This window comes from Notothenia rossii (assembly GCF_949606895.1).
Source record: "Notothenia rossii genome assembly, chromosome: 11".
NCBI classification, from domain to species: domain Eukaryota; kingdom Metazoa; phylum Chordata; class Actinopteri; order Perciformes; family Nototheniidae; genus Notothenia; species Notothenia rossii.
In genome coordinates this window covers 49,260,602-49,404,780 of record NC_136910.1, presented here as the reverse complement: position 1 = coordinate 49,404,780, position 144,179 = coordinate 49,260,602, and the positions used below count along the sequence as shown (strand labels likewise).

Genomic DNA, 144,179 nt, shown 5'->3' with positions numbered 1-144,179 from the left:
TGTTCAGTTCAATAGTGTTAGCATAATGTTGGCTTCTCTCTTTATTTTGTTTTTACCATTTCTGTCCATCTCTGTCTATCTCAGTCTCTAGGTAAAACCTTTTCAACAAAATACCATCTTTTTGGAAAATATAACAAACAGATGCATCCCAAGCTTTAGGTTTCCAGGAATGAGGCAAACAGAAAACAGCAGATTTGTACATTGAAGTACATCATAAGATTTTGAGAGGTACCAAGAGAACGTGTGGATACACTCCACTACTTTGACAATGTCTCTACAGTTCAATGCTGCCAAACAGATGGAACTCCTTCACTTCATACAGTAAGACTATACGATATACAGGTAAGAATCTACAAAGGGCTGGAAATCATCCCCAAACAAGCTTCAGAGGGGATGAGGTGGATGCAAAACAAAGCCTTGAATTGACAATCACCTAAGTCAAAATACTTATTAGCCGCCGGCTAGTAACGATAAACATCTTTCCACACAACACATTGATTTTAAAGATTTTCCTTACAAGCTCATTTGGCTTAGTAGTTTCCTTTATCAATTGATGCCAGCAAGAGTATCTGCATCAAGAGGAATCCCAAAAAAGAAATACAATCAATAGAGTTTACTGCAGATAAACGTAACCATAAATGATGTCTTTATGTAGTATAATGTGGCAATACAGTGGTGACATAATTGCATCTAAAAGAGCTAAGATTGCTAATGACAAAGTGATATGTATGTTTCCATGTGTTTATAACTGGTGATAGTAGAGTATCTATCTGGACTCATTTTCATATTCAAGCTTCAGAAACCTTATTCTATTAAAAAAAAACGCATATTCTGTCCGACCAGTCACATCTGTAATTTTTTCACAAACCTCTAACTCCTACAGAATTACAATTACCAGTATGTATCTCCCATAGCGACCCCCGCTAACACATGCGGCTTAATTTGAATGTTACATAAACGTGCAGTCCTTTATAGAGAAGGTGTGATTTGTGTGTGTGTGTGTGTGTGTGTGTGTGTGTGTGTGTGTGTGTGTGTGTGTGTGTGTGTGTGTGTGTGGGTGCGCGCGTGTGTGTGTGTGTGTGTGTGTGTGTGTGTGTGTGTGTGTGTGTGTGTGTGTGTGTGTGTGTGTGTGTGTGTGTGTGTGTGTGTGTGTGTGTGTGTGTGTGTGTGTAGATGAAGGTGGGAAAGTGGGAAAGAGGTTCCCTGGAGAATAAACATATATCATAGTAGCCTTCCAGTCCCACACGAGTGTCTTTTGTATTTCCCACCAGTGCTTGTAGACCTGTGTGCCTAATTACAGTCATAAGTTGAGGTGAGGGGAGATGAACAGCTGTTGTTGAGAAGATGACACACGTAAAGGGCCCACATATTACATCTATTTTTGCAATTGATTGACTCGTTTTAAATGTATCACCTAATTTCTCCATAAGTAAGCCCCACCTTCCATTATAAAAAGACACCCTCACACCTTCCCCCATTATCATTTCACAGACGCCCAATGTGGAGACTTGGGACAGCTGTGAAAAAAAGATTAACACAAATTGCCTCAATTGCATAAGATATAGAAACCTGAAATAAGACTAATTACCTTGTATTGTGATTGTATTATATATCTTTATGGATTAAAAAGAGCTAACTGGCATCTAAGCATGATGTGTATTTATTTCAATGTACACAATTTGCAGAAATAAATGAATTGGTGTTCAAGTTATTTAACCATGAATTCATTATTAGGAAGTGACATGACTCTGATATGCCTATATACTAAGTTTGTAACCCTTATTGTAAAAAACTGGTGTTTTCTAGCCAAAAATCTGATCATACATTGAAAAAAAAATACTGTGCTACAACCTGGTGCGAGCCGCTAAGACATTGTTGAACTTCTAACCAGTTGCCATAAAAGAATATGTAAAAGCATGTTATTTAAAATTGAATATTTTTACTGAATCTGATTCCAAACATTTTTACTCCCCACTATTTATTGTAAAAAGTGTAGCACCACCTGTTTTTACTTGTGTCTCTGCCATATAATCCTTTTTGTGTCATGGATGCACCTACAGAATTTCCATGTATTATTATTAACATCTTGAGCTTCTTTAAGACCAAACGTTATCAAATCTACAGCGAAAAGAAGAAGGGTTGGGAATATAAAGTAGGACAAGTCAGAACAGTTAAAATCTGCAAAGGTTTCTTTTAGGTGTGAGCTATAGGAGGCAACATCATTGGTGGAAAATTGGGCCCATTGGGCAGGGGGGGTCAGCAAGTCAAATCGTGAATTTGAAAAGATAAAGAGACAGGCTTTAGCTCTCTTATAAATTAAACTGTCCCTCAGTGACCAGCCATTTGAACTCATATCGATATAAAGTCTTCAAAAAAAATAAATGCAAGGTGTGAATTCAGACAGCACATCTCATGTTCTTACAATAAATACTGAAGTGGAAATGACTGAAGTGGAAATGACTCCAATGAACAATGAACCCATGAAATGTCCCTCAAAAGGCACATTTGCTAAGCTAGGTGGACGTGCACTGTACGTCATGCAGGGAGCCTCCTGAGTACAACAGACTACAATTTGTCACAGTCTGGGATTTAACTCCAATCTCCTATCCAGGATTGTCTGTCGTTTCCACATGGGACCCATATTTTCCACACCTTGCAAAATGAATTCATCACGCCTTTGTGTAGCAAAGAGTTCCGGTAATTAAGGCCACTATAGCCAGGTCAGGGGCTATCTTTTCCAGCAGATTACCTCCCCGCATTGCTTTTGAAACATTCCCTTTCTTCTTTCATGTATAATAAAACTGATCTTATTTGGCTTGCAATTTTATTATTTCAAACCACCTTACATTGCCAGAAATAAGAAGGACGAGGATATTCGTCTCAGCACTTCGGGTTGAAATTGCACTTGATCTGATGATGTAATGTGAAAAATATTAAATGTTCTTGAACCAAAATAGAAAAGACAGAGCCAGTACTTAACTGTTTGACTTTTTAAGCAGCATGAAAAAATGAATTTGTTCTATCTCCCTGGCTGTGGAGGATTAATGGTACTATGCCAGTGTAACGGCGGACATATATACAGTATAGTGCTAGTGTCGCTGCCTGATGCCCGCAGACACAGATGGTTTTGTGACTGTATGCAGCCTGCCAGAAAAGAGCTGTTACAGCTGCTAGACACTTTAGAGGCTCTCTCACAGCAGCTTGTATATGGGCTCACTGGATTCAAATTGCACTCAAAAATTACGGCTGTTGTGCTCAAGAGGTCATTCATTACTTGGCATTCAGCTGCTTTACAGATAGTCGAACAAGCTGCTATAGGGCAAATAAAGAAATGTGGTTATTTTGAAGGTGAGAATTGGCTTGGAAAACACTCAACACTACAATAAATAATTCAACTATTTACGGAATTGTTCTCCAGGAGTGTCTTTTCAGTAATGAAATCCATTGCTTCAACTAACCGCTCTATTTGCCATGTCAAGGATTCCTGAAGGTCAACAGGGTGATTTCTCTCATGTTTCTGATATTGTCTTTATGCCATATGCCATAACACATTATATTACCCATATATTATTCAAATTAAGCTACTTGGGATGCAAAACACATTTTTACTTAAAAAGCTCACTGTTACGACGCTATCTGGTCTCATCAGGCCTCGTCAGTCTGGTGCCAGGGGAGCAGCGGCACAGCTGGCCACACTGCAGCGGTGCCGGGTGAACAGCTTGCACCCAGACATATAGGACAGCAATGAAAAGAGACATAAAAAGGCCTCATGGCTTTATGTTTCTTTCATGTGCTGGGAGACACCCTGGCCCAAAAATGCTGAAACCACTGGTTTCAATTGGAAAACTTAATTGACCCAGATGAGATGAATTGGGTCTTTCAGGGACTACTAATATGGCAAAATGGCAAATAGCACATTGAAACAGTATTTACATTGAGAAAAATGAAACTTTTACATTACATACAGACAATTTAAACCAAGAAAATTAAAATAAAATGTTTATTGATCTACTTTCCGCAAAGATAGCTGAGACATTTCCTTACCCTGACTTTGCACAATGATGTGGTGCAGTGCGGTTTGCAATAAAATCAACATCTAAGCTCCATTATTAACAGAATTAGATACGCACAGGACCAGGAATAATGCATAAAAGAATAAAGTTTCACAGCTACAACAGTCCACACTCCTCTCTCAGCTTATTCCAATCCCCTCGATGTAACCTCTGCAGGGATCCGTCCTCGCTACCCGAGTATAAAAGAGGTGGCTGATGAGCTCTCCTTCCAATTTACCGTCCAATATGTTCTTAATAAATAACAAAAACAACAAAGAACATTGGTTGTGTATGTTTGTGTGTGTGTCCTGAACAGGATATGTGGATTAGAAAATGGACAGATGGATGGTTCTACTTGTTCTAATTAGGGGTGCATGTGGAATTAAACCGTGTCTGAGCGTAGAAAAATTAAAAGTCTAAGCATGCCAGATTCTATTACAGATCCTTATATGTAAACCAAATTGGAATGTCATGCTCATTTCCATCATTTTGACAAGAACAGCAGAGAAGAAGATTAAATGCCTCATCAACAATTCACATACCAGCTTGGACCCTCTTATGTCGCCCTCCGTTATGTTCTGCACTGCAGCTACAAAACACTCTCATAAAACGAGTCAGTTATGCAGAAACCGATTTACTATACAGTTCCTGTTGCACAAAGAGTTGTTGAACACCAGGGGAACATTCATCTGTATTACAAACAATGGATCCAATGTGTCAATAACACTAACTAGTCATTATGAGTAGAATCAAATGGAAGTGCCACATTTAGGCCTTGAGTCTAACATAAGGCAGTTAAGTCCAAAAGAGGCACTGTGGCCAGGACATTGATATCAACTTCCTGTTACACTGTTGACTGTTTTGGTAGGGAATTATTCTATTTTCCTACTTTTCATATATTATACATGAGTGAGCTTTATTCTTTACCTACGGTTCTGATATTGGAGCCTTGATGACTTGACAGTAGATCATGGGAACTTGTGTGCTGATGTAAGGGGCCGTCTCAAAAAGGAATGCAATTGAGCTTTAGAGATATTTGTGAGAAGGCTACTCATTAAATTCCTTAGACACTTCAGACCAAACTCTGTGCAAACTCTAATGAGCTGGCATGGTCACTTTTTTTTATTTGCTTTCTCTTTTTCCAATCATTTTAGGGACTATAGACCAAGAAATAATGCAATATAACCAAATGCATTTCTAACAGTTCATTAACTCACTTTACCCCATTTTGTCTTTTATTTTTGGAAGGTGGTGTTCCATATTTGATCATTTGCCCAATTATGGTGAATGCGTACAATTTGTTTAACTTTTTATGTTTTGTTATGTTCCTGTAGATCACATTCAGTTTCATTGCTTTTAGAATAGCCCCACACCTAATTACAAAGGTTATAGATTAATGTTCTGTGTATCGTCTTTAATCATCCAACATTATATTGGATTACAAAATACAGCATAACAGTGTGGAGCCTGTAACTGTAACTAAATAAAACACACTACATCTAATTTCTCTGTCTGTTTGCTTCCCTTGTTTCCTCTCCCACGTGCACAGCAGCACACGAGGAGAGGGAAATCAAAACTTCAAAAGAGTTAATGCAGGGAGAGAGAACCGCCCCATGTGGTCTGATACCCCCACGGTTGTTGCCACATCTAGTTATGCCACTCTGACAGCTTTGTTAGCTGGAGGTGTTTGTTTACATATGTTTATTTTAGTATGCATTTCACTGTCATAAGTATGTAAACGAAGTCTTGGTGCGTATACAGTATACCCATACCTGGATTTATATGCATGAATTTCGCTGTCTGTGCCTTTTTGAATATGAGGTTACATTAACAGCAGCATAATAATGGGTATGTGTGTTTGCATGTGTCTGACAGCCACACGCTGTTTATCCTGGTGATGCAGCTTTCTCCATTTGGATTGTTGCTTTGAGACATTTTTTTTAACCAGAGGATCACAGACAGGGCCTGTCCCGAACAACACACATTCTCATCTCCATAATCCCTCCATTCCTAAAGGGAGGAGAGGCAGAGAGAGTCGGAGCGTCAGGCAGAGGGAGAGACTGAGCAAAAAAGCAAACGATAGACAATGAAAGTGAGGGGTGAAGGGATGAGATGGATTAGATCAAGTCAGAGATGAGATAACAAACCAAAAAGAAGCAGGAGAGGAGGTACAGTAGGTTCAAAGAAAAACAGACGACAAGACATGGGACAGAACATTGTTGATCATGCAGAGATGTGGAGCGGGTAAAATAAAGATAAAATATTTTTTGCGAGAGTGAAAAGTCACTGGGTTTGGTGACAGCTTCATTAAGGATAAAAACACAAACACAGACACACGAAAACACAGTGCCAGACAGGGAATACTAGTGCACACAGGAAGCGTGATGTCAGTTGACCCCGATATAAACAAAGAGCATGGAGAGTCACACACACACACACACACCCAGGGCATTTGGCAGAGTCTGTAGTTCACAGCCTGATACAGGATACAACTAATTACGATTAGTGTACCCAGACTCAGACTCACAAACACACACACACACACACACACACACACACACACACACACACACACACACACACACACACACACACACACACACACACACACACACACACACACACACACACACACACACACACACACACACACACACACACACACACACACACACACACACACACACACACACACACACACACATTAAAACAACCTCAGTCTCACGCATCCATATACTGCACTGTGCATGTGCTTCACAGACACACACAGAAGGGAACAGTTTTTTTTTCTGACGACTGAGTCATCATTTGAAATGCTACATGAAGTTTCCTCTGAGGGGGTGCCAACCTAGTTCTACACAGGGATCAGGGAGGAAATAACTGAAACAGAGGGAAAGAGACAACAAAGACAGAGAAGCCAAGCAGATCATGCAGCAAGAAGAAACACACCATCACTAAAGAGCTGAAAGTGAGAGTGAGGCGACGATTCAACGCAACTGTGCCGTGATATGAAGAAGCTCTGTAGGCTATATACTTTTTTCTACATTTAGAAGTTCATGTCATTAAAGCAAATCCCCTTATACTTCTTTCTTTTTCTCGTAATGTGACTAGGATATATATAAGACTAGAAACTATGAGACTTTTTCATTGACTTCTTTACACTCAGACTTTGTTCTGCACCCAAATGAGTCGGCCCCCTGCTGGCTGTCTGAAAGATTGCAACTTAAAAAACGCATTTTTCCAAATTAAAAACACAAGGCCCTCATCTGTATACACGCAAATACACAACAACACAAGCACACAAACCTCATACTACACACCAATTAGTCCGAGTCCACGTTATATTGTTCGGATGTCTTAGGTGCCAATTGGTATTTCGTAAGATTCTCTTTTGTCTGTATTTGTGACCCTGTAGGCCTATGTGTCTTCACTGTAATCACTTATTTAAAAAGAAAAAAAATGCGATTTTAACGCACTTCTGCATTTTCTCCCATTTTCAAACCAGGAGGTTGACACTGGGTTGCTCAATAAATGAAACATCAACACTTCTTAATCATGTCTTTTGTTTATCATGTTTTGTTATATGTGTTAGTCGCTCTGATACAGCTTTTTTTGTTACTTCATTAGACCAATCATCAGTGTAATCTACAGCGCCCACATTTTGCTTAGTTAAAATGTGAGTGTTCTTAGTGGTTACATTTACAATCTTCGCTCTAAAGCTCAACCAAGTAAAGCCCTGCAGGAGCCAGCATGGTGTTCGCCATCAGCTCTTTCTCCTGTCCGAGTGTGGATGCACTGATGTTTAAATGAATCTGAGGTTTAGAGAATAAACTCCTATTTTACCTAGCATATTACATTAAAGCTGTGTTCTCACTCCCTATTAAGTGCAAGACATGCCCTGCTGGGGTTATAGTCTGTAGCAGAGTTTGGAGGGCAGCCAACTCTATTTCAAAGACAATTACTGTATGTCACATTTTCAATGCATTGGTTATTGGTCATAAAACGTGAAATATAGAGTCTAGTATAATGAAAAAAATAAGATGTATATCCCAAACCATACACATCTGCATACATTGAATTAGTTTTCAATTATCATTGGTTGTTATATATTTTCACCTTCAGTCTTTTTTTCTGCAAAAACACAAAAAAGGATAGAGCGCCAAACTTAAAAGAAGACCTCACCAAAAGCCTCCATTAAGTGCCTCTATTGATCTTTAAAGCGGCAGTGTCTCCTGCTATTGATTCCAAATGGGTACGCGGGTAGCCAGAGGATCCTCTAAAGTTTCAGCTGAGTGCAGATCCGAGGGTTTTTAGGTAAATGACAGAAGAAACAGCACTTCTCAAATGACACAGGAGAAATCAAGTGAAGGTTGGAGTTTTACTCGTGACCTAAGGTGCCTTCTGTCTCTCCATGTAACCTTTTCTAAGGATTAATGACCCACGATGACCCCAAGATCCGCCTCTTTTGGAGATTACCTACGGTCAGGATTGTCCTTGATAATTATTGATGAAAGCATTGTCAAATTATAATTTAATAGCAAGCCCAAAAACACCAACATAAATAATTACAGCCCCCTGGTATATAACCTTAGACATCATTAAAGCTACGATTGCAGATATAATGCAGGATTGCTACATGTTAAAATCTATATGTATATTTTCCTATTTCCCATAGGATTCAAAGACTATTTAATTGTCTTGTAGGATTATTGATCACAGTAATTATTGCTTTGTTTTAAAGGCATTCAGTGAAGCCACCGGAAGTCTGACACTGCTTACTTTCAGCGCTGTTATGTGTAACTTACACTGTAATATGAGCGAAAAGCACAGTGCACTTTCCCTAATGCTTCACTGTGTCTCACACACACATTATCACAAACAGAAAATGGAAAATATTCAAATGCGGAACAGTGTCTTCATATTGCGTAGCACATAGGCCAGGACTTATACAATATGCATGCATTCAAAATAGAATACAGGGGATAGAATAATACGTGTAAACATATTAAATGGAAAAGAAATGAAGACATGGCAAAACTTAAACATATACCTGTATAAATCAGGAAGCTTTTGCAAACCACAGAGTGCATGGGATTACAATGCCATGGGCTCTTACTAAGCTGGTCTTGGTGCGGAATAACTAAACCATGAAGCAATGACTATGAATTTAGTAAGTATTTTCTGTTTGGCACCCAAGAAACATAACACCAAAATCATGACAACCATGTGTTGATCTGCACGTTGAAAGGTGCAATGCGTTAAAAGACATCGCCAACAGGTCCTGCCCAAATGTCCGTTTGAGACGATTAGGAGGCGATAACATGTTGCAATGTGTCTGGGCAAAACAAAATGGAGTCAGACTCAAACATACAGTATTTCTTTTTCAACCTGTTGAAGAGAGCACCTCTTCAAGCTGGATTGTCAGACATGAAAACAAGACGTTTCGAGGACATCTCCATCTCCAAGCTTTTTTTATGCACTTCTTTCCAACACAATGGCATAGCAATATGGAAGCAGGTGCCAAGGTGCTTAGCCTTTTTCCAGTTCTAAACATGGTCACCTTGCTCTGCCCTACACTTGCACTTCTTCCAAGGGTGGTTCGCTGTGTATCAGGGTTGTGTGTCATTGTCGCAATTCAGCATTCGGCTTTTTTTTCTCCGCTCAGCTCCCAAAGGAATAGTGTCCTCCATACGTTAACACGAGGCCGTCCTCCTGCATACAAACACAGACTAAGAGACACACATGCACTATGACAAATGCTCCATCTCAGTCCAAAAGTCATTGTTATTCACACCATGCTCTTTGCTTTCGGGTCGTGACTTTCTCCAGTGTACATGGCCCAGAGCTATAAAGCAGGGGAGAAAGTGCACACTCTCTCTGTGATATCTCCCCCTCTTTCTCCGTCTGTCTGTCAGTCCCTCTGCCACCCTTCTCTCTCTATCACACAGATGCTAAATAATGTTTGAATTCAGATGATTTCGCTCGCAGCATCAGACCAAAGAGAAGCAGTCCAAACCTTTTGTCTCGATGTTTCACCTCTCCATCCAGAGAATTACACCTACCTATCTCCTCATTTTCATCTTCCCTTCTTGCTGTCTTTCTCTCAGCTTTTGGCAGGTTTGGTCACACGAAACAGTAAGTGAAATGTTTTATACCAAACAGACATTTTGAAACAAGTTTTACAGGCAGCGTTTTGGAATACATGTTAGCCGATTTGGGCGCTGCAAAGGCCCAAATTACTTCCTTGAGGAGAAATGTGCTGCATTTCTAAAAACTATGCAAATATGAAAACCCAAATGTGTTTAAAAACATGCAAATGAAGAAACATGTTCACCAACTTCATGAAACATGCAGCGTTAACTAAAAGTGCTGCATAATCGAAAGATAATGAGGATAATAGACCTTGTACTCTTATTATATTTTCCAAAATGGACTCCCCTTGTAACATCTATTGACAGGAAGCCATTTGTCTCCCCACTAGGAAGCACAGTTACGCTTCAACAAATGTATTCTCCTCTTTCTGTGGTAAGACAAAGGACCAATGATACACTTCTCTTTAGTGCAGACTCCTCCCCCTCTGCCTGATAGAGATGTCTATCACTCCGCTTCCCCGTCTTAAACTCTCTTTTCCCCCCCACCAAAGAGTGAGAGTGTCTTTCCCTCCTATATGTTTCTCTCATCACCACCTCTCTCCCTCTTTCATGCCCTTAATCTTCCAATTTTCATCTTTTTCTCCGTGAACTTGAACACACTCTGCAGCATGTTTCCCCTCATTCAATTGCACTTCTGTAAAACCCAAATCCTGTAGCCTCTTCTTTTCTCTCACCTCCTCATCCCGACACTCTCTCTGTCTATATCCTTTTCGTCACCCTCTTTCTCACTCAGCCCTCTCATCCTTCCTCCTCTTCCCCCTCCCCCCTCCCCCTTCTCTGCCTGTATCTCACTCTGTCCTAGTTTCCACAGCCTGCGTTATGAATTATGTGCAACTAGCGGTCCTCATGAAAGAATCATCTTGGAGGATGAATAATAGATGTTGAGGAGAATAGAAGTGTAGGTTACAAACTGTGTTTACCCTCGCTGCCTCATCTACTGCCTTATTAATTTCATCATAGTTAAACAACTGACTGACTGACGCATTTCATCAAGCAAGAAGGCTAGTTAGAAATAGCCAGCTAGTGTGGACCCATAGAGGGGAAGTACTCCTATGTTAGGCCACTGCTTCACACTGCTTTATTGATTCCATCAAACAAAGGTCTCACTCATTTTATTGTGTCTAACATCTATAAACACCCGTAGATTTAGGAATTCAGTTTTGTTTCCAGGCATATCGGTCCTCCCTCACTATTTTGGCATCATTTCATTATATCATGTCATTTAGGAAATGCTTTTATTCAAAGTGACTTACAATGTATACACTACAATGCTGTAGCCCAGGGGAGCAATTTGTGGTTAAGTACTGTATATTGCCCTAGGACACTGAGACATGTTGGCTGCAAAGGCCGGGGATCAAACTACTGACCTTCTAATTGTCTGACACCCAAGTCACAGCACATGAAATCTCCCAGAATCAACAGTTGTTATCAATTACTGGTACAGTTTTACCACTTATTTTGTTCTACCTTTCACCTAAGTGCAGATGAGGCTCAGCAGAAAGGGCCGGTTGTTTACTGATCTCAGTGTTGGCAGTTCGAACCTGTGCTCCTCCCTCACAGGAAGTGGCCTTAAGCAAGACACTGAACACAATTGCTCTCAACAGTAAGGTCTGGATGGTAGCTTCCTGCAATTAGTGAGTGAAAAAGTAAATATGGAGCAAATTGTAAAGCTATGAGGATAAAAGGTAAAACAATTTGTTGATTGGTTGGAGGTTTGGGTATGCTAGTAGCGGCTAATGGAGTAGCTAGCCACAAGCAAAGATGGGGGGTGGGCTACAGATGTCTGGTCAACTCACTTTTTTCTGACTTTTCAAATGTGTCCTGCCGCAAACAACGGAAATACAAACATACGCAGCTGTAAGCAACAAGGGCCACAACGTTTTCTGAGCTGCCTAACATTCATTAACAAATCTTGATGTGTAAAATCGGTGGTTTCCCTTTTTTATCCCAGGCCTATTATCCGTAACCTGACAGTTTTGAGAGCTAGACCGTCTTGTCTTTAACAAATGTTTCAGTCTCCGAAAGAGATACTGCAGAAGATGCAGTCTATTCTGTGCACTAGCCAATGATGAATCCTTGCATGCTGCATGTTTCGATGTCAGCAAAAAAATGCACACTTATCCCAAAACTGTACAAGTCCTGCTATTAGCCTACATCCAAGCTGTCAAATATTAGCAAGAGAGAGAGGCACATATATACTCAACACAATTTAAGAGATCAATAGCTGACTACACCAGCAAGATGAGCATGATAGATAAACTATGTAAATCATAGTAAATCATGAATTTGAGAAGAATGTGGTCAGCAGTTGGCATTACTGTTCAAAGCTGCTGTTCTAAATTGTCACACTTAACAATCTCTTGTATCAAGAGCACCTGTTATAAAGGTGAAAAGGCGTGACGTGAAACATCATCCAATAAATAGGTCATGCTATCGTGCATATGTTATTCGGTATGTGTTCAACATCCTCTTTTGAACATCTCAACGTTTCGTATATATTTGTTCACACAAACAGGATGAGGCTGTTATCGGAAGGACAATGTTTAAATGATGATGATGTATCCTGTGTACATTCGGAGACTGGCACGAAAGCCGGCAAGGAGAAAGAGAGCCAGGGGTAGAGAGGGTTGTGTGGTAATTATAGATCAAGAGGATGGTAATTCTACTGAGTCTCCATCCCTATAGGGTGCGGGGGGAAGGGGGGGAGAGAGAGGAAGAGGTAGCAGAGAAGGAGAGAGAGAAAGAAACGATGTAAGGGGGGGCGAGTGAAAGAATAGCAAGCGTGAGAAGAGAGCGTCAGGGAGAGAAACAAAAAGGCGGGAGAAACAGAGACGAGGAGGTTCACGAGGAGGAAAGAAACAGCAGGAGAAACAAAGGAGTGGGGGAAGGGGAGTAGGAAGGGAGGAGAAGAGGGGAGGAGGAGGAGGAATACAGAAAGACGTGATGGGGAGAAAAAGTGAAATGGAAAAGTGGTACAAAATGTAAAACAGTAATTAAGTGATATCTTCATTTAATACTGACATTAACACATTGGGCTGATATAACATTCACCGTACCTCCTCTACCCTAACACAACATTACCAAAAAAATAAAGGGAATAAATGTAATAATACTTTTTCTATTTATACAATACTAACTTTTAATGTAAAGCAGTGTTGTAAGAGGTTACAAGAAAGATACATGGTGTGCCATATGCTGGTGTCTAATTTAAAATAATGGAGCAGCAAAGAAAGTGCATTATGTACATAGAACAGAGTTGAGGGATGCTCTGGCGCCTGGCACCTTAAAACAGAGAAGTTTCTCAAAGTGCAACAAATGCCACTTCCCAACACTATAAGTAAATACCACAACATGAATGCCTCACATCACGGTACATGTCTTGCCTTAAGCAGCTGGCATTGTCATGTTCATAGAGGAATGGCTGGATAAGCAAGACCCACTTTGGAGCCCTACTTCATTAAGCATGGCTTCATGGTCTATGAGATCAGTTTCACTAAACCAACATGTGGCTTTTCTCGGTGGGCTAATGAAGTCAGTCTTGTGCAGTCAAACTGTGTGCACTCAGCAGTGATTTAAAAGCAGACAGGGGAGAAGAAAGCACAGTTCAAATAATGAATGGCAGAATGTGCAACAAAAGAGCATGCTGTGCCCTTCATGGTGACAGAACAAGCGCTAATAATGCAGTTTTATAAAGATTACTAGAAGTTGATTGAGGTTCAACAATGAGACCAAGTCAGCGTCATTCACTCTGGTACAACCTCTTTTCTTTCCTTAACCTCCCCAATTCATCCCATTCAGCCAACCACTGCATGTGACCCGGCCTTCTGCTTCTTCCATTAATGAACTGGCCTGAGTTACTAAATCATCTTCAGTTATCATTGCACCTTAAATTCCTTTACACTGAAGCCCTGGGGAAGTTCTAGGTTTCTCCCACTTTGCATGATTGGCAAAGATTATTGGGAAAGTTTCGAATGTTCTGACCTGCTGTCTTTCTGTCAAGGTTATTTGGGTGTCGTCATGGAGTCTACACAATGCGTGAGACAAAGGAAAAAGCTGTTATGCCCAACTGCCATTTGCATTTTTGACACAATAATGGCTTTAGATCACGCCATTATCAGGGTATGTTGTGGAGTCTGTAGGAATTTAATTACACTGGTGCTAAAAACCTGTCGAGCTCTACGGAGGCTCAAGTGGGACATTCTCCCTGCTAGCTAAGTATTGGAATTTGTTATTTTAAAATTGTTTTATTCTTTATCAACACTCTTGGAGGTCCAATTTGTATTACATGTTGTTGAAATAGTTTCATTGCTTTACTTTGTCTGAAACAACCAAGTTTGGCAGAGCAGCCAACAGTTTTGAGACAATGGTTCCATCATAGAAAGATTGCCAAATTGAAGCTTCACAGTTTCCCTGATTGTTGGTAACAGGAGGCTTGGACACCTGCTGGTGTCAACTGACTGACTGGAATACCCGTCCTACCCAGGAAGTCTTAGAATAAAACCATTTTTGACTGATTCAATTCCTCTTGTTTTTTTCTTTGTACAAGAAAAAGAAGAACAAAAGAAAGAAATTGCCAGGCAAATAGAGAGTACTCAAGAAAGTGAGTGAGATGTCCATAATGACTATGGTTTAAGTGAGACATACGAAGACAGAAGTGCAGACAGAAAGAAAGGGTTAGACCCCAAGCCTGTTTTTCAGGTGTCAGGCTCGAAAATGTAATTTCCAGAACAAACTACACTTCTAAAAGGAGAAAATTAATGGCGGCAAGCGGAAACAATTGAAAAAAAAGCAACAAAGAGGAAGAGGAACACAAAGAGAAGTTAGCCTGCCTGCTCTCTTGTCTCTTTAAACTGAGATGTCTCAATGTTGACACAGCTAGCTGCAAACAGTACAGTCTCCTTGGATGGAGTCAGGAGGATACAAGCTCAGCCTGCATTGCTACTTAAAAGCTCCAACACCTCATTGATGTTCCTTTCCCCCCCGAGTATCGACATCAGGACAAAGTCCTGCTCTTCTTCAAACTGAATATCAAAACTCTTTATTATGTGGTCTGAATATGAATTTAAGATCAGATGTATTTCTTCACCTTCTCAGAGTCAACCAAAGTCACAGAAAGAAGTGTCATTTTCTCACGCTCAGCTAAAAAAAAAAACTGTCATTCTTCAATTCAGTGTGGGGAAATGAACTGAAATGTCAAAAAGGGGAAAATTGTGATAAACTGTATTAAAGTTGTACTCATAATTTTTTATAGAGCACTACAGATATGCAATAAAGGGATAACATTGTACTTTTGGAGCACTGAAATTCAATGATTGTCACATTTCTTGGGCAGTTTAATCCCAACATGGAGAATTATAAAATGAAGAATGGTATTATCCTTTGTCTCCATAGTAAAAGTTAATAAATAAAAGGTGTCAAACTTTTTTGTACAAACTCGATCAAATACACTTGGTGCCGCCAGCAGCTGATTCCCTACTCCCTGCTTCACTTTCCCCCTTTGACCGGTCAGTGCATCACCTCTAATCCAATGACTTCATTAAATGATAAAGAATGGCTTTAATGAGCACCTCTGTACATTCTCAGAGAGGTGTGAAAGAATAAAGGGGGGACGTAAAGATGCAGAAGACAAATGGGTAGGAAGGAATGAAGTTTAGCAAAAAGATGTGTGGCAGCTGTATTGAGATGAGTTTTGCATCAGTAAACAAAAGCAATAAGTCATTTTTAAAATAGCTATTATTAACTATAAGAAAATGATGTAATCTATAAAGTTTTACTCATGGTAAGGAAACCGTCCCTGTTCATATCGACTCTGGTTTAATTGCGTCTGAGCATCAAGCTCATAAAGGTCTGCCGACGTCAATCCACGCTTGATGTCCCCCCAGCCAGACCATGAAATGCCCCAATAGTCTGGATCTAAGGTGATAACACATCCATTAATATAAATCCAATTCTCATTGTCAATACTAATTAGCAAAGTTTGACAGAAGTGTTACAGCACACAGAGCTTCAAACTTCAATAAGGCAAAGCTTACTGCTGTTCAATGGGTCCTGAGTTAGATGAATTGGGTGTGTTGCTTAAGTATACATACCGTTAAAATATATAAATAGATATTGCATCTGTTATATAAGAGGTGAGATTAGCTAAATGTGTACACTAAATGGATTATAATCCAAAACCATTTGATAACCAAAGTAAGTGTGACACTAAAGTGTGGAAAGCCAATGAGTGATCATGACCTTGTCTCACGCCGCTAGGAACTCATCAAGGTATGCGCATAGACCAAAGACTCTCTCCTCAGGCTAACACTAGATTATATGGAGCCCATATGTGGAGCATTTGGTAAATTGGGATGAAATTGAACTTGGCGACCCTTGAGTTGTTCTGGGAGTTGTGATTTGATTGCAGAGAACCCTCTTGGAGCTCTCTGTGGGCTCCTTAAACATGTACGAAGGGATCAGAGGCAGTTCCATTCCTGACAATAAAGCCAGCGAGTGACAGCAGGGCGGAGATCAAGGCAAACACATGTGGTGACACTTTGATATTATTATTCTCTGTAGTCCAGTTCTGGCGTGGATTGATCCAAGGAGGTTTTAAAAACTGAACGTGACTTTATATGCGTTTTAGGAATATCTTTTAGGAAATGTGTAGCAAAGAAAGGGAAAGAAACCTTCTATCATCTGTATAGAGATATACAAAAAAAGCTGGTTAACTATATTTTTCCAACTTGGTTTTTCTAAAGCTTCATCTCTCTTACAACCCTTCAGTCCTTGTAACAAAGCTTTGAAGATGAGCATCTAAAGCCAAGCTTGGCAAAACAGTTTCAAGGGTCTCCTTTTTGTTGCGTGATCACATCGGTTTTCCTCTTTTGTCCTATCCACAGTTCAGTGGCAAACTCATTTACAAGCCTTAGTCAGCGGCTGCAGAGTGCGTGCCCTGTGTGCGTGTGCATGCCGTGTGTGCCCTCTCATCGCTCTGGTCCTCTGCTGTGCCGAGATGCCCACTTAAAGCCTTTCAGCTGGAAGGACTTTCACATGAAGTTTGTTGCTGTCACTTGATGCACCAACAAACAAGCCTGCTGCACCAACAGTTCCCACGCGAACACAACACGCAACACATTCCCATTTGAGAAGCACTCTCTGTTACACGTGTCACTCTTCCTTCCCCTTTCCTTTTTCTTTGTTGTGGGTAGGGAGTGATGGGAAGGTCTTGAAGATCAGGCCCGGATATAAAAAGGACAAACGGTGCCCATTAATTAAACATCTCCCACAGTCAAATCAGAATCGGCGATGATGTGCAGGGAACACAAGGGTACGCTTGATTCACTGGATGACAGAGCAGCTGGCCTGAGGAAACTCCTGTGGCCGCCATGTTTGCGTGCAAACTTTCACTTAGTGTTCATGTTCACAGCAGTGTAAATGCGCAGGCTGAGGCAGGCCTCTGTGTGTGTAATATTGTGTGGGTTAGCATGAGTGTTTGTTAGTCTGTGTGTATGCCGCGGCTCATATTTTATTGACGTGCACTCCTCGGAGGGCGGCTAAAGCTGGCACTGTGTGTGCCTTCGGAGAGCTGTGTGTTTTGGCTGAGGGGAACTGTAGCAATCATACACAGATAAAAACATCACAATACAGAGAAGAAGGATACCTCAACACAGGAACAGAGGGGGGAAAGAGGGCTGGGAAGACGTGGTGAGGGTGCACGCTCACATCGACACACTCTCGCACACACACGTACTGGATGTGCAAGCTTTTGTGTAAATGCATGGTTTGTATGGATGATGTTATGGGAGGATGCACACAGAAGACACACAACTTCATAGAACAATAAGGGATGCAAACACACGTAGTTACCCCATTTTCCTTTTAAAGAGATGCAAGTGCACAGTTTTTATTTATGAGCATGGACACAATAAATAACATCAATTCCCCTGCGGACTATATATGGCTTGGCTGACTTAAATAAATCCTTTGGTTGCATGCAACAGAATTTAAATCAAGCACTCCCTCTCGTCTTCTCTTCTCCTCTCTTTCCTTTCCTTCCATTCTCTCCTTTCACATCTGTGCTAGCAGCTGGGATCAGATTCTCTCCTGAAATAGCTGTCTAATATAATCACAGTTAATAGCATTATAGTTCACACTATTTACATTCGGTTGGAATCAATTACCTTCCATACAAACCCTTCTTCACCTGTGAATGCTTTACCTCCTTGTGTTGCAAGGAAAAGGGATCTGAGAATATATGAATTTAAAGGGCCTTATTCTGCTCATTTCCGGGTTCATATTGTATTTTGTGCGTCCTGTGACATGTTTACATGCTTCATTGCTCCAAAAGGTGCTATATTTTTTATATAGCTTGTTGACTAGCTCTGTTAAATTGTTCAACCACTAGCCCATAGAAGCGTGATTGTAACATATTGATGTCACTGGCATGTGATAAAAAAGTTTATAGGCTATGTAGCTTTGAAGGGAAAACAGGGAATCTGTTGATGCTCACGAGGAACATTCCTAATCTCTGATGGAAGCACACAAAGCTGTTAGTGTCTTCTTGTTTTTATATTGTCTTCATGTTTTTATATTGTCTTGTTGTTGCGTGTTGGCGCCTTGAGTTCATTGTAATTTCGTCGTATCTGTAAAATGACAAATTAAAGATCTATCTATCCTTATAACTTCACACTCAGTATAGTTTTAAGTTATTATTTATGATTTTTTTTATGTTGAAAAAGCTTAATATTTTACCAGCAGGATAAGTGTTAGAGGTGATTCAAAACAAGTTATTTGGTGGATTTGTGTTTAAAGAAAAATGCTAACAACTACGATGATCATCCTTTCCGATAGTCATGTTGACAAATATTTATCATTTCAATGTCTAACTTTAGGTATTAACGAGGTATCCTGTAGTTACATTTGGAGGACTTTGTAAGACACTGTACTTTTCAATCTGTAGGGACGCGATGTGATACTGTATGTGCATCCATTCTCATCACAACCACTTCTTTATTTAATGCTGTACCCATTGCATTACCCTTCTAAAAAACACTGAAAATGACATCCTTCTAAATGCAACAGTGTTACAGCAACTGGTTGGTCTCATGATAATGTCTGAAAGCTCATGGGTGAAATGAGTCATCACAATCAGTCGAGGGCACATTTGTGAGCTTTCTCCTGAAGCAGCACTACAATAAGACTCATTCATTCAAATTGTTGCATATACGCTAAATAACCAAACACAAATATATACCCATGTTCTTTTTCAGAAATAGTTGTAAAATGACTCCCCTTTCACCTCAGTGTTTGGTAATTTTCACACGAGCACGCAAGGCAGATGCGGAGTATTAATTATGAGAAACTCGACAATAGCGTCCATTGTGGCCAAACAGCTAGAGCCGGCTCTGCTGTCAAATTATCTGCTATGATAAATAATATCTTAATTTGTCATAATAATCGCTTTGACTGACTGAGACAAACGGGGCAGCTGGTAGGCCAGACATGAGCCAGACTGGCCAATAGGAGATGTTTATACTGAAGAGACCAGGGGGTGGCCAATCCTCAACTGTAATTATTCTCAATAGAAGTCTCATCTCAGCACCATGACCTGACCTCCATCCTGACACTGTGTGTGTGTGTGTGTGTGTGTGTGTGTGTGTGTGTGTGTGTGTGTGTGTGTGTGTGTGTGTGTGTGTGTGTGTGTGTGTGTGTGTGTGTGTGTGTGTGTGTGTGTGTGTGTGTGTGTGTGTGAGAGATAGGGGGGGAAAGAGCATGTAACACTGGAGAGTTACAGCACAAGAGATGGATTTAGAAGATGACGTGAATGGATGAAGCGTGAATGGGGGGTCCCAGGGTGTGAGGGAGACATGACACCTCATTATTCAGTTCTGGCTGTGTGTGTGCGTGTACGTGTTTGTGTGTGTGTGTGTTTATGTTGGGATAAAGGGCAGGGAGGTTCAGGGATGCCAGATGTCTAGTGAATTCAACAGAAACACACCCACAAACCCCCCGCCTTACATGTTTGTTCATACACTGATCTTCTTCCTGATTCTTAAATGTTGTTGTATGGTTTGCAAGACGCTCACAGCTGCTCAATTTGGCATCATGCAACTTGGTTTTCTGCCTATGGAAACATATTGAAATAAAACCCTGTAATATGTTGAGTATGTTGTATTGGTTTGAGAATTGCATGTCAACCAAATCAAAATATGCCAATTCATAGCCAAAATAAACAGTTTGGCTTGTTTACTGTTAAGATTAGTATCGCAATGTGTTGTTGACTCCAATCTATTTCACTGTATGATAATGAAACCTATTATGCTTGCAGGTGTGAAACCATCTGGGTTTTGTCAAAAAATATCAGCTTTACATGATTTGGCAAGCACAGCTGCTCAGAATCTCAAAAGCACTCATGTTACTTTCTGGCTGAATTACTGGAGAGGACAGAGGTTGGACGTATTAAGTGGGAATTTTTTGCGAATTTCCATCACGTTCCACATCCTCGGCTCATTTGCAGTATGGATCAGAACGGGTCTCTAGACTGTCTTGCTGATGTTTATTTATATGAGTGCCAAGCAGTGACCTCAAAGACAATACTTAACAATTAGATCTGCATGGTGCTCCATCTGGTGTGGAGTGTCATTAAACGACTCAAGCTGCAGTGAGGATACAGACGATCTCTCGTTGCACCGTGTTTAATGACTGTTTCCAATCAAATCTTGATTATAATGAGTGCGTACATTTCTATTAAAAAACTCAATAGAGGAAAATAAATATTTAGACACAAACGGGGACCACAAGACATATTCAAACTAACGGAATACAATAGCAAAATAGAAAATACCTCTTCTATTTTTACTATATATATATAAAAAGTAAAAATAGAAGACATTCACACACACTTGACAAACAAGCTGGATGTCAGACAGTGTGAGGTGTCTGTCTCCATATCAATACACTGGGTTAATCAATAATTGACTTCTGTTACACCACTTCCTGGCCACATTGACACCACTTGACCTTTTGTCTCAGCTTTTCTCCACTTTTAGATTAATGAAGACCACTTTTGGGCACCCCAGAGATGTGGGGGGACCAGCATAGAGAAGAAGCCAAAATAGTCTGCTAAAAAAAAAGAAATACTTACTGAACTCAAACAATGTTTCATAACTAAATTAAAGCTAAACATTCATTTTGATCCCAAACCAGCAACAAAAACCTAAACCATATAGTGGTATTCGATCAGAAAAAGGTATATTTTTAGTTAATTAGCTTGGCTATAACACATGCTAGATCAGAAGACCTGCCATAAATCTAAAGTAAACATGGTGTCTGATAACAAAATATGTTCTCTCAACTTTGGTTCTGTGATCTGTTCCCAGTTAGGCAAACCAGAGCACCTAAGAGCATTCCAGTTGACCAAACTTGATCCATTATTAATTAGGCAGCAGCTCGATCAGTGTTGGATCGATTAGGGGTTCCGTCTTTACAGTACAGCTGTCAGTCACACCAAGCTGGTAAATATACCCCAGAGAGAGATCAAGGAAAGGGAGACAAGAGAGAAATAGACACCATAGAAGAAGAACATTCTACATTTTGTTGGCATTTCAAAAGGGATCAAACCTTGTTGCCAAGAAACTCTTTGCTGTCATGAGTCAAGAGGATAGAGTCCTTAAACCTAACATATGCATATTCCTACACATGGATGCATATACTTGCATGTAACCACATATATTGGCAAATAAAAAGCTCAAAAACAATTCTTATGTGTATTTTTCCTGTGTGAAATATCTCATGAGCTTAAACACATTGTGGGAAGAGGGTAGTGTTTCATTGCCCTCTGCAGGCTAATTAAAATGAAACACATAAAGACAATTAATACATTCTAGTGATCAGAATAAATATAATATAATATATATGGTTGGGTTTATATGGATTATCCCGCATTGTGAATATGATGTCTATTTCTGTGAATATCTTCATTAAAGTGTGTGATAACTCTCTGAGGAGCGATGAAAGACCTTCACTTACACAGTCCTGCACAACACACACACAAACACACACATTCCTGTCCCTTTATTCCTCTCTGAAGCTCGCCAGCTTTGTCTTCTACACATCTCACCGTATGCCCCGCCATCTGGGGACGTTTTCTCCTCCCTTTGTTTCATCCTTCTGTTCTCCCTCTCCCAGCCTCTTTATCTGCTTCTTTTTTCTTTCATCCCCTAACTTCCTCTGTTTTTCTACCCTCCTCGCCTCATTTCCTGTCATCTGAGAGTGTGAACCGTGAATTTCCTCCACCGTGTGTTGTGCTGGGTCTCAGGTGAGAGCGGTCTCCTTCTGTGGGCTTGGCAATCGCCTCCTCTCTTCTTCCCTTTGTAAGAGCCTCCGCCTCTCTCTAGGAATATGTTAATTGCTTCTGGACACTGATCAGTGTTCATTAAATAGGCCTGTATTCACCATAGCAGATGCTCATTCAGTGTAGCAATTGTTGGCGAGTTTTCTTTTGCTCGTTATTTGTTTTTTTTCTATGAACACTGGAAGCCTGAAGAGGCCACACATGTAATGACAATTCAGTTTGGTGTGTCTGTCTTCTGTCTTGCAATAAAGTGACCGAATACTTATCATTCTACTGCAATTATTTTCATCTTGAGCCTGGTATTTCAAGATGATTAAATATACACAATGTTGCCATTTTCCAATTAACTTATTAGGTTGTGATCTACTGAAAATAAACATGTTATTTTTAGACTTTGCAACATTTTTATCTAGGGAACAGAATGGTGTTAATCTCTGTCAAACATGGCAACATCCTATTAGTAATAAAGGAATGTATTAAAACATGTGTCACGGCTTTAATACACATATTAAGCTCATAATTTATATTGTCATAATCCAAAAATTGCACCTATTTGAAAATATGACAAATGTATGGACTTGCAAAACATCAAACTGAGAGTCTGCATAATTGATGTTTCGTTTCATCTCAGGTCTTTTGTCTCTCTACACAATGCCGTCATTCCACTTTGACCAGAGAGGCGTTTCCTAGACGACAACGGAGACTTGGATAATGATGACAGATGATGTCAAATGGTGGTGTTGTTGTTGTCAGGGTGATGGGTCAAGCCTTCTAATGAGGGGTAATGCAAGTCTACACTTGAAAAAACTGAGGATGGGAACAAACATTTGGGTTTAGTAAATTCTGACGATTGAAACATTTAAAGAGTAGCAGTATTCTCAAATACAGACACTATAATTATTATAAATTAGGTGTAACTTTTGTCTAATTAAGGTGTTGGTCAGTCTGGGTTGAGTTGTGTTGGGATGTGCCTTGTGCCCAATGGTTTCACAACTTTTTCAACCTGTTTGCTGGCATTTAGCTTTATAGGGCCACCATAACGGCCCGTCCACCACACACAGGCATGAAAAAAATCTTGAAAAATCTTGATGCTGGGCGTGTCTGAAGCTTGGCGATTTTTTTGCCAGCAACGCGACCAACAACCAATCACATGAATCTCCCGCCCCCGACATACAAAGCAATAGCAATGTTAAAACGAAGTAAACTGGATATAAACTCTCCAAACAGGCGAAAACCTACCAGTTTCACCCACTGTCTCTGCCACCTCCCTCCATGCCTGGTTCCTCCGGTTTGTATCCCGGTAAATAGTTCTGGTCGTAAAGAACCGGGTGATTTGCTACCTTAATTTCTCTATTGGAATATGAGGAAATGAACTGCAGTCTGGCTCTCCCAGCTTGCAAGCGGTTTGATTGGCTAGCGCTTGCACTGGCGGGATTTGCATAAACGGGATTTGATTGGCTGATGCCAGCTTCGCAAGCATTGGGAGCATCAAAAGTTGAACATTGCTCAACTTTTGATGCTCACGATGCTTGCAAAGCCATGCTCCGCTCCCCACAATGCAGTTCGGCGAAGATTAAAAATCTTCTACATCACCCCATTCAAGTGAATGGGCAAAGCTTTGAAAGATTTCATGCCTGTGTGTGGACGGGCCGTAAGCCCCAAATGCCCAGCTTGGGATCCCATAAACTACAATCCCATACAAATAACAACAAATGTAGTCAAGGACACAATTGATTCCCACACAACGTGATTGACAATGCAGTTTAACTTTTCCAGATACTTTTATAATCAGCCAGCAGAAGTCCTCATGAAATGGACAGGTAACTAACCAGTTTAAGTCGTAGTGATTGCTTTTCGTATTTTGTTTACTAAGTTGTGTTCTCTGTATTTTACATGTCTGTTTTATTAGTAATAATGTGTAATGTTTCTGCCTTCTTGGCCTGGTCAGCATTGTAAATGAGATTTTATCTCCACGCCTTGTTTTATCTGGTTAAAAAAGGTTAAAGAAAAAAAAAAAGTCACGAGCCAAAACAAGTCAATGTAGGCTTTTCTAATTTGCGTCCATAAGTTAAAATGGACCGATCATGCTATATTGGAAAAATATATTGTAGGGCCATACCTATACAAAACATGTCTGTGAAGTTTTTTGCTTAAAATACCAAACAGATCACCCATTGTAGCCATGCCTCATACTGCTCATACCCCTCTTTTGCAGCCCTGTTAGAGAAACGCGGATTAGATAAAAAAAAAAAAAAGAGGAGGCAGAGCCAATGCCTGATCAGAATTCTACCGGAGATAAAGTTAAATTCTGCGGTGATAAAACGCCATCCAAGATTATTACTAAACCACATCAAAGATTATTTTTGAAACAGTATGGAGCTCAAATGCTTTTTGTCTTGCGGGTTTATCACAAGGTGAGTTCCTTTTCCTGCTTTTTAAACACGTGCTCTACAGTACAGGTTAGCTCTGAGTGTTAGCGAGGCTTGCTGATACCATATTACGTCCAAAACACGTCAGGCATTGTTTCAGATAGCAACTTTCTGTGGGTCCGCCGCCAATATTACGTCATAACGGCAGCAAATTTGTATCAACTCGTTGTACCCCCGTTTTTAAAAGATTTGGGTACGGAGGAACAGAGAAAGGGTTTTATTTTCTGACGCTGCTTGAGTTCCCCGACACTCCGGGGACACATATTTATGTATAAAAGACATAAAAAAGTGCATTTTGCATGATAGGTCCCCTTTAACTTTGATTACATGGTGTCTTTTCTGAACATAACCAGGTTTTGTTTCCTGAGCATTACGTTTCATAAAACTGAAAGAAATGTATATATTTTTTCGTAACTTAGTTATATGTATGAAAAGTACTTTTGTAGCTGACAGGGTGGTGATTAATCGACCTAGTTACGGTTTCTTTAAAATCGACACAGTAACTCTCAATTTGGAGACTTGCGCATTGATCTTGATTCAGTGTGATGGCCAGAGATATTTAATAGAATCAAAGTAGCCTTAATTCTACATGTGTTTGATCAGTGTGAGACAGTGTCTGAAAGAGGGTGTCACAAGTCAAAGGTGTGAGAGTTGGCATGGCTGTGAGGCTGAAGGAGACGAGGAGCTCCCACAGGGTGTGATATTGATGCCAGGAGGTACAGTAGAGCTCCTGGCATCAGAATCAAACACTGGCCAGGCCATACAACATATTAAGGCCAATGACAATGTATCACATACCATTAATGAAGCTGAGAACTACTAGTCTGAAACTCAATTTATGTCAAGAAAACTTTATTCCTCCACTGTTAATGGTAATCTAAAAAGATTTCTGGGTCAACTCCATTGAGCGTTCAAACGGAAAGGTTCATCAACTGATGATGAGACTGTGGACTGATTAGTGTATTCATCTCCAGGTAGAATATATTACATTAGAGTAGTATCTGGATCTGAGTGACCCCAGTAGTCATTAATGTCCTGATACCCAAAGGGTTGAATATCTTATATATATATTTCTGTGCCACTCTTCCAATTTTGTGTGCAATCCCCCATTCCCAATCACGTTGTCCAACAGTAAGGCCATAATTATCTTCTAACCCCTCAGGATTGTCGGACAAATGAACAGGTAGGAACATTTCCTATCAAAGGTATATTAATAGGTAGATATAACATTTATCATGCATCCCAGTCTCCAGAGCTCATATGTCTGAGCCCCATATCCCATGTCTCCCGGCTCATGATTGAATGCCCTGTTTTTCTTTTTTCTCCTTCTTCAGACAGGCATCGTGAGATTATTATGCATAGTGTTGTGCAGAAGACAAACAGATGCATGTCTTAATGTATGGATGTTATCATTCTCAACTTGCAATATGTCTGTGGGTGTAAAGCAATTAGTTAATTTAGCAATAACTGGTCTGTTTAATTGCACACACACACAAAAAGACTCACTGGCTCATATGTCATTCATCCAGATGGAGCTCTTCAATGGGCCTTTTAACTGTCACTTGAAACCATAAACACATGGACATCCACACACACACACACACACACACACACACACACACACACACACACACACACACACACACACACACACACACACACACACACACACACACACACACACACACACACACACACACACACACACACACACACACACACACACACACACACACACACACACACACACACACACACACACACACACACACACACACACACACACACACACACACACACACACACACACACACACACACACACACACACACACACACACACACACACACACACACACACACACACACACACACACACACACACACAAATCATAAATGCACAGCCAGAGAGTAATTTATTTCGAAATAAGCAAAAACATGTGTTTATCACGGTGTCGACGACGTTTAAGATGCAATCACTATGTTAAGGTAAATGCAGAATAACGTGCACACATTTGAAAAGTCATATTAAAGGTGACCTATCATGTAAAATGCACTTTTGTACATCTTTTATACATGAATATGTGTCCCCGGTGTTCCAGGGAACTCACCAAGTGTCAGAAAACACAACCCTCTCTATTTTCCTCTATACCCAAATCTCTTAAAAAGGGTCTGCAACGGATCTGATACAGACTGATCCAGATTTGAACACTTCTATGACGACACAGAAGTGGCGTTACGGCTATTGGGCCAACTCCACCAATCAGGAGGAGACAGCCATGGACATTGCCGTTGGAAAGCGCTGGAGACGCTGTAGTACATATGCCAGGCCAGTAGATGGTGCTGTTCTCACAGAATCAGCCCATGCAAAGACAGTGTTAAAATGAGCGAAATGAGGAATGGCTAAAATGCATGATCTGTTTGGTATTTTGAAAAATAAAAAGTATAAATATGCCTGATATAGGTATGGTCCTACACTATATTATTCAAATATAGCATGATAGGTCCACTTTAAGTTGTCATTTAATTAATTACACAATTTAATCGTTATTATTCTGCCAGTTGTACTTATGCGGTAGCATATAGTTTGTTGTTATTTGGTGATTTTAAATTGTTATTATGGTAATAAACCTTCCAGAGGAGGAGAAGTAGTGGGACGATTGTCTGACAGAGCAAAAACCCTTTACAAAGATTATAAAAATGTAGCTTTAACCATATGTTTTATTCAAAGTACTTATGAGATTATATTGAATCCTTTTCCTACCACTATAAGGCACCATATACCACGAGAACTGATCCCTTGAGAACATTAACACAGTGATGCTCATTGTCCATGATCGTTGTTCAGAAGATCAGCCACTGACCCGCTTTTAACCATAAAATACTAATTAGATCCATTAATTAGCCCAGTCCAGTGAGATTCATGCCAATGAAATGGTCTGTCTAGAGTGTTGGATATATGTGTCATTTTGATCCACTGTACATGTACATTACACCGAGGTCATTTTCTTATATTAAAGGCTAATTACTACGAGGTGGGAAAAGTCTACATAATAAAATATAATACTGTCCGTGTGTGAATGGAGAATATACTGCCAAAGAGAGTAGTTGGCAATGAGAATATGTGACACCAAACCTGCTATATTTTCAGACAGAATTGTTACTTTTAAATACAAAATAATATTCTAGACAAGGATTGTTGTCTTTTTTTATATGAGGGACCTTAAGGACAGCAAAACATTATCTTTTCGAATTGGTAGTTGTACACGTAATTGCAAAAGTATTTACACCAATATGTTAGCTGATGTTTCATTTGACCACTATTGTTACTAAACAATCATGATTTTTTTGTATGTTTTCTATTATATACAATATACATTTTTCACAGTAATGCCATAGTAGGAAAAGCACAGGTGATATTGATAACATTAAGGTTGGCTCAGGTCCATTCAGTTTCCAAGTAAGCAATGCCAGCGAGCCAGAATGCTAAAAGAGGAATACATCCACCATCAATTTAGTTTAAACACCTGTGATCTATACCTCTGTGAGAAATATCTATTATTGGTAAAAGTAGGTGCCTGAGAGGAGATACAAGCACATGCAGCTAGCTCCCTCTTCTGGTAAGAAGCCTCAAGTGACTGTGTAAGTCTGTGACTATGCCTTAAAAAAAACATATTTATCTGAAATCCTGCTAAAGACTTCACTGTTCGATACATTTGCTGTACTACTTGCCTTTAAGGTTCTTTATAGTCACTCTAGTACAATTTCCTGCAGCTTGAACACTATAGGCTTAGAGTTAGGGTTATGTAATCTATGTTATGGGTTTTATTTCCTATCTCATTGTGTTCAAACTGACCTACGTGTAGACCTAAGTTAGGTGAAGTATTAGACACAGACAAACATTAGCTGTTGTTCATCAAAGTTCACCAAGGTGCATACAGTAAGTAGCTCTAATAAATACAACACTGCTTTGAAAGGTTTAACTAAACCCCGTTCCTGTTTTGAGTGGAAGATAGATTCCAAATAACTATACATCTCTTTGTGGCACTGATTGGCTTTTGAATTTTATTTTTTGTCCATTCAAGCATCAATCTGAACTCTACATGTCCTTACAGTACGTGGGGAAAAACCTCATACATTACCAACAGCTGCTTATATAACTTGTAACCTCCTGTATTTAGATGGAGCCTATATCCTGTGACCTCCATGTTTGTATTATAGATAGCTGGACTATATTGTTCCAATGAGTTTCCAGTCTTTTAATTCCTTTGTGATAACCCCCTGTATCCCTTTTTGTTTAACTATCTCTCTGATATGCTTAATGTGGCCCTGCTGCCAAGAAGGTATACCAAATACATTTAGTTCATGTCAACGTTATATGAAACTAATTTAATTTCTGGAATACCTCCACAGGGAGGCATGTAGGAGCAACCTGAATAACATGCCCCTACCACCTCAATCTCGTCCTCAAGTGTACCCACATGGCCCTGGGAGCTGCCATTCTCCGAGTTAGGGTCAACCAAGACAAATTGGTCTGAGGCAGGGGGTCAGAAGCATTTTCGTAAACCATGTGAATCTGTGACTACTGGTAAGAGCTACTTTGACCAGAATTGGTAGGCTGGGGCCTTCTAGACCCAAGCCTTAAAAAGGGAAGTTCGCTGGGAAAATGCCTGGTGATCAACTTGAAGGGACAATATGGAGCACATCCCTTATAAACTCTGACATGACGTAGATGGCCAATTAGGCGATAACCTTTTAAAACTCTAGATAGCCTCTCCGAGAAAACTAAAGCTTAAAGAAGGAAACCTTGCCACAATATAATCTGAGTTTTGCAGAAAGAAAAAGGCTATTTTTAAGCAAAGGTCACTTTGATTTCAGCCACAATTGTATTTTTGTCTATAGCAACAATGAGAACAAAGATGTTCCTTCCCTACATCTCTTTTCCAAACTGACAGCTCTGTGTCCACACATCATCTATTCCAAGATTAATATATCCATCCATCTATTGTCATCCATTCAACCAATATGTCAATTGTCTAACCACCTTTACACAGCAGACACAATGCTACAGCTGTGTTCACCACTAGATGTCAGACCCAGCCAGTTTATCAGATTTGAACCGCAGATTAAACGGTGGCCTGGTTCCCTTTGTGGACTTCAAGGACTAGCCCTGGCAGAGTCATTTTTTATGACAGCAAATTCCCCTCAAGAAATCCATTCATTGCTTCCGTCCGATTTGGAATGTGCATGTCATAACTGTTGTTGTCTGGAACAAAAACAGACACATTTGACTTTAATTGCAGATCATGTGCGACGACAAATTGGACATTTGCATGCATTGAAAAGGGAAGCACTTGCCGGATTAAATCTTGAGGGTTTCACATGTGAGAGATTATGTGGGTCAGTCATACAGTAAAGCAGATGTGGACGTGTGGAGAATGTGAACGCTGAGCTCTGTCACTAGGACCAACAGACAAAAAGGAAATAAAAATATGGGGAAATACAAATTAATGACGAGGATTTTAACACAGAAGGGTACAGTATAAAGGTATTCCAACCCCTTTCCTAGAAACACTTATTTATCAGGAAAACAGCCTTTATAACTATTTGGAAACCAAAGATCTAAGAACAATCATGATAATCGAAGCTTACAGGGAAAATGCAATGTTATTCGGAGGTTATTTTTTGTCATTGTATCAGCAAACCATGGTTTTTTTCTTTTACCAAAAAATGTGCCTGGCCTTAATAAAATGTTTAATCCAAAAAAAATAAGCAGTGCGTTATCGCATTACGACTGACGGTGTTGATGTTTTCCTGTATAAAACCATTTCTTTCCATTTGTAAGGGTAAAATGTTTGGGATATTCCAGATTATTCAAATTGCAAAATGTGATTGTGAAGTTTCAATCAGCTGAGCCCAACCTGAACAGAACTCAAGGGGGTTCCCATTGTTCAAATCCACCCTGTCACAAGATATCTCTGTTAGAGCTTCACTTTAATTACAAAAGCTTAAATATGACTTTTACATCCAGGTCTTGTTTGATACTGTTAGGAATAGATCACACACAATTGATTTGATAAGCCCTTGTTTTTTGCTTCTTGTCTAAACGTATTGGACACTTTTGGATCTTTTGTCCATTACTTTGCATTTCCCTTTCATTTTGGCATAACCTACAATTGCAGTTACAGTGTCTGTGGAAATATTGGTATTCCGAACAAAATTCCAATACGTGGGATTGAAACATGCTTGGCCACATCATGTGTAGATCACCTGCTAAAGCTAAAAAACATACACACAGCTACCACAGTGCAACAGTTTCCCCAGTAAGAAGTCAATTCTCATTAGCAACCATGCTAGGTCCATTAGTCACCAGCTGGTAATGGCTGCAGAAGCCAAACTGCTTAGCGTTAAGTCAGCGTAACAACTGTTTACACAGATGGTAGCAGAAGAGTGTACAACCCTTCTGCTTTATGAAATGCAGTATTTATAATAGTTTATATCCAAAATGACAGGCCCTAATTAGAGTTCTTATTGAAGTATCCTACAAATCCTAGGCGAATTAATCAGAAAAAGTCATACATTGGCAAGTGAAGGTGCACCATTTGTTTTAATTACTTTTCTTTAATGGATGCAATGAATCACATCGCTTTTCATTTCCAGAAATTGCAGATATCTTATTTAGAAAAGATCTGTTTCTGTTTTAATCTCTTACTGTTTGGCTCATATTTGCTGTCAGTCTCAGCTCTAACAGGTCAAGGAGACACTACGCCCTGTGATGCAGAAAACTTGAACTCATTACTAATTTTATCATAGGTATTAATTGTTCTCAGGCTACGTGTTCTGATTTTAATCAATCAAACTTGACATATACCATGGAATTTCAACTCTGCTGTCAAGCATAACAAATATGAATATTGTGTGGACCTCCTGATGCTCATCTTTTTGGATATATCAAAATACCTCTTTTTCAAAAGGAGCAAATACGTTTTCAGACATTTTGCCGTTTATTGAATATACCCAGATATTCAGTGTATTTAATAGTGGTTAGAGGACACGTAATTTGCAGTTATGAATATCTTTCTGAGACTCTGGCAGTCTAGTGAATTGCATCAGTAATACAAAAACTAAAGAGAAAACTAAACAGTTAAGTCATATAATCATATATAACAAAATACTTGATGATGTCATGACATAACCTGAATAATAACTCCAAAGCAAAAAGTAATGTGTTAAATTACTTAATAATTATGAGCCAACACAGCTCAGGGAAAAAGATGCCTAAACACTCAACTATCTTTTATATCACCGTGAAATATATTATAAAAAACGTTGAATATGGAACATGTAGAGAATATGAATAACTGTTATGTAGTAGAAGCAGTCAGGCTGCAGGCGGGAGATTCTGCTTACTTAACATGAATTGCATGCAGCACATCAGAAGTGCGGCCCTCACAGGGAAGCTGCAGGGTTCAGACACCCTTAAAAGCTGTGAACACTCAGGAGACTTCTCAATGTAAGCTTACCACTTACATTAACAAGCAACTTAATAAGACCCAACGTGGAAAGCATTTCGCCTCCACCTCCACAAAACCACCAGCACAGCATCACACTTACAGGTCCAGGACCAGTCGATACAGAATACACTGATTTAATATCGACCCTCAGTGTAACTCATGGAGACAGCAAAATAAATCTAGGCCAGATGAAGCAGCTCTAATGCCTTTACTGAATTCCATATTTGAACCCCTTACAAAACGTATTAAGTAAAAACAGTTATCTGTAATGCAGGGTGGAAGAAGTACTCAGATCCTTTAGTAAAGTAAAAATATTATGGTCTTAAAATACTTATCACATGTACAAATATTGAATGCAAAGAGTTAAGTAGAAGTACATAAATAATATGTGAAAAATGTACTTGCATATTAAAAGTACAAGTATCCAATGTGCAAAATGGCCCCTTCATAATAATATATATTTTATACGATATTATCCTGTTTTTAAACACTAACATATACATGTCAGGGCATTTTAATGTTTTATATGGTCAATGTCAGGCCAATTTTAGATAATAATTCAAATACTGAATTGGATATTTGTACATTGTACAGTATGTTTTCAAAAAAATAAAACTGACCGTTAAATACTTGTTATGGAGGAAAGTACAATATTTGCTTCAGAAATGGAGTGGTGTAGAAGTTTAAAGTAGCATGGATATACTCAAGTAAAGTACAATTATGTTTCAATATGGTACGTGAGTAAAAATGTTGTTACTATCCACCACTGTAAGTCAGTACAAGCTAATGGTGCCGCTCTGATGCAAGATACAATAAAGAATAATCTTACAGTTACTACTTTTTCTCAAATGTGTTTTTACTTTATATACAAAATGCAACTTTCATCTACTTTTTAAAAATAAAAACACTTAATCCTATTCCAAAACAACATATTTGCCCTAGTATTGTGTTCACAGATCCAACCACATGCCCACTCAGTTCAGAATGAGTTCAAACATGATATAACTGATACTGAGCAGGAATCAGGCCGGCAGAAGCTAACCGACACTGAGATGTTATCACCAACAGACTCTGAAGGTATCACACTTTATCTGAGTTTGATCAGAGACTCATAAGAAACTTTGGATTACCACACACCGAGAGACTGCTTAAACGCCTCGCACAAGACTGCTGCATAACCAAGCTTGACTTCCGCTATTATTTCCAAACTCAGATTAAAGAACTATTTCACCAGCATCCCAAACGGCAAATCAAAGCGGTTCTGAGACAAAGTCGACTTCATCAGAATGTACCACACACACAGGGGGGCAGACAGCGAGGTAAAGAGAGCTGAGCTAAGTGTTACAAAGAGCTGTAATGAATATTTACAGATCCAGGGTAACAGAGTGAAACATGGGAAAGTAGAAAGAGCAGAACAAAGTCTCCTTGTACACACACAGTTTTTGTTGGGACTCCTACTAATCATATTTCTGTGGACATATTAATATTTAAACTGTCTCAACACTTACTGAGCGTCTCGACATGGATACAAATACATCAGCTGAGTTTTCAATATCTCACATTTCAGAACATTGAAAACGCAGCACAAGAGTCTCTCTGAGGTGATGACACCTCCTGTGGAGAGGATTAACGGAACACCAGGGGAATGTGAAACAGATATTGTCATTGTGTGTGTGTGTGTGTGTGTGTGTGTGTGTGTGTGTGTGTGTGTGTGTGTGTGTGTGTGTGTCAGACCTTTTTTTGCCATCAAAAGAGAAGTGTTTATATGTGCAGGATGCCTAATGAGTGTTGTGTTTGTGTGCATGAACATTTTTAGGACTTTATTTATTATTAATATATTATGTATATTTGACTCTGCGTTCATCAAATATGTATGCAGTATGTGGGTGTACAAAAAACAGTGAGGTTTCAAGGTTGTTTTTACCTCTTTTCAGTTTACTTTCCTACTGGCCAGTTTTTTTGTTGCAATGGTACCCCTCTCTGCATTCCCCCCTCTCTGAGACAGCAACACTATTCTGTCCTTCTGTCTCGTTATCTGCCTCAACTTACTTTTATTTTATATGTTCTTGTTTTTCTTTGTCTGTTTTTCTTTTCATGTAGTGTCCCCGTGTCAAACCCAGAGGGAGTTTCTCTCCCACACACTCACTACTTGAAACGCCTTGATTGGACTGCTTTGTCCAACACATTGTATGTGAGGGGTAAACATACAAAATACAGATATGAAAGGTGAAAATGAGCGCAATCGGGCCCCTCAAAATATATTGAAATACACTGAGCAAAATTCTGTCAGAAGAATAGGCTCTGATATATCCGGGTATATTCGTCAATCAAGGTAAGATTACATGCTTGCTAAAATAATTCCGATTAACGGTCTACTTACTAGCATTTTTTAGGAGCTTTCAGCTAAATGTCTCTGTCTTAAGAGTTTGTTTCAATATCATGAAATATTTCAATATACGTTTGTCTTTCCTGTACTATTTTACCACTAATGACATCAGTTCCGCCCTCATGTCCCAGAATAGGGCAGATCCAAGTTGGATTCAGCAGGTTATAGTAACTCTGTCGATATTACATAATTGTGACACTTAATAATTCATATTTTTGTTTTAACATCTCTCAAATAAAGAGGAGGAAAGAGGCTCGGATTGAAACATGTCTCACAGAAAGAAAAACATTTCAGCCTGTGTTTAACAAACAAACATTAGGAAATTTACCCTGACTGTTAATTTCAACAGCAGTATGACCCTTTGAAATGTAAATAAAAAAAGCATAATCGAGACTATTTTAAATGGTTGGACTGACATGAGCGGTTTTTGAAAGATTTCCATGTACCAGTGGCTCAGGTGTTTCTATATGTCTCCAGGCTATTGGATCATGTTCCTCAGTGACAGCTGTGCTTGCCCTAATGTGTATCAGGCGGAGCAGTGCATGCAAGAGTGAAGTTGAAATAAATCTGTGTTTTTATTCTTGACAGAAAAAAAAACTCAAGAAATGTTAAGTTTACTGTCACGCACCATGTAACTTATTTTTCCTCTTTGTGTTTTTAATGAAATTATTGAAATGCAAGTCAAGTCATCTGGGTTTCTATTCATCAATTTGTGTTTATTGTCTATCAGGAATAGAGAAAATTATTCAACAAAAATGCAAATATGGATGTTTCCGAGTTAGCGTGGACTGACTCATTTACATCCGTAGTCCTTTGTCAGAATGTTAAAATGGCGCTTTCTGCAGTGATCCATTTTAATTAGACATATACTGTATATAAGTGAGAATAATATTATTCATGCTGGGTTAAGAGCAGGCTTTGGTTGCTCCTCAAGATTTCAAAATATGTATTTTAATTAACTTGACAACAATATTATTCATTCATGTTGATGTTAACATTTTTATAAACATATGTAACATTTGCAAAGAGATTACATCCTTGCCTGACCAAGATTTTCTAACGGCCCATCCACACTGCGGTGTGCGTTGAAGCTTCGACGCTTCTGCCCATTCACTTTGAATGGGGTGACGTCAAGCTTTGCCGAACTGCATTGTGGGAGCATCGCTTCAAAAGTTGAGCAATGTTCAACTTTTGAAGCTTCAACGGAAGCGTCAGCCATCAAATCATATACCAGTACAAGCTCTAGCAGATCAAACCGCGTGCTTGTGTGTCCGGGTCGGGAGATTCATGCGATTGGTTATTGGTCGAGTTTCAGACAAGCCCGCCGTCAAGCTTTAACCCACGCCGCCGTGTGGACGCTGCGTAAGAACATCAGCAGATGAAATGGCAAAGAAAAGTGTGACTGTTTTCAAAAAATGCTTTCATGTTTTCAATTGATTTCCTGTTTGGGGACGTTTCAACAAACTACTGTGTTTAATGGTTTGGTTCATCTTTGTTGTGGCTGGTGTGAAAGCTGTTTCTCAAATTCAGGCGCAGACCTAACACACTAAATCAAGAATTCCTTAAGGCTGACGTCACACTGTCCCGAAATTGACACCAGATATTTACATAATATGCAAGGAAACATAGCACACTGTGTCCTCATGCTCCTGTTTCACCTGCTTAATACAGGTATCATCACTGCTACTGATTTTGATAGAGCAGGTCACAAATAGCAAGAAATGACAAAGTCAAATAAGACAATTTTGACCTGTAAGAGGAGGTGCTGGGCTGGTAATTTATTTATTTTTATTTAACCTTTATTTAACCAGATAAAAGCATTGAGATAGAATCTCATTTGCAACGCTGACCTGGCCAAGAAGGCAGCAACGTTACACATAACACATACATATAACATACAGGGAACTAAGAAAACAAAAGACGAAAAAGCAGTGACTACATTGTGCACATTAGGACAGTAAGAAAGGCACTACTTATTACTGCAAGAGCAGCTGGTGGTAAGGACCTCCGACAACTCCAATTTAAAACAGGCTATAGGGACAAGTGCCGTCAGTTTGAGGCGTGATTGAAGGTCATTCCAAGACCAAGGACCATAATAAAAAAAGACTCCTTTTCCCAGCCTCATTCCACACAGCAGGAACCTGGAACCGTATCCAGGCACTAGATCTGAGGTTGTAAGAGTCACAAGCTGGAGAAAATCTGGCACATACAGGACTGTCTCAGAAAATTAGAATATTGTGATAAAGTTCTTTATTTTCTGTAATGCAATTAAAAAAACAAAAATGTCATACATTCTGGATTCATTACAAATCAACTGAAATATTGCAAGCCTTTTATTATTTTAATATTGCTGATTATGGCATACAGCTTAAGAAAACTCAAAAATCCTATCTCAAAAAATTAGAATAGTTCCTCAGACCAAGTAAAAAAAAAAAGATTTATAACAGCAAAACACAATCAAACATTTGAAAATGTCCATTAATGCACTCAGTACTTGGTTGGGAATCCTTTTGCACGGATTACTGCATCAATGCGGCGTGGCATGGAGGCAATCAGCCTGTTGCATTGCTGAGGTGTTATGGATGCCCAGGATGCTTCAATAGCGGCCTTTAGCTCATTAGCATTGTTGGGTCTGGTGTCTTTCAGCTTCTTCTTCACAATACCCCACATATTCTCTATGGGGTTCAGGTCAGGGGAATTTGCAGGCCAATCGAGGACAGTAATGCCATGGTCAGTACACCAGTTACTGGTGGTTTTGGCACTGTGGGCAGGTGCCAGATCATGCTGGAAAATGAATTCCTCATCTCCATAGAGCTTTTCAGCAGACGGAAGCATGTAGTGCTCTAAAATCTCTTGGTACACAGCTGCATTTACTCTGGGCTTGATGAAACACAGTGGACCAACACCAGCAGCTGACATGGCTCCCCAAACCATCGCTGACTGTGGGAACTTCACACTGGATTTCAAGCAACTTGGATTTTGCTCCTCTCCAGCCTTTCTCCAGACTCTGGCGCCTTGACTTCCAAATGAAATACAAAACTTGCTTTCGTCTGAAAAGAGGACTTTGGACCACTGTGCAACTGTCCAGTGCTTCTTTTCCTTAGCCCGAGTCAGACGCCTCTTCCGTTGTCTTGAGTTCAGAAGTGGCTTGACCATGGGAATACGGCTATTGTAGCCCATTTCCCGGACACGTCTGTGAACAGTGACTTTTGATACCTGGACTCCAGCTTCAGTCCACTGTCTTTGAAGCTCCCCCAAATTCTGGAAGCGACTCTTCTTCACAATGCTGTTAAGGCTGCGGTCATCTCTCTTGGTTGTGCAGCGTTTCCTGCCACATTTCCCCCTTCCAACAGACTTTTTGTGGATGTGCTTTGAAACTGCACTCTGTGAACAGCTTGCTCTTTGAGAAATTTCTTTTTGTGTCTTACCCTCCTGATGGAGGGTGTCAATGACGGTCCTCTGGACAGCAGTCAGATCAGCAGTCTTCCCCATACTTGTGATTTAGTTTACTGAACCAAGCTGAGTGTTTTTCAAGGCTCAGGAAACCCTTGCAGGTGTTTCGAGTTAATTAGACGATTCAAGTGATTCGTTGAACACCCTACTAGTATACTTTTTCATGATATTCTAATATTTAGAGATAGGATATTTGAGTTTTCTTAAGCTGTATGCCATAATCAGCAATATTAAAATAATAAAAGGCTTGCAATATTTCAGTTGATTTGTAATGAATCCAGAATGTATGACATTTTTGTTTTTTTAATTGCATTACAGAAAATAAAGAACTTTATCACAATATTCTAATTTTCTGAGACAGTCCTGTATGTACAGTGGAAGCTTTCCTAAAATGGCTTTATACATTAAAACCAATACTGCATCCTACGCCCAATAAGTGAGGACCATCCAGTTAGGCTATACAGTGTGCAATGATGAGTCCTAGGGTGCATTTGATATATAACGCAGTGCAGCATGGTAGAGTGGGTCAAGTTTGGCCAAAACAGTGGGACAGGCAAATCTATAAAATGGTATCACCGTAGTCCAGCTGGGACAGGAATAAGCCAGAGACCAACCTTTTACGGGATGAAGTTGAAAAACAACATTTAAGTCTGTAAAGGAAGCCAAGAGTGAATTTCAATTTCTTTGTTAGAACTTCCATATGGTGTTTGAAGTTCAGATTACTGTCCAACCAAAAGCCAAGATATTTGTAGGTATCGACAAACTCAACAGAGACACCATCAAGGTTGTCAATGGAGGGGCAAGAGGACGCTGACTTGGGAGCAAAAAGCATTGCTTTGGTTTTCTTACTATTCAAAAGCAGTTTGGAACCAAGAAGTGCATGCTGCAGCGTGATAAAATCTGATTTTAAATTGGAAACGGCCATATCCAGAGAAGGAGCACATGAGTATACAATAGTGTCATCAGCATACAGATGAGAGGTAGAAAATTGCATCTGATTACAAATATTGTTTATATATAATAAAAAGAGCAAAGGCCCCAGAATAGAGCCCTGTGGAACTCCCTTCTCCAAGGTGACAGGGTCAGAGACAGTGCTACCCAACCTGACACATTGAGTACGGTCGGTTAGATAACTCTGAAACCAGCAAATGGCATTATGACCGAAACGAGACATCAACATAACATTAGACATAATGTAGTTATCTACAGTGTCAAATGCTTTGGCTAGGTCAATATACAATGCAACACAAACAGATTTTTTATCCAAAGCAGCCTTAATATTGTCTAAGACTTTCAGACTGGCAGTCACAGTACTGTGCTTTGATCTGAATCCAGATTGCATAGGGTAAGAGTTGCTCAGGACTGACTGAGGAAGATGCTGCTGCCCTTTTATATGTCCATGTTACCATGACACATGGGAAACACTTGAGCTACTCAAATTCGGCTGTCTCCGCCGACACCGTGGTCCCATCTCAATGTCATCGTACTATAATACGATGGCTACACGACGGCATTGCGAGGGCTTCAAGTAGTCATGTTGCCTTCCTCAGACAATCGGGTAGCTTCTTGTTTTCTTCGTATTGTCTTCGTGAAGCGAAAAATTCCCGATGGCACCGATGATCACACGAAGTAAAGACGAAGATGACACGATTTGACAAGACCTTCGCAAGGTCTTTGGGCAATTTTTTGGCCTGCCAAAGATTTTGCCACCGCTCACAAAGTTGTTGCCGGAGCCTGGGAAACTCCACCGGCGGTCATACGATTGCTTAAGATGCCCTCACGAATGGCCCGATGTTGTTACGAACAGAGCCGAATTTGAACATTCCCTTTATCGTGTGTCCATCTAGTCTAGTCAGATAAGGACTGTAACAAGTTGCATTTTAACCCAAATGCAGTGCAGAAACAGTTGTTAATGATGTTAAATGCCACACCACAGCAAACATCAGTATGATCTTGGTGACAGTACCACTATCTGGGACTGGAATCCCCTCTTTAGCTTCTCACCTGCTGAGCCCAGAGTAAAATGCTTTTGTGTGCACAAACTAGAGGGGGACAGCAAACACCAGTGTGATTTTTTGTGGGAGTGCGGCCACCCTGGACAAAGTTATAGCCGGGGCAAATCCGGCAGCACCAACACCTGGTCTGCCACATGTGTAAAAATGTAAACCTTGTGATTTCACACACAATCTTTTATTTAGGTGTAGGAAAAATGGTGTTTGTGTTACTTAATAATGTCAAAACTCCACAAAGTGACTTAATGACACAGGAGTTTGTAGGTAGAGAACATACCTTCACATGCACAAACAAGCAGTTGATCATACTGATAAAACCCAGCCAGGTTCAACATTTACCCAAGATAAGAAAAAGCTTCAAAACATTAAAATTCTGTCCGAAATCCAAAATGTTGAATGACTATTGATCATCAGGTTTGTCCAATAAACTAGCTAGCCAACGTGACTTTGATTTCCAATCCCTAGTGGATTCATAATTTGGCCGTCTGACCCTTAATGAATAAAATATCAACAGAAAGCCGCTGCATGGGACTCACGCTCACAGCCTGTTAAATGAGACTTTGATGAGCCCTGTGTCTTCACACTGACGCTCTGATTGTCAATACTGAGGGTCAAATTACTGAACACCAGTGTGTGTTCATGTGTGCATTTCTGTGTGTGTATTTGTTCTCACATGGCCAAGAGTACACATCTAGTCATGCTTGGCTGTCAGCATTCACCAAGCTGTGTGTTTGTGGCTATCATTTCAACGTATTCCCCCAGCCTGCTCACCAACTCCATCTATCCGTCTGTCATAAGGACAATTATGTCCAGTATGCTTCAAGTGTTTGTTTACACACTTTTATGTGGCATGCATCACTGACAGTTTTGTGTAACTGGGTAGGAATGTGTTCACATATATGAGCAGCTTTTTCTTTATCTGTGGGAGTTTGTTTGTGGTTGTGTAAAAATTTGTTTTTGCCCTGCAATCTAAATAATTCCTCATTCCCCTGCTACGCACAGTCAATTAAGCGCTGAGGTTCTTTTTCTCCCACGAGGCAATTTTCTACAGCCTGGTTCATGTATTTATTATATGACTAGGTGTGTGTGTGTTTGACGGAGAGAGCGATAGAGAGGTAGAACACTCCATCCAGTGGAAGATGAGGATTTTCTCCTGGTTTTTATTTCCTTTGGGATCGACCCCCCAGCTTTTCCTTTTCTGTTGACCTTACCCCTGTCCCCTTATCTTACTCTCCTCCCTCCTTCTAACAACCTCTCGCTTTCTCCAATCTTTTTTCCACTGCCCCTCAACTATTTGCTTTACAATCTCCCCCAGACCCTAACCTTTCTCCTTTCCTTTCCTCTTATTTCTGCACCCAATAACTTTCTACTTTCTGATTCTGCCTCTGTTCACCCTTCCCTCCCCTCCCCTCTCCATCCACCTCCCCCAATCTATTCCTCCTTGCCTTTAGGGTCAGCAGGGCGGAAGGAATCTGTGCACAGAGGTTAGACTTCAGACTTGAAACACTCTGGTAGAGCATGGACATCTGCTTGTTCCTGCACACCAGCCAGCATAACCTCATCTCCCACGATGGATTTCAGTATTTTCCCTAGCTCCTTTTACCCGCTCTGGGGTAGTTACTATAGTAACGCAGTGTAGGTGGGGCGATCGGCTGTTCGGCGGGCGGAGTGACGCTACGTAGAACTGCCGTGATGTCATCTTCAATGCGAACCACAAAACCAAAACATCCGCCGTTAGTTGTTAGCACTCAGAGCTCACAGCTCCTTATATCTGTTCAGAAAAAGTTAAACATGTATAAACCACAGAATGTCTGTGGCATGGCGAATAGAGTCGCTGGTTTATTTATTTCTGTATGCCGTTGTTGTGCATGTGGACGGAGCATATTCAACGTTAGCTTAGCCCGATCGATCTGATCTCCATTCAGTAAACACGCATTTTAAAAGGTTTTTCGTATATACAGTCTATGGTATTTCGGCTGCCATCTTGTCTGCAGACCGGTATGTTGTTATTTCAACATCATTTTCAAACGTGTATTACAATTAAATCACTGTAAAATATGTTCATCTTGTTGTAGTTTTAGCACCCTTGCCAGCGATTCTCTCTGACCATTCAGCAGTCGAGAGTGTTTACGTCACTAGTTTAGCATATTCAGCCCGGTTGTTGGCCCGGTAAGAACCTCGATTTTGGAGGGCCAGAAAAAAGGTGAAAAAGTAGCCCTGAGCCGGAACTACCCCCAGTGGAAAAGCAAAAAAAAGCTTAAACCGTGCTACGTGCTACAGTGGAAAAGCGCCATAATTCTCACATGCTGTTATTTATTCCTCTCGACACTCCAGTCCTTACCGCACCTCTCTACACTGTGTCTCAACCCCTCCTGCTTTTGTCTCAGGATTGTCAACGATATGTAATTTGTCAATCATTTTAAGCAGACTGGGGAAAACCCACACAGATATATGTATGCATGTGCAAACATCCTCACACAGATTACACACTTAAGCAGATTGCACTGCAATGCACAATATGACTCAACACAAAACATCGAAACAGCACAACCTTGTTACACCCAGCCACAGTGTGATACTGCATATCTGAAATACTTACTACTTTACATAAGGCTCAGTTTAAATTACATTGTTATTATGTTATTTGATGATTAACCAATTGAGAATATTTCTTCCCGAGATAACCTCTAATATAGTATTTGCCAATTCCTTGGATATCTGGAAACATACAAATTGAAGAATCATAAATTAATTACTTGTATTTGTCAGTGTGTAGCGATTGGTCATCATCCTGCAGAGTAAGAGCTTCCTTCCCAAATGAGGCCAAGCGTGTGAACAATGTGTCATGGCGACAGGTGCTCAATCCCCTCTGCCTCCAGGCCATTTAATTAATCTCTTACTGTGTTCCAATTCAAGGGCCGACTCTTTTTTAGTCTGTATTTGTAGACAGAGTACGTCATACTGGGCTGCCAAGGTATTTCTTGTTCAGAGACAGAGCTGGCAAATGTAGCCTTGTCCAGTAGACCTCAGTCTTCATGGTGTGAATGCTTTGATAAACCATTCTGACAATCTACTTCAACTTTGGAAATATTGACTGATGATACCTTATTTAGCAGGTATTCAGGGGCATTCAACCTACCCTACCTCTTAGCTGCAGATACAACATTTGAGTTGCAGGTTATAATAAAGTGTAGAGCTGCCTAGGTATTAAACATATCTCTTTACAGGGCATACAATACTAAGCAATTACAATAATAGTGCATAGTCATAGCTAACTCATGTCAATATGAATAAGTGCCACACAGGGATTTAGCATCCATAATCTGACTCTAAGGAGTTACTAGGGCACTATTTGTAACATGTATAAGCACTACAAGCACTGTCAAGCACTTTGCTTTTAAAATGTCCCCATAGCCATCTGAATTGTGCCAGAAGTGTCCTCTTTTTAAAACTTTTTTCCCTGCCCTAGAGCATCTTCATTACACTTGTTTAAACTTCTAAGCAGTCCAGATCTTAGCAAGCAAGAAAGGTAGATTCACACGGCCATGGCAAATTGTGTTTTGCATAATATGTGACCTATAAACTTGGAAATGTTTGATGTTACAAGTTGAGGAGGGATGCCCAAATGCACGAGATCTGTGTGAAGAGGTTAATTTGTGGCGCAGCCACAGCTTCAGCCCAGCCTTCAGGTTCTCAAAAGACTCCCTCACCAGCTGCTCACCATCTGCAATTAGTTTGTGCAACCTCTGCCTGACCTCCTTGTTTGTCTGTACTGACTCAGAAGTTTTTCAAAGTTAACCTTTTTAATTGTCATCGCAGAAAAAACAGACGTAACTCGTAACATTAACGATGGCTGAATTCAATTTGACTGTCTCAAGTCAAGTAAGCCTCTTTTCTCTATCCTCGATCACTTGACCCAGAAATCGTTCGAGACACACCAGCTTGAAAGAAGTCAGTCTGAAGGAGCGGAGGAGAAAGGAAGCTTCCAGAGAAAAGGGGGGAGGAAACACTAGGACAGCCTATGCAGAAGTTTTATTGCCACATGTGAATAAATGCTCCACCCCAAGCTCTACATCTGTCTGGATACTGCAGCTGTTCTGGACGGGTTAGGGGTGATCAAAGTCATGAGTTGTTCAAGGTGCTTGACATGGATAGCTGATAGGAAACATCTTTAATGAATAAGGAGCTCATACTCTATAACAAACATTAAGGTTTGTTAAATACGCATTCAATAATGCTTGATTTGTCTTAATTCACAGTCCGTGACAGTGGCTTGTGGGTCATGTGAGGACTGTAACACACTGCGATGCATTATGGGGCCCATCATTTGATTTATATTAAGTTATTGTTTCGAAATAGGGAAAGGGAGATTTAAAGTTGGTGGTGTCAATTGAAATGGATTAGGGTTGGACCCACATGTTAAATACAGGAAACAGGAACCTGTTACAGAAAATACTTTAATTTCAAGGTTTACCAGGCAAGACGAAACAGAACTTCAAATTACATGACAAACAAGAATCCAACATTGACCACACAAAAAAACTGGATTTAAATACAAGCAGGACTAATGAGGGGATGAAGTACAGGTGTACAGAAGGTCAGGTGATGAGGAACAGGTGAGACTAATTAGGCCAGGACAGACAATCAAAACAGGCGGGAAAACACACAATGACAGGAAGTAAAAACAGACATTGGGTGAGAAATCAAACAAAATATTAAATAGGAAAGACAAAAACCAAGAAATAGGATCATGTCAATGACTTTGTTATTAATGTAAATTAATCATTTGTAATTAAAAACATACAAAATGTGTGAGTATTGTATTCCCCATCACCATAAGGCAGTATGATGTATTGTATTTACAATGTCGAAAAATCCATTCTAGTTGTTATTTTACTTTTGTCACGTGCATCTGTATGACCTTTCAAATAGTACATCACTGTGTGTGCATACCTCTGTAAGCTGTGACTGGGCTGAGAAGTCTAGACCTGACAGTACTAGGAAAGTCACCTTGAGGGAATATTCCGTTAAGGACATTGCTGTTTATATAATAAACCGCAACTATTGGAGCTTATTTGTGAAAGGAAAATAAATAAAAGGAGTCCCATCATGCCAAAAGCTGTATGTGCCCCAGATGCCTTTGCTGTGGACTGACTTTGCTCAATGTTTCTGACAACATCATCTGCCAGATCCACATGAAGATAACTAGTCGATATGGGGCGACATCACTGAAACTTCGAAAGATCAGGAATAACTGACATGCAAGCTTCACAAGCTTAAAATAAATGTAAAATTTGTGTTTTATTTAATATATTACTGCCATTGATCTATGTACTGCTTTTGTTTGAATTCACATAATTTCAAAGAGCCTCATATAAGATATTAAGGAAAGATGTAAATTACATTTGAAAGGATAATTAATATAGTTATAGTGAAATAAGAAAAATAAACAACACACAAAGAAATTGCAAGTAAAAAAGTAAAAATATAACTTAATAAAATGCAGTCCTCGAATTAAAAGAACTTAGAGTTTTCTAGACGGTTCTTTCAGATATGTGGTGGGGAAAAAAAATCGATACGATAACGATCCAAGAAGTCCGCCCGGTTTGTAACAGAGCAGGATCGAATCAGAAAATGTTTTTATTCAGAGCTTTACAACTACAGTATTTTAAAATCAAATATTTGTCTCGGAGGAAGCCCAGTGGCTCATCCATTAAATGTTCACTTCAGTGTAAAATCATCATATCTTATGTCACCATGAACTCCTTATTATCTCCATCTTGTTCCATTCCTCTTTCTCATCCTGTATAGCAAATACTGTATATAAACACCATGACTGGATTAAGGCTTAATGGGTCCCCGAGTGGTTAATGTCAAAGGGCCCCGGCAGCCACACATTAAAAAACAAGCTGCCTGTAAAAGGATAAGTGAGTTTGGAGGCCATTTTGTTGGAGACTTCTTATTGCTTTATATAATCACATTAAGACAACCATTAATCCTTTTTCAAAAGTTATACAACCATTACAAAAATGTGTTGGGTACACCGATCGTGTCCATTGGTTTTGTGTAAAATAATCCTGATAACCCTTTATTTATTTATATTTTATACTAACAAAAGCATAGTAAGTATAAGTGTTGTTGAAATGGCCCACATTAAATTATTAGCATTTTCTTTCCTTCATTTTCTTATTTAAATGTAAGGACCCACTGGCATGCACAGCAAGGACACCCTGATGGTGGCCATGCTAATGCCTGAGTATATTCATTAACTCAGTGTTATGTCATGGTTTCCTCTGTTAACAGACTCAGTGGCATTATTGAATTATAATAACCTTAATTAGCCTTTATCACTTATTTCGTATACTATATCCTCACATGAATTAAGATAAATGCCTGTGAGTGTCAAATAAAATACATGGCAATAATCCTATTAAACACACAGAAGGAATTATTAGGATTAGAGAACATACAAGGTCACATCTTAGGGCGTCGAAAAGTAAATTAAATATACAGTGTGTGTGTCTAAGAGTCCTGTTAGTGAGTGTGTAACTCCTAGAATAATGCAGAATATTGATTACAATGCTGTTGATGGTGAAATGCTTATTACCAGATTGTAAACATTGATTCTGCAGGAAATATCGTCCTTGAAGCAGATTGGCTGTAAGGGAGGCATCTACCCTGTCCCTCAGTCCCCACATGCATCACAACCATACACACTTGACTCATACTATATTGTGTACGTTTGCATTCACAAATACAGGGCTGTAATTAAGAATCACTGAGGTCACGAGCCCTAATCCCCCAATGCAATGTTGACCAGACACTAAAACGAACTGTGTGGGAAAGAAACTCCCCCTGGCGTGAACTTTGGGATTTTAGCTATTGCAGACCATTTACATGCACAAAAGCCAAACACACTACAGGAAAGGGAAATCCCAATACAGCGTAATAGGGCCCCTTTCATTTGTCAAATCCATCAAATTTAATTACAATGAAAACAAATATGATTTCCCCACATAGGGGTAGAAATGTTGTAATTCTCCACATTGGCAGAATATATACTAAATTCATCATCAGTTGTTTATATACATATATGCAGGATTATTGTCAAAGATCCCAAGAAGTCCAAAGGAACAGTAAATCTCAGAAACACCATTAATTTCTCATGAATTTCGTTCAAAATCTATTCATATTAGCCCATTAGCATGATTACATGCTGTTTCAATTTGTGGTTCCATCGCCAACATTATTTGAGCAATCGTTCCAAAATGTGGTAGACTGCGGCCCTGGACCAAGCCAAAGAAGACTTTAGGATGTTACCTTTTCAGGCTTGATGGATGTATTGCATAGTACCCAAGTGAGTGCATTGTTGAGTTTGAAAATAAATCAGAAGAGCGGTTCTTGATAATGCTTCAAACAGCACTTCCGTGGGTCAAGCAATCAGGCTGTTCAGATTGGGCCCGCCCCAAATGGGCACCCATATGTGCATGCACAGACACATTCAAGGGGTGTTTGTGCAGAGCTCAGGGCCTTAATACAGAAATCTTACTTTCGTAAATATGAAATGTGCACTGTCAGCATGAACCTGACATCAGATGTTATCAACTTTGTTGTCCCTGGAGTCCTTCTTTAAAAAATAAAACATTCTTTTTTGACACTTCTGCTTTATTGGTTAGTGCACGACAGACTCAGACTGTGAGATACGGGATGCTTTAAGACGGACCCAGCAAAGTTTTCAGCTCAGTGCCAATGAGCAACTCACGGAAAGTTTAATGCCAGTCAGTTTCTCCTGAGATGTCAAAAAAAGACATTAGCCCATGTAAATAATAAATCATGAACTATCTGCACAAGGACACTGGTCTGTGGTCTCAATTCTAAAACCCCTATCTCACCAACCTTGAAACTTACCACAAGGATGACAACATATTTGCTTTTCTTTCTTACCCAAGCCATATCCTAAAACCTTAGAACCTCACCAACCACATTTAGATTTTTAATTAAGTGTCAAATAACTGATATTGTGATTATCTATCTTATCTTTACCTGTGTTAAAAATGATGGCATTATTCAGAAATGCTACAGGCAAGAAATTTGTTGATAACCTTTTTCTTTCCCAACCATAAACAAATCCAACCTCTAAACCCTTCAACAATTACCCATAATTCATTTAATTTTATCTCCATTGTTGTCATATTTTCCCATTAGGATTCGGTGTTGGGGTTAATTAAGGGTAATTAAAGGCAATAACAGAAGCTATTACAGAGGTGCTCTGAAATGAATAACAACGGTTAAACGTTTTATGTGTTGAAACCTCTATCGCTTTAACCAAATGCTATCATTGGCATAAATGTCAGGCCAGGATCTCAAAGAATCCTTTCTTGGTTGGACCATGTTGCCTCTCATGACTCATAATGTAAGTCAAAGTTCAATTTAGATAAATGAATCAGTGTGCCCTTTATCTAGCAAGAAAATAAAATGGGTGTGGACTGAGGTTTGGTTTTGGACTGGCGTGACGTAAATTTGATTTTCATTCAGATTAGATCAGGTTGCATTTTAAATGGCCAACGCCGTGATATTTCCCCAACATAAACCTTTAAGTTCCCAATACTATGCATACGTTAACAGTTTATGACCACAATATTCCCCAAAATAATAACCCTACATGTTTGCCATGCTTTACAAGATTTGAAATAAAACAACCTAACAAAAAAGGGGCATCACAAACTTAAAAAAAAAAAAAAAACTGACATCAAATTACTACTTGACTTCTGCTAATAAAAATGTGTGATACGATTGGCAATTTGACTCTGGAAATCAGGCTGGGCTTTTTTACAACTTGTTAATTAAAACTTTGATGAATCACTAAAACTTCAATCCCTCACTTTGAAAAGAATAAATGTCATTGAATATTTAGTTTGTTTATTTGCTCCGCTCCAGATGAGGCAGTGATACTATGGTAATGTCTTACTCTTAGGGCAATTACGCATCTTGCTCTCTTATCCTCTGTATCGCTCTCTCTCTCTTTGGCAGTCTTTTAAGGCCATTATGTGATTAAGCTGGGATCGAGCTGATGACTGTCTGATGAATAGGAATACTGTCGAATCTAATGCTCAAAACTGCACGGAAACACCCACAAGCTCAAAAATACAAATCCAGACACACACGCATACTGTACACACACAGTCTAATGCCTCTCCACTCATCGGGTTTTCTCTCAGCTTTTTGTCAATACAGTGCTTTAACAGACACAGCTATGCTAATTAGATACAAAGGCTTTAACAATGTTAGCTTGCTCTTGTATAGAGAGGCCACTAACAACATTAGCATTTAGCAGGTAAAGAGTTATTAGAACAAAGGTCCTAACAGAATTGGCGTAGGGAGGAGCAATGTTTTTTGATTTGGTGCTTTGTAAAAAATGGTAATTCAGGTTAACAATGATTTATCTAAGGGGTAGATAGAGTCATGCACATATACATTAACACCCACGTTTTGTTAGTGTTCTGTGTTGAGCTTACGCAATCAGTGATCAACAATCAAATCAGACTTCCAAACAAGCTGCATTTGTATAATTTGTCAAACTGATTTACCTCTTGTTTGGCTAAAGAACAATCACTCCTATTTCTGTCACAAAAAACAGACTTTGGTAAAAGGTGCATTGTGTGGATTTCCAACACACTGGCATCATCTGACATATTTCATTTAAACAACCTATAAGAGTCTACAGCCATGTGAGAGGCCGTATGATGCCAAGTTTACATCATATTGGATTAATGAGGAGATAACAAGGTAACGACTTGAGAGCCATTATATGATTAGAGAGTTGGTCATGCAATGATTAAAGTGCTGTGCGTTGACAACATAACACCATATCCAATACATTTTTATTTCATTACTTTGAACAGTAGTCTTTGGCGTCCATATTTCTTTTAGTGTTGATGCAGCCCTACTTCTTGATATGAACGCTACTTACAAGCAAAACTCTTAATTACTATAAGTCAGATATGACGTGACCTAAATGCTAAACTAGCAGTAGGTAGAATGTCTGCCATGTTCACCATTTTTGTTTAGCGTGTCTGCATGCTAACGTGTTAATCAGCATAAAACACAAGTGCAGCTGCCATTGAAAATGTCATTAGTTCTGCAGCTATTCGATCATAAATCAAAGTATTGGATAAAATACATTTTGGGATTACCAAAGTTCTCTTTGTCCTAAGGGGAAATGAATTAATGTTTTCAAACCATTCAATATTTGTTACCAATGTCAAAATGGTAATACTTCCATTGGAATTGTTTATATATTTAAGTATGTACTAAAGTTGTGGATTAACCAACAATGCTTTCAATTGTGTTGCTTTAAGGCAGTTTTTCAACTTTCCTTGCACACTCTGCTGGAGGTATTGGGAGTAAGTGATGGTTAGAAAGGTCTTATCTTGTCAAGGATGTCAGTTGTAAACCTCTAAACTATTACAAGAAAATACAAGAGACAAGAAGTGAAGGAAGAAGATGCCAGAAACAAGAGGAGAGGGTCAAAGGTTTGACATGAAGGTAGACACATAATGAGGCAAGTAGTAGAGAAAGGGATTACATTTGGGGGGAAAAGGTGGAGAGAAAAGCTTAAAAAGACGGAGGGAAGTGAAAGGAAATACTGACATCAACTGAGAAAAGAGGAAGAAAGGATCAAACAAGATGTGAGAGGAAAGGTGAAAGAGGAGAGCTTTTTTGGTATACCTGCGTGGTTAAAACTTTTTATTTGTGAACTTTACCACATTCCTCCCACACTAACACTAACACTCAGAAGACTGCTGATGGAGGCTAGCCAGATTTGCTTGTCATATTAAAGCTTTGAATACTTCAGAAACCTTCTATGTGGTAACTCCCTCAAACCAGTAGCTGTTATTAGCCACTGAATTTAACTGTAATGGGAAATAATTACATCTTCAGAAAACCTTCGTTTTACACATTTGGCAAATTAATATGTTTTAGATGATACATATGTAATTGGCATTCAAGCACATGCCCCGATAATTCTAATCGACAACAAAAATGTATGTATATCGGAGACAACTTCAAAGCGGTTAGTTGAAATGGGAGTGGAGTAGAAAGGGTGAGGAGAAAGGAAGAGAGGATAAAGTGTCTTAAACAAGGAGTGCTTATCTAGGTAATAGCGGTGCAATTTACATCAAGACGATCCAAGCAGTGATTCCAGCTCAATTCTCTGCAAAGCATGAAGTAATGAAGGCAATGATCAGACCATCAATGAAAATCCATCACAGTGAAAGATTTGATGCCTTTCCAAGACAGCAGATATAAGGTAAACTCTTAAAAAGGAAAAATAATCTTACTAAAACAGTAACATCTGCTTGTTACCAGTTAATTTGACAACTTTAAATATAATTAATTGTTATGCAAGATTCATTACGTTAGATTGGCGATATACTGTAGCTGTCTGATTGAGTAAGAATCAGAAATAAATTATGATTTTCTCTCTGGATTTATTTTAATAACAGGATGCCAGGGTTTTTCAGAAGAATACACTTGCATTGATTTGACTATTTAATACTGCACACATCAGACTGTGATGGCACCCTGACCTGAGTTATAGGAAAACTGTAATAAAAAGGTTGATATGTATCACTGTGGGCTCAAGGATTAAGCAGGGATACGATTATTGTTGATAAAGAATGTACTAAAAATAACTACATGATAGAACAGCTTTAGATTGATGTAGTGGGTCCAAAAGCTCTTACAATAATTAACAGAAGTGTAATTATTTCACATGCATACACATTTCATGTTTGGACCAAAGTTATGTACCTAATAAAATTCTCAATTTATTAAAAGTGACATTTCACTCAAACACCATTTGAGAAAGACATTATGGAGATTCATGGAGCCACACAAACTGTGTAACTGTATTTTCTAACAATTAGTTTAGATAAGAAAAAGGTTTGCAAAACTAAAACATTCATCTTCTCCGTCCCATACCTAAAATGTAGTGAGTCATGTTTCTAGAAGTGTCCGTGTCAGTCGGCCTGTAATGAGCTTTGCCTGCCTCACGGCTCTATAACCAATTAGCTTAAAAGGGGTCTAGTAGACTGACTGTATCGGATGGATCACTGGTGTACTGATGTGTGTATCAGTGTGAGCGGGGAGGGGGGGTTTCTTCATTATGCTTGTGTGTGGGCAGGAGCTGTAGTGTTGTGTCAGCACAGATATATTACTCAGATTTATGCTCACATGTCAGGGACACACACCACACACCACACATAAAACCACATACTCTTTTTGCCCCCTCATGAGGCATGTACTTTTGTTACACATGCTTGTGAGGACCACACAAACCCACACACCTTCCTTTCTCTCTCTACCTCCAACAATCCCAAAAATATAATATTAATAGAAAATGGAGAAGACAAATACATTCTGTTCATGCTTCTTAATTTGATTCCGTCATCAATCACATCTAATGTTGATGACCAACAGTTTGAATCAATCATTACAAACAAAAGTCGAATTAAGATCAAATTGATTTGTTGCTGAATACCACTTCTAACATTTTTTTTAAATAACTCTTTTCATCCCTTCACATACTCAAACTTTGATGATTAAAATATGAAAGTTTCATAACAGAGGGAGTGTGGAAGCCTTTCACTGTAAAGTGAGGACATTCAAAAAAAGTCAGTATCTTTGATTAACAGCCCCCAGAAGGCAGAGAGCAGCTAAGGGCTCCTCGTATATCAGCTTCGCCCGGCGCTCCACTGGGATACTTAAACATCACTATACATGGGCAGCCACATGGGCAACCAGTCAGCAGAAGCATTTGAAATAAAGATGACCAGCCACCAGTGGAAGAGCCGGCTGGAGAGCAGACAAGGTAGCAGAATGTTACAGTATACAGACATTAAAGTCAGCTGAATAGCATGAAATTGACAATAAGGTGTTATTTGTATCTTATATGTTAGTTAAAGACAGGTCGAAATACTGCTATGTATATCTTATTAGGATGCTGGTCGCATGTTCCTGTTACTATGATTCCAACTTGAGTGTATTAGCTATGACCAATTTCATTGAGTTATTGCGGTGGCTCCAGTCATATAAGCGATTGCTCGTTCTTCTGTATCGCTGGTTTGGTTCTGAGTGCCTAATATAATCACTTCAAACAGACTGTTTCAATCAGAAATTACGTCATGAAGCCATGAGTTATTCCCTTATAATGAAATAAAACACTGACCACTGACTGGATGTTCAGCCTCTCTATTCTTAATCATCCTAACATGTTCTCAGCTTGACCAATCACAGTGTGGCAAAATGGGGTGAGAGCGTGAAGAGGAAAATGTGGTAATTAAATATCGTACAGACCAAATGTATTGGGTGTGAGTTGATATTTTTGTCAGTGCTGTTTGAAAGTTGTTGGATTTTAAATGGAGTATTCTGGGCGCGCTGCCTCAAACAGCAAGTTTTGTGTTTATACACTAGCCATTTCTATCTCTCTGGCTGAATGGATGCACTTCATTAGCTAGATTTCGTTTTCCATTTATCTTCATCTGACATCACTCTCCCACTCTCCTATAAGATTCACAAAGAGGGAATTTAATTTCTTTCAATGATGAGTATTAATTGATGTCTGCAGAGTGGAAAGTACAATGATTATAGAACATCAGCTGTCTGAGTCTAGACCTACATTATCTTGGCCGCCATTATAAAACAACATTTTGGGCTGTTTGCTTTACATAGCACATGCATGCAAGTCCAAAAGCAAATCTGACTATAGTGTAATGTGATGTGATATATTGTATACACCACTGTATTCACATGTGAATATCAAATGGCCAAACGGTGCTGTGTTTAAATTCAGTTTGGTCTACATTTGGGTGACTCCTTCTCTTTCCAACACACACACACACACATGCTTTAACATTCAGGATTTTGGATGAACTAAAAATCAACTTTCCTTTTTTCAAAAGCCGAGATATAAAAAACACAAAAGGCCTGCTGTGCTGTCACCTGCTGTTTCACGGATTTAAATGTTGGAGAGAAAGCCGAATTTAGAGGGAGAGACAAGATAAAAGAAAGGAAATGTTTGCCATGTCTGAAGCAGTCGTGGGACTGTCTAAAGTTCAGACTTGTTTTTCTCCCCCTTTAATCCATTGCCATAAACAGTTTGGAGGGAGGCAGGGGGGAGATGTAAATTAATACACTGGGAATTTGACCAAAAGCCAAGAACAGCCACTGTGAGCATTGGTTGGCTGATACTGTAGCTGCTGTGCCTTACCAAATTAATTTAGCAAGCACTTACATTGTTAAATTAAATCATAACAAAAAGGGATTTATTTTCCCCTAAATGTTTTTGCATTGAGTCTCAAGGCAAAGTAACCTGCATGTTAGTATATACAGACCCCAATTCCAATCATGTTGAGACGTTGCGTAAACCGTAAATATAACCAGAATATAAATCCCTTTCTATCTATTTTCAATTGAACACACTACAAAGACAAGATATGTAATGTTCAAACTAATAACCTTAGTTTTTAGACTTGTATTCACTCATTTTGAATTTGATGCCTGCAACAAGTTCCAAAAAAGCTGGGGCAACAAAAGACAAGGAGAGTTGAGGAATGTTAAAAAACACATGTTTGGAACCTTCCACAGGTGAACAGGTTAATTGGAAACGGGTGAGTGTCATGATTGGGTATAAAAGGAGCATCCCCAAAAGGCTCAGTCGTTCACAAGTAAGTATGGGGCGAGGTTCACCTCTTTGTGAACAACTGGGTGAGAAAATGGTTTGAAAACAATGTTTCTCAATGTACAATTGCAAGTAATGTAATTATCTACAGTCCATAATACCATCAAAAGATTCAGAGAATCCGTATAGAAACCTCTGCACGTAAGCAGCATGGCCCGAAAACCAACATTGAATGCCTGTGACCTTCAATCCCTCAGGCGGCACTGCATTAAAAAACAACATCATTCTGTAAAGGATATCACCACGCGGGCCCAGGAACACTTTGGAAAACCATTGTCAGTTAACACAGTTCGTCGCTACACCTTAAAGTTAAAACTCTACCAGTCAAAGCAAAAGCCATAAATCAATAACTTCCAGAAACGCAGCCATTTAGCAAACTGTCATGCATATCATATACCATAATGTTCATTTGTGTGTGATTATAATTGAGGAGATACCATGAAGGATGTGCGTTAACCACATTCCTGTTATCAGGCATTAGCACTAATGAGATTTTGCCCATCAAAGGCTTTGTGATTACGGTTCTCACCAGCCACCCCCCTGCCCCTATATAAATACACACAGGCATATTTTTTCCGACTCTAATGTCAGTCTTCTGAACTGTCACTTAATGGTTTAGACATCTGACAGCAAGATGTCAATTGCAATTCTCCGACAGACTTATAGGCAGTCTTGCAGACAGGTAAAAAGACAGGTGGTTGGGGTTAAAAATACAAAGAGAGAAATTAAAAAACGTACGCAATAATTTTAGCAATACTAAAAATACACACAACAAAACAGTAATGTACAAGTAAAATAGGAGAGAGAAATTGAAAACAAACTACAGTAGGCTAATGTCCAATTAAGTACAATGTACTCCTTTAAAAATGAATTATATAACGATATCCTTGCTAAACACTGCCTCACTGATGTATTTTGGGAAAAGACGCAGAGACTAACATACATTATTTTCCACTGTGTATGCAAGGATTTGTTTGGTGACATTATTATTGTAACTTCACGCTCTACAAGTCCGCATATGTACAATTACTTGCTCCAAAAGTAGTAATACAGAAAAACCCATGGATTTAGGCTCAAACTTACCCACTTAGTAATTCAGTCCTCAGGTCCTAAACACAAACACATCTAACGAGGTGATGAAGTGCAGGTGGACAGTTTGCTGGAGAAGCTCAGGCGATTCGGCAGTAGGAGCAGAGAGCTGATTGGCTGTCGAGACTGAGAGCAGAAGGGACTAACGAGGCTGATTGAGCAGGTGTGTAGGAGGGAATGGCAGCACAGGAACACCAACAACAAAACAGCAAACACAACATTGAAAACCCCAAACCCAGAAAAAGTTATTCTCTTGAATATGATCTTGTAGTACAGTGAGGTGTGTGTGTGTGTGTGTGTTCCCAATCCCTGTGCATTTACTTGTATGGCTTACTGCCATACTTAAATAGAACAGAGCTACAAACTTGATATTTTAAATGGCTTTCTATTTCAATTTGTGAGTGCATACCGCCCCTGCTCCTGATTATGGTGACTCGAAAGTGATGTCTGTGAAGAATGGAGTGAAAACACTAAAGCCATGACCTCTGCACCAACAAATCATTTCAGTAATTGTCTTGTGGAACACTTAAAGAACACCATAAAGTACATGTAGGTTGCTTATGACCTAGGTTAGGAACTTTTAAACAAACAATTATACCAGAATCTGCCATAGGATAATATAATATTTAAAAAAAACTATAAACTATGGCCTCTCAAAAAGATCTAAACACCCTATAGAAAATGCTTTGATCCATCAAGCGGTCTCTTTAAATGTAAGAGGCAGTGTTGGCGGGAGGGAAAGTGGAGAGGGATTATGTTCTTGTCTAGCAATAGCAACTCCAACTGCTCGGCCAGAGTACCTGCTGGGAAAGTGACAGGATCTTAGGGGGATAGCGTGAGGCTCTGTATGTGTCAAATCCTCCTTTCAAAAAGGTGAAAAGAAGTAGCTGTCAACTCTATGTTTATCAAAGGAGACACGTGGCTGTCCTAACCCTCCACGGAACAGTAGGATTTAGACATGACGTCAACTGCAGTGCACGGAGTGCCGTCATTCTAATTTCAGTTGAGGAGGAGGGGAACAGTGGTTTGAAAGTGAGCAGTTATCCACTTTTTATGCAAACTTAATTGTACCTGGCAGAGATCTATTAAATTAAACCTTAAAAAGCACCACAAAAACCATCAGGTTTGATTACGTTGTGAGTCTCAGGGGTTCAGCTGAGTATGTCTACCTCCCTGGACACCTTTTAACCCTGTGTTAAACCCTATTAGGATGGGCTCAGATGGCTGTGCAAACTGCTGTCTGTGGGAGTAATGCTATAGGGCAAAGGGCCTGGATGTGAACAAAGTATTGCAAAAGTCTGCCTAAACAGATAATGACAGCCATCAGCATGGGGGCTGTCATTACTGTAAATTATAGGATTACAGAGTAGACCACTACGGTGTCAATGTGGGTGGCAGGTAATTTTGATAAAAGTGCTAAAATCTGAGTTTGGCAGAAGCTGCATTGGAGTGTGTTTGTCCAGGTGCATGTGTGTTTAACGAGAGCAATACAAATGAGAACCCTTGCTTCATTAAAAGCCTATGTATATAGCTGTTTATAGCAAGCCCAATACTAAGTTGAGCAACAACAAAGCCAGGCCAATACTCCAAATATATCACCAAAAGTAGAGTATATTCTACCTCCCTCTGTTCGTTTCTTCTCTGTGTGCACAAGTGACCTTGTTAGAATTGAAGAAAAACTCAATTTCCCTAGCTCAAATTGTATTCATTTGGTTTTTTCTCGAGAGAAACCATTGCGGCATTAATGAATTGACTGCTTGCTTACTGCAGAGGTGACATTTCCCTGCTTATCCTGAACAATGAAATCTGACGTATAACTGCCCTTACGGTGGTTCTATCATATGTAAATCTTTTCTTGAGCCAATTATCCTGAGCAACATTCAGATAGTGACTGCTTAGGCTAAAAGTAATTAGTAGTTAGCCAGTTGCTCTGATGACATGTAGGCTGTAAATTAGTTACAACATGACTTTAGGAATAAGTTAATACTGTACAACAGATTTCAGTAAAGTGTGTGATCTGTGTACAGAAGGATTTTTGTAAATCTTCCATTAAAGTGGGAAATAAAAGAGGTCTTACAGCCTAAATTCAAACAACATAATCACTTCATGCTTGGTTTGGCAAGCGCTAGCTAGGTCTTGATGCAGATTGTGATAGGCACGGTTCATCTGTTCTTATTCAGACCTGGCCTTTTTTTAATGTGTGCACTGAGGATTTGGGGGTTGGCGTTGCTTGCACATGGGTTTATTCACAAAACTGTTTGAAAACATCTCCCAGCAGTTCAGTCTTTTAACTTTTTCTTTCCAATGACATATCTTTCAATGACACGTTTGAGTCAGACTGAATGAATCTGACTTGCTGGCTTAAGATCTGGCACACTGATTTATTAAGTTAGTAAATTGCAGTTGATGCAAAGGTGAAACAACAGCAGCAAAAATATAAAACTCTACAAAATTAGATTAAAGAAAATGGAGTACCCCATTTTGAACTTTGAACACCCTATGACCAAATATAAAGTCCAAATATTTGGTGATATGGGGCTAACCCTAACCCTAATAATTGCTGAGTAAGGTTAACAAAATGACCATGGTCGTGTTAAAACTAACAATGACTGGTAATTAAATGGAAATGAACAGCATTCACTTACGTAACACACATTAACCCATGCATTTAACCCAGTCCTCTATCCCCCAGGCATTTTAGTCATTGTGTTGTTTTTAAAGCGAGGACTATCTAATTTAAAATGTCCCGTTACATTGATGAAACTCCAAATTGCCTCATGTGTTGCAGGCATAACAAAATGCTGCGTTCCTATTATCAATTTTCAATCTGTCATCTGCTTAATAAACCGGCACAATTGCACCGTCTCTGTTGCCGGGTTCATCCGGCGGCCCTAATTTTTTGGGGGTTCAGGCAAGGATGAGGAATGCAGCTGATTATAGCCAGCTGCATTGTATCAGCAATTCAATTATCATCACAGTTGTGTGATTGTGACAGTGATTTGATCCTTTCAATGGGACTGTGTGTGTTATTTTGTCAGTTCTGTTAGAATATATTTGTTCAAATCAAACATATCGAACAGACGTGTGATTGAGCATTAAGCCCTAGAAAATAACCTTCCATTACTACTTAACAAAAAAAAGGTCATAGTTATGTTTTGTTTTTGTCATGTTGCTTTAAACCAACCTGGTTCAAGTTCAAAGTAAACCCTGTGATGAGGTAGTGCAGACTGAAAGGTTCTGAAAATGACTGAGTCAGACAGGAAGGGCTTTGGGGAAACATGAGTAGCTCAGCTGGTGCTGCTCTGTGTGCTCCATCAACAGGAATGTTAAAATCATGGCAAAACAGACTTTTTGATCCCCTCTTGAGCATTGCTCAGCTCTCCTAAACCAAGTGGGATGTCAGTTTGATGACTGCAAGGGCAGGAGATAAAGTTAGCAGCATCAGAGCACTCTCCTAGAAACTGAATAATGTAATAACAATCCACACTAGAGAGCATTTTATTATATAGATAACAGAAAATACTTTCTATACTCCATTTGTTTATTAATTTTCACTGTTTTTCAGGTCAAATGACAAGGTGAGAGGCTGTTTTTCTTTCTCTTTCTTTGGATGTATATTCTGCATAAACATTCAATGTCTGCATGAGATTTAGCATTTGGTTGCATATTTATGATTGCTTGTGGTCTGGGATTCCTTGATAGAACAAGATGGATGTGAGCACTCAAAATAGGTTCTTTAGATAACACAAAGGAAGAAGAGAGACAGTAGGAAGAGGAGAGGAAGAATGGAAGAATGTCTTCTTAGATTGGATTTCTGACAGGAAAGAAAGAGGAAAATAAAAAGTGAGAAGGTGAAAGGGGCAAATGACAAAGACATCTTACTGGAGAAGATTCTAGGGTCAGCATCCTGACAGGAGGGTCACTTGGGAATGTAAGGTAAGAAATGGGATTAGGAAAGAAGGGGGGAAAGGGGGGGGGGAATTAGAGACATTGTGTAGAGCTGAGAATACGAGGTGAAAGAGTTCAGGTGTGGTGACATCCAGGATAAGTGAGGAGTGAAAGCAAAGGTTGAAAAGAGAAGACAGGGTGCAAGTAGGAAAGAAGACAAAAAGGTCAAAGATAGGGCAGTATATGAGGAACCATTGGCATTCAAATGAACCTTTGCTGTGGGTATGGACACAGATAATAGAATACTAAATCAAAACACTTTCATCAAACTATCCATTGGGCCAAAACCGTTGACCACACTTGGTGTCCAATATTGTCCTAAATGTTCTACTTGACTAATCCTATATTCTCTATTTAATATAATAAGAAAATGCCACAACATTTGTGAATATGGTACAAACATACTATGAAATATATTTTCAACAGTATGACATTTAAATATGTTTTGCATAAAAAACAAACTTTTTCAATGGTAAGATTCAGGATTATTTTAGTGCGTAGAAATTCTAGTGTAAGTTGAATGTTTTGTACTGCATAGGCTTATACAGTATGATTGATATATTCAATGTACGATTCCTTGGATACTGGAAATAATCTAAATCACAGGTTGCAAAGTCATCCATGTATAACATGAAACACACTAAAATATATTAATTATGCAAGAAATGAACACTTAATATATTATTATTTATCTAATTTTCCTTTCGTAAAACACGTACAGCGTACATAATATTACATATGGAAACATGTCACAGGTGGCACGTTGTTCGAGCTCTGCTCATCTTGTGTTTTAACGGCTGGAAGGTACCTCTGCTGCTTATCATAAATGCTGCTGCAACACTACGAAGTGAATCACGTCCACTGAGTCGACCCACACACCGATTGGACGGGAGAGGGAACAGAAGTCGACCCGATTGGATTTTACTGTAAATAATCTCACCTTTCGCTAACACACACACACACACACACACACACACACACACACACACACACACACACACACACACACACACACACACACACACACACACACACACACACACACACACACACACACACACACACCCCCACCCACCCACCCACCCACACACACACACACACACACACACACACACACACACACACACACACACACACACACACACACACACACACACACACACACACACACACACACACACACACACACACACACACACACACACACACACACACTCGTAATACAGCTGTTAGTGCTAATACTGCAGCAGTAAATTACCACATCATAAATCTGTTTTTTTCTACTTGTGGGCCAGACGCTGTGCACAGAAGCTCACATGCATCTCCAGAGCAATCAGCAAAAAGTGCATCAAACGTAAAAACAACAATGTAAACTAGAACAAAAAAATGTGTGTGGTTACATCGTGAATAAATTGCACACAGTACAGTCTACACAAATGATTTTCCCAGCTGCATACTAATACGCCAACCTTAACACACCAAATGACATTTCAAATAAATCAATCAACAAAATCAACTGCTCGTTAACACAAATATCTAATCAGCCAATCACAATTGCAGCAACACAATGCATTTAGGCATATAGACATGCTCAAGACGACCTGGTGAACTTCATAGAGATTATCAGAATGGGGAAAAAAGGGGATTTAAGTGACTTTGAACGTGGCAGAGTTGTTTGATGAGTCTCGATTTCTGATGCAACATTTGAAACGGTAGGGTCCAAATTAGGCGTAAAGAACATGAAAGCATAGATCCATCCTGCCTTGTATCAATGGTTCAGGCTGGTGATGCTGGTGGTGTAATGGTGTGGGGGATATTATTTCTGGCATACTTTGGACCGCTTGATACCAATTGAACATGGTTTAAACGCCACAGCCTACCTGAGTATAGTTGCTGACCATGTCCATCCCTTTATGACCACAGTGTACCCATCCTCTGATGGCTACTCCCAGCAGGATAACGTGCCATGTCATAAAGCTCAGGTTTTCTGCTTAAGGTTTCTTAAACATGACAATTAGTTCACTGTACTCAAATGGGATTTGCATTATGGATGTGCAGCCGAAAAATCGGCAGCAACAGCATGATGCTATCATGTCAACATCTCTGAGGAATGTTTCCAGCACTTTGTTGAGTCTTTGCAACCAATAATTAAGGCAGTTATCCATACAACTAATAGAAATAGCACGTGATACCAATGTTATTTCTGGCTCTGTTAACAATGTTACCAAACATATATATATATATATATTCCTCTCTATATGTATCCGTTCTAAAAGCTGTATCAGCAGTCTTATTTGCTTTTCAATTAAGAACTAAATAAAGGCTCCCACAATTAAGGTGTGTGCGCATTTGTGTGTGTGTTTGTGTGTGTATGTGTGGCCCATTGCCACATTGATTAGTTTACAAATGCTGCATGCTCAGGGATTGTGTTTGCTCAGGGATCGTGGTTTATTTGTGTAAGTGTTCCCTCCTATATCACTTAAAATATGCACATGGAGGAGAAAAAGAGAAACTGTAGGAGTGTAGAGACAAAATAAAACGATAATGGAGGAAACGAAAAGAAAAGTGACATTTGAAGTGGCAACAGACGTGAAAGGAGATAGAAAAAGGAAATAGGGAAGAGAGGACCTCGGCTACTGAACAAGGGCCAGATGTAGAATTAAAATTCCCTGCTTTAATGTTTGGTATGCTGAACACATCGTGGATCACTCATCGCTCCAACTGCCTTGGCACTCAGGCAGCTCTCTCTGTCTCTCGTTCCCTTAGTGTTTGATGCCAGCTGAGCGAAAGAAAGGGATGGGACATGAGGAGGGGGGGTTGGGGAGCTGCACAGTGCAGATGTTAAGTGTTAAATAGATCTGACATGCAAAATAGTTCATAAGTTTAACCCTGTGGGCCTGTGTGGAGGAGGACGTTGTTGTGCAAAAGTAAACAAAAACAACAAACAAGAATTGGTGCATTATTTTGCAGATGAGCAGTGCCACCAAGACTCATCAGTCAAAAGCTTTTGGGGCTTTTTATGTGAAGCGGCTCATATCAACTTGAAAGCAGGGAGATGCAACATGAATATTGGAGCGGGACAAGCTGGCACAACAACACAGAGGTCACCGGATGCATTAAGCTTAGTCCATTTGGGACCTTTTTATTTAAAAATACTGAACTTGTTTTGTAAAAAGATACACTTCAGAGCAACACATCTAGGAATGAGACACCACAATTAAGTGTTATTATCTGTGCCTCCGCATTAACAGTCAGTAAGAACTACTGCAATCCATGGTGATTACCTACTAATTATGTCAGTTCATTACTAAGCAGCATTTAAATAATACTCGGAGGCACTCCAAGTCCCTAATGCCCTGCCATAATCAACATGATATAGTGTTGTTTTCATGACCAATTGAGGTAATTAGCCTCTGAATTGATCAGATTAATTCATTACTTGCACAGTAAATAATCAATGTTTACTTTGAAAATTGTATGATATTGATCTTTGTAACTTCATAAACAATTACAGGCCTGCAAAATAACATTTCATGTTTGTTTTTATTTAATGCAGATTCATCCCTGTCTCAATAACATTGTGAGCGATTATTTTCCAACGCAGGGAGGTTTTTTTTCCTGAATAAGCCAGATGGTGTACAAATCAGTGAACATAGGAAGTGAGATATACTATAATACATATTGGCATGTGCTCAAACAAGCTGTAACTACAACACATTTGTAATACTACCACAGCCCAATGTGAGCCAGGCCTATTATTGTCCACATCTTCTAATCAGCTAAAGAAATACAAATGCTAAAAAAAAGGCGTGCACAATTTAGTTTTCCAGAGGGACTGCTTGGCGGAACTCAATGGTGCTAATCGGCATAGCAACAGACAAGATAAGATGGCATCTCCTACTTTCCTGACAGCTATTATTATAACCCTGTTAAAGAAAGAAAGAGAGCTACTGTTGTGGTAATCACAGCCCAACAGAGTCCGGAAAATGAAGGTGTGTGTGTGTGTGTGTGTGTGTGTGTGTGTGTGTGTGTGTGTGTGTGTGTGTGTGTGTGTGTGTGGGGGGGGGGTGTGTGTGTGTGTGTGTGTGTGTGTGTGTGTGAGACAACAACGCGGCAAAGTAAATAAGAGATAAGGAGCAAGGTAGATTTATCAAAGGACTCAGAAACTTGTTCAGTCTACCAAAGTTGATTTTTCTGACAGGCCGGAATTCCAATTAGCACACGGGGGAATGCCAGTATTGGTAAAACAATCCAATTATTGTTTGGAGCAGATGTTCTTTATAGAAAACAAAAAGCAGCCAGAGATTCTTTAGTCATTAGTGATGTGGTCTCTGGAGCCACAACCTTATATGGTTAAGGTGAATGTTCCTTTATTCCTGCAAGCAACCAGCCCAGGTTTCCAATTTTCTAACTGCCTGTATCTGTCTCTCACCTTTTCCTCTATGTTTTCCTGTCCATACAAAGATAAGAAAACAATGGGATGGTAACATGAGTCACAACCAGTGTGTCATGCAAAATGTCCATCTTTGCAACCTCGTACAAATATGAATATGTCGGAGGAGCTAATTCCAATAACTCCCGCTCTAAATGATATATTTTTAATCTATCTGAATGTGATAGTGATTAAAATCCATATTTTAAGACAAAAATGTGCAACCAGATACACTTCTCTCTTCACTTTGCATTCAATATACTGTAGATATGTTTTACGGTGTCAGTGAAGGGACATCGAGGAAAATTGAAGGTTGGAAAGTAAAAATACATTCATACTTATTCATTCTCCCCTGAAATATTTGCATTTCCTCACAAGCTATTCCTGAGAGGTATGTTAGGGTGAGAAAAGTACTTCAAGTCAAAACCTGGGGGTCAAACAAGTGTCATTTTGAATCCCAGTGCTTTACCTGCCCTGTCGTACCATTTGTCAGAAACAGAATACTTGATTTTGACAGATCTTGGAATGCAGAAGAATCAACTGGAATAGACCCAGCCCTTTAAATGTGTTTATTTAATGTGTTATATACTGTAGAGGCAACAGTCTAACATTTGGACTGTTTATTAAAGATGCCCTTTAATGCTTTTACACCTTTCCTGTAGTGTGTAATGCAGGTTTTTGTGAATGTAAATGGTCTGCCAACATAACCTTTCCCACGCTCCATACTAGGACTACAAAGTGCTTTTTGGTAACCTGATAACAAGCTCAAATTGCTTTTTTGTTTTGCCATTTCTTTTTTTTCTCTTCTACTCGACAGTGAACAAATGTTTCCATTCCATCAACATCCATTTCAGTTCTGTCAGAAACTGCAGTACTGGTTGCTATGAGCGTTTAACTACAATCAACTAAGGATGTCAATTCAACATTTTATTTTTCTGTAAGTTAAAATGCAACCTGGACAGCTATGTCGACCTCTTCCCACTCTCGTTTCTATTTTTAGACCTGAACCAAATCTAGTTCTAGCACAGAAAGATTCCCATTCTGATTGACTCTGCTGATCTTGTATCTGAAATGCAAAAGAAATGAAAGCAGGAAGCGATTCAGTGGTCATTATATAAGAATACCACATTGACAAGATAATGGTTCTGGAACTATTGAATCATTCATTTAGTATAATTTGATTGCTTTAATAATTATGCGATTCACATTTTCAATCTTCAACTTATTTAGTGTTTGTGCTATTTGTAATGTTCAAAGAATGGAGATATGAAAGAATAAAGACATGTTGAGCCATGAAGTTACGATGCGAATGTTGTTCACATGCTGTGCTCAGTCAGAGTGGTGACCTACGAATGGATGACTGATATCTAGTTGTGCTAGGCAAAAATCATAAAAATGGTGTGGCTATCGATTTGTGATACTGTTCGGTAATGGCTTTGCTGTCTCTTTTTAACCTGGATGTCGCACGATAGACACAAACTAATCCTATCCACCGCAGACATTCCAAAGAAGTTATCAGGATCCCATCTCACTCCGCCACGGTTCCCATTGGGCTTTTTTCTAATGGCTTTATATGGGTTCTAACAGGATTTCTACTCACGGAGCACCTCTAGCTCTGATTGGTTAGAGAGTCATAGAGGGCACAGTGGAACATGGGAAGTCAGAGTTGTCATCGTTATCGGGGAACAAAGAAGGGAAGGAGCAAAAGATGGTTTCCACTAACACACAGGGCCCTTCTCACTTCGGTTAAATGGATTCCTTGCGTCCCTCACTTGCGTTGTTTCCCTGCGACTAGTCCCTCCCACCAGGGAAGCATGGAGAGACGCAAGGGCCCTGTCTCAGGTCGACTATTTTCATTTCCTCGTTCCTCGCTCCTCGGTCTCACCGGAAGTTGATTTGTCTGCGCCATCTTGAGTACCGTCCCATGGCTCTTATTTCTGCCAGAGGACCGAGGATTGAGGACCGAGGAGCGATAATGGAGGAGCGATAATCGAGGAACCACCAGTCCATCCTCCGATGAAATCCTCAGATACTCGCCCCGCCACCTTACTGTGTATCGCTCACTGATTGGACGATGCAGTGCATGCACTGATCTCATGCTTCTTGTTCTTGACATGAGAGCAGTACCCCAGCGGACTGAAGAAAAATAAATGAAACTCACGAGAGTCACTCCTCAGTTTAAACTGTGTTTTGTTTCAATTCATGTATCATTTAGTTACAAATATGTGATATATCTGAACAACAAAGTGGTCAAAAATCATTTTATTCATTTATTGGAAACATTTTCATGATCGCTTTTTTCGTTTTATATTTTCATGTACTGTCATTTCCATTCAGTCAGTCATTAAGTGCTATTAAAATGTTAATGTGCTACATATCCACACAAACAAACAAAGTGTGCAATCCAATGAATGTTAATCTAACTGGGTTTTGATAGATAATATATATATTTTTCTTCTCTCAATTATTTTATTTCTATTGTGCACTCTAATCAATATTAATCAAACTATTGTTCGTTTATACATTTTAAGAATGGCGTTTATCTTTTTTGAGAATGAGTTCTTATTTGATTTGATTTATTGGGGTCTACAACAGATGATACAAATGTTTGTGTCAGTAAATGTGTGGCAGTGGTGTTTGTGAAAATAACGGGGACAGAGCTGCTGTCAGACGAACAGCTGTGCGGCGTCATCACAAACGGACGTTGCTTCACGTGACGCTCCGGAGGAAAGGACGTCCCATTGCTCTTAAAACTCATTTCCATGCTTCTCGTGGTTTCCTTGTGTCCCTCCATGCTTCCCTGGTGGGAGGGACTAAACACAGGGAAACGACGCAAGTGAGGGAAGCAAGGATTTCATTTAACCGACCTGAGACGGGGCCAAGGAAACCACGAGAAGCAGGGAAATGAGTTTTAAGAGTAATGGGACGTCCTTTCCTCCGGAGCGTCACGTGAAGCAACGTCCGTTTGTGATGACGCCGCACAGCTGATCGTCTGACAGCAGCTCTGTCCCCGTTATTTTCACACTCCGCTGGGAAACTGCTCTCATGTCAAGAAGCATCAGATAAGTGCATGCGCTGCATTGTCCAATCAGTGAATGATACACAGTAAGGGGGCGGGGCGAGTGTCTGAGGATTTCATCGAAGGATGGTCTGATGGTTTCTGATTATAACTCCTCCATTATCGCTCCTCGCTCCTCGCTCCTCCGGGAAAAATAAGGCCATTGAGACGCTACTCAAGATGGCGCAGACAAATCGACTTCCGGTGAGACCGAGACCGAGGAGCGAGGAAATGAAAAATAAGAGAAGTGAGAAAGGGCCACAGTCACAGAGACTGGAGACCGTTGGCTCTCATGGGATCATATTACAAAGAAGGATGGGAGCTGTGTGTGCTATAACGCCGCAGGACACACATCCATGAATGCATACATTTTTTGTGTGTATATTTATGTACTGATTTTTTAAATGTATAACATTTTATTTAAATGTTCATTACCTTAGGCCGGGGTAACGGCCCGTCCACATGGCAGCGTCGCGTGCTTCAACAGAGACGCTTCCATTACATTATTACATTACATTGCATTTAGCTGACGCTTTTATCCAAAGCGACTTACAATAAGTGCATTCGACCAGGAAGATACAACCTTGAAGAAAACAGAATCATAAGTTCATCAGGTTTCATAGAGCCAAACATTTTAAGTGCTACTCAACTGGCTTTAGAAAGCCAGCCCTTTATTTGTATATAAGTGCTTTGTTAGTAATTCAATCGCTCAAAGTGGAGTCTAAAGAGATGAGTTTTCAGTTTGCGCCGGAAGATGTGTAAGCTATCAGCTGTCCTGATTTCAATGGGGAGCTCATTCCACCATTTTGGAGCCAGGATAGCAAACCCATGTGTTTTTGCTGACGGGAACTTGGGTCCCCCTCGCAGTGTGGGTGCAGCGAGCTGTTTGGCCGATGCAGAGCGGAGTGCACGTACTGGGGTGTACGGTTTAACCATGTCCTGGATGTAGGAAGGGCCAGATCCATTCGCAGCATGGTACGCAAGTACCAGTGTCTTGAAGTGGATTCTAGCAGTTACTGGAAGCCAGTGAAGGGAGCGGAGGAGCGGTGTGGTGTGGGAGAATTTAGGAAGGTTGAAGACCAGACGAGCCGCTGCATTCTGGATGAGCTGCAGAGGTCGGATGGCACATGCAGGTCGACCAGCCAGGAGGGAGTTGCAGTAGTTTAGGCGTGAGATGACGAGGGCCTGTGCTGATGTCTGGGTCAGCTGGGGACGTATCCTCCTGATGTTGTAAAGCGTGTATCTGCAGCAGCGGGTTGTTGCAGCAATGTTTGCAGTGAAGGACAGTTTGTTATCTAGGACCACACCCAGATTCCTTGCAGTCTGACTCGGGGAAACAACAGAGGTGCCGATGTCGATTGTTAGGTCAAGAGTGGGACAATCTTTTCCCGGAAGGAAAAGCAGTTCAGTCTTGTCAAGGTTGAGCTTGAGGTGATGAGCAGACATCCACCGAGAGATGTCTGCTAGGCAAGCAGAGATGCGTGCGACGACCTGGGTCTCTGAGCGGGGAAAGGACAGAATTAGTTGGGTGTCGTCAGCGTAGCAGTGGTATGAAAAACCATGCGGGCTAATGACAGACCCGAGCGAGTTTGTGTACAAGGAGAAGAGGAGGGGACCAAGAACAGAGCCCTGAGGGACCCCTGTAGTTAATTGACAAGGGTCGGACTCGGACCCTCTCCAAGTTACCCTGTAGGTGCGGTCTTTGAGGTATGAGGTGAGGAGGGAAAGTGCAGTGCCTGAAACTCCAAGTTCTTGGAGAGTGCGAAGGAGGATCTGATGGTTCACCGTGTCGAATGCAGCAGACGGGTCCAGAAGGATGATGACAGAGGAGAGGGAGGCTGCTTTAGCAGTGTGCAGTAGAGCAGGAGAGCAGTTTCTGTTGAGTGACCTGCCTTGAAACCAGACTGATGCGGATCCAGAAGGTTGTTCTGATGGAGATAACAGGAGAGTTGTTTAAAGACAGCGCGTTCAAGTGTTTTAGACAGGAACGGGAGGAGAGAGACAGGCCTGTAGTTTATAACATCAGACGGGTTGAGAGTGGGTTTCTTTAGGAGACGGTTTACTCTTGCCTCCTTGAGACTGTTTGGAAAGTGACCAGAAGTTAGAGAAGTGTTGATGAAATGGGTGAGAAACGGTAGAATATCAGGAGCGATAGTCTGAAGGAGGTTTGAGGGGATAGGGTCCAGAGGACAGGTGGTAGGACGGGCAGAGGTAATGAGGGTAAGAACCTCACTTGGGGAGAGAGGGGAGAAGGAGGTTAGTGTGTGGGTGAAAGGTGGGTCTGGTGACCCAGCGGTGAGTAAAGGTGAGTCAGAAAAAGAAGAGCGAATATCATCAACCTTTTTTTCAAAGTGGTTAACAAAGTCGTTTGACAGAAGGGAGGAGGGGGGAGGGGCTTTGGGGGGGTCCAAGAGGGTGGAGAAGATGGAAAATAGTGTTTGGGGATTGGAATAGGAAGATTGGATCTTATCTTGAAAGAAAGTGCTTTTTGCCTGAGAGATGGAAGCAGAGAAAGAGGAGAGGAGAGCCTGATAGGTTAGGAGGTCGCCATTTCCGCTCTGCTGCCCGAAGGATGGTTCTATTAGCACGCAGTGCGTCATTTAGCCAGGGAGCAGGAGGGGACTGACGAGCCGGCTGAGATGTGAGAGGACAGAGAGAATCCAGAGAGGATAAGAGAGTAGAGAGGAGAGTTTCTGCAGCCGAGTTTGGAGGCAGGAGTTGGAACGAGTCAGAGGAAGGGAGGGCTGAGAGCACCGATGAGGCAAAGGTAGAGGGGGAGAGGTGCAGAATTAGAAGAGATTAGTTTGTTATGTTTGGAAAGGGGTAGAGAGAATGAAATGAAGAAGTGATCGGATGTGTGAAGCGGGTTTACAGAGAGGTTAGAAGTAGTGCAGTTCCTTGAGAATATGAGATCAAGGACATTGCCAGCGTTATGAGTTGGTAGGGATGGAGACAGTGAGAAAGCAAAGGTGGTTAACAGAGATGTTAGTTCGTCTATCTTCCCTGTCTGGAGGTTGAAGTCTCCGAGAAGTACAGCGGGAGGGCCAGTTTCAGGGATGTGTGAGAGGAGATTATCGAACTCCTCCAAGAAGTCCCCCAAGGCGCCTGGTGGACGGTAGAGAACAACAATGGTTAATTGTATAGGATGGATTACTGTGACGGCATGGAATTCAAAGGTGGAAGGAGTGAAGTTAGGTAGCTTGAAGAGGGAAAAGCTCCAGTTGGGAGAGAGCAGGAGACCAGTGCCACCTCCTCTGCCAGAGGGTCTGGGTGTATGGGAGAAGGAATATGCTGTGGAGAGAGCTGCTGGGGTGGATGTGTTGGAAGGAGTAATCCAGGTCTCCGTGAGAGCAAGGAAATCCAGAGACTGCAGGAAAGCGTAGCCAGAGATGAAGTCAGCCTTAGGAACAGCTGACTGGCAGTTCCACAGGCCCCCTGAAACGAGATGTTGGATCTCAGTGGAGCATGTGGGATAGACAAGAGCAGGTCGGTTAAATCGATTAGGAGATACACGGGGCCAGTGATAATTGCGAGAGGACACATGAACAGGTGTTACGGCTGCTGCCTTCCTGGTCGTCTGAGTGTTTTCAGCTGTGTGTGTTCTATGTAAATGAGCTGTGCGGTTGCCCTCCCGGCATTGGCTGCCATCTCCTGGTCCGCCCCTGAAGATTGCGATTGGAGCACGCCGGGCCCGACGCACTCCAATCGCAGCGCACAGCCGGCGCACACCTGCTGGAGATTATTACAAAGCTTGGGGACAATCATCATTCTGGAGGCCCTGTTGAGTGGACAGACGGCTCTCGCATTTTGCTCTTCATGCTTTGGTTAATCTTGAGTGTCTATCACCGTGTGATATTGTGTGTTAGTAGAGTTTAGAGTAGGTTAGTTAGTGTTTAGAGTATAGTTAGGATTTGTGACTGTTGCCTTTAGTTTAGCTGTGTTTTGTGTAGACTCCATCGGTTAGTTGTACCACTCTTGAAGTGAGGTTTTGTTTTGTTCTTTATTTAGTATATTAGTATTTATTTTCCCTGTATGTCTTTAGACTCCTTTCTTTGAGTCCTCCATTTGTTTGGTTATTTGTCAACCTGTGCCCTTTTGGCCCTTTTGTTTGTTTCAGGCTGCATGCCTGCCATTTTGTTTCCCGCTGCTATAAGAAATAAACGCTTATAATTTATACCAATTCCACTCTGGTCGTGTTGCTTCCCTTTGATTCCCCTAGCTCAGAAGGGAACGTAATAACAGGAATGGAGAAAATACACATGATTATAGCATGAGGGGCTAGAGAACCAAAGAGAATTGAATAAAACAAAAGAAAACTCCAGCGATACTTAGCTCAATCAAAGTAGGAGTTGCCTCCTCTTTGCCTCCCTCGTGACTCCAACAGGACTCCAATGTCTTTGTCAGTCTTTGACTCCAACAGGACTCCAATGTCTTTGTCAGTCTTTGACTCCAACAGGAGTCCAATGTCTTTGTCAGTCTTTGACTCCAACAGGACTCCAATGTCTTCGTCTGGCTGACGCTCCAGGAAAGAGCAACCTAAGATGGACACCTGATTGCTCAGTTCTCACAGCTGTGGGGGCACGCCCCTCTAATTAGTTAACTATTTTCTGCTGATGGGCGACAGCAGAGTGTTCCTGCCTATTGTAATGCAGGGTTAAGGCGCGTGACCCACTGAGACCTGTGTTACAGGTTGAGTTGAGCAGATCTGAGATTTAAAATCTCTCAGAAATCGCCGTTTTAGCTACAATAACTACAGAACAATTATACAGAGTAGAATAAATGAAACAGAGAAGTCTATTTAAACAAGAATATAACTTACAGTGATTGCTGACTCAGTATCGATAGTGTCCTCACCGGGTCTGGATGCTTCCCATTCACTTTGAATGGGGTGACGTCACGCTTTGCTTAACTGCATTGTGGTTCTGTCGCGTCGCTTTGCCTCTGTTGCTCGCTTCAAAAGTTGAGAAAAGTTCAACTTTTCAATCGTCGACGGAAGCGCATGCTTGTGTGTCCGGGGCGGGAGATTAATGTGATTGGTTGTTGGGCGCGCACCAGACACGCCCACCGGATAACTTCAACGCCACGGAACCGTGTGGACGTACCGTAAGGTTTAGATCAAGGTTAGAATAATACACAAGGTAATGCAAATCATTTTGATGGTCAAGGTTAGGGTAAAGTGCTAAAGAGCGCATTGAGTTTCTTAAAAGTAGAATATGTGACATTTCTGCATCAAAATGTCTCAAATGAATTATATTTTGCTTAATTGTGTACTTACCTTTTCTGTCCTATACTTTTCAACCCAAGAGAAATAAGTTATAATCAAGGTCAATCATTTGGTCGACTTTTAGCTACGTTTTTACAATACACTTTTAGAGCTTGATTGTTTTTTAAAGGGGCCCTATTATGCTCATTTTCAGATTCTTATTTTATCTATATCAAAGGACTACAATGGAGGCGTTTCAGGCAAGGGGGGATTTTGGAAGATAAACTTTTATATTGTTGCCTTTGCAGACCATTTACAAGCACAAAACCAATATTACACACTACCAGAAAGGGAAAATCTCAAAAGCATAAAAGGGCCCCTCTAACTGCAGATATGATATACATAGATTATGCAGATGAAGGATTTTAGTCATCGGACCTCTGGATTTTAATTGAAGCTAACGCTTGGTAAATATTAGCTTCAGCCTAACAATATTGGATAAAGACAGTTTTTTTTTCGTATATGACTTTGACACAATGTGTTCATGTGTGCTGTACATATTGAATATGTCCTTCCATGTGAATGCCTATATCTTTATACATGTATGTAAACATAGATGTGTGTGTGTCTCCCTAATGCATAATTGTACATGTGTTCATGTAATCCATCCTGTGCATGCAGTCTGTAGATGTCTGCTTCGGTCTCCACAGTGGCAAGTTCTTTCATGTGCTCAGTTGCATGGGTGTGAGTGTGCATGTCTGCATGCTTATTTTATATGATATGCTGGTGTGTGCATAACGTGTCTGTCTTTAAATGTGTGTGTGCGTCTTAGCAGGCCCCCCGAGTGGCAGGTCTGCTGTCTGTCACAGTGATGCAAGTTGACAGCAGAGTCTTCTTCAATGAGCTCATTGGAGCTCAGCCAACAATCTGCTCTCCCCCTCAGTTAGTGTGTATTCCTCTCTGCCCTCTCTCTCTCGCCTCTTCTCCCCTCCTGTAGACCTCTCTTTCTCCTGTGGCTCAACCTCTTCGAATCTCATTTACATTTTCTTTCTTCCATCCATCTCCCCCCCCCCCTTTTAACCTTCCACTTACCTTTTGAAAGGTATTCTACCAGGATTTAATGAAGGTGTAAACACAGAAAGAAGAAAAGAGCTTCATTTTATTTTCCTTCCTCTACCCCACAGTGTCAACACATCTAGAGGTACGGTTCCATCAAGAGCTGGGGACACCTTAGAGCAGGGGTGTCAAACTCAAATACACAGTGGGCCAAAATTAAAAATTGGTACTAGTCAAGGGCCGGTCTGGTTCAATGTTTATTGCAAAACTTATTGAAATGAACTTATTGCACATATTAAACCTAGAACTAACAAAGCTTGAATTATCGCCTATAAAAACAACATTAAACATTAAATAATCAGTTGCATTCATTTCTTATGGCTCTATCTACAGCTTTTCCGGAGTCATTTCTTATGATTACATTTTTCCACAGGCCAACAACAGCTTCAAAAAATTTCCCTCAAAGAAAAAAAAAAACATGCCCTGTTGTCTCAAGAAACAAAGTGCAGAAGGAAACATCCATGTAAACTCAGTGTGCTGCTCTGTGATGCTAGTTCAAGCAGATTCTTGGCATCTCATCTTGGGTGCAAGTTCATCAATGTTTGGGCTCAGGCTCTGAGCTGAGGAAACCCTCAGGATTGAGTGAAGGTGTGCGTGCAATATACCGGCAGGCCAGATCTAATAGTAATTATAAATTATCCTGCGGGCCGAAATTAAATCCACCAAGGGCCTGATTTGGCCCCCGGGCCTTGAGTTGGACACATGTGCCTTAGAGCTACTAAACAAAGGGAGTTTCCACCGGGGACAAGGCTTTGAAAGATAAGACAAGTGGCATTGAAATTCCTGAGATCAAATTAATTCTGCAAATAAGGGATGTTTAGTTAAAAAAGTCAGCACTGATTGGAATAAATGTAGCCAATGCCTTTTAACCGACAGCACACATTCAAAGCTTCTACTTTATTTGGAAGTAAATATGAGAGTTGCTAATTATCCCTCATGGAACAGTGACGGGAAATTCTTCCGCCGTTTAGGAAGGTCAAAGTTGAACCAGGAAGTCCAACCTAAGGGTTTTTTTTTCAGCCTGTGTCATCCATTGTCTGACCAATAGAGTTTATTTGACCTCATGTCTGGCAATGAATTAGCTCATCTAACCAGCTCATTATGGTGGTTTATCCTTGAGCTATGTGCTCTGACAAGTGGAATATTATTAAGTTGCTGCACATAGCCAAGCCTCTCAGCAATTCCAAATAAAAGTAAATTGTACCCATTTCCTTTGAACTACTAAACCTTTTGACTTCTCTGTTTGTCCCTACAGTGTATGACTGAACATACTAATACTATTCAGCCTATAACTGAATTTAAATGTGCATTGCGCAGCTGCAATATAGCTCAGAAAAAAGAAAGAGAAAACATTACATTCCTAGAGTAACTGCATAATCACAATCTAACAGTTGACGAAAAGAAACTGAAGGTTGATATTTGTAAAGCCCTGTGTAAGAAAACCTACAGCCTTCTGTGGAGCTACGCTAACCAGCGCATTGTGGCTGTATCTCGTCCAGCGTTGTGTGATGACACACGTAACTTCTGTCAAAAATACAATGCATATTCCACGGTCCTTCACAAAGGAAGTCTGAAAACAATCTGCATAGCTTTAAATCTGAAACAAGAGCAACAGTGTTTGTTTTGGATTGGCGTTATCCTATCACAGTCCCGATATTCTTTAAGGAGAGCATTCCACTTGATGACATCCAACTTGTGATCAACATTCATAAGTATTGACATGATTGCGCTTGATAGGTTGATAAACCAGCAAGCAAGAGCTGTCGTTTTTAAGATTGGCATACATTTCAACATACATTTGTTTCTTCAGTGTAGGTCAGGTAGTTTTGCTTGGTTCATATATTACTGTAGGACGGGGGTTGATAGAATAAAGACTAGGTTCCTTAGTAACTAATAACACTGATAGTTTCCTCCCATTCCCTGGAGACTCTATGGAATAATCACACGATGCAAACCACCAGAAGGCTTGTTAATCAGACATCCAATTGCCTTGATACTGTATATACATGAAGCTGACATCGCAACAGAACACTTGATGAGCTTGCAAGGTCCCACTCGGCTAATGAATTCTATTTTGTTCTTCTTCGCATGTGTACAGGTAAGACTGTATGTCAGTGTAAATAGGTTTGTATGGATATGCAATAAGTACTTTAGTAGAAGGGGAAACAATCACCACGGTACATGCTGTTTACTAAAGAACTGAATCAATCCCATTGTTAGCTTGATTTCCTTTGAATAGGGCATGATCTTATGGGTAGAAAAATGTATTAACATATACATACAGTATATACAATTCATTTGTACTGAAAAAAACTGCACAACAACTTGAATTTAATCTCTTTGAGTTATAAGAAAATATGATTCCGCGCGGCCTCTTTAATTTTGATCATTTAGAGTTATTTACACTTGTGCTGAGGCAGAGATCTTAAGGAGTGCAACCCACTGCATTGTTGTGGAACCCCACTTCCTTATATTGATCAATCCAATCAAAATGATTACCTAGGAGAGAGACAGAGTTGTAGGGTGGGTGGGTGTGGGATGATCCGGAGGGCAAACAGAGGCAAATTAGAATGGGAAGCTAGGGATGGATAAGGGGAAACAGGAGAGGGAAAAGGAGTATGGAGTATGTAAGGAAAGGAGTAAGATATTGATGAGAGGGAAGGAGAATGGATGTTAAACGGTACATTTGGGGGCTGGGGGGGGAGGATAAATCCGACTAATTCAGGGTAGAGCAAAGAGGAGAGAGGACTATACCACATTGCTGACATGTATCTGAATCATCATTTATCCATGTCCTAGCTTAATGGAAAATAACATGTATTTGAATGGCAGTGTTTCCCACAGATCTGAAATATACTTGGGGTGGTGGTGGTAGCTTGTTGAGGTGACGCGCAACAACATTAACATTAACCTTTCTGTTGGTCGCTTGTTAGCAGACCCTGCACGCGATGGCATAGCGAACAGGTACAGGCAGGGCCCACAGTGATAGCCCTATAGTTTAAATCTACTACCCACAAATAAACATATGGACACATGGGTTACTATTTAAAAAAAATTGTAAATGTATTTAGGAACCTATCAATGTTATTTTAAGTAGGGGTGGACCTCAAATACTCTAGGGGGGTACGGGGGCATGATTTTTTTTCTATTTTGGAGTTAAGTGCATCAATCTGGTGCACTTTGAGGGGAAAATAAAGAGACTAGATTTTTGTCCAGAAGGATAGCATGGACTTCATCTTCAAGTCAAGGTAAGACCACCATTTTATTGAAAAAGGGATCTTACTAAGAGAGAACAATCCAATATTTAAATGATACAATCACTTTTTCCTGTTTAAAATTAATCGAAGCATCAGACTAAAAAAGCTTTTGAAAATAATAGAATATTTTGATTTAGGTCAAAATATAATATTTGTAAACCTGAAGAGTCGGTGCCAGTGCCTCACCAGCCACGAACTTCACTGCACGTCACTGCAGAAGCTTATAAACATCTAAGTTTTTTGTGCCCCACCACTTTTGTACATATAAAAACGCCACTGCCTGGGTGGCCTGCCAAAGTATAGTCTATGTGTGGGAAACCCTGAATGGTATACCCCCTGGCTATTAAATGTTAACGGTATTAAACAAAAATAGAAACAAAGTGACATTAAGCATCCTGTACAAGACACCAAATCTCTGCCTTCAAATACCAAAGAGCACCCTGCCAGGCTCTGTCGGATCCAACTACAGCTAATGACTGTTCCAGTTCCACCTACAAGCTTGTGTAACCCAACAATCTGTGTTATTTATAAGTTGTGTTTGAGTGATGTGTTACCAATGTACTCTAAGTAGCAAAGCCTCCCAGAAATTCTAACATCCAGATAAATGGTAACCTGCCCTCCTTTGTTTTGCCTTTGAACCAATATTAGATATCTCTTTGCCGCTGCAGTGAATTCCTGGATATACAAATTGTATTCAGGCCATATCATATTTACCATGTTTATGAGCTAGGGAAAACATTTGTTGGCACGAAACGAAAGTGCTGTTGAAACTAATGTGAGAAAACAAGAGTTTTAGTCAAATTAACTGATTATGGCACTAGAGAAAAAGTTAAGGGATTAATCTATCCCAAATTAAACATGAACGTCCAAATTAAATTGCGATCTATGCAATAGTAATTTAAAAAACATTGGAAAATCATGGCAGCACTTAAGGAAAAGCAGGGGATTGACAAAGGACTCGTTCTCTGGGTACCACGATTCTCTGTACAAATATTTTGACAGTCAATTATTTAGATTGTAAAGTAGTTCCACTGGTTAAGCTAGCAGTGCTACAGGAAAGGTTAGTGGGTCAAGAAAGGTATAAAGATTCATCCTCTGGGGACCATGACTGTCTGCATAGATTTAGAGATTGTATTTCTCTGTTCAAAAGTGGTTGACCAACCAACCCATCAACATTTCCAACCTATGAGATTATCTAATGATGTAAATAACACATGCCTTTTTTTACTCTTCATGAAGCATCCTGGAAATCCCTTGCTAGGTGCCAAGTGATCTTCGTGTTACATACTGGGTCAAAGGTGTGTGTGTGCGTGTGCGTGTGCGTGTGCGTGTGCGTGTGCGTGTGCGTGTGTGTGTGTGTGTGTGTGTGTGTTTACCTCGAGGCAGTAAATCAACCTGCATATGTCTGCTGTTCCGACTGTAGTTTATCAGTTGACAGCAGATGCAGGAAGAGACAGAATGACAGATACAGGACTGTGTGGCTAAGTGTGTGTTTATGCACTTTACTAAAAAAAACTTCCCTTCGCTGACAGACAACCTTGAAAGCCTCACATTTATTTTTACAGGAGAGAAGACACGTTACAAACACACACAGGCACCCACACCAAAAACAACATGTTTAGATCCTACTATAAGTGACGCTCGTAAGGTTATGTTTCAGTAGGATGTTTAGCTCATACACTAACTCAATTATGAGGCATTTGCTGGCAATAATATTGTATTAACCAAAATTTGGAATGTAGACTTTAAATAGCTCCAACATTTAATCCCCAAAGCACACTACATGCTTTAATATCCCAGTGTATTCACAGGGAACCTTCCTAAATCATTATTCAGAATTCTTATTTCAATTTCCCCATGGCTGTATAATTTACATGATCACACAATAAAAGTATAAGCAGTCAGTGGCAGTGACTTGAACACTTGTAAAATCATTGCCTGCTCAGCTGAAGAAGTACTTGTAAAACAGTATGTAATAGTGATTAAGCGTCCCTAAAAATAAGTCAACCATGTAATGCAATGCATGATTAAATCAAAGCCAAGTGTACCCTGATACTGCCTGCTGAAGTGGCAGAAAGGAGATTAGGTTTAGAGAACTCTAATGCATGCGCAGTCACATACGCACACACGCTGGCACTGTTTCTTGAGTATATATTTTCGGTGTCCCTTAATTTTTGATAAGCCCTTTCTGATGAGCCAAAATGCTGTATAAATATAGCTGACGTAGAATTCTTGGACTTGGTAACTCCTCTTCCCTAGAGGTAAGTGATATAAATATGAGTGCACACAAAAGGAGTGTTTCTCAGAGATACATGACTCACCGCATCCAGTTTCATACTGCGTGAATATGTGGGTAAAACTTTGATTATTTGTATTGAAAGTGATGACTCATACAATAAATACGTTGGACTCCAACAGAGGATTATGTAAATAAAGAAAATTGCCGGTGTGAAGACTTAATTAGATTGGTCTTGAAAACGTGGCCATATATGTCAAGAATGTAAATTTGCCTTAGGCATTTATTATATTTAGGGCTACGAAAATAAATAAAAAGCTTAAAAGTGAATTGGTTCACATATTAAACAAGTAACCGTGCCAGACAAAGTCCCAGCTTTAATCTGGCTCTTTAAGTACATTTGGTAGATTTAAATACCGCTGTTCTTTGAAGCTGCAACTAGGGATTGCATTTCCTAATTTAAGGTTTATTTGGTTTGTTTGATTAATCAGCAATAGCGGTGCTCCACTTTTGTTACTATGTGACAGTGGCAATGTATCTTTCTCAGTGTTTTGTGTTTGCATTGAAATCCATTACTTTTCTCCTGCTGCGAAACCACATGTGCCTGATGTGTTGTACTTCCCTTTGCTCGCTGGCGTGCTGCCTTTCTTTGTCGAACAGTATTCAACTGTTGACAATGCAGTTCCTGACAACGAAATCGTGGCTGGAGTTGAACTCGTGCAAAGTTGTGTGAACGAATACAGTACACAGATTCAGAGGGATATCACAAAGTGGTGCCCAGCATGGGATGTCGTTAAGGAAAACAGGTAGCCTGAAACACAGTGGGGGACCGTAGTTAAAGTTTAATGTCTTTCTTTTAACAAGACAGCCATCAGCTTCAACCTAAAGTAAACACACACAGCTATGAGAGCTGGTGAAACATTTACCAGGACCTGCTTGCAACAAAGAAATGTCAATCAAACGTCCTGTGTGTATCTCAATATGTGTGACGAAGGGTGTGTGTAACTGCACCTTTCATTTTCTATCTTTTCTACCTTCAGAGACCTATGAACCTGTGAACATCCAAGGAATGGACTTTGAGATGTTGAAATCGTACAAGTACCTGGGTGTTCACATGAATAATAAACTGGACTGGAAGGACGATACAAAAACATTTGATAAGAAAAAAAGACACTCCAAAAGCCCTGAGTCTCCTCAGCAGTAAGAGTGCAAGGAGCACTGCTGTGGACCTTTTTTTTGACTGTGGTGACATCAGCCATCTTCCATGGAGTGGTGTGCTGGGGCAACAGTATCTCAGCTTCTGACAGGAAGAGAGGCCAGCTCTGTCTTGGGAGGCCATCTCGACCAGTGGACAGCTTGATCTAATCCCTTTCATGTTTTGGCAGAAGCAGAAGGTTACATGTCGTTAACATTTTACTCAGTGAAGTGGCTTTACGTGACGTAACTACACAATCAGGTTTAGGCAGAGTACTTGGTGAGTTTGAGCCAAACTATTCGGTTATGTTTGGCTAAGAATACTTCATGGTTATCTTAAGCAAAATAACTGCTTGTTTAGGTCTAGGCAACAACATCACTGGGTTAGGGATGAGCAACAACAAGTGTCGGTAAGGTACCAACATTACTCAGTTTTAGTTCAGGCAACAAAAGTCATTGTTAGGTTGGGGCAACAAAACATATTGACAAGTCTATTACAAATATCATGGTTAGGGTTTAAATACCTTATTGTGACTCAATGATGTCATAACATCATGTGACATAATGTTGTCAGTCAAAATAACTCACAAACGCTGATCACATGGGTTTAAAGTCCTGTGTTTGTTTGGATCATCCGTTGCTCCTGGAGGCTAATATTGACCCAGGTGAGTTTACACAGGATCTTTTTTTTTCTTTTAAGCCTAGTGCATCACAGAAAGACATAAGACCCACACCTTGCCTTTCACATTAGCATCATGAACCCAACACCCAACGCAGTGCACAGGTGTCAGCATCTTAATTCTCTGGGAGTGAGACCAGGCTGCAGGGGAGGAGGTGGAAGACTGCTTCACCCGCGATGTGAGAGAGAGATACCACCTTTGTGCTGCGTCAGAATCAACAAAGCTCCAAGACTTTCAATTCACCCATGAGTAATAGGGTGTCTGTGTATTATCCATATTTCCAACATGTGCAACAATGTGAACTCTTTGGTCATCTACTTATTTTTCTATGTAGCATTTAACTTTATTATTTTAGAATGATTTTCGTACTGCATCAACTCCTTTGTTGTATCACCACAAATGTCCCCTATGAGGGACAAATGAAGGATTATCTTAACTTCAAAAGAATACTATCATAAATCCGGTGAATACTTGATGTTGAACAACTACCACAACATTACATTTGGAGGCTTATTTTTCAAAAATGTAGAGACAAGAAAGCTGTAACAACCATAGTTCTGCATTTCTAGCATTTATGCAGACAGAAAGTCTCACAGAATAAAAAAAATGTTGCTCGAGGCATCTCAAGAAACTCCACCTCTGCATCTTCCTCACAGCAATGACAACAGGATTTTTTTATAGAGTGGATGAAGGAAAGATCGTCTGGTTTGTTGGCATAAATGATCCAGTGCATCCCACCTGATAGTGTTACTGTAGGACAAAGAGGTACTGCAACAATATTAAAGAGCTCTCCCATCTCACATGTAATAGCTGCAGCAGTGGGTTTCTGCTACAGTCATAGATTCAATTGTGATTTCATGCTCATGTGATTTTTTTAATTGTAATCTCATGTGATGGCACCAATAGTAGAACTGAGGAATACAGCTTTTATAACATTTGGAGGCATTATGTATTACTAAAAACAGAATACGTCCCTTAATACTGTTTGGTTTTGTTGACCTCCATGTAAATATTGGCTGAGCCAACATGCCAAGATTATGACAAACTTGTCAGATAAATAGTGGGATTTGGTGGAATGCCCCAGGGTCATGTTTTGTACATCGAATCTATCCAGATTGGTGATGCAAAATATCATATTTTTAGCACATCTGAGAGTCTACAGAGCGGATCAAAATTTTTTACATTTAAGTTTACATGCCAGAATACATTTATATCGGCAAATGTCAGACAGATTGTCATATAGAGCTTCTTTGTACACAGGGAAGCGGCACATATGCGGGAGAGTCAAACCAAAGTAAATTGAAAACACTTCTCTGAATGCACCCACTGATGAGAAAACATCTGTCACCACGCGCAACACAAAGACGCGCCCTGCGTACCACCTGCAGCAAACACAGTCTAAATTTGTTAGCACGCTCTCACTTTAGAGTGCACACAGCATGGCAAGCACGCATCCCATGGGTGGGAGAGGAAGGTTAAACAGGCAGAGAGGAAGAGGAAGAGGACGGAGGTCACTGCAGCTTATCTTCTCTTCTGTCTCTCTGTCTCCTGCCCCTCAGGCTTAACAAGAAGGCACACGCAGAAACACTTCCACACACACACACACACACACACACACACACACACACACACACACACACACACACACACACACACACACACACACACACACACACACACACACACACACACACACACACACACACACACACACACACACACACACACACTTTAGGCCATGATGATCACCCAGGAGGACTCTGTAAATTGGTGTGAGGGACTTATCTCAAACTGCTCGCACCAAAACTAAGAGGAGAGGCTACTCTTCCACTCGATTAGCAGCCGTTCATGTTTGTCTTTCTCTTTTACATTTGGGTTTATGAGTCTCTTGCACTGAACCGCATCTATGCCGTGCCTTCAAAAAGTATTTCTGCTCATCTTTCCATCCACCTGTTTTGCTGAAAATAGATTGTTTTTTCCGCTTGCGTAGGTGGAACACTTGTTGTTTCGATTATTGAAAAATTGGGTTCAATGGAAACTAATTTGGGGAAAGAAAGTGTCTTTAACTTTCACTGAAGCTTCTTCTGCTCTGCGCTGAAGAGACTAAAAATAGCAGCAGATTAAAATAGTTGCCTTGTCGCTCAGCAAATATCTGATATAACCCTACTCACAATTAATACATTCAACAAACATTCATGTCATATTTCAATCCGGACAGGAGCTGATTTAGTTTTGCCTTCGTCTTTTGCAAGGGAGTGTCACCTACTGCTAATCTGAATGAAACAACCCCTAATCTTTTTCAGATTGTTTCTCAAATTAAGTAAAAAACTTGGAAAACATTAGGAGGAAAATCTGGCTCATATTTAACTTAAGTCCTATTTGATTGTTATTAACATTGTCAATTGTTGAATATTAAGTGTTATGTTTGTAGAGATAGTCAGTAATCAATACCCTGTAAGCATGGGACACTACAGTATGAAATAAATGGTATGTGATGTGAAGCTTGGAATATGCCTTGGTATCCCCTTTTTAAATGTTATTGCTATAAAGTGAGGATACAATAAAAAAAAAAGCTGTCCACCTTTAATGCAGTTTAAATGTAACCTATCCCACATATATTTGACGTGTTAAGGAAGATAACATTCCTCGATGTGTCAATATTAGATAAGCTTAACACTTCCAGATATGGAGGTGGATCAAGAGTAAATATTTCAGGATGTCAAATTATTCAGTCAACATCAGGATTGTAATATCCACACAAGCTAAACAAACCAATTTGGAGAAACTTATCTGGTAACACTTTATTTTGATAGTCCATAGTTAACACTCTATAAGTCATCAGTTGACATTCAACAACACTGTTTCAACAGACAAGTAACATGCATTCAACTAACTGCCAGTAGAATATACATTAATCATTAGTTGATGATCAACAGATAAGCAACTAAAGTTTAGTTGACTATTACATTAAGCATTAGTTGATGATCAACAGATAAGCAACTTTAAAGTTTAGTTGACTATTACATTAAGCATTAGTTGATGATCAACAGATAAGCAACTTTAGAGTTTAGTTGACTATTACATTAAGCATTAGTTGATGATCAACAGATAAGCAACTTTAGAGTTTAGTTGACTATCTGTTGATCGTCAACTAATCTAGAGTTGACTATTAGTATACTTTTAGTAGGTTCTCCACTAAGCGTTTGTAGGCATGTGTTAGGACTATCCAATTAAAGTGAAAAACAGTTGAGAACAGTAGAAAGTCTATAACCTATCAACAGAACACATACATTCATCCACTAATGATATGCAACAGACATGGGAATAAAGCTAAATGTTTTTGCACAACTGATCACGAACACTGGATAACTGAAGTCAATACCAGACTATAAAGCACAGTAGAACAAACACTATACACAGCATATCAGAGAAAGAACGCTTTTTTATTTTAATAATATACTACAAGTAAAAACACAGAATAGTTGTGAAATGGTAAAAAATAAAGTTTGAAACACATTATCTACCAGCTGGTATTCAATACCGTGCAAACGGAAAAAAATCACTGCACTGCAGATTTGTACAGTTTAATAACTATAAATTAGGGCTGTCAAGTTAACGCGTTAATAACGCGTTAATAACGCGTTAATAACCCGTTAATAACGCGTTAACGCAAAAAAATAAATAACGCCACTAATTATTTTAACGTGATTAACGCATGTGTATTTTTTGTCCTCGGCCGCCCCGTAGTTTCAGAGCGCATCGTACATCGCGATGCATCTTATAAATCGAGAAATGTCCACACCTCTAATGCTCATCTACAATGGCTGTTTGCGCTGAACCTGTAATGAATAATTAAATGTAAATAGTTTTCTCACCAGTTTTTACCACCAATATGTTTTTTATCAATAAATAGCCAATTATCTAACTAAATTTGCACACTGCGCATACAGGCACACTACCTAGTACCTACCATAAAATACAACACATGTTCTAAAACAAATGGGAAGTCACACACATTCATCCAAGTTGTAGTCCCTTTTCAAGAGAAAATATGTGAGAAACACTATGGCTCACCCTGCAACTAAGACACTGCACACAAGACATACCACAACATTTATTGGGGGGAAATAACATTTATTGACATTAATGTATTCTTTATTTTTCAGTGTCTTCCATCTCAGATGTGGTGAGAAGATATCGGCGTGTCCTTAAACTGGTGCAGAGAGGCTTCAAGATGACCAAAGCTTTTAAGAAAGCTCATGTTTCCAGGAATGCTGTGAAAGACACTGCAGCAATTGCTGAAGTATTCCTGGTGGACAAAAGTGTCCTAGACCAGTTTAAGGGTAAAACCACACTTTTAAAATCAGCCCAACTCTATCAGAAGAAAATAGTCGGTGAACTGGCAGAAAAGATTGCTGAAATGAAAAGCAACAAACAGCTCATCCCCTTTTCTGCCAGGTAATTCTGAATGTGGGTTGAGCGTTGTTGTTGTAGGGGGGGAGTTTTTTCATTTTGGGAAGCTACTTTGGGGAAGTGTTTTGGCGACCTGTTAATAATTATGTTTAGATGTCCTTTAGTAGGATTGAATGTGGTTCACAACTGTTCAGTTTTTACTTGTAGTATATTATTAAAATGAAAAAGCGTTCTTTCTCTGATATGCTGTGTATAGTGTTTGTTCTACTGTGCTTTATAGCCTGGTATTGACTTCAGTTATCCAGTGTTCGTGATCAGTTGTGCAAAACATTTCGCTTTTGTCTGTTGCATATCATTAGTGGATGAATGTATGTGTTATGTTGATAGGTTATAGACTTTCTACTGTTCTCAACTGTTTTTCACTTTAATTGGATAGTCCTAACACATGCCTACAAACGCTTAGTGGAGAACCTACTAAAAGTATACTAATAGTCAACTCTAGATTAGTTGACGATCAACAGATAGTCAACTAAACTCTAAAGTTGCTTATCTGTTGATCATCAACTAATGCTTAATGTAATAGTCAACTAAACTTTAAAGTTGCTTATCTGTTGATCATCAACTAATGCTTAGTTACTTGTCGGTTTGAACGGTGCTGTTGAATGTCAACTGACACATGTCAACTGATGCACTGTTGACATGCTACTAAATGTCAACTGATGACTTATAGAGTGTTAACTATGGACTATCAAAATAAAGTGTTACCACTTATCTTTATATTTTTACGTTTTTACTCTCTTTCCACCCTGTTTTAGTTTTCTGTGCAGCTCTTTTCTGTGATATGTATTTTCCCACAAAGAGACCTGTCTTTCTCGCTCTCTTTGTTTGTTTCTCCCGTCCCCATTTACCTGCAACATAAACAGGGTTTCTACAACAGGTGTCAATGTGTATCTCCGGATTTAAATAATCTCCTCCTTACATAATCTCAGAGAGACACAAACACTGACAGAAAGACACATCGAGGATGGCTGTCGGCTGCTTCGCTGAATCTGTGTAGCTGTTTACAGCAGCAGAGAACCGGAATCTGAACAAAACATATATTATACTGGCATGCAGAAAGTTTGGACAGCTGCTGACATTTCTTAGCATTCCACAGTTTGTTTTGTTTTAATATAACATTCTTTAAAATTCAATACAGCACACCAACTCGTTATTTTTGACTTAACATGTGTTTGCATTGGTTAGTCCTCAAAATTGCCGCAATGTCAAGGCAAATAAATGTTGACATTTCATTTCTATTTAACAAAAAAAGATGTCTCTGAAAATACGTTTCCATTCAAGCTTTCTCCTGGAATTTGTCTAAATCTGTAAAAAAGAGTTTACAACGACCTTTGATGCAGCAAAAGCAGTTTTACTAGGTCACTGAATCTCAGCAGGTGCAGAGGCGCGGGAAGGTATTTTGAGTGGGGGTGCTGAGGTGCTGGACTCCAGTGAACACAAAATTACGGGCACTATAGAGCACGCACAAAAAAACTCCCCACACGCAATCACACAGTAAACCCGCGACTGTTACAATGAAGGCTCGATAATCAGCTCACGGCATATAGGCAGGGGTAAAGTGCTATTTTTTTTACGAGTGGGGAGCGGACCTCACCTCCTCTAGGGGGGTCCGGGGGGATGCTCCCCCGGGAAGATTTTTTTTAAATATTGAAGTTAAAAGCATCAATCTGGTGCACTTTGAGAGCAACATTAAGAGATCTATGGATACATCTCTCAACACCCAGATGAAACACAACTGTAAGCAGATGTTCTTTTTCTTTATGGATATTTTACAAATCACTCCCCTTTCAAACTGTATTCTTGTTTTACTGCCATATAGTATTTCATAACTGTTTCTCCTTTATTCTCTTATTTTTATAACTATAATGATCATATGAAGGTGTACCGCGGAAATAATCTTTTGAATATTTTTTGACCAAACCGTTTGAGACCCACTGAGATAACTTAGACTAAAGTTAACTATCTAAACACTCAGAGAGTCCTTTAGCTCACCTGAGCCTCTCAGTCTGAGAGGAGAGCTCTCCTCCAGCTTGTTGTGGAACAAACAGCTCCGTATGTCCGTTAGTGCAGCTAGCTAACCAGATGCTAACAACACGGTCCCTGCTGCTGGCACCGGTCTCTCTCTCTCTGCCCCTCTCTCACACACACTAAATGCGCTATTTCCGCACACACACAGAGCCGCGAGCTTGAATGGCACAAGCACACTTTTATTTCCATGCAACTCTCTGATTGGTCCGGTGTCTTGCCTCTGTTGCATTCACTGAAAACGGGAAATTACAGCCCTGCCGTCCTTTCTAGTGTCTTGATGAGGTTCACGTAAAGCACGGTTAATGTATTATATTAATGAGGTAGAATTGTCCGGGGCTACAGAAAAAACATTCGGGGCAGGCCAAAATATTATTTTACCAACAATGTGGAATTTATTGGCTACGTATTACACAGATTATGCACAGCGGGAGCAGCAATAACCGTCAAATAATAATTCAGACAGGGGAGCTCCGCACCCCCTGCCTGCCGCTAGGGGGTGCTGCAGCGCCCTCAGCCCCCCCCCCCCCCTTCCCGCGCCCATGAGCAGGTGTGTTTAAAAGTCAAAAGGATCAGACTGTTGGGAAAAAAACAGTTACTCTTAGGTTTTTTTAAATAAAAGGTGTGCCTACTAGCATCCTTTTCTATCAATATAAGAGTGTTAAAAAAAGAAAAACATGACGACTTGTCATTGGGCTGTTCCAAACGTGGTTTCTTTGACTCCGCCCACTGACATTTCAGCATTTCTGCCTCCAGTGTAGCTCTATGTAGGTGCCTGTTTATGCAAACATGAATTGTATCAGAGAGTGATGAGCAAAATCCTGGAAACACGTTTTCCCCTATACTGCATCAGCCCTTTCAAGAGCTGTCTTGTCTGTGTGTCTCCCAGTAATCCTTCAACACGAACTACACGAGTTCCAAAATCCAGTAGAGTGTAAAAAACAAAGTTCCCTTCACATTAAACACCGTGCCCGCATAGAGTGTCCTGTCACACTCTTTGAATGGTGCTTTGAAAAAGAAGAAATGCCAGAAAATCTGATTGTGTATGACAAAAACAAATCAACAGAGGATTTAAACCCCATAAATAGAAAATGACATTTCCATCACTTTATGCAAGAACATGTTTAGCACTTGTTTTTCAAAACACCTGAGACCTAATGCTCAACACATTTGCATACAGTTTCAGAGTGTAACATCATAAACTGTGACATTTCAGAGATATACAAGCATCTTTATTAATTCATTCAGGATTTCCTATATCAAGATGAATTACGGTTAAGTCATGGAGATCAGTTGCCAGTTTGTAGATTAAAATTGGCAAAGAGAACAATAAAATATTCCCTATTACCAGAAATAATGCAAGCGGTGTGGGATTTATGGAGGCATTGTGATGTTCCAGTAACTTGTCTGGCTTCTGCTGCAATTTAGCCGAGAATTCAGGTAAATCCTGTGTACCTGATTTTTATACATTTACAAAACCGAAGCGCTGCCAGCAGTCTGGGGGTGCAGCAGCTCTGGCCCTGGCCAACGCTTTGCCTCTACTTTAAATAACCAATAACTCAGGAGAAAAATATGCTATTTCTGCATGTATTTTAGGGACAGTGTGCTACTTATTCTTTTCTTTTTGGGCGAATAGCATCGAAATGCATGGTTTATATCTTGGGTAAGATTAAACTATGTGATTGATCCCACTTCCATTTTAAGCAGTTAATATCGGAACTTTGCAAAAAAGTGTAGCATAAGCCAAAGGAAGAACCCATTTAATTTTGGCACACACAAAAATGCAAAGGGTACTTTAAATGGTTTCTTACATCCACTCTCTATTGAAAATTCTGTAATACCACTGCACACACATAAGCCTGATGTGACTGATTTGGGCAGATCAAAGACTCAAATGCAGAGGCAGTCACGGGGCAAGAGGTGAAGTTCAAAAGCTCAAGCTTTATTGGGAAACCAGGCAGTCAAACACAGGTAAACCGATTCATACAGGGAGTAGGCAAAAATCCCCAAAACACAGAACGAGGTAGAGTGAAAACAAAAAACCCACAATCTGGCAGGGGAACAGGGAAATCAAGGAAGTAGATAAACAGGCTTGGCTGATGGAGGCCGTTTCTCAATGTCGAGTAAAGCTGCTGCAGAGCCACTATTTCAAGTATACTACGTCATCGAGTGGTGCCAAATGCTGGGCATTTAAACAGTCCTTCGGAGCCACTCGATGACGTATATACTTGAAATAGTGGCTCTGCAGCAGCTTTACTCGACATTGAGAAACGGCCAGAATCATTAGGGGCAGGTGAGTTACCAGGGCAGGTGTGGATCATCGAGGAGGGGGAACATAGAAGGAAAGGAACTGAAAATATTAGAGATAAATACAATATGAAAACAGGATTTTACACCTCCATTTATGTACAAACAATCATCTTTGAGCACATGACCTTAAAACTATATTATAAAACTGGATCGGTGGTATGTCTAAAGTGAAAAGGTATTAATTAATCATTCAAACTTGCAAAAAAAAACAGATATATCTGAAGAAGATTCATTTGTATTACCCTAAAGTTGTTAGGGAATAATTCTCCTTTACTCCTAAGATATCTAACCTTTTTGCCCTTTGACGTTTATGACCAACCCTGACGTCTGTTATCTCCCTTAAGGAATGGGCTGCTCCAGCTATATGTTGATATTCCCAGATTATTACCGGGCATCTCTCGGTCACAAATGGTTTATGGTTGTGAGAACGCTGGAACATTTCCTTCTCGGTGTTTGTGGACTCCAAGGTGTAATCTTCAAGGCCATGAGGGTCAGATGTTTATCTCCCCCAATATGTTGATTACTCTCTGCAAACCGTTTAAAAGGTCTAGCAGGAGAGAGGCTCGGGAGAATTGATGTAGCAACTTTCCCGTGCAGGCAGAACCTCTGGCTGCTGTGACTTGTGATGTGAATCCTCTGGCCGATACTCCTAATGAACCATCAGTGTTTGACATCAAAACTCCTGCTCGTCCCGTGTCTCCTTCATGAGTCGGTGACTCCCACTGCATACACAGAAGTTTCCCCCACAACAATTTATACACTTTGCCTCATTATGAAGTAGCTTTTTTCTTACTTGTCACATGGAAACACAAGTGAGGATGTGAAAGGAGTTTCAAAAGGCTTTCGGAGCAGAAGTACAGTACTTAATGTGAACATATCAGTAAACTTTGTTACATTTGTGTTGCAGAATCTTTTTATTATCTGTCTTGCAGTGTGCTAACAGAGCATGAGGGTCAACTCTGACTGCTATGAATAATGCTCTAAAGTTACATAAGCGTTGCCTCTAGCCAAACGCAAGTGCAATGAATTCTTATTTTCTGATCTAATTTGAATTGATTAGATTATTTCATATCAATATTTTACAGCAGGCAAAATACATGTCGCTCAATAGAAAATGTGTACGAATGACTGACTTATTTAATTAGACACTATGGGATTTGCTTTAAGTCAATATGTCATCAGTTGTCGGTAATGGCAATTATTGGAATGCATCATTCATAGCATCCATCACGTATGACTGCATGGTTGATGTGATGTTTATCTTAATGAATACTTGCCTCTAGTTTTGCCCATTCACTCTCTCATTCACTCACACATTCCCCGACACAGACACACAAACACACGTCAGTCTTATAAGTTAGCCATTGGCTTCATCATGCTGATTCAAGTTCATTAACACAGAGATGTCGCAATGGCATATGGGACTTGCTCAACAAGTCTGCTCATGTTAGCCAGTGACGAACACGCAAGGACACACAAACGCACTCATGCACGCACGCACGCACACAAAAGCCAACATTGTTTCTCAAAACGTGGTCCCCACACAGGCAGCAAAACAAACTCACACATACTGTACACAAGCCTACGTTGTTTCTCATTACTTGGTCCTCACACAGGTTGAGAAAAAAACACACACACATATTCTGGCCATGTGTACAATTCTCTTTCTGGTAATTTCTAGGATAATATTGCTCTAAATTTGCTTTTCTTTTTTTTATCAAAGATTAGCAAAACAGGACTTAATAATTGAGTAGTGCCTACCTTTCAAAGAGGAGACCTCCATTCATGTAATGCAATGGCTCTTATTGTGCCCATTGTTTTTGCTGTATGATTATTAGCATAACATTAAAAATGTATTTATCTAAAAAAATAGGGAAAAATCATCTGCTGGAGCGGAGCATTTTATAGCAGCCACTTTTCCAAATCTCTGTTTATGGTGTCACCACATCGGACTTTAAAAAACATTGATTTTTTTTCAAATAATCAGAGCATCTAACAGCATCAAAGATACCACATTAATAATTCATAAGGTAGGGGCATTTATATATTCCATCTGCTTTGCTGGCTAGAATCAAATAGCAATAAAGAAAATCAAACACAGCTTGCTTAAAACGTCTATCCTAATTGCATGAATCCAACATTCAAATTTTCTGAAGGCTTTGTGAGGCTTTGAAATCAATACTGAGTGATAAAGAAACCGTTACTCGGATGCATTTAGATTTAAAGTTCATTGTCACATGAGATCAATGTGGCTTTCAGACAGGATTAAATAAATACAACCAAAGGCACATTAGACTTAGAGAACACATGGGCAAATGTCTAATGATAAGTACGAACAGGGAACTTTAAAAAGCATCATATTTGGAAACCACAGGTCTTTGGGGTGAACATTATCTGTCTACCTGGAGTCAGAGAGTAGTAGATGCGGAAACATACAAGGATGTGCACAGTATTGAAGGTGAAGATAGCCAGACTCAAGGTAACATTTTATAACGAGTATCATGCATACACAGAACCACTTTAAATGTTAACATGAACTCCCTAGCGCCCATCACATAAACAAGCTACAGTGGTTTTGTTTGTCTCATTTTCTCACTTTATCAATTTCTCCCTTCATGAATTTCTTTCTGTGAAGGGGTTTTATGAAGCGTCCCCCAATAAAAGTTTATGATTCATGAAAGGGGTCAAGTAAATTCTGCGGAGGCGAGCCAGGTTGCTTGTAAAACTACAATGGACGTTCTCATTTATTTCCCAGCTCTAAACCTCCCCAAAGTCATTCCCACTACCCTCTCTACCTCGCATCATTCCTTCCATCCCATTCTCTCCCACTGTTTCCCCCTCGTATTGTCCCTTTCCTTCCTTTGTCTACATCTAGCGCAGAAAATACTTTAAACCATGGCTGCAGATAATGGCCGCTTTTTAAGATCATGCTCCTGAGGTATTCTTTCAATCAACTTTCATTGAGATTTTTCTAATTCGTTGTTTGTCTCAGCAAAAGTCTACAACCCAGAGATATATAGTTTAAGTCCTTTTTCAATTACATTTTTCCGACAAATTTCCCATAGCCCAAATGGACATTTTCGAATTTCTTGATTGATCCATCAAAAGTCTACAACCCAGAGATATTTAGTTGAAAATCATTTGATTGATTGCTTAGTCACAAATGTGCACAAAACGACAGTCTTTTTTTAGTTGCACTGCTTCACCCAAGATTTGTATTACATTAGATACCATGAGATTTGCTTCAAGTTGCTAATATTTCATCAGTCATTGATAACGCCAATAACTTCAATGCATCCATCATGTATGACTGCATGGCTGATGTGATGTAATCTTCATGAGTACCAGCCTCTGGTATAGCCCATTATTGTCCATAAAGATATTCAGTAAGTACAAAAGGTTTGCATTTTAAAGGCTGTTCCTTCCTATATAATTAAACTCCGTCACATCTTTCTCACCCCATTTCTTTCCTTTTCCTTCCTTAAATCTGTTGCCATGCAATACAGCAGGGAAACCATTTAGCCCCCTGACCTTGCAAGTAAAACCATTTCAAATGTATTATTTTAACCTTACATTTATACTTCCGCCCCTCATTGTTTTTGTCAATCTCTTCTTTTCCCCTTTCTACCCTTCAATTTCCACCTCAACCCCTTGTACTCCACTTCATCCATCTCAGCAACACGAGGCTGTTTAATATGATTACTGTGCAACATCTTTATTTTACCCTCCAGGTCCACCTCCTTCTATTATCATCTCATTCTTTTGTTCCACCCTCTCATCTCCCTTGTTACTTGACTCTAACACCTTTTCTCTGCCAATAACAATCTGGTGCAATTCATGAGAAGATGAGTAAAGCCTTTTTAATGGTTTCCTCTCAGTTCCCTCCCAGGTGTATCTCAGTTTGTCTTGCTGAATGTTTTCACCTCTTTGAACCCTTTGCCTTATTTTAGTCCTCCAAAGTTTCTATTTTCCTCTACTTTTATTGTGTGTTTATATAGTATCTTGAATCCGCCTCCTTTCTTGAATGTTGTCATTTGTTTTCTTCTTTCACCTTTAATTCCTCACAACCAATCTGTCCTCATGTTCGCTCTTACTGTAGTAACAGCTGTGGAAATGCAATGTTAGCATTCTTCAGTACATTTTGTGAGCCAACAACTAGGCATTGAAAGCCAAACAGTACAAAAAAAATTACTTTAACAACTTTAATTGTAGGTCACCCTATAATTGTTGAGATATTTAATTAAAGATCACATGCTCCAAGGATCTCCAATCGGTAGTATTCATCACTGGGCTAAGAACCCAATGGCTAAAGAGTATAGGTGTATATATCAGGTGCTGGAGGAGACCAAAAACAAAGCAAAATAGTAAATACTGAACTTACCGTGTCCCTAAAACATTAAGAAACTCTTAAATAAATAATAATGACATTTCTCTGTTTCTCCCGGAAGTCAAAACAGGACCTAACAAGTTCACCATACCAACTTAAAAAGGTGTCAATGTTTGTTGATTTGACTGCCTCAAGTGACCACAAAGTCAATTTCTGCAGGTTTAGGGAACAGAATCATAACATGTAAAGGGAATTATTAGTTGTTATCAATAATTAAGTCAAATAAGTCTGTAACTTAAAATAACTGAGCATTAACTTTTGGTTCCACAAGGGACACAAGCACGAGTCAAAGCTAGTCACACCTAAGAACTTTTAAGTCTTCATGCGATGATCAATCTTACCAACAGGTGATAACAACTTATTGATTCGATAATAAGGTATAGCCATTTGCTCGCAATGACAACTACTCATGTCTAATAATCTGTCTGAGATAAAGGTTACATTAATCCTAAAGCTCATCATTTTAAAGTTTAGTCATAACCAAGTAACAATTTTCTGTATTATCTAAATGTGTAAATCAAGAGCTCAAAAATGTACTCTTTTAGGTAGCTCAGTATTGACTGGACTGAATACAATTTCCCTGCATAATTTTGTAGAATTAGTCGCAAAATGATAACATTAAGTCTCTTTACTTCTTGGACTTTTCTCTCCCTTGGTGTGCTTCCTCCCATAGGAATACATCCATTTAAACCTTATCAGTATATACTCCCTCGTTTCAACCTTGTATGTCTTTCTCTGCGCCATTCTTCCTCCCCTTTCACCTACTCTCCGTCTTTCCTCCCATTAATAATCAGTTTTCAGTTTTCACTGATGGTGTAAGGGTGTTCAATGTTTCATCACTGCTCGTCGTCAACGTACTTAACATCCCATCCTCCCTACATCCTCGTCTCTAGTTCAATGATCCAGCACATTCATTGGAATTCCACCTTATTTCCACCACCTGCGTCTCTTCTTGTTCCACTTAATATTCATTCATCTCTCCATTTTTGCGGGATTTTAAACTGTTGAGCAGCTGGGATAAGGCAGTTACATATTTTATCACAGTTCCCTTCCTTCCTTACTTTCATCTCCTCCTTTATAGCCCTGCGTCCATTACTATACTAAACCTCACAGATTCACACATACACGTCTTAACAGAGCAAGATGATGAGCTTAAACTCTTGGAGTAGTAATCAGGAAAAAAGATAAGCTTTTAATATCAGTATTCATCCTTGTTGTCACCATCTGAATTGGATTGGATCACAATTAGCGTCTTCATACTGCTCCCTTCTCTTCTCTTTCTACCATTCCTCTATTCCTCCGCCTCCCCCATACTAATAGTGCCGTAAAATCAGTTTAGAGTCTTGGAGTGGTGATCAGTGGAGCTGTTTAAGTTTTATTGTCCATCGGAATTAATCTGGTCGATACGGGTCGACGTGGGGAAGAGACCGATAGCTGTGAGTCAGGGCTGAGTCCGAATCAATAAACGCTAAACTTTATTACACCCATAAAACGTGCGCGTACACACAGAGGTGGGATCCCATCCACCCTTGCCAAAACAATACAATAATAAGAAAAAAAAGACAGATGCATACTCACAAACATGGCAAATCAAATTGACATCCAGAATCTATATTTAGGCCCAAACATATTCCTTTAATGAAACTGACATAATATGTATGCAAGTACAAACTATGGCTGAATGAAGCGACAAGTCCTTCAACTCATACGACCAAATAGGTCGATTGTTCAACAGCTTATTACTACCTATAGTCACGTTTGAAAGTTTAGCTAGTGCTAATTAGCTAGTTACTCTAGTGGTCGTGTAAGAAACAACAATTTGCGGCATATGGGCTGATGCTCCTGTTGACTGCAAACGCACCGGAGGGTCGTTATTCACAAATAACCCTCTCCGGAAAAACCTATATTGTGGGATAGTTTGGCCGTAAAAATGCTTTTTGATTAGATTTCTAGCGAGAAGTGTGTATTATACTTTTAGAATTTACGTCTCGTGGGTAGGATCTATAGTTTGATAGATATTACGAAGATTATTTGAGGTCTCTCCAGGAGAACGTGTATATATACTACGTATTTCCCCCTATTCATTTATATTGACGGCAGCATCGATATAAAGTTATCGTCAACCCTCACGGGGTGAAAACAGTATTTCCGGTCTCTAAGTTTTCATAATTAAACCGTATTCCCCTCACTGTCAAATGATTTTACAGTGATATCTGCAGTACTCATCAACTAAAAAACATCAGTTTATCCTTGTTAATTACACAACATTAATTGGTTTAAACTGTGTACAATGCTTTTGTGTTTTTCCCATAGGTTTTTCCCTTTCGAATCTGAGGGACACATTTCTTTTTTCAGAGGTTTTGATTGGCGAAAACATCTAACTACCCATAATCCTCAGCTATCGTTGAAGCTCAGTGATTGGATGTTTTAGCCGCAATGCACGTTGGGATACTGCGTTTATGTGATATGAAATCCGAAAACATTAAAAACGGAAAACATAATAATAATAATACTTTATTCCGAGTGTGCTTGCTTTTCTCTTTGAAAGTCATCACATAACGGCAAGGACACTTGTGTATGTATAACAACTGAAAAAGTGTAGTTTTATTCATGTTTTCACATACTTTTACAGGATATTGCTATATTATTTCACATATTTTAGTTCTACACATTAATACCTAATTCATCACAGACAATCACAGAGCTTAAACCATAGCTGAGGATTATGGGTAATTAAATGTTTTCAAAAACCTCAAAATCTCGGAAAAAATGTATTTGTCTCTCAGAATCGAAAGGGAAAAACCTATGGGAAAAACACCAAAGCATTGTACACAATTTAAACCAATTAATTTTGTGTAATTAACAATGATAAACTGATGTTCTTTAGTGGATGAGTACTGCAGATAGCACTGTAAAATAATTTGACAGTGAGGGGAATACTTCCGGTTTTACTATGAAAACTTAGAGACCGGAAATACTGTTTTCACCCCGTGAGGGTTGACGCTAACTTTACATGGACGCTGTGGGGAAAGACATAGTTTAAACACGTTCTCCTGACGAGACCTCAAATAATCTTCTTAATATCTATCAAACTATAGATCCTACACATCCACTGGACGTAGATTCTAAAAGTACATTATACACTTCTCGCTAGAAATCTAATCAAAAAGCATTTTAATGGCCAAACTATCCTACAATTTAGGATTTTCCAGAGAAGGTTATTTGTGAATAACGACCCTCCGGGGCGTTTGCAGTAGACGGGAGCATCAGCCCATATGGCGCAAATTGTTGTTTCTTACACGACCACTAGAGGTGCTAAACTTTAAAACGTGACTAGGTCGTAATAACCTGTTGAACAATCGACCTATTTGGTCGTTTTTTGGAGGACAGGCTGGAATGAAGAGAACTGGAAAAAACGTTGGAGGACGGGCTTTCTATGAAAGTTTCACAGTCGCACATGAAGCTCAAATTGGAGCGATTGTATATTTTAAAAAGTACCCATATCTGGGCCCATATAGAGTGCGCACTAAATCTTTCTGTAAAAGAAAGTTTTTCTCCCCGCTCATCGTTCAGTCAAATAAATGGAGAGGGAAAATAACCCTGGAATTTACAACATTTAGACCCTCATGATTAAATAAAGGGTTATAAAAAAGTGTTCGTACTGGGTCATGTATTTAGCCGTTTGGCCACTAGGGACATTTGCTTCAATGGCCATTGCTTTTCCTGGGGGCTTGGTTTAAACACACACACACACACACACACACACACACACACACACACACACACACACACACACACACACACACACACCACACACACACACACACACACATACACACACACACAAACACACACACACACACACACACACACACATCAATACACACAAATACATACTCGCAGTTTTGCTGATCCATCTGTCTTTCCCGAAAAACATCTTTCGAGGCATCCTGACTACACACAATGCCTCTATTCAGCCATAGTTTCCTGTGTGAATTAGTTATTCCTATTTGTCGAGTTTAAACGTTTTCACTTGGAGAAGGCTTATGGATTCAAATGAGAATACAATTGCTGTTGGACTGAGATTTGGGAAAAAAGAACAGTGGGGAAAAAGTTAAAGGAGGGTAGATGTCAGGTGGTGTGAAGGGGATATGAAGAGACTAAAGGAGAAAGCCTGATCAAGGTTTCCTCTCAAAGCGCCACAATACTTGTTTTCCACTCTGGGAACAGTTACCTCTCACTAGGTCTTTCCATTTTAATATTTTTGGTTCCCATCTTTCCATCTGTGTGTGCCTTGTTTTGTTCTGCATGTATTAGACGGTGGAAGCAGGGTATATATATATATATCCTGCATATACGTGCCTTGATCCCTGCCGAGTCGACGCTCAACGGTTGATTGGCTTCAGTGCCAAAACATCTTTTTAGGAGCAATGCGCTCATGGTATAGATGTGGCGCATACATCTTAGTTCCTATTCTTTTCCCTCACCCTATCCTAAGGGAGTGTATGTACGTAGACATGTTAGTTTTGCTGCTATAGGCTTAGACTGTCGGGGGACACCTTACTTCTTCCTTCTGTCTTTCTGTACCTGTGTACCCAAATTTCTTTTCGGTGTCTATCTACGCCGGGATCCAGAGTCGTGGCTGATCTTGTTACTGTGGTCCTGTGTCCTGGATCCTGTGTCCTGGATCCACTATCCTGTGTCCTGGATCCTGCATCTTAAATCCTGGATCCTGTGTCCTGGATCCTCTATCCTGAGTTCTGGATTTGAGTCCTGGACTTCGAGTCGTGGCTGAACCTGTCACTGTGGTCCTGCCTGACTCTCATCATACTACTTCCCTGATGGCTCCCACAGGATTGTTGACATCCTGGTGGATTCATCTTCTTATTATAGACACATGCATTTCCAAACATTTGGTCTACCTATGCTGTAAAATGTATGATCTCTTACACACGGCATCTATTGCACGTCTGTCCGTCCTGGGAGAGGGATCCCTCCTCTGTTGCTCTCCCTGAGGTTTCTCCCATGTTCCCCTTTAAACTGTGGGTTTTCTCTGTAAGTGTTTCCTTGTACGATGTGAGGGTCTAAGGACAGAGGGTGTCGTATTGTCATACTGATATTCTGTACAAACTGTGAAGTCCACTGAGACAAATGTAACATTTGTGATATTGGGCTATATAAATAAACATTGATTGATTGCATTGTTTTGTTCACAAGCTCTCTGTGTTGCTCTGTATTCATCGCAAAATATTAGGTTGCGAGTGACAAGTGTTGCTGAATATAATGCGTTCACTTACCAAAGCGTGTTTACTTGCATTTGTGGAGTATTTCTGTGTGTGTTTCCTCAAGTGTGTGTTTACAGTGCTTTGAGTGATGCACTGCATGAAGTCAGAGAGATGCATGACCAGACACTTCTGTTATGACAGCTAGCAATGAAAAACCACTTCTCGCCACAGACTATTGACATCGTCTTCCTTTGCTATCCATTTTGTGTCAAACAGCACATTACTCACACTGAATACACAGCGCAGAGGAAGAGTGTCACAGGGGCGTTAAGTTCAATGACATTTCACCTGCATTTTTACTTCGATGTAACATATAATCTGAATGTTTGCTTTTGATTCTCCTCTTCCATTTCTCTGAAGAAGCACACTACAGTTGATATAGAGTCACATATAGCATATTTAAAAGCATTACACAAATGGCAATCAAATGTTCACACACCAATGAGTGCAAATGAATCTGTAATTGCATGGTGGTTTGCTTTATAATATGTATTATTATCTCATGCAGTATTTTCCATTCTTGAACGTCCTTTATATAACATATTTTTAAATGTGGGACTCTCCCCACCTACCTTAAATGATGATGGTGTGTTTAAATGTTTATTTTAAAGTTATTTTCTGACAAGTAAATTGTTGGTATAATACCCAAAACAACTATCCTGTCTATGTAAGTCAAGTCATGGGAGGGTGGATAGTTTTGTTAAACAATGTAATACAGTAATGATCATTTTGTGAGGACAGAGGTAATTTAGACATAAACCAAAGAAATGGGCCTACGAGCATTTTGAACGATTGATTTAACCCTTGTATGGTATTCGGGTCTGTGGGACCCGTTTTCATTATTTAGCTAAAGATAAATGATATGACAAATTATTTTTTCAAACCCACACTCAATGGCCTTTGCTCATTTTCTGTGAATAACATATATCAGAACACATTTCAATGACCACCCACTGTACCCCCCCACTACGCATTTACATTAAATACAGGGTGTTCGGGCTACCCAAAGCGTGGAAGTTGTAGGTCCTGTGCACCTGTCTGGGCCCTGTGTGTGTGTGTGTGTGTGTGTGTGTGTGTGTGTGTGTGTGTGTGTGTGTGTGTGTGTGTGTGTGTGTGTGTGTGTGTGTGTGTGTGTGTGTGTGTGTGTGTGTGTGTGTGTGTGTGTGTGTGTGTGTGTGTGTGTGTGTGTGTGTGTGTGTGTTTGTGTGTGTTTGTGTGTGTGTGAAAACGGAACAGTTTATTTACTTGTTTATGGGTGAAGGTGTGAAGGTGTTTTTTCTTTGAGAGCATTTATGTGCATTGACTCTCAAGTGACTAATGTTTACACACTTCTTTGGGTTTAAAATTCACATTATTAGTTGAAAACTGTATGATAACTGCTTTTTCTATTACTCACCTCAGTTAATTCCTTCCATGTATAATGTTAAACATTTGGTACATTATTTATTAGGACCTTTAATGGCCTCAGGGCATGAAACCGTATTGATCTACTGTGCAGGTCTGCAGACAACATGATAGCAATATCTTTGCCCATAAAACTAAGTTTATGGAAGACAATAAATGTGTGGATCCTGCATGTCGGAAATAAACACATCCATGTAGGTGTATATCTTAATCAAATATGAAGCTCCTGCATACAGAGATTGTTGTGCATGTGTGTGACCTTGAGTTAAAACCAGGTTCAGATTTGGTGTATGTTTGTGCCGAGAGCGCATTTGCATTTGTATGTGTGGGTTTGTTTATCAGTTGTAAACTACCTGAAGACATAATTAACAAAGGCTTTGTGACAAGAATACATCACCCTATTATTAACCTTTTCAACACACACTCCGGTAAAGATAAAACTGAAGCTCTGTTTCCTTAGTTGCGATTACATGAACGTCCATTTGACGTTGATTTTGAAATCAGTGGTCGTTCGCAAATAAATCTTTGTCTAAGTAACGCCAATTTGAAAAGTTGTTGTGTAGTGATCTATGCTATCCTACAACTTAAAAATAATTTGTGGAACAACTCCTCCAAGTCGACAGGAAGAATGGATCTGCTCTGCGTCCTTGGTTGTCCATTTGTCTGTTTGGGGGTATACCTGGGGCTTTATAGATAATGCCCATAGATCTTTATTTTTCCCATTGACACTGTCTCAGTGACACAGAGACAAGATCGCAGAGCCCCTGGTCAAGTTGAACTATCTTTTTTTCCCCAGACAAAGACAGGTCATCCAGCAGTCCAATGTCCCACTGTGCCTCAATCTCTATTGTCTTTCTCTCTGCCACCATTATCTCAATTGCATGCCCCTCTTGTCTTTCCCATGCTCTTTACTTCAACATCTACAATAACGATGCTCTTTCTTTACCATGTGTGACTAATCCACTCTGATGACATTCTCTGTGTGTTGTTTTCTATTATATTTGTACTTGCTTGTTTTGGAGCGCATCACCTGAATGAAGCTTCACTTAGGGCATGGTAGATGAACAGTGAGTTAAATCTTTGTTGTGCGCATGAAAGGTAACCCGTAAATGGAGGATTAACAACACAGTGTGTTGGAATTGAATTACAAAATCCATATCATTTGAACTAAAGGTATCTCTAGGAAGAGGATGAAGACATCGTCCCTTGTTGAATACAAATCTGAACTACTCTTGGTACATGTTCATTGATTCGGCAGCTCACACACTTATTGCCTCATCTCACACCACTGGGAAGTTAAAACATCTCAGTGTCTTTATAGCTGTGTTCTAGAGATGGTTCCGTTGGGTTGTCAGTTTACTCCATCCATAGGTCCTTCACTTTGGTCCAAATTGAAATATCTCTTCATCTATTTTAGGGATTGCCATGAAATGTTGGTCTGGTTGTTTACTTTACCAATCCTCTGACTTGGCTTATAGTTAACCCTTGTGTGGTGTTCATATTTTTGTTACTCAGCCAGTGTTCGTGGGTCTGGTGGACCCGCTGCCTTTTTGGCCTTCAATTCAAAACAACCAAACTATTTTATGTTAAAATACTCAACAGACGTTTACTTCATCTCAATTACAAGCAATATAAACAGCATATGTGGTTAATATTGCCTTATACACTTTTTAGATCACATTAATGAATTAAAGTGCTACTTGCTTTTTTGCCCGCTGACCGGCTGGTCCTGTGGCTCGCCTTTCTTTTGTAACTAGCTGATGCTTAATCTCATTCTCTTCTTCAAAGTCACTGTCAGACTCAGAATTCTCCGAAATGTGATCCTCACTTTCTGAAACCTCTTCCTCTTCCTCTACATCATCATCATCAAATGGTTGCAACCTTGTGCGGGAATGGCAGGGGCAGAAACACAAAAGTATCACACACACACACACACACACACACACACACACACACACACACACACACACACACACACACACACACACACACACACACACACACACACACACACACACACACACACACACACACACACACACACACACACACACACACACACACAAGCAGGCGTCCTGACACACTTCCCTTGCGGGTCTGCAGGATGAATGGCTCAGCTGTCCAGTATTGACAGCAGGATTGATGTCGTCTGATTCCCCGGTGACTCATTTGACCATAGTCAGAATGGACCTCTTCTCAATGCTTCACTGACTCACTGAATGGGTGTGATGTATTCAGGTCTCTGGTTCATTTAGTTGCCATTGAAAGGCATTTATTAGGAAATATACAGTGAAGAAAGAGGAAAAGGGAATAAAAATAAATATAGAAGTCAGTAAGGAAAGGCTGACATATTGTGAGAAAAACACTAGTGTTTGTGCAAGTACTTACTCATACTTCTAATGTTGAATGCTCAGTTATTTATATTCATTGAATTCAGATTACCTTTTTTTTGGTCTTGAAATAGGGAATGTTGCAGTGTAACAGCAGCAAAGAGACAGCGGGAAAGAAGAGGAAAAGCAGGACATAATGAATACTTAATCTTCCATTCCAACAATGAAATGAGAAAGTTGTAATAATCTAAATAAAGTATAAACACTTGAATTCAGTTGAATTCAAAATATTGTATGAAAAATGGTTTCCCTCTGGATAATCTACACACACAAAAAGAGAAAATCAATCCCACTGATACGCCAACCAGAACATCCCCAACAAAATACTGTGATTGATATTTTCATTTTGTTTATTGCAATTCTTTAACATAATTATCTCTTAATTTCCTTTTCCTCATATTTTTTTTATTTCCACCACATTTCCATATTTGCACATCATCAATATACATTTTTACCTCATCCAACCAGTCACTGAACATTTTCATTTAGATGCAAGATCGACTCTTTCCTCAACATTTTGAAATACAGCTTTCATAGATTTCAAGATATTAACTTGATTACATACCCAACAAGACTATGATGGCTGATCATGTCAGTCATAATCAAATTACTTTTATTAGCAGTATTTACCACATTGACATTGCTCACTTGTGTTAATGCACTTAGGATAGTGACTGCAACGCTGCCGAAAATGAATACTATATATAATTGATGGCACGGTCTCCAGTGGCCTGTTACATATTTAAAACTCCCATCTGTTTGCTTTATCAGAAAGACTGCAGTGCTGAGAGCAGCATCTCCTCAGATGCACTACATGTTGTACAAACATTGTTGTTTTATGATTTCACGCTTAATTAGCTGGATATGTGTCTGTTTAGGCAAATACATTGCGGGCTTGAAAAATGCCAAGTTTATGTTTTAATTTGCAGGTACAGTCAAGTCAGTAGCTAGAGAGAAATGATACTCCATTGATCTGAATCATGTTTGGTTTGATTGGCTTATAGTTAACTAGAAAATACATTTTCTGAAGTCATTTCTGTAACAATGAAAGGACAGAGTGTGAGCGGGAAAAATGTTCCTCGTACATTGATCTGAAGTTACCTGTGACAATGGATACTTCTTCCATTGTCTTTATCCAGTACATATAATGTTGTCTGTGCTTGATGCCACCATACTGTAAGTGGATTTTCCTCTGTTCAATCTAAATCTATAGTTTCCCCTGGAAGAGTGATATGGGGGGGAAAAAACTATTCAAAAAGCCTCAAACAGCTCTTTCCAAAAAGTTATCGATTTCAAAAAACTATAAATTCATTATATGCTATTTGAAGCATCGTCTTTGTTTCCTGTTAAATAAAATAGAGGCATTAATTCACGGGTATTCACAAAATAATTTAAAATAGCCTCTTCAGATTAATACAAGTTATTTTTTTCTTAATTGGGAATCATTGACTGTAGGTTGTGTCTTTTATTTTTTTCTGGATATCCGATCGGCTTTTCGACCACAGCACATTACAGATACTATGATCTGAACGGGCTTAAATAGAACTGGAGGATAAAGGTCCCTCTACCCAAGCTTGGTCTAAGAGACTGTGGAGAGGGAATTGGTATCGGAGTACAAACCATGCCAGATTCCTTTTTATTGACTTTTCCACTACTTGTAATTGTAAACCGCCCCGTGTTCTCAGAAGCCTGTATCAAACTGGGACATGGACTTTAATATTGGCTGTTGGCTGGGGGAATTTCAACAGCAGGACCCAGAGTAGTGCACTTTCATCCTCTGCTGCATCACCAAAGGGCAGCTCCCCTCCACCTCACCTTGTTTGTATGTGCTTGCCAAATTAAGACTCAGGGGTGAATTCACAAAAGGATTGTGTGGCTTTTTTAAGCTGCTAAACCTGCACAAATAAGACAAAAATAGAACCTCAATGGACCCTGTGAGGCAAAAATATTGTTGCAATGCTTTTTTGCTAATTGCAATGTTGGAGCACTATAGCCAAGGGTGCACATCACTTTTTTGCCCTGGTTCTCAAAAGAGCACATGGAGATGTTGCTTGGTGCCCATCCTTAAAATGAAATAAACCGGACCTTTTGAGCGGTACTTGACTTTATGAGCGGAGCGCATAAAGCAGACCCTTCACGCGATACCCAAGTAAAGTCTATGTGTGGGAAACCCTGCTATTTTACCAGTTCTTATGCAACTCGCAAATATATATCTCTCTCTCTCTTCTCTCTTTGCTATCTCTCTCTCTCAATGTTGGTGCGCAAATGCGCCTTTTTTTGTAGGGGGGTTCGCATGCGCACCTGTTATGTGCAGCCCTGACTATAGCCAATCGAAGCACAAGTGTTACGTATTGATGTCACTGTGTTACGGAAGTAAACAAAGAAGTTCAATCAAGGCGTTTCAGGCAGGGGGAAGTGTGTGGGAGAGAAACTCCCTCTGGAGGGAACTTTGAGATTGTAACCTTTGCAGCCCATTTACAGGCACAAAAACCTATAAAACACACTACAAGAAAACCCCTTTTTTCATGCAGATGAACCACAATCCATAATGGGCAACTTTGATGGCGGTGGGGGCCACATAATTGATGTACTGGCCACCAGGGGGCCGCAGATTCACTTGGAACACACAAAAATTCCATGTGTTGTATGTAATTATTAACAAATATACTAAGTCTGACATCTTCATTGACATTTTACAATCAAAGGGAACATCCTCTAATAAGCTCACTAAACAAATATCAGTTCACAGAAATGTTATTTCATCTTTACAAGTGGCATGTTTGTATTGAACAGGTTATTAAACAGTGGAATAAAACTATTTTAAACTATTGGAAAGCACGGAAAATGTGTGTGTATTGAGATTAACCATTAAGATGACGTACACAGGAAGTCATGAACACTAACCCAGATATTAGTCTAACTTGAACCTAAAACACTTGTAGCCTGTCTCTGCATTCCCCTTACTCCACAATAAGGGGAATGTCAACACAGACACCTGTCAGCCTGCAGTCTGTCCCTCAGCACCACTCCCCCTCTCTCCCGCTGAAATGATGAATGAAAAGCGTAGTAATCATAGATAACACGGCAGGGTCCGTGACTGATTTCAAATAAACAAAGTCTTGGTTTTAAGAATATTAAACTTGTTTCGCCAAATTCAGATGATAAAAACAACTTTTAAACTTGTAACGGCATAATTACAAGAGGCAACTTAACGTCACAGCAGGCATAACAACAGCCGTGTTTCTTGTGAGGGTTTCCCCGGGAAACAAACACAATACACACAAATGCGTCACAGATGATTTCGCGGTATTTGAAATCATGTACGCAGCTCCCTGCGTAACTAGGAGTATAGTGGACGGTATCAGTACTACAAGTACAAGTTTTTTTTTTATTAATTACGTTGTTTATAAATTATTCTGAGGGCCACAAAAAGAGGAGGTGGGGGCCGCATGCGGCCCACGGGCCGCCATTTGCTCATCCCTGATCTGAGGTATAAACCATTATGGTGAAATCACAGAGATTGTAACTAAAGCGTGTTTACAACTGGTGTCACGGCCATACTTTCCAGAGATCACGGCATATTAAATCCCAAATAAATAACATCTTTAGTCATGGCACAGTCAGTAATTATCTTCTGAGCTGGTGTAACCTGCCTAAAAGTGCTGCTTTTCCTTTGATACCACTCTGCCCTTGTGGATTAGCCTTGTTTGCCTCCATATACTTTGAGGTTGTATGATTTACCGTTATTCTCTGAACAGATTGGGTTTATCATTCAAAGTGCAGGAGGTGGCTCTGGCTCTCCTGTGTGTGACCAAAAGATTTCCATGACCAGAGCACCTGCAGCACTGTTGTAAAAGTGGTTGGATTAGGAGGATTAAATTATCAGTGGGTGTGATAGCAGCCGGCATCAATCAAGGCCAATCAGATCAACTACTCTCCAGCCTTTTAAAGGCAGGGCAGACCACCTTGCAGGGGTGGGCCGACAGCTTTGTAATGTAGAGGTGAGTCCGGCACAAAATCCCTTATGAGGGAGCCAGCTGCATAGAGGATATTAAAGGTACCCCATGGAGGTTTTGTGTCCACAAACAACGTTATGTTTACATCCTCCGATTCTAACCAAAACACATCCTTGAGGCTGGATTAGACTTTAAAATGTTTAGCTTTTCCTTCTAAAACACTTTCATGGCTGATTATTGGACACATTTACACACATGCCTCGGTTAGGGCATAGTAAGGTTCTTTTTGCCTTTCTGCCATCAACTGCCAATCAATGGAATATCGAGGAATCGTTGGCAGGACTATGGATCATATCGCGCTTGTGTAAAAGATAAATCAAATGGTCAAAGGTACCCTTTATCTAGGAATAATTGCATGATTCTGCAAATTTAACTTGTTTTTTTTGTTGCAAGAGAACATAAACATCTATTTTATTTTTACGTAAAATGGCAATACAATTTAAAAAAAAGGTTTTGGAACTGTCCCTATGTTTACTCTTTCACCACCTAAAGCTTTAGCTAATAAGAGAAGCAGGATGCCGGCCTTTGGGATTAAAGTGGGTCTGAATAGAGCAGGGCTGAGGCATATTTTAAATTCCAATGCAGATTGTATTTAATGTTTTTCATTGAAACTCCTTTGTTGTATAATCACATATGTTGGCACAAGTGATGCAATAGTAAGTCACAAAAGCAGAACACATATTTGGCTTCCAGGTAAATTACCCATTTTGCTGGCAAAAAGTCACTGCACCTGACGTTTGCTATCCTAAAGGTTGGCTAGGGGATTACAAATGGGACAAAGCAAGCCATGTTCTGTTATTTGATGATACACAATTATATAGCTAATAATTCCATTGTTACAAGCATCTCGATATATCTGCACCTTCATGTGCGTGTCTCTGTATTTGGCTGCATAAGAAAATGTAATCCTGTGTAAATTGAGCATAGGTGAACCTCTTTTTCGCTGATAGGAGAGGTTGCATCTGGCAGTGTGGGGGGGGTCAAATCCCACATGACTTGAGCATGATTACACAGCCTTCTGGTACAAAAAAACCCCACCTGTTTACAGGGGCTTATGCCCTCATAAAATGTAAGGTCAGTAATCTCAATTTGTTGGGCCTCAACCATTCAATTACATTGCATCCCTTTAGGAAAAAAGAGGCCCAAAACCCCTCATTCGACTTGCAAAAAATGTCAAAACATAAACGGTTTCAGGAGAACCCTAACCCTGCAGAATAATTAGTGTTCAACAAGAATAACACAGTATTTTAATACTAGGATGTACTGGATCAAACACATCATGATCATGTTCCTATCCATGTGATGGTGACAATCTACCTTTACCGCGTCTGTTCACATTGATATTCCGTCCACGAGTCAACCTTGCCTCCCGAAGTTGACATTACACTAAAGAGAGTTACCAGTAACTAATGAGGGACTCAGACAGCGTCTCACCATAGATTAGAGCCAAGGATAACTAGAAAGGACACATGGTGATGACATCAAACAGCTTCCTCCTGTCCCTCTGGCTCCTTGTCCCCAGTAGTCTATCACCCTTGAACACACACACAGATTTGGACATTGGTGAAGCACTCACACACACACACACACACACACACACACACACACACACACACACACACACACACACACACACACACACACACACACACACACACACACACACACACACACACACACACACACACACACACACACACACACACACACACACACACACACACACACACACACACACACACACACACACACACACACACACACACACACACACACACACACACACACACACACACGCATGCACACACACATACACACACACACGCACGCACGCACACACATACATGCAAGAAGTAGCTTTTACTGATACAGCTTTTGCACCACATACTGTGCTGTAGCCTACATGGGCTAACATGTTATACAACTTGAATGTAGCTCCCAGCAACTTTACATGAAGGTCTATCACTTTCATCCACATACATGCTGAATGTCTCTGAATGTCTCTGAATCTCGTGTAACGTCTGATCGGATCTACTTTATGATACCAATTCATATGAAGTTTAATAAAAGGGTATGTCAAGATGTAAACATTTGACACTGATCCCTGTGTGTGCACTCTCAAAAGTATAACCTAATGACTATTATGGATCAGAAATTTGATCCATATTACAGTTTTTCTCAATCGCTAAACCCACTATTTAGAATCAAAATTCCTTTCATCAAACCAACAGCACAGCCATCGAAACAGAAAACCATTTCTCTACAACAGTATACCATTTCTCATTGATATCACACAAAATGCAGATGCTAAGCAGTGTTTTGCAAAACAGATCACACAATTCTCTAACTGAAGTTACAATTCTCTACACAAAGATCAAAAATCTGTTGTGTAACTCATGTCTACAAAACAACAAATAATCTTCTCACAGTGGATAACACTTCCTCATAAACTTAGACCATAGCTACACTAATTGACACTTGATGTGCAAAATATTAACACTTGTTATCAGTCAATCACCCCATTGAAAAAGGTAACTCCATGGAATGTACTGTATACCTTACAGTAATGATGTTACATTGAAAACATTTACATGATAGAATTTGCATGACTGTACTTAAAATATTTTTTTAAATGGTGCCGGTAAAGCTATAATAGTGTTGATATGACTTGCATAGGTCTTTGAGATGTTCATATGGGGAGGATTAGCTATAGCTGATACAACATTTTTACAGTCAGTAATTGTGGTCTTTTCCTTTTTGCACATTGAGAAATGTTTTTTTTTGTATTGGGGTGAATTGAGTACTTCACTTCCATGTAAATGAATTGCTCACAGCTGACATCAATGAATTTCCTATAGTAATTGTAATTAGTGAGAATCCTATAAAAGACCTCCCTCACTTCAGTAAGATGTTTGTGTAAACAAAATGGCTGATCGAGTAGGTAGAGGAGCTCTGAGAGGAAGAAGGAACCCTGTTGTTCAGCGAGGAAGAGGGAGGGCTGATGTTCAGAGAGGAAGAGGGAGAGCTGATGTTCAGAGAGGAAGAGGGAACCCTGATGTTCAGAGAGGAAGAGGGAACCCTGATGTTCAGAGAGGAAGAGGGAACCCTGATGTTCAGAGAGGAAGAGGGAGAGCTGATGTTCAGAGAGGAAGAGGGAACCCTCATGTTCAGAGAGGAAGAGGGAGGGCTGTACGTATGCGTGGTGGAAGAGTTGAAAGGGGACCAATGCGAACAGTAGTTTCGGACAACACCCGTGCAACTATTGTGGACCACGTCATAAACCATGGCATGTCCCTCAGTGAGGCTGGCCAAAGGGTTCAGCCCAATATACCGAGATCAACAGTGGCATCCATTACAGTTTTTCTCAATCGCTAAACCCACTATTTAGAATCAAAATTCCTTTCATCAAACCAACAGCACAGCCATCGAAACAGAAAACCATTTCTCTACAACAGTATACCATTTCTCATTGATATCACACAAAATGCAGATGCTAAGCAGTGTTTTGCAAAACAGATCACACAATTCTCTAACTGAAGTTACAATTCTCTACACAAAGATCAAAAATCTGTTGTGTAACTCATGTCTACAAAACAACAAATAATCTTCTCACAGTGGATAACACTTCCTCATAAACTTAGACCATAGCTACACTAATTGACACTTGATGTGCAAAATATTAACACTTGTTATCAGTCAATCACCCCATTGAAAAAGGTAACTCCATGGAATGTACTGTATACCTTACAGTAATGATGTTACATTGAAAACATTTACAAGATAGAATTTGCATGACTGTACTTAAAATATTTTTTTAAATGGTGCCGGTAAAGCTATAATAGTGTTGATATGACTTGCATAGGTCTTTGAGATGTTCATATGGGGAGGATTAGCTATAGCTGATACAACATTTTTACAGTCAGTAATTGTGGTCTTTTCCTTTTTGCACATTGAGAAATGTTTTTTTTTGTATTGGGGTGAATTGAGTACTTCACTTCCATGTAAATGAATTGCTCACAGCTGACATCAATGAATTTCCTATAGTAATTGTAATTAGTGAGAATCCTATAAAAGACCTCCCTCACTTCAGTAAGATGTTTGTGTAAACAAAATGGCTGATCGAGTAGGTAGAGGAGCTCTGAGAGGAAGAAGGAACCCTGTTGTTCAGCGAGGAAGAGGGAGGGCTGATGTTCAGAGAGGAAGAGGGAGAGCTGATGTTCAGAGAGGAAGAGGGAGAGCTGATGTTCAGAGAGGAAGAGGGAACCCTCATGTTCAGAGAGGAAGAGGGAGGGCTGTACGTATGCGTGGTGGAAGAGTTGAAAGGGGACCAATGCGAACAGTAGTTTCGGACAACACCCGTGCAACTATTGTGGACCACGTCATAAACCATGGCATGTCCCTCAGTGAGGCTGGCCAAAGGGTTCAGCCCAATATACCGAGATCAACAGTGGCATCCATTATTAGGATCTTCAGGCACGAAAATAGGTAAGCTACTGTAACCCTTTTTTACAGCACTTCATGCATTTCTATTTTGATGTAGGTTTCGATCACTGTTTTTATATTACAGTACATAACATTCTCAAATATTTATTGATAGAACTGAAAGAGCACCCCGCTCTGGTGGCAGACGAAAGGCCTTTACTCCAGAACAAGAGTCTGCCATTGTTGATATGGTTGTGGCCAACAATGAAATCCGCTTAAGGGAGATTCAGGCCAGAATAATTGCAGACCAGGATGTCTTCAGTAACATTCAGTCTATAAGTGTTGCAACCATTGACCGGGTGTTAAAGAGGCAACACCTCAGAATGAAACAGATCTATAAGGTTCCTTTTGAACGCAACTCTGACCGTGTGAAGGAGTTAAGGCACCGGTATGTACAGGTAAGGACCTCAATCACACTGATGGCTTGCCTATATTTTTAGTATGTCTGACTGCTTACAGTAATGTAAAACGGTCCTCTGTTTGTTTCATTTTCTTTTGCGAATGATGGAGTTGGAAGGCAATGCATTACCACATGTTTTTGTATATGTGGATGAAGCAGGCTTCAACCTCTCCAAAGTGAGGAGACGTGGGAGGAACCTTATTGGGCAAAGAGCGACAGTCTTTGTTCCAGGCCAAAGGGGAGGAAACATAACATTGTGTGCGGCTATCTCGACACAAGGCGTCCTTGCTCACATCCCTTTAATGGGAGCATATAACACGCAACGTGTCCTTGCCTTCCTGGATGTCCTGTATGACGGACTTGTGCCACCAGAAGAGAGGGATCAAGTGAGGTCGGTTCACGTGGTCATATGGGACAATGTGGCATTCCACCACTCTCGTGACGTGAGGGCATGGTTTGAGGCTCATCCACACATGGCCATGGAGTTCCTCCCTCCATACTCCCCATTTCTAAACCCCATTGAGGAGTTCTTCTCTGCCTGGAGATGGAAGGTTTATGACCATCATCCTCATGACAGAATGCCCCTTTTGGACGCAATGAATGCTGGCTGTCGGGACATCTCTGCGGAATCCTGTCAAGGGTGGTGTCGACACGCAAGGAGATATTTCCCACGCTGCCTTGCAAGGGAAGACATACGCTGTGACGTAGATGAGGCTATGTGGCCAGACAGACGCCAAAGAGCAGATCAGTAAAGTTATATAGATCTCATTCTCTGCTTTACTGCTGATTTACATCATTTACCCATGTTATTTTTTTCCAGTGTATTGCTATTCGTCTTTTGTTTCTGTTACGGTGCTCTTCTGAAAATGAGACAATAAAAACAATGGCATAGTTACAGTAAGACTCTGTTTTTCCTATATGTAAGTTTGTTTCTCCCAACTTGTCAGTTTTCCGTTCAGTTTCCAATATCGATAGCTTGAGGTTTGTGTATTGATGATTGTAGTCAGTATTTAGTGTGCCACTTAGTAATGACTGTTCAAATAGTCTTCTCATGAGCTGACAAATGTTTGTTTTTGGAGAAGGTATCTGGTTTTGGAAGGGGTATTTTTAGTTTTGAGTGCCTTAGAGCACTTTGCAAGAAATGTATATTGTTATGGTAGAATGGGTTATTATGGTGACCGGAGTTTCAGTTATGAAAACACATTTGTCTCATTAGAGGACAATTTGTTCTGTTTCGATCGACTTATTCTTTTTTGTGACCAGTATTTTCAGTTTTGGTCATGTAAGTGCATTTTGCAAAAGATATTCAGAGTTATGGCAAGTGTGTTTCTGTTTAGATGGCTATGCTCTTGTTTTGAAGAAATGAATTTAGATTCTAAAAAGTGGGTTTAGCGATTGAGAAAAACTGTATTAGGATCTTCAGGCACGAAAATAGGTAAGCTACTGTAACCCTTTTTTACAGCACTTCATGCATTTCTATTTTGATGTAGGTTTCGATCACTGTTTTTATATTACAGTACATAACATTCTCAAATATTTATTGATAGAACTGAAAGAGCACCCCGCTCTGGTGGCAGACGAAAGGCCTTTACTCCAGAACAAGAGTCTGCCATTGTTGATATGGTTGTGGCCAACAATGAAATCCGCTTAAGGGAGATTCAGGCCAGAATAATTGCAGACCAGGATGTCTTCAGTAACATTCAGTCTATAAGTGTTGCAACCATTGACCGGGTGTTAAAGAGGCAACACCTCAGAATGAAACAGATCTATAAGGTTCCTTTTGAACGCAACTCTGACCGTGTGAAGGAGTTAAGGCACCGGTATGTACAGGTAAGGACCTCAATCACACTGATGGCTTGCCTATATTTTTAGTATGTCTGACTGCTTACAGTAATGTAAAACGGTCCTCTGTTTGTTTCATTTTCTTTAGCGAATGATGGAGCTGGAAGGCAATGCATTACCACATGTTTTTGTATATGTGGATGAAGCAGGCTTCAACCTCTCCAAAGTGAGGAGACGTGGGAGGAACCTTATTGGGCAAAGAGCGACAGTCTTTGTTCCAGGCCAAAGGGGAGGAAACATAACATTGTGTGCGGCTATCTCGACACAAGGCGTCCTTGCTCACATCCCTTTAATGGGAGCATATAACACGCAACGTGTCCTTGCCTTCCTGGATGTCCTGTATGACGGACTTGTGCCACCAGAAGAGAGGGATCAAGTGAGGTCGGTTCACGTGGTCATATGGGACAATGTGGCATTCCACCACTCTCGTGACGTGAGGGCATGGTTTGAAGCTCATCCACACATGGCCATGGAGTTCCTCCCTCCATACTCCCCATTTCTAAACCCCATTGAGGAGTTCTTCTCTGCCTGGAGATGGAAGGTTTATGACCATCATCCTCATGACAGAATGCCCCTTTTGGACGCAATGAATGCTGGCTGTCGGGACATCTCTGCGGAATCCTGTCAAGGGTGGTGTCGACACGCAAGGAGATATTTCCCACGCTGCCTTGCAAGGGAAGACATACGCTGTGACGTAGATGAGGCTATGTGGCCAGACAGACGCCAAAGAGCAGATCAGTAAAGTTATATAGATCTCATTCTCTGCTTTACTGCTGATTTACATCATTTACCCATGTTATTTTTTTCCAGTGTATTGCTATTCGTCTTTTGTTTCTGTTACGGTGCTCTTCTGAAAATGAGACAATAAAAACAATGGCATAGTTACAGTAAGACTCTGTTTTTCCTATATGTAAGTTTGTTTCTCCCAACTTGTCAGTTTTCCGTTCAGTTTCCAATATCGATAGCTTGAGGTTTGTGTATTGATGATTGTAGTCAGTATTTAGTGTGCCACTTAGTAATGACTGTTCAAATAGTCTTCTCATGAGCTGACAAATGTTTGTTTTTGGAGAAGGTATCTGGTTTTGGAAGGGGTATTTTTAGTTTTGAGTGCCTTAGAGCACTTTGCAAGAAATGTATATTGTTATGGTAGAATGGGTTATTATGGTGACCGGAGTTTCAGTTATGAAAACACATTTGTCTCATTAGAGGACAATTTGTTCTGTTTCGATCGACTTATTCTTTTTTGTGACCAGTATTTTCAGTTTTGGTCATGTAAGTGCATTTTGCAAAAGATATTCAGAGTTATGGCAAGTGTGTTTCTGTTTAGATGGCTATGCTCTTGTTTTGAAGAAATGAATTTAGATTCTAAAAAGTGGGTTTAGCGATTGAGAAAAACTGTAAGTGAGAAAAATCAGGATTTACGTTTTGGTAAAGATACAGAACATTGAGTTATTAGGATATCAGAAATTGGAAATTGTAGATGAATTTTGACGGCCAGCCAAGTGAAATGTTTTCACACTCTAAGATTATCTCAGTGCTTTCTGAATGTTCAGAGTTTAGCATGGTAATTAGACATCATTGTGAAATGTGCAGCATTATGACACAATTCACCCGTTGGAGTGTAAATGCTGGCGGGTGGTGACTTGGCATCCGAAACGACTGTGGGGTCGAGGCAATGTGGAATGACAGTTTTCTTTAGCAGAAGAAACATAATGATGGCTCTTATGATCTGATGACTGATTGGTTATTTGATGTGAAGTGGCAGCATGTCAAATAAGATGACAGCGTGTGAAGCCGTATCTTTGAGTTAACATTCCAAGTGGAAGTGGTACTGTTTGTAGATATCTCAATAATTGTTCAATGTTATTTGTATTACTTAAGCCCTTGATCTTTTTTTTTTTTTTTTTTAAATGATTAATGTCTTCTGCCCCCTATGATGTTGGGTTGGACATTGATTTGAAATATTGTATTAATGTCTTAGTTAAACATCTGCAGTTTAAAGACATATTTTTACAATTTCAAAGCATGCATTCGTAGAGCATTTTATACTCTGGTAGAGAATTAAATATAAACAAATTCATGATGTAATAAAGCAAACGTGAAATCTTCCCACATTCTGCAAAAACCCTCAAATAGGTCACTCAAAAGTTTTTTACGCTAACTTCCTGCTCTGGCATGAAATGTAAATGTCAGAGTCCCCAATGTGGACTTCGGCATGTGTCATAAGGATACTGAACTGGGTCAGCAGTATGAATTTGCATATCAAAGTTATTGGAAGAATATTGATATTGGCCTCCTGGTGTGAGAGGATTTACTTTGGATTTATTGTGTTGTCACATTTACAATAGACGACTATCGTGACTCCTAGCTTGTACTCTTCAATGTTGAACTTGTTCCGACAATTCTCAAGATAAATTATATAATTTCTCATATGCTGCCCTACTCTACCTTTTATAGTGTTTTACCCATGGTTTTACCGCTTGTACTTTTGGCACTGCTGAAAAAGACAGAGATCTCCTTGCACCTTTAAATTAAATTAACACATTTGACATAGTGTGTTCTCTGCAGCTATATTACATGGTTGTCGAAAGTGTAAATCCTTCAGCTGCTCAAGATAGTGTTTTATATACACACATAATAAAAGCAACTAAAAGCAGTGCTTTCTCCACATTGCATGATTTCCAATAAAAGCTGAAACTGAACACAGTCTAGCCAACCAAATCAGCCCCTTTTCCACAGAAAATACACACCGCCGTACACACACACACACACACACACACACACACACACACACACACAAACACTGATCAAGCTGTCAACTTCTTAGATCTATGGGCTGTCCCTGCATAACCTCCTGTAGCGTTAAAGAGCAGAGATAACGATGTTTTCACAACATAAAGCCACTGGTGTAACGGCACTGTTCTCCTGGGGGCTTATATCATTTATCTCAGTGACTTAAAGAAAAGCCTTCAGTGCTCCAGAAAGAATGTTTGAGACTAGGAAAATGTGCCGATGAAAAAACAAAAAAAAAATTGAAATAGAAGAGATTCACTAAGTAAGGAGTTTTGATATCTTCATCACCAAAGAGAAAACGGATTTAGGAGAGGAAAGAAAGAAAGGAAAACTTTCAAAGTGAGGCAACCAAAGGTCCTTTGGAGGGCAACAAAGGCGCAGTAAGTTAAAAAAGAGCCAGAGGGACAGTAGGTGATGGCACAAAAAGAGAGCGAGCCACCCTTAGGTGCGGAAGTGCTGACTCAGGGAGAGGAAGGTGTAGACAGAAACACAGCGAGACAGAAACATGTGGATGCAGGGAGACAAGGGAGCAAGAAAGACAAGAGAGACAGATGCTGCAAGACAGCAAAATCCCTTGTGGAGTCAGCGTGTCAACAGTGTTGTAATTGTCATCTCATGGTGGACAGTCCGGGTGGGATTATGATGACGGGGGAGGAAGAGAAGGGAGAAGGAAAGTGGCAGAGATAAGACGGTGAAAGACAGAGGAAGGACATGGGGAGTGGCATGTCTCACTGGATTAGAATCTGTCTGGGTTGTGAAAAAACAAGGTTATCACTGCACTAAGGAGTTCACTTGCACAAACACACATACTTTGATCTCCTAGACACATTCAAATGAAAGTAGCTGACTGAGCAGTGCACAGAAAGCGTCTTCATTGCAGTCTGTGTTTACAAATGACTTTTTGATTACAAGATATTTTACTTAAATGTAACTTCTTTGATCATGTTGAATTTCCTAACAGATGCCAAAACACCTTTAACCAACTGATCCCCTTAAGGGTTAGGGTTAATCAGATTGTCCTTTTAACAGCTGTTTCTTTCGATTTTAGTGTTAAAAATGCATACGTTTTTTGGCTGAAGCAGATGAAATCCAAGACAAAACTATATATTGCCTCTTCAGGCATTGCGTCAGAAAATGTTATAACAGTGTCGCCATATTAAAACTGCTGTCCATTATGATGTCAGTCCAATTCACTCGGCTGATATGAGAAAGCAAATCACTTAATAGATGTTAAAATACCCTTTTTGCCAAGAACAATGTCTGAGAATATTGAACATGTTACATTTTGTTACAAAGGTCAAAATAAGAGAGAGCTTTGAAAATGTTCCACCTAAAAATGTTCCATAAGGATATGATCAGACAAACACATTTGTGTAATACGTTGAGCGTTGGTCATCAGATCAAGGGGCGTTGGTGAACTCCAGTTCGAAACCCGCCTCGGCCGCCACTGCGACAGGCCGTTGTGTCCTTGGGCAAGACACTTTACCCGCATTTGCTCCAGTGGGTAATGTCCACAGTAATGACTCTTACATGTCTAATATGTGTAATGTGTATTTGTAAAGCGCTTTGAGCACCTGTAAAAGCCCTCGAATAAAAAATGTAATGCATTATTATTATTATTTATTATTATTAATACACTAAATATGCTACATGAGGATAGCATTAGAAATGAATGGTTCGTGTAAGATGGCATACTATATAAATATATAGTAGGCCTATATAGGGTTTGATTTTGCAGAGCTTATGTATACTGTAAACTGCCCTTTAAGATGTAAACTCTCAAAGAGGAGGGCTTTCTATAAAGGTAAAAAATCTGTGTGTTTTAAAAAAATGTAAAGTGTATTCAGTAAACATTAGTGATGTTATGTTCGGTCCGATTCTTTTGAACGGCTCTTTGGTACGAACGAAGGGAACCGAGTCGTACTTGGTGAGAGCCGCTCTTCAGTGGTACGTAGACGACGTGTTTTTCGGGTGAACAAATTAGCCAAACGCGAAAACGCAGCAGCATTTGGATGCACTTCAACAAAAACATAGGCAATGATAAAGCGGAGTGCAACAAAAGCCAAAATATCATTTAAAGCAGGGTCAACAAATAATCTCCACCGCCAATTACAAAAAGGGGCTCTTTTGAACGGCTCCCTTCAAAGAGCCGTAATTCCCATCACTAGTAAACAACCAAGCAAGAATCAAGTCTCTGTGGGTTCAACACCTCAACATTGATTCAAAATTGATTCAACATTTCGTACATTAACCTAGACCTTCAGTGCACTCACTCAGTTTATAGGTAGTGGTGTAAACATGCACCAGACTTTAGCTATGGCCAAAGTAATGGTATATTTGATATTATCCATAGAAAAAGCTGGAAGTCCTTTTCACATCATTCACAGAAGGGCATTGTGGGGCTGTGCGGGAACAGGTGGGTGTATTAAGCAGGCGAACACCTCTTCAGGGGAAAATAAAGTTCTATCGGATTGAATATGTTGGCACACTGTGCCAAGACAAAGGGGTTGGAACAGATGGCGGGCTTGGTGGGAAGGGGTGGAGGCAATTCTTCCATTTTCATCCTGCAGACTGATGCATGCACTTCATTTTCACAGTTGACATTCAACCACTCCTCGCCAAGGGAGACAATGCAGAGAAGTTTCACCAGGATAAACTTTCCCTCACCCACATGGGGGATTTGAAAATATGTTTAATCACTGACTGTAAAAATGGACCCTGACTGTTTGTGATACCTCCATTTCCCTTGGTGGCAGCAGGAAGGATAATCTTCTTCTGCCCTTCTGTCAAAGGGATAATATCAACTTCTTCTAAGATTCTGCAATCAACTGCAGCACCCTCTGGTGTTTAAGTGTCAATTAGGGACATGTGAGCTTGCTGAATCAAGTTTGTTGAGTCATACACACCTGCAAAACATCTTGGTATGGGATTGAATTCTAGCCACATGTCATTGGTCCATCATCATGCATATGTTTGTCACTATGTTCCCAAAGATGAGGCTCTACATCGAAGAACCTTGAAGCAGTTACAAAATTATACTAAGGTACTCGTAAATGTGATGTGTCAATAAAAGAAAAACGTTTTGTTTCAAGTCTCAATAGTAGAGTGAGATTGGGCTCCGAAGCTAAAAGAAAGTGCTGCCATCCACAGATGGGTTGCTTCATGCATCAGTTGTTCATTTGAATAAAATGTAAAAGTGGATCAGCTACGGTAAATTGGCTTAGCAGTGACACAGAATCAAATGAGCCAATGTGCTTGAAATACAGAACCTATAGTTGCTGGCCTTGATTCACAACAGTGAGTCACATGAACCTCTGAATTGGTTAACTACTGTAACTCTAGGACAAAATAAGAGAATAGCATGTCCTCCAGAATTGAATTCTATAATTTATTATTGATAGCACAGTTGTAGGTCAAACATCAGCAACATTTAAGACATTAGTAACATATTCAAAATCAAACAAAAATAGGTAGATTATTTTCATTCTAGCTGCATTCTATGATTCATGGTATGCAATTTTCTGTTTGCTCACTGTGAGGTTGGGAGCTAGGGAGCCCCCTAGGGGACATGCAGAAGGAAAAAAACATTATTTTTAAAAAAAAAACGTTTTGCGAGATATCGCAAAACCCTGTTGCAGTTGGTAGAAGGTCCCTGAGCACTCCTCTCCCTCCTCAAGCTGCAGATTGTGACCAATTATTGATGTTTAGCTTGGATGATGGTGTGTATCGAACTGTTCTGATAAAAACGACTCTGTAGCTCGTTGTCTATCTTGCTATGATTGTAAAGTCATGTTGTTTGTATTTTTACAAAGTTATGTTCATGAGTTATTGATCCGCGAAATTCGAATCTGTAAATAACTCAGCTCAGAGGGACATGTATGTCCCCTCGCTCTGAGTGTTCTCTTGAGGTGTCTTCACTTATGTGAAACCCTTTATATGCCTATTGCCAAGCACTGATGTTATATCTTTATATTTAAGGCCAAGCTCAAAGTAAAATCGAGGAAGCGCTCCATTGTTGTGGTTTCTGTGTTGCCGTAGCAGCCGAACTGACCAGGAGATCTCGCAAAACTTTTTTTTTTTTTTTTTCAAATAATTTTTTTTTCTTCTCCATGTCCCCTAGGGGGCTCCGTAGGGAGCAGAAGATGAATGTTTCCAATGGCCACGTTATTTTTAAGTCTGTAAACAACTTGAAACAATTATGATCCTAAGACTTATTATGATGTATGACATTAAAACTCTAAATGTGTCTGAATGTTAACATTACATGTCATTTGTTAGACGCTTTTATCCAAAGCGACTTACATACATTCAGTACTGTGGACCATCCCCACAGGAGCAATTTGGGGTGAAGTGTCTTGAAGTCCATCACACTATCCACTGAGCCACAGCCTCCCTTTTGTCTGTTGATGTCCTAAATGAAACTATAGTTACTTAAAATATTAGCAAAGACCCAGTGAAGTGCATGTTTTTGCACCAAAATGAAATGGCAGTTTCATTCCTTACATATCATTGTGCCTGTTCATGGCTAAAATAATTTTTTATAATTCATAATTAATGAATTAATGAATTATTAATTTTGCCTTCTGAGCCTAACGGTAGTTGCAGACGATAGTGGCTGTGACGTCACAAGATGTACCCAGTTGCGATTGTAAACATGGCGGAGACTTTGGAAAGTGATACTAGTGTGAGAGAAATGATTGATTTGGACAGCTTTTCGGACAGGATAGATGAGGAAAGTGATCAATTTGGTGAACTTTGAGGGCAACATTAAGAGATTTATGGATACAGCTCTCAACACTCATATGAAACATATATTTCAATAATCAAAAAACATTGGAAGGATTTCTTAACCTATTTTATACAACTAATATTACATAGATGGAAATATTTGTTTACATAGATGACCAAACCCACTGAGATAACTTAGGCTACAGTTTACCTCCCTGAGCTGACGTTATCTCTCTCAGTCCCACAGGAGAGCACTCTCCCTCTCCTTATTGTTGAAACAGCTAATCTCCGTTAGCTCCGAGCTAGCACCAGATGCTAACGACAACCCTGTAACTCTCTCAGTCTCTCTTTCTCTCTCTCTCGAATCGACCAGTGGCCTTTATTTATCATGATCAATCAAAGAATCTACGAAACAATGACACCAGCCAGGCTCACCTTCATCTTTTGGGAACAGAAACATCGCCACTTCGGCAGACTTGACATTACTACAGCCAGCGGCAATGCATCGTTTCCCCTGTGTTTTTTATCCCTCTTTCTTCACTGTCGCCTCCAATGTCAGGTTTTCTCGATTGGCAATCACTTCCAGTCGACTTCGACACACTTTCCAGGAAAATACTAGCTCAAAAACGTTGAAAAATTCGACTTTGAAAAAGAGAAAAAATGAACGGTGGTGAATGTAAACAGTGCGGCGGCGTCCATCTCGTGACGTCACGCAGTAGATCGCAAGCCACGCCCACGAAGGCGAAGGTCGACTGCAGATTTCCCCGGCAAATTCAAAACTCGTCAAATTCGTTGCTATTCCAACATCTTTTGATATGGGTTCCAATGGACAATTTTGGTCATTACCATACGTATTAGCATAACAGATCATGCACAGGTGCACACTTCACAGGGTCTTTAAATCGGTCAACCTGTTAAGATTTCAGTTGATTTACCACATTCAATGATACATTACAAAGTCATCCTCTGCTTCTTCTCAACTAATTGTTTTGATCCTTCCATTATGTGCTCATCAGCGTACCTTCTTTTTCTTCCTTCCTGTTTTATCGCTTCATCCTTCTGGTCCTCCTAATCATCAGGTGAGGAATCATAGAGTAGGCTAAAGTGCCACTCCTTATATTACCCTCCATCTCTACACCCCTTCTTCTTCTTATTGCTCTGTTGAAGTGTTGTAACTTTTCTGGCCACTTTTCACAGCCAGTCTGCAGTTTATGGATGCTCAGATAAAATGCACCATCAACTTGAAGGGCTACTGTAAACTCCCCAACACTCCCCAACAAAAGCACAGCAGTAAATAGAAACCAAGTTATGACCGCCATAAAGAAAACCTTAATCATTGTCAAAGACCATGGCAAATCAGGTCATATCCTGGTTCGTTAACAGCAAACATTGTAAAAGACAAAACTATTATATCAGTTTTCATTACAGTTTTTATTAGATAGTGATAAATGAATTCAGCTTGGTATTGAAATTCCAGTCAAATAAATAAGTACAATTTATGATGGCACTAGCCACGGTTTTCAAGCCTTTAGCAACATTTTTAATAATCCAGGCAACTTATTCCCTGTTGCATCCTTATTAATAGTGGTTCTGAACTACTTGATATGTCCACCCTTTATTTTTCACTCCATATAAATTATCTTAATACTGTATGTTGACTGAAGAAGAGTTGGTGTTAAGACAAAGAGATCCCTGGCAAACATGGCTAAAATGTGCAACATTTAACATGCTTGAAGCATAAGCAAACTCTATCTGATTCTACCCTTTAAGACTCTCTTAAAGCCCCTTTCACACTGTCCCGAAATTGACACCAGGTGAACACACGATAAAGGAAATGTTCAAATTTGGCTCTGATCGTAACAACATCAGCAGTGTTGTTGAGCAGTGGCAACATCTTTGGCATGCCAAAAAATTGCAGAAGGACCTTGCGAAGGTTCATTTTCGTGTTGAATTTGTGTGTCCATTGTGCCCTTCTTAAGGCACTCGTGAGGGCATCTTGTCAAATCGTGTCATCTTCGTCTGATCATCGGTGCCATCGGGCTTGTGTTCTGTGAAACTGAAAAGGATATTACATTGTTTTTGTTAGTTTTGTTGCAATTGTATGTCTTAAATGTATTTTATGTTAACTTCCTGTTTCATTTAGATGCTTTTATTTTAAAGGCGAGTTTACGCTGTTGACAAGAAGTTGTTGTTGCTATGGAAACAACATGAGGGAGAACACTTAATATCTTCTACATATAAAGACGGAGAAAGTAAAGAACAAAGTCTGAAAATATCAGTGACAATTTGTATTATATACAATCTCAAGTTTCCAAAATGTAAAGTCCCATAGTACTTTAACATAGAAATCAAAATAACTTGTAAAGTAAGGATAAAGGACCAAAAAAAGGACAAAGTCTGAAAATGTCACTGACAATTTTTATTACATACAATCTCAAGTTTCTGTGTGATTTTTGTTATTGCCGTCGTGTGGCACTAAAGCTGAGAGATCGACGTCTTTGTTGATATTGAGGCTGTCCTGGGTCACATTTTGCTGGGACTGCTGAGCTGGAAGACGAGGCGGAGGAGGACCCTGGACTGGCTGCTGGGGTGTTAGCTGCCAAGGACCACTGATTTGCTGCTGAGGAGGCTGAGAAGGAAGTTTGAAGAATGCAGCCTGTCAAGAAGAAGGAACGTAGCCCTGAGTAGCAGTGCTGGCTGGCTGGAGGGTATGGTACTGCTGCTGTTGCTCCAAGTTGTGCTGCTGGTTCACCTGCTCTACGTAGCCACACTCCTGGGATCTCCACACTGATGTCGGGGGTGAGTTCCTATGCCACTGGCTGGGACCTGGCTGGAACTCTGCTGACGGTGAGGAGGCAGCTCTGTTGGCGGAGTAGTAGGTACTGCTGGGTAGGGCACTCTCCTGTTGATGTTGGCTGACTCTTGAGTAGGTGGCAGATGTGCAGACTGGGATCACAGCAACTGGCCTCTGCTGCTGCGGCTGCTGCGAATGGAATGCTGACGGGACATCTTCGAAGGGAATGGTCTGGTCACCAGCCGCTTCCCTCATCCTGAACTGTCTGGACATCTTCCGGTAACTGGAAAGACAAAAACAAACAGCATAGGATTAATACAAACTCAAATTTAGCATGCAATTAAATGTGTGACATCACACACATCACGTTACACGCTAACGCCCGTGCGCACGCGTTAGTTTTAAAGACCCCCATAGAGCTCAGTTTAACTTGAACCCTGCCCCCATCCATAACAAAAATAAGTTTGAAATATTTACCTTCATCATCCGAAGATTCAGGATGTCTGTTACGAGGAGGAGGGGGAGAAGGTGAATGCTGCCGAGACTCTTGGGACTGCTGAGGAGACCTGGAACCCCCTTGGGACCGCTCTGGAGTTTTAGTTGGACAAGGACTGACATATTTCTTGCATTTCCTCACCTTTCTCTCTCTGGTTGGAGACTCAGTGCTGTGTTCTTGGACCTCTAAATCCTCAGTTTCCTCTGGTTTCCTCTTCTGAGTGTATTTACCAGCCAGCTTGTTCCGTCTGCCTCTCCCTGCCTTGGGTGGCATGTTAAAGTAGAATTAAAGTAGAATTTACCGTGTGGTCTGCTCCCAATAATCTCCGATCAAGAATTTAATTTCCCACGCGGCCGAAGCTTTTATAACATCGGGAGGTCACATGACGCCTTCGTGTGTGGTTCGGGCGCCATCGTACTTGCTTCGGCTGTTGCTTGGCCGTTTACCAAGTTTGGGGCCATCTTCGTGCGAAATTCACAATTCCATATTTGTGTGTCCATCTGGTGTCAATTTTCGGGACAGTGTGACAGGAGTTGACGCACTAGGTGCATATGTTAAGGTACAGCGTGTCCTTTAGCTCATTGAAGAATCTGTCCTTCAAAAATTCCCTCTTTCAAACTTTGTGGATGGGCTGCTCAGCAGAATAGTCCAGAAAGAGATATCCAAAATGATTTGTCTGTATCTTCATGATGAGCTGAAAGGAATCAAATTACTCCAATAGGGAGTCTAAATGGAATACTTTTGCAATATAAAAGAGAATAAAGGAAAATACATACTATCGCTTACCTGGGTTGACCTAGGTTAGCCTATTCTGGTGTTTTCAGCAGTTTCTGCGTAACACAAAATGCTGCTGCTAAGATTGACAAACTACCTTGGGCCAGAGTAAAGTTAGCAGCCAGCCACCCTTCATCCTTTATTTGATATGCAAGGTCAAGGGAAGGATCAGTACGGTAATGATCTGATTGGATGGTCACAGTTAAGTAAAGTTATAAGGCCATTAGTGGTCCATAATCGTTGGATAGTATTGTTCTTTTCCCTCCAGGTTCAAGTTGTATATTTAATATCCTGGTTTTGTCTGTATTCCATTTACATTTTTGGGGAGTAAACAAAAAGGTAAATGTCAAGGTGTGTCTTCAAGTATATAATGCAGTTAAACAGCTGCAACCTGTAGTCAAACATAATAAGCAAACAAGTATAATGAGATGACATTCACCAGCCTTGCCCAGAACCATTTCTGACATACCCTCACACACACACACACACACACACACACACACACACACACACACACACACACACACACACACACACACACACACACACACACACACACACACACACACACACACACACACACACACACACACACATTCACACAGACACTTGTTTTACCAATTCATGGGGCCTGCTTTTCTTTTCCGCAACACAAATAGAGATAGACAAACCTTAATCTTTCACTTTCTCTCTGCTTATTTAAACTCATTTCTATTGACTTCATACTGCCTTTAAATGTCAGCCTGCAATCATTGACCAGATATTCTGAAGTAACCTCCAGTGGCTATATTTATGAAGATATTTTCATGAAGTTTTGAGGGAACTTTTGTGTGTGACTCTTCTTTCAGTATAGACACCTCTCAGAAGTACTCTGTATGAGATTCATATTGTCAGGGGGGCAGAAGCTGAAATATAGATGAAGACATGTTTTAACATGGTTAGTGTGTGTGTGTGTGTGTGTGTGTGTGTGTGTGTGTGTGTGTGTGTGTGTGTGTGTGTGTGTGTGTGCGTGCGTGCGTGCGTGCGTGCGTGCGTGCGTGCGTGTGTGCGTGCGTGTGTGCGCGTGCGTGCGTGCGTGCAGGTGTATGTCCTTTTCTTAGGAAGCTTAATGTTTAAATTGTTTAAGCTAATCAATAGTACATGGATATTGTCCATGCCTCTAAATCCCCAGGAGAGTGCAAACTTTCAGACATCAAAGACTTACCATTGGAAAATGTTAAAGAAAATTCAATACATAAATGTTGCATTAAGGGTTGCCCTTGGAGAAAAAGTTTCCCCTTACTTCTCTCCATGTTTCATTCAATTATATGCAATTCCCTTTTCACCCATTTATAAAATAGTGTAAGAAAACTAACACTGCTGCATTTTGCAACAATGGCTCTCTGCCAAAAATGGTCGATTGCACCCTCAGGGTCGGTTAAAAGTCACTGCCCCAACAAGTGAGTTCAAGATTAGCAGGGCCTTGTTCACAAGTGAGGGTTAAATGTTTTGCCGCTTCAGTTTTGTGTCAGCAGTGATGCTGGTGTTGTACCTCCCTGTTGGAAGCTCAAGATGTTTCAAGTCCATCTACGTTCGATATTTTATATATTATTATATTGATATTTGCCCATGAGAGGGGGGAAACATAAGGGGGCCAGCGGACTGGTTTGGGTATCTGATCAGGAGGCTTTAGGCGCCTCCTACTACTGGCATACCCAATAGTACGAAGCCATGTGTTAGACATGGAAAAACACTGGAAAGATGTCTTGTTGGGTCCGAGTACACAAAGGAGTTGCCAAGGAGCAGCTGGAAAATGTTGTTGGGGAACGGGACTTCTGTAAGACTCTCCTAAGACCTGATCTTGTGTGATATACTTTGAAAAAAACGTCATGAAATCTAGTTGTAATTAGAAAGAGGCTCTATCCATTCCTGTGATGGCAGCTGGATAATGGAAAGAATCAGGGCGAGCAAGAGTGAATATGGTAAATAGCAGTGAAAGGGTAAAAGACCATAAAGAACTGACAGAGCAGCATGTATATCATTAAATGAAAAAAAGGAAAAGTGTGGCGTTATCAGGACAGACCAGCCTCACCAGATATATTGCAGCTGTACAGTACCAGGCAGTATGGTGGAACCCTATTTGCATTGAATGAGCGGCTACAGCCAAAACCTACTGGCTGTACTCGCATCCAGACGAGGAGAAGCAGCAACAACATTACATTTCTTTGTTTATTTCTTTCTTTCTGTCTCTCTAAAGCAATTCAAACTCACAATAACATAATTCACCTTTATTTCCTTATTCTCTTCTGTCCCAGACTTTTCTGTTTTTTTGTGTAGTGGAAGATGCCTTCAGTTCCATTTTCCATATTTGTTTGTCAATGGTTGACAGAGATTGAATGGTTCACTGACAAGTGTTGTTTGTAACCGTCTTTATGTTAAAGTCTTACATAAAATCTGGAGTTTCACCAGTATCTCACTTCACAAGACAGGGAAGAAAATACTGTTCTTTCCCAGTAGGAGAGAGAAATTAAGGGTGAGGGAGTATGAGACAGTAGAAAGAAACCTCATAATATCTTGGAGAGAGAGTTAGACAGTGGCATAAAAAAGGCCCAAACATCGTACACACATAATTAAGGTACCTAATATGGAACAATTAAAGGTCAGATTGTGTCAGATTAAAGGATGAATATGTATAAATAAACACTGTATTATCTCAACCAAAAGTCAAAGATTGATGAAAGAGACACAAATGTGGATCATAGTGTACAAATATGAGCATAATTCCTTTGACCTCAGCTTGGCAAACCCGTAGATATTAACACTAGGTCATTTCAGAACAGTATACAGGACTGTCTCAGAAAATTAGAATATTGTGATAAAGTTCTTTATTTTCTGTAATGCAATTAAAAAAACAAAAATTTCATACATTCTGGATTCATTACAAATCAACTGAAATATTGCAAGCCTTTTATTATTTTAATATTGCTGATTATGGCATACAGCTTAAGAAAACTCAAATATCCTATCTCTAAATATTAGAATATCATGAAAAAGTATACTAGTAGGGTGTTCAACGAATCACTTGAATCGTCTAATTAACTCAAAACACCTGCAAGGGTTTCCTGAGCCTTGAAAAACACTCAGCTTGGTTCAGTAAACTAAATCACAAGTATGGGGAAGACTGCTGATCTGACTGCTGTCCAGAGGACCGTCATTGACACCCTCCATCAGGAGGGTAAGACACAAAAAGAAATTTCTCAAAGAGCAAGCTGTTCACAGAGTGCAGTTTCAAAGCACATCCACAAAAAGTCTGTTGGAAGGGGGAAATGTGGCAGGAAACGCTGCACAACCAAGAGAGATGACCGCAGCCTTAACAGCATTGTGAAGAAGAGTCGCTTCCAGAATTTGGGGGAGCTTCAAAGACAGTGGACTGAAGCTGGAGTCCAGGTATCAAAAGTCACTGTTCACAGACGTGTCCGGGAAATGGGCTACAATAGCCGTATTCCCATGGTCAAGCCACTTCTGAACTCAAGACAACGGAAGAGGCGTCTGACTTGGGCTAAGGAAAAGAAGCACTGGACAGTTGCACAGTGGTCCAAAGTCCTCTTTTCAGACGAAAGCAAGTTTTGTATTTCATTTGGAAGTCAAGGCGCCAGAGTCTGGAGAAAGGCTGGAGAGGAGCAAAATCCAAGTTGCTTGAAATCCAGTGTGAAGTTCCCACAGTCAGCGATGGTTTGGGGAGCCATGTCAGCTGCTGGTGTTGGTCCACTGTGTTTCATCAAGCCCAGAGTAAATGCAGCTGTGTACCAAGAGATTTTAGAGCACTACATGCTTCCGTCTGCTGAAAAGCTCTATGGAGATGAGGAATTCATTTTCCAGCATGATCTGGCACCTGCCCACAGTGCCAAAACCACCAGTAACTGGTGTACTGACCATGGCATTACTGTCCTCGATTGGCCTGCAAATTCCCCTGACCTGAACCCCATAGAGAATATGTGGGGTATTGTGAAGAAGAAGCTGAAAGACACCAGACCCAACAATGCTAATGAGCTAAAGGCCGCTATTGAAGCATCCTGGGCATCCATAACACCTCAGCAATGCCACAGGCTGATTGCCTCCATGCCACGCCGCATTGATGCAGTAATCCGTGCAAAAGGATTCCCAACCAAGTACTGAGTGCATTAATGGACATTTTCAAATGTTTGATTGTGTTTTGCTGTTATAAATCTTTTTTTTTTACTTGGTCTGAGGAACTATTCTAATTTTTTGAGATAGGATTTTTGAGTTTTCTTAAGCTGTATGCCATAATCAGCAATATTAAAATAATAAAAGGCTTGCAATATTTCAGTTGATTTGTAATGAATCCAGAATGTATGACATTTTTGTTTTTTTAATTGCATTACAGAAAATAAAGAACTTTATCACAATATTCTAATTTTCTGAGACAGTCCTGTACATAAAGTACTGTGCTAGAGAAGCAAAGTCTAAGTATTTGAAATGGTGAATCTCCACAATGACTTAGTAAATTAATCGTGCCTTGTTAATTGAGTGCATTGACTCACCAGCCACATCAGCACTATATACCCACTAAGCCATTTAGCATGACCTCATTTTGAACAACATCCATTTTCCTCAGAAATGAGTAACCTAAGAATCAAATGTTCAAATCAATGGATAAACAGGTGATTTAAAGCCCTTATTACTTAATTTGTTTTTTAGCGTAAGCCTTGTCAAGTTTGGATCAGAAAAACATGTTTAAGTTGTAGTTTCCTTTTACCTGGCTTATCACAGTAGGCTTTTAGGTGCACACTAATTCTTAGGAAAATTGGTTGAACCTTAATTCAAGTGCAAAGTTTAAGTTCCTGAAAAAAACTGGAAAGCAAAGTTGAGTTTTTATAGCATACCTTTTCTGCCACTATTGTTTTTTTGTTATACTGCCACAACAGTTACTGAATATGAATATGAATAATCATAATTATCCAAAATAGTTTATCACTAAGTGGAAGCAGTTCACATGGAGCGAGAAGTGACGGCTGACTGCAAATTAGAAAGGGTGATTGGTTCCACGCCTGCGTATTAAGAAATCTAAACTAAAAACCAATTGATGCTACATCAAGGACCCACCAAGGTTCATTTAGCTCAGAACTGAGAGCAAAATACAGTTCCACCGAGTGAAAAGAGCTGGAAGCTTATCGAAAAATTGTCATTACTGCCTGAGCTCTCCAAGGGTTGTCTTTTATGTTATGGATCAACAGGCTTCGAAAGCAAATGAATAGAAGAGGGAGTGTGACAGAGAAAAATTGGCAGGGAAAGAGATACACAGAATAGGGAGAAAGAAGCCATGTAAATGTATTCTAAAGTTACACTGTGTATACTGTGCTCACAGTAGGACATCATTCAATCATATTGAGAGGCAGAAAGGCGAGTAATGTCAAGTGAAGGTCAGAGGGAAAACTGTTCAAAACAGGGGATAATCCTTACCATCAGCACAGAATGGACACAGTCCACCAACACTAATACACCCACAGTAATGCCCAACGAACTAGAACAACACTTGGAGAGCGCAGGCCTTCACAATGGCCAATCGTGCGATCACATACTCCGTGAATGGTTCCAGAGTTGAAAAGTTGTCCTTCTGTTTTTGGGTTGTTCATGAGCAAAGGATAAAGGATGTTATATTTGCTTAAGCTTTTGTCCACACGACGAGCTGTAAAAGGCTCTGTGCTGGCGATGTGTTTCTATGGAGAGGGCGTTGCCACCGAAGGCGGAAGTGCTAACCTCTGCGTCGCGCACTGCTCGAAAATGTCAACAAGCGCTACACTTAAAATTCATTTTTTTCAACTTTCCCCTAGATTGCATCTGACCTTTCAATGCGCAACCAAGCGGATGACAGCTGTATGTAGTGGTGCATGCTAGTCGGTGAGGTAACCATGGAAGCAAAACTCAACTAGCTGTTTTCTCCGCAAGTCCAACCTCGCTGTGACGAAAGACCAAATTGCCAACAATCATGTGAAGGTAGATTGTTTTATCACCAAATGAATGCAACACAAATCCCTTGTAATTAACCATTTCAATGAAAGAGAAATTGAATATGTCTATCCAGGTTGTGATTCGGATCTGCTGCAAAATTGAGCAGATTCTTCCTTGGACCATGTTACACCCTACCAACAGTGGCCAATAGTTAGTTTATTTTGTTCTCTGAAACTGCTGAAAGACAATCAAACTAAGACTAAACCATAACCTCCTGAAGAAGAGGTCACTGATGTGTTCCTGAAGCTACTGCATATACATTGCATACATCGCAGATTAGGGTTAGGGTTAGGGTTAGTTAGGGTTATGGATTTACCCAATTAGGTATTTTCCTTTTCAATTAATTAATTAGTGTTAGGGTTAGGTCATTTAAAACTACGTAAGGTTATACAACTAACACAATAAAATGCCTCACATTGTTTTAGAACAATAAGACCATTGCACACATAACTGATGGACATGATTGAGATCCTTCTGTAAAAGAGTAAAACAAATGTAATATTTGATGGTTAAATTAGAGAGTCCCTATCTTGGAAATACAAGATTACTTAAACCAATATTTCACAGTCTCCTGAATAACTGAAGTTATCAACTTGTAATTAAAAAGGATGTGTTAATCTGCGAGACTAACATATGAGTGCCTGTGGGGAAATGTAGACTTACATTCTATTTTCTTTCTTAGTTTCCCCTTCATAAATATATTTAAATATACATTAAATTCTTAATTCAAAAACGTCACTGATCACATTTAGCTTTAGCGCACTGGGCGATGACATAAAAGGATAATGTAACATGTATCCCACATTGCCCTTTCATTTCTCTATGATGATTCTGGCGTTCTTTGAAATTGGCACATAATCATTTATAAGGAATAACAAGATGTGAAATATGTAATGGATTACGCTGCCAAAGTCTCTTCGTAATTTAAACTGTTGAAATGATGGATGAGGACCATCAGTAGGAGTTTAAAATGATCACACACACACATCCTCACATTTAAACCAAACTGTAACAGACAAGAAACACAGCAGAAAGACACTGCTATAAACGTGCATGTGGGCACAATTTAGATACACACAATTTAAATCAGCTTTCCCAGACACATGCATACACAACTCTAGCTGGTGGTTAATTGTTGTCTCATTAAGTCTCTGTAAGTTTGGGATGACTCCATTACTGAAAAAGACACTGTGGTGCAATCAAGGATTGACAGAGTGAAAACTGAAAAGGAACCCTCCTTCCTTATTCTCCTTATCTGCTACGTCCTAAATTGATGGATAACCAATAGGGGAAAGAGACGAGAGAAAAGTAAGGTTTAAATCATGAAGGGGAGGTTTATGACGAGGGGAGTGTATGCAGGGTAAGATAGTAATGGGTAGTAGAAGAGACATTTCAAAGATGGCCAGAGACATACAGAGTAACACACAGAAATGGGAAATGGGGATTCTAAAAAAAAAGTAGAAGTACGAGAGTGGCTGATCATTTCAGCGCAGCTTGTAGTGTAATACCTCGGCAAAGGGGGGCCCCCTGCCGAGCCAGTAATCCCCTGCCGCTACAAAACAGAAAATAGAGAAAAGTTTGAGGAATGAACTAAATGCTGACTCCAGCGCCGCTTGGAAATAAGAAGGTCCAAAGTATTATTGGATTATTTATCTGATTTCACAGGGAGACGGGTTGATACTGTGGGTATTGTTCAGTGAACACTGAACACTGACCTGCTTACTGTGTTGAATATTTCCAGCTCAAAAACTGCTAACTCATACCACATGCATCCTTCCTGAAATTAATATTCATACCTAAATAACAAGTTAAGATACAGTCTGAAATCGCAGGCTCATCTGAAAGAGTTAGTGACCTGATTAGATTCCAGAAAATAGTTTTACATAATTTTAAATATTAATTTGTAGTGACAGCAGTTCAAACAAAGTTGTTTTCCCCTCTAATTGTTCCATGATAAGGACTGTGAGAGGACAACTTGACATTCCTATTAATTAATTTCCCATTTGTATAACTGGGTACATTAAGTGCAGTACATCATTATTATGGCGTGACATTAGACAGCTGAAGTGCTTCCTGTTCCCTTTTATGTTTGCTGTAGACATGTTCCACCATTTATAAAGCGTCTGCTTCTCTTCACATGGAGAATTGCAGTTAGGTGAAGGTGAGGTTATGGTGGACTAATCCAGTGTGCTTTCCTTGCACAGGCTCAGGGGCTCTTTGAGATTGTCTGTGTTTTCAAGGAAAAATAAACATTGCCCTAAGACCCAATGGTGATTCGCCCATTACTCAACCAGCTGCATTTGAAGCCCACTGTAGAGGCATTCATAAAATGATTGGAGAAGAGATTGATGTGGTGTATTCATGTTGATTTTTTTTTTATATCCAAAATAAATCTTAACATTGAGTAAGATTTGACACGTTTTACTTCATAATGCGATATATACGTGATCCCAGCTGTTTAAAAATCTTATAAACACAAGTTGAAAGCTGATTGAAAAACAGTGTTTGTGTGATCTTAGAGAGGCGTATATGACCTTTCTAAGGCACTCGACCAAAATATATTGGAGCAGAAGTTAAGAGTTGTGGACCGCCCTTGAGCAGGGGAGCGTTGGACAAACCTTTTTCTTGGCACAAGGATTTGCATTGTGCCACTGGATCTGCAACACCAGACTTTCCACTACTCCATATCTCCAACTGTGGTGCATTGCACTTCCCCAAAATACTTCCAACACCATCCCTTTCTCAAGGCCAAACCATAATGTAAATCCATAACTTAATTAACATCACAAACACACCTTTTCAGCCATCCCGAGATTGTTTTTCCAAACCTAACCATTGTTTTATTATAATTGCCAATGTTTATAAAAATAACTACACCAGCCGTGATCATGTAACTTTCCATCTACCATTGAGAATTGTGGTTGGGATCAGGCGTTTCCCATGGGGAATGAAAGATCTAGAATGATATATGTGGCCTAGGGGAAGAAGGAGAGTAATGGGAGGTTAAAGAGAGTCTTAGGTTGAAGATAAGGACATGTCAGGTGTTACCATGACAACCTCTGTGATATATGGGCTGATGACATTGCAAGCAAACTACACTGAACAAAAATATAAATGCAACACTTTTGTTTTTGCTCCCATTTTTCATGAGATGAACTCAAAGATCTAAAACATTTTCTATATACACAAAATAACCATTTCTCTCAAATATTGTTCACAAATCTGAAAAGATCTGTGATAGTGAGCACTTCTCCTTTGCCGAGATAATCCATCCCACCTCACAGGTGTGGCATATCAAGATGCTGATTAGACAGCATGATTATTGCACAGGTGTGCCTTAGGCTGACCACAATAAAATGCCACTCTGAAATCTGCAGTTTTGCTTTATTGGGGGGGTCTGGGGGGGTCCGAAAACCCTAGGGTTAAACTCTAACCCTAACCCTAACATGTCACCCATTGAGCATGTTTGGGATGCTCTGGATCGGCGTATACGACAGCGTGTTCCAGTTCCTGCCAATATCCAGCAGCCTTGCACAGCCTCAGGGTCTGGGGGGGTCCGAAAACCAGTCAGTATCTGGTGTGACCACCATTTGCCTAACGCAGTGCAACACATCTCCTTCGCATAGAGTTGATCAGGTTGTTGATTGTGGCATGTGGAATGTTTGTCCACTCCTCTTCAATGGCTGTGCAAAGTTGCTGGATATTGGCAGGAACTGGAACACGCTGTCGTATACGCCGATCCAGAGCATCCCAAAAATGCTCAATGGGTGACATGTTAGGGTTAGGGTTTAACCCTAGGGTTTTCGAACCCCCCCAGACCCCCCCAATAAAGCAAAACTGCACGTTTCGGAGTGGCATTTTATTGTGGCCAGCCTAAGGCACACCTGTGCAATAATCATGCTGTCTAATCAGCATCTTGATATGCCACACCTGTGAGGTGGGATGGATTATCTCGGCAAAGGAGAAGTGCTCACTATCACAGATTTTTTCAGATTTGTGAACAATATTTGAGAGAAATGGTTATTTTGTGTATATAGAAAATGTTTTAGATCTTTGAGTTCATCTCATGAAAAATGGGAGCAAAAACAAAAGTGTTGCATTTATATTTTTGTTCAGTGTATGTGTCATTTAAAAAAAAAAAAGCTTTTGTCACTGGATTTTTTTTCCCCATTAAGTTACAGATTGCACATTATTGAAAAATAAAAGCATTTTGTCCTGACTTCTCTGCGGTGAACAGTACCAAACATCTCAAATAATAAATTCTGTAAAGTTATTGTTTGCATTTGAAGCTGAAAGTATTACATCAAATCCCAGTAATTAATCCCAATTAATGTATTGTTTGGCCATACTGTAGAATAAATGTTTATTATACAGAGTTGCATTTGTTAATGTAGTGGGTAAAGCTCTTGAATGCAGCTCAAGGCCTGACTCCTCCCCTCACCATAACTGAGTAGAAAAGGCACCTATGCTTGGCTCTGTCATGGTTGGTGGAACAGGATCTTAAAATATTGATAAATTGGTCTCAGTTTCTGCTTGTATGTTATGCTCACATGCTGCTTGCTTACACTTTTTCTTTCTTCCAATTGTCCTGGACATCAGTAGTGTACCAACACCTCCTTCCTGTTGTGAGTAGGGCCAGCACATGAATTGTTTGTATGCCGCATGGTGAGCAATTTTAAACCTACGTGTTAGTTTTAGTTTTTAGGTTCACCTGCTGCTGTTTTTGTTGGCTCTGACTATTTTGCATGGTTCGAATAGTTTTGGTTGTTTTGCATTTGTCATATGATATAGTTTTAGGTTTTAGGTTTTGCTTAGTTTATTTGTGTGTACTTGTTTTGCATCTAGTTATTTGCCGTTAGCCTTTAGCTTTTAGTTTATAGTTGTTTGTTGCTTGTCTCTTGCTTTTAATTTTGTCCCAGTTTATAGTGTTTGTACTGACTGGGATCTTTTTGTTTGTCTTTTTTTCAGTTGTTTGTTTTGAATTTGGTTGAGTTGAGTGTCAGTCATTTGGGGGGGGGGGGCTAGCCCTCACTGTTTGCTGTGGTAAAGAGCACCGGTGAGCACGAGTTAGTGACCTGTTTCCTGTGACTGCAATTGGTGCGTAATTGGTAGCCACCTAGTGAAGTAGCCGCCAACCGATTACTGGCCTTAGCCCACTTTAATTTGTTCTTCTTTTCTTACACATAGACTTTTAATATTACATTTTAAGTAAATATGTATAACACATTCTGTAAAAGATCATTTTACCTGAACATTTCTTGTATGTTGTTCTAACCAACAATTGTACACTTGCATGTTTCCTGATTTACTTGTGAAATCAATTGTTTTGGTGCCTTTGCCTTTTGTGTCTATTTCCTGGAGTGCAAGTCCCAGGTGGCATTGTCGGTCCTTTACCCTCTTTTTTTAAACATCTCATTTAATATAAATAATAGTTAAAAACACCGACCAACCACATTAACATTTACCTCCCACCTAAGGGTTAGGGTTAGGGGTTAGGGGCCTATCCCAACTGTGCAGAAAGGTGCATTCCTCATTATGAGAGCTGGTGTTGTTTACTTGATACTGTATGCATATGCTGTAGCAGCCTGGTTTGTAGCGGGCCATTTCCCATAACATTTTGTTTTAAACACGATTGTTTCACTGCAGAATGAAAATAATACTTTCTATGATTCATGTACATTGCTTTTTGTGTTTCTTTTTTTAATTGGACAGAGATCAGCATGAGAAGCATTCAGGGACACTCCAAAAGCTTATCTCAATTCACTTTAGGCAAATTATCCTTCAACGGCTATTTTGTTGGAAAATCAAACTGGGAGGGAAAAACAAGTAGTGGACAGAATTGTGAAAATAATAAGAAATTGGTTATTCCATTGCTGCTGCTTGACCATTTTCAGTCTATGAAGTGAAAATGTTGTTGATGGCAGTTCGCTTCAACAAAATGCTGTTGTTAAAACCGTTTACAGCCTGAATCCTTTGTGCATTCAACCGCTATTGTCAAGAAACTCTGTGACCTGTTTTGTTAGAGACTCCTTAACTGTGCAGACAACACAGTGAGGGGTGACACATCTGACAGTGTTTTCAGACGATTTCTACGTGTATACTCTTTTCAAAGCTTAATTGAGTAAAGGGGTTTATGAACAGCAGCTGAACCAAAGCTTTTCTCTCTGTTTCACCTGCTGACTTCAGTAGTCACTCTACTTTATTCTCATGCTTGACATCATTTAGTGCAATTAATCATTTGTTCTTCTACATTAGCAACTGCTGCTACTTCCATCAGTCACACCTAATGTAGTTGGTTTTCGCAGAGAGATTTGGATGGTTCCATGCTTTACTTTGATTTTGATTGTCATGATTCTTGTGTTATTTTGTTTCCTGTTTTTATTTTTGAAATGTATTTGTCATTGTGTCTAGTGTTACTTCCTGTCTTTTACCTTTTCCCGCCTGTGTGATTGAATGATTGTTCACCTGCTGCCCTTGTGTTTCTGCCGGCCCTCTCCAGCTGTGTCTTGTCTTTGTGATTAGTCTTGTGTGTATATCGGCCTGTCTTTCCTTGTCTTATTCGTCACATTGCTGTCTATGTTCCTTTCGGGTTTCCCCCGAGGTCCTGCCTGTATCTTTGCTCTTTGCCCTGCGGTCTGTACTCGATCAGTTTGTTTCACCTTACCTGGTTCCCCACTTTTTTTTTTTTTTTTTTTAATGTGTCAACTTTTGTCATTTATCTTTCTAACTGACATTCTCTTTTTACTGCTTTTGTGTCCAACATCCTGCGAAACCCTGACATGTATTGATTTCACTATCAGCTTTCCATTACAACAAGGCAATTTTGGGGTATGTTTTCCAAAAGAAACTATACCTAAAATAATATGCAAATTAGTCATCCCATTATTGTTGGTTCCTGTGTTTTTATATCAGTTAATGTGACCCAAACCTAAGTTAATTGCTTAAATATAGTGTTTTCTTTGCCTTAGCCATTCTCTTGGATAGTACATTGAAATGGCTACCAAAGCATTTTCATGATGTATGAGTCTAAATTACAGTTTGACTCTGTGTTTAGTTGTCGGATGTGTCTGATGTCATGTTCATGAGGCATGCTACACCAATATTTGCCTCATTAGAATAAAGCAATTTAGCAGCTTTCCCAGCTTACATGCAGCTTATCGCCCAAAAGCTCCTTCCTGTTGTCAACCTCAGTGTTTTTGCTGTTTCCAGGAGCACGTCTGGGGGACAGAAAAAAAAAATCTATTTATTTTCTTTTAAACGTGTTCCTGACAGACTGGATTTGGAGCTTGGAGTCATTTACACAGGTACCTTAGATGGCGGAGGAAACACAATAACGCAGTGGGGAGGAGGTAGCACAATGCTCCAACCTGGCAAATCAATTGATTGGGTCTAATGCCGTGTGACTGTGTTTGTATTCTGTGCTTACCTTGCTCTGGTTTGCATCTATTTTGAGTCAAAATGACTCAGTAATGATGAGACATCGGGGTAGAAAATTGACTTTGCCTCCCGTTATTCAAAGGCAGAGATGCAGATACTCTCCAGTGCATAGTGTGCAGTGTAATTTTATGGAAATGCAGAGTTTTAGCTGCTATAAAAAAACATGTGGCAAATATTTGGTAAAGTTTCTGGGTTTATAATAAACAGATTGAACCATGGCAATGAATGTTTTGCTTCAAGGCTCTCAAAACATGCCCTACCTTTGGTTTTCTGTTTAGCCTTTGGCATGGTTTGGTTTGACTTAATACACTAATACAAGTTCTGCAGAAAAAGACATCCACCTTTCCCCTGGTACAGCATACCTCTTAAGCCTTTTTGAATAAGTCTCTTACACTTGTAGTGTGGTTTTACTCAGTCTCGGAGTTTACACACCAATTAAATATTTCTGGGTATGGGTCCACATTCTCAGACAGCTGTGCTGGTTTTAGCTGGTGGGATAGTGCTTACTGTCAATGACAATCCGTTTGAGTAAACATCCTCTCATTATGGAAAGAAAAAAATAAGTCTGTGCTCAAAAAAAGGGCTGTTGACCAAGCACGACTTTCGGCTAACCAATCAGAGCAGACTGGGCTCTGGTTTCAGACAGAGGGTGGAAAGAGGTGCTGTAGCACAGGCCGCATGAGAACAAGTCCTTTTTCAACATTAAAGCATCTAAACATGTCACAGTAGAAGCACAAAATAAAAATATGAACCAAAAATTAGCATAAGAGGGCCTCTTTAATCATGATATTTACCATGTTCCTGGTATTTAGCATATGCTTTGACATTTCAAACTAAGCGCTGTGCTGGCTCTTATCCCCTTCCTCTTAATAGAATACTTCTAAATCAAATATCTGTCATGTCAAGCAATCCATACTTTATCTATTTCGATATGCCATACACATGAATCCCAGTTCTGCATCTGATAGCATAAAACATGTATAAACATTTAAGTCCTGCATTCTATTAAATTATGAAATACAATGTAGAAATGTAATGATTTTGACTACTTTATTTGACCCTGTATATATGGTTTGAAAACATATGTATCTGTTCTTTTTAAGTCAAACACATTTATTTATTTGACCATCTTTATAACCAGATAAAGGTTGAATGTATTGCAGTATGGAATAAAGTGAGTTTAAGTTATCAACACTATGTTGACTGCAAATAAGCAAACATTCCAACACATTTATGGGTCTTTTAATCCATGTGCTAAAACATTTCTAAACTTCCTTTTTTTTTTACTGTTTATTTATTATGCAACCTTCATAACAAAGTAAAACATAATACTTTGTGCAATGGTGAGATTAGGTAAGAAAATGTCTCAGACCAATGTGTTCTCTTCCATTAAACTGTAGGGGTACAGTGCACTGTATTTCGGTCAGCATATTAGTATGTGAGTTCCCATGCCAATATTAGCATTCTGTTCATATAGAGAGCGTTCTACTTTTTCGAATAGATAGTGACATGAAAACGATTGGCATGGAGCTAACGTCAGCATGAGGTTAGCGTCACAGGGGATGATGGCTTCTACTCTGTGTCAATATTAGCATTCTCTGCCTCGTGTCATCTGCTGGATGAATGAAAAATGCACATTAGCTGTTGTAATAACCAACACACTGGGAGGAATGAGCGGTATTGATTATGTATTGCTGATGTTTCCAGAAGCAATTACCTAACGCAGTATGGATCCCAACGTGGCATTTTCAGATGACACTGCAGGTTTAGATGCCTTGATTGAAACCAGTGAAGTGTATTTCTTAATTTATTAACATTGCAGATTAACAATGGCATGAGAGCACCAACAGACACAAGACAGGCCCTTGTTGCTAAAATAAATTGTGTATTTTCACATATTTTGGATCAGTGGAGCAAAGTTCTGATATTAATGCAGTAAATTCAAACACTATCTCTGATAAATGGACTGTACTTATATAGCGCTTTATCCAGTCTTTAAGACCCCTCAAAGCGCTTTACATACTATGTCATTCATCCATTCACACCCATTCATACAGAGCAGTGTACCTTACTCTAGGACCTAACATTCACACACATTCACACACCGTTGGCCATGCCATCGGGAGCAACTCAGGGTTAAGTATCTTGCCCAAGGATACATCGACATGTTGACTGCATGGGCTGGGATCGAACCCACAACCTTCTGGTTGAAAGACGACCACACTCCCTCACAGCCACAGTCGCCCTGTAAAAATACCAAAAAGATCATGCATTTTAGCCATTCCTCATTTCGCTCAATTTAACACTGTCTTTTCATGGGCTGATTCTGTGAGAACGGCACCATCTACAGGCCTGGCATATGTACTACAGCGTCTCCAGCGCTTTCGAACGGCAATATCGGTGGCTGTCTCCTCCTGATTGGTGGAGTTGGGCCAATAGCCGTAGCGCCAATTCTGTGCGACAGAGAAGTGTTCAAATCTGGATCAGTCTGTATCAGATCCGTTGCAGCCCCTTTTTAAAGGTCCCTTGTCATGGCCATTTCCACTGATCATAATTCCATTGTTGGGATCTACTAGAATAGATTTATATTGTGCAATTTTCCAAAATCACTTTGGTTTCTCACACAGCATCTCTGTAAACTACGTGTATTCACTGAATTCCACTCTCTGCCTTTAACGGCTCGTTGTAGCTCCAATAGCTCCAGCCCCCACTCTCCCTGTGAGCCCTGTGTGCTCTGGTCGGGACGTTGTGAATCGCGCTGAGCTCCGTGGAGGTGTGGTTTCCTTGTTTAGCGATACACAGCGAAACACAGCCAAACTCACCCTGAGCACACACAAAGTCACAGCCGAAGTAAAAACAATAAGTGTGGCTTGATATTGAGTAAGACAAAGGTTGATAAACGCTGTGAGAATGGGTCTGCAGAGAGAATTTCGCCGCAATCCCAACTGTCTGTTATCAGCCTGCAGCCAGGGAGGAGAGATCAGCAGAGCTGCCTGCACTGAGTGTGTGTGTGAGGAAGTCCGTGGATTGGTCAATTTGGACCAATCAGCGGGGGCTTAACGTAACGGTTCCGCGGACGTAACGTAATGGCTCCACGGATTGGTCCATTTGGTTCCGGATAACGCATGACATCATGAGTTACCCGGAAGAATCAATGGACAGTGACGTATCTCCAACAAGGCGTTTTGGGGAGGTATTTTCTGTGTTAGAGTTTTACTCGCTACAGGGTGTACTTTGAGGGTTTTGACTCTGCAGACCGTTTACATGCATAAAAACCTTCATAACACACAAGGGGACGGGTAATAACCGGAAAAGCATGACATGGGACCTTTAAGAGATTTGGGTATGGAGGAAAATAGAGAGGGTTGTGTTTTCTGACACTTGGTGAGCTCCCTGGAACACCGGGGACACATATTCATGTATAAAAGACGTACAAAAGTGCATTTTGCATGATAGGTCACCTTTAAGTCTTTGGCGATTATACCCCGATCCTGAAATCGTATATCTAAAGGGGGAAATGCAGCCGTGAGCATATAGGGAACCCCCCGGGGTCTAGACACTGGTGATGATGCTGAAGATCTGGATTTGATGAGGAGATGGGATGAAGAGGAGGTGTGATTAACTCTCCTGGTACTGGATGTGATGAAAGGAGGTGGATGGGGAGGAGGCGGGCGGCAGCATGACAACCTGAAATCACAGCTGACTGCAGGAGAGAGGAGAACCATATTAAAGTTTGGCTGCAGCACAGTGATTGGCTGCTGGAGAATGAGGTGAATAATAGGTTAAAGACAACGCCCTTGATGAGTTGATTATAAGCAGCTGCGGACTGAATATATACCAGTCTTCCTGAAAGAACTTGCGCTGAGCTTCATATTGTGGTTTGCACACACACGGAAACAAATGAGAACAATTGTAAGCAGTGGTAGACTATAATTTATTTCTTGCTCATGTTTTTTCAAGAAAACTAACTGAGCAGAAACTGCATACTCCAAAACACAGCTTGGAGTTTGGTCGCTTGAGAAATTCACCTCATTGGCACTACTGAGGCATATCCTATAAAGTAATCCCTCACTCTGGCATATGTCTATACATTAATGCATGTGTATGCATTCACAGTGTATTTAATTCCTGTCTGTGTGTAAATCTACAGTACACGTAACAAAAAGCCATATAGACATGAAACATCGGAGCATCGCCCTTGCACGTTCTGTCATCTTGTTTTTGGTATTTTCTGTTTATTTTGTACAAATGCTGTCCCTGTTTCATGTCTGTTTTTACTTCCTGCCTTTTTTGTAGTGTTTGTACTGGCCTTATTAGTTCCACCTGCTAAACCTGAATTTTTGCATTTAACCCCATCATTAGTCCTGCTCTATTTAAATCCTGGTTTTTCTTTAGTCTTTGATGGAGTGAACTTGAAGTCACTTTGGTTCTGTTTGGCTTCTCTTGCTTTTCCTTCACCTTCCTTCCTGGATATAAGTTGAATAAAGACTGTTCCTGTTGCCTACCACAGCTCCACTACCTGTGAATCATCCGCCTACATGAAACCCTGAGAATTCCAATGACAGCTAAAAAGGGAAGTGCAAGTTCCAGCTCCTTTGCTAAGAAAAGTGTCAGTATCTCAGGTGCAGCAAATTCAGAAAGGACAGACTTGAAGGATAGGGCACGACATCGGTCGCAGCACAAACCTCCCTGCCTGGACTTCATTCTACTTTTGAAGACAATATTTGACTCCTCTCAGGCACTCCTACAGTACATCCCTGCAGAGTAAATGGCTGGGTGGAATATAATAATTGGGCTCATTTCTCTCCTGCTTGAATCTACCACTTTGCTTCTTCAACAGTCAGAGA

General features: G+C 40.0%; 1 protein-coding gene across 1 annotated transcript; it reads right to left on the bottom strand.

The window, feature by feature from the left end:
• Positions 1–124,220: 124,220 nt before the first annotated feature.
• LOC307025272 (uncharacterized protein) lies at positions 124,221–125,371 on the bottom strand. Its single transcript, XM_079659910.1, has 2 exons — positions 125,094–125,371; positions 124,221–124,899 (listed from the first exon to the last, which is right to left on the bottom strand). The coding sequence occupies exon 2, from the start codon at positions 124,887–124,889 to the stop codon at positions 124,482–124,484; it is 408 nt and encodes a 135-aa protein (XP_079516036.1). The 5' UTR covers positions 124,890–124,899; positions 125,094–125,371; the 3' UTR covers positions 124,221–124,481.
• Positions 125,372–144,179: the final 18,808 nt, after the last annotated feature.

Coding starts and splice junctions, on each gene's coding strand:
- LOC307025272 (XM_079659910.1), bottom strand. CDS start 124,889: ATGTCCAGACAGTTCAGGATGAGGGAAGCGGCTGGTGACCAGACCATT.